This window comes from Mirounga leonina, unplaced genomic scaffold, assembly GCF_011800145.1.
Source record: "Mirounga leonina isolate KUSES-001 unplaced genomic scaffold, KU_Mleo_1.0 Mir_129, whole genome shotgun sequence".
In the NCBI taxonomy this organism is placed as follows: Eukaryota; Metazoa; Chordata; class Mammalia; order Carnivora; family Phocidae; genus Mirounga; species Mirounga leonina.
In genome coordinates, this window is record NW_023270323.1 from 48,359,327 (window position 1) to 48,488,213 (window position 128,887).

The 128,887-nt window shown below is 37.2% G+C and overlaps 2 protein-coding genes and 1 pseudogene across 12 annotated transcripts in view; all 3 read right to left on the reverse strand.

Annotated features, from left to right (window-relative positions):
• The window catches only part of RHOH (ras homolog family member H), a 49,791-nt gene extending 44,093 nt beyond the window's left edge, over positions 1–5,698 (reverse strand). For 2 of the 3 annotated variants that reach the window (XM_035005094.1, XM_035005091.1), the window contains exon 1: positions 4,704–5,698. The gene's annotated coding sequence lies outside the window, so the exon portion shown is untranslated. The remainder of the gene's footprint in view (positions 1–4,703) is intronic. The other variant, XM_035005093.1, reaches the window with a different exon arrangement.
• Positions 5,699–30,286: 24,588 nt separating this feature from the next.
• On the reverse strand, positions 30,287–120,081 carry N4BP2 (NEDD4 binding protein 2). Of its 9 annotated transcripts, none has more exons than XM_035005099.1 (19): positions 119,132–119,252; positions 105,135–105,231; positions 87,732–88,074; positions 82,851–84,000; positions 82,192–82,316; positions 77,278–77,366; positions 72,607–72,683; positions 68,018–68,173; positions 63,813–66,205; positions 63,112–63,197; positions 62,342–62,387; positions 60,900–61,096; positions 57,895–58,013; positions 54,423–54,561; positions 48,061–48,249; positions 46,916–47,084; positions 39,600–39,723; positions 38,269–38,344; positions 30,287–33,382 (listed from the first exon to the last, which is right to left on the reverse strand). In XM_035005099.1, exons 3-18 carry the CDS (start codon positions 87,958–87,960, stop codon positions 38,299–38,301), a joined length of 5,334 nt encoding a protein of 1,777 aa, XP_034860990.1. In that variant the 5' UTR covers positions 87,961–88,074; positions 105,135–105,231; positions 119,132–119,252; the 3' UTR covers positions 30,287–33,382; positions 38,269–38,298. The 9 variants fall into 9 exon arrangements, 7 of the variants coding, with proteins under 7 accessions (XP_034860990.1, XP_034860989.1, XP_034860988.1 ...); XR_004679252.1 differs by lacking the exon at positions 30,287–33,382 and adding an exon at positions 38,983–39,052 and having other exon boundaries at positions 35,539–38,344; XM_035005098.1 differs by lacking the exons at positions 30,287–33,382; positions 119,132–119,252 and adding an exon at positions 119,910–120,081 and having other exon boundaries at positions 35,539–38,344.
• Positions 42,383–42,464, reverse strand: LOC118010978 (annotated as a pseudogene).
• Positions 120,082–128,887: the final 8,806 nt, after the last annotated feature.

Sequence of the window (128,887 nt, forward strand, 5' to 3'; positions counted from 1 at the left end):
GGAATCTCTCACTCAGAATGGTTAAAATCAAGTGAAGGAGAAGGACATGCACATAAAGGAGATGCTCCGAATCAGGACTTATTTACAGATTTCCCTTGAAAAATCCTGGGACACGGGAGTCAGGTGAAAGGGAAGTGTGTGCAACCATTTTACCAGTTAAAATAGCCCCTGAGCCTTGACATGGATTCTCTCATAATGTTCCAGGGAGACTCACTGGCTTCCAGAAGGCCCCACAGACCAGTAGCATCATCTGACGGCCATCCTCATCATTGTAGACTCAGAATCCTGTTATGCGCCTGACACTGTGTACTGAAGAAAAGCACAAAGACCAAGACAGATAGATTTCCTGTCCTCACAGCACCTATGTCCTAGTTGGGTGGGGGGGTGGGGAGGGCAAACAAAACCATTCAAATAAATGCACTAATTACAAATTGTAGTTATTATTACAAAGGAACCACAGAAGAAGCTGAGCTAGGCAGCAAGACAATATCTATGTCCTAGAGGTGGTCCAGGAGGGCCTCTTTAAGAAGCTAACATTTAAGCTGAGACTGCAGCCATGATTCTCAGCCCTGGCTGAAAATTAGAAGCATCTGGGAAGCTTAAAAAAAAAAAAAAAAAATGCCAGTAGCTAGGCTCCACCCCTAGAGATTCTAGTTTAATTTGTCTGCGTGGGAACCTGGGTATTAATATACCCTCCCACCCCATCCCGATCATTCTAATGTTCTGCTACGGCTATTGCTCTAATAGAGAGAGACCTGGAGAGGGCAGGAGGAAGGACCTTCCAAGCAGAGGCACCTGTATGTGCAAAGTCCCTGAGATAGGAAAGAGTTTGCCATGTTCAAGGGAGTGGAGGAGGATGGCTATTGTCTAGAGTGCAGCAGTGGTGGGCATAAACACTGCCAGATGAATGTTCTCGGGGATGGACACACACTCTCAAAGCCCGTAACAGACTCTTACAGGAACCCAAGTGTCAATTTGTTAATGTGCAGGAAGAACTCAATCTGCCAGGTGAGATCCTTGAGCTCTCTGATGAGTACGTTATCTCCTTCTAGAAAATTCTCTGTCAGTTCACCATCATGATATTTATTATTAGGTAAGCCGAACACAGGGCTTGTGGATCCTTTAGTTATTTACCTCTGGTTTTGTTCATCGAAAGATTTAGGGCGGCTTGTAAAGATACACACATCTTAGGAAGATCAAACCAATTAAAAATACGAAATGAAATGATGACACTGAGAGAAACGAAGACAGAAATTCTAAAACCAGAGGTGAGGTTGATACAGAAAAGATGTGCCATGTGGTTCTAAGCTTTTAAGCCACCATATGAAACGACAGATTCCGCCGCATCAAAAATTGAATGCCCTCCTCAGTAAAATAACTGTATTATTGCTCAGGATGCTGAGCCTAGAGAGGAACTTGGCCCCTGGATTCTCACAGAGAGGACACCACGGCTGAAATGAAACACTGTCTTACACCAAACCCAGCCAGTGACAAGTTTTGTGCGGTGGTTCCTTGCCCTGTTTCTCAGGGTAGGCTGATTTCATCTCCCCAAAGAGCTGACTGAAAGCAATCCCGGGGTGCGAGGAGGGGAGGGTGTGCCGGAAGGTGGTAGTTCATAAGGGGTGCACTATCCCTCATGCTGCTGTGAGGTGCCAATTTAATGCAGAGATGAAGATCAATTGCAGATTTTCTTCAGAAAATGGGGGCTAGAAGGGTTTTCTCATCCAACTTTCTAAAAAATTGGGGGCGGCAAAGGGTTCAAAATCGGTCATACTTCCAGCAAGAGACCCAGGGGTTTTCTGTGTCCCAGCGTCCCTTGAGACAGTGGGGGGAGCCGGGCAGGGACAGCAGCCTGCGTGGACAGCGTCCTCCACCTGCCGTAGAAGGTGAGGCAAGACTCTGCCCTTTGAGACACAAAGTAAGAGGTGCCACAAGCAGGAGGCCTCAGGCCTTGTGCCTTCTCTCCACAAAAGGACACACGTACTCCCCGGGTCAAGCCAGGTGGGGTGTGTCCGGAGGTCCAAGCACTCCCAGCGCATCCTGGATGGTGCTGGGAAGGGCATTGCCGTGTCTGGCTGCGAGACTCCCTTTTGCCTCGTGGCGCCCTGGTTGATCCCCCCTCTTCTGGGGGACTGGCTCGCTCTGTGAGCGTGATTGTCGTTTCTGGTGTTCTCGTGTAGACTCTGGGCTGCCTCCTGCTCCTGTCGCCTCTTCCACACCTCTAACCTCCACGTACAGTTTAATCCAGGGGGGTGGGTTTCTTGCTGGGGGTGGGAGCGGGTTGGGGACAGCGACCTAACTTTCTTCCTTTTCTGGAAATCTCTTTTTTTTTTTTTTTTTTTTTTTAAAGATTTTATTTATTTATTTTGAGAGAGAGAATGAGAGACAGAGAGCATGAGAGGGAGGAGGGTCAGAGGGAGAAGCAGACTCCCTGCCAAGCAGGGAGCCCGATGCGGGACTCGATCCCGGGACTCCAGGATCATGACCTGAGCCGAAGGCAGTCGCTTAACCAACTGAGCCACCCAGGCGCCCTGGAAATCTCTTTTTGATTCTCTCCCAATCTCTCTCTCTCTCTCTCTGTCTCGCTTTTGCCCCCAACTCTGTTAATAGACAGGGGTCGTGTTGAGGGGCGGAAGCAAATGACTTAAAATACACATACACACCACACGCTCACAGACACACACACACACACACACACACCCAAACTTCTCAGGGACGGGGGTGGTGGGGGCTATCTTTCTGAGGCCACAGAGTCCGGCCTTGGGACCGAGGTGGGGTAAATCCTGGGGAATTCAAAGTGGCTGGCGGGAAGGAAGCTATGGTTATGGGGTTCCTAATAGGGAACTGACCCTTGTTATAAGCCACATTCTGGGAACCGGCCTCCCATGAACTCCCACACCAGCATGTTGACACTGTGAGAACCCCCACCAAACAGCCTCGTGAAGCCCGGTTCCAAGGCCCTCGAGGCCCAGGGCCTGGCCTTGCTCACTGGTGTCTCTCAGGCATTGACTAGTCTGTCACGCAAGAACCATTTGCTGAACGATAGATTGGTTCTCTCATCTAAGCCTTGCAATAGCTCAATGTGGTAAACATTTTAAAATATGGTTTACAAGCCAAGGAGACCTCAGCTGGTTGAATGAAACTCTATGGCCTATGAAAAGCAGAACAAAGATTTACCCCATCCGGCTGTCCTGGTTCTTCAGGCCATGTCTCCCAGCAGGGCGAGAGCTGGGTCACTGTGGATGGGGAGGGGCAGCCAGAGCCATTTTCTCTCTTCCTGGTGCCCCTCCTCTGAGATTCCCAGGCAAACGCAATCCAAACGCAAGGCCAAGGTTTGCTTTCTCAAAACACCTTTGTTTGAAATGCCCTCTGCTAGGGCAGACGCACGGTTTATTTTCTCTTTCACAGTCTGAACAAGGACCTCTTTTACTGAGGATTTTTATGTAAATAACAAGACAACCATCTGTGCACCCTGGATTCATGCATAAGTGGTATTCTTGCCCATTGCAAAGGCGCTTTGCCATTTCTTCCAAAGAGAACTCTTAATTAAGACAATGGTATTCATAATGAACAGTAAAATCTTGGGAACCTTGCGATATCAGTCATTTACTAAATTATTTCTCCCCTGGGTCTGTAAGATGCCTTCCCCCTTCTTCTTACCAGTAACTTAGTAACTGAAATGATTTAGATTTAGTGGGTAGCTTTTAATGTTTACACAGACCCTCATCTGTGATATGCCACTAATAAGATAAAATACTGCAGTGGGTTCTGAAGATGGAAAATATGTACTAAAACCTTGTCTAAATGCTTCGAAACCCAGGACATTAGTCATACTGTAATTATTCTTACCCAGCTCCCCACCATGTGATAACTGTATTAAGCCAAAACACACATTCCTTCTGATTGAGAGATTTCATGACAATGAAATTTCATGTAAAATGTTAGCCCTTTGTAAGAGAAAGAGCTGAATTCTGATGTACAATACATCGGTGCAAAATACATTCATGTAAAACGCCCTTTAAAATTCTAAATATGAAGACATCTTAGAAATGCCCCAGGCTTAGACATCAACTGCACAATTTCTTCCTGACGCTTTTTAACTCCTTGTAACAACAGCCACCCTCCGCAGATAAGAATATCATTTCAAACATCTCCTCGCTTCCCTCTTACTGCCAGAACCGTCATTTCCCCCTCTACTCTTCTCATCGTCTATCTTCCCTCCGACTGTTTTAAGGTAGCAGGCTGCCTTTGGTTTTAGTGAGCAGGAGGTTCTCTGAATTCTCAACTGCTCTTTTTACCTGCGTTTGTTTGCTTGGCCTAACTGCGTGACTCTAGCAAACACTGACATCCAGGTTCTTTTTACTATAGAGCCATCATTCATAACAATGCAGGCTCCCCTTGCAGAGGGTGACAGCACCCAAAGGTGTCATTCAAGCTCTGGCTCCAAAGTTAATGGTGCTTTTCTTTCTTCAGCTGTCGGAACAGAGCTCATGTGGTCAGATGACCATCACCCTCCAAAGCGGTCGCTCAGTAGCTGGGGCACTCTTCCTATGCTGCAGGCATTCGTCAAAGCACTTTGAGAGCCTTCTTACAATAAATATCCTTCTGACCCGGTTTAATAAACCACAGAAGAAAACCAGAATCACTACACTCTGTTCACAACATGTTCTGAACCCCAAATATAACCTGGCTTGTTGACCCACCTTATTCACTGGATGAAGCTCCAAAGGGCTGTCTCCCCAAATCACATCCACCCGGAAAGGACAAAGATTTGCTATCATTTGAAGAAAGGTAAAAGAATGCGCCTCGGGCTCAGAGCAAATCCAGAAGAGGAGCTTGAGACGTGATGTCAGAGCCGGGTCTTTGGGTCAAGTGCATTAAACTCCCAGGGGACCCCTGCAAAGAGCACAACATTCACTCTGAGGCAGAAATGCTGGTTTGTTTAAAAAAGAGGAAGAAGAAGAAGGCCATCACTGCTTCTGCTCACATTCATATTTTACCCGTTGATAGGGATCTTCAGTTTGGGCACAAACATCACAGGATAACTGCAACTCAGCACACCTGCTCAGAGCGGGGGTTGCAAACGTTTCAGTTATGAGGCAGAGACCAGTGAGTGTTAACTTGCCATCTCTTCAAAATAACAGATCTCCGGCACAGTTCTGGAGGGAACAGGTTGAAGCCTGTACCCAAAGGCAATCTGAAATTTTGGAGAAAGTGTAAATTTGAATTAAGACAAAAAAAGATTCAAAGCCCATCCCCATTTAATTGCAAGGACGTGGCCCTGATCTTCCCGTCTGGAAGATAGGTGTAATAATATCTATCTTGGAAGGATTTTATAAAAAAGCTGTAAAGTCCTTGAAATATAGTAGATGCTCATTATGTGGTGGCTATTACTAGCCACTCCTGTTTTGGACTTTTGCCTTCTGGAGTTTTTTCCTCCACCCCTATCCTCTCTTCGACTAACAAGTGTTAAATTTCATAATTTGAGAAGATTTGCCAGTGCCCAGTTCTGGCTGAAGGAAGTCATGCAAGCTTACATATCACGCATAGGATTCTAATGTCATGTGTTTATTGTCTCAACAGTTGAAAAGGATCTAGAATTTTAATCTCTACTCCCACCATGGGCTTGAACCCACAACCCCAAGGTCAAGAGCCACATGCTCTACCAACTGAGCCAGCCAGGCATCCCAAAGATCTAGAAATTTTAAAATCAAGTTCCTCTTTTTTTTTTTTTTTTAAAGATTTTATTTATTTGTCAGAGAGAGAGCATGAGCAGGGGGAGCAGAAGGCAGAGTGAGAAGCAGGCCCCCCACTGAGCAAGGGGACTGATGCAGGACTTGATCCCAGGACCCTGGGAACATGACCTGAGCTGAAGGCAGACACTTAACAAAATGACTGAGCCACCCAGGTGTCCCTAAAATCAAGTTCTTTTTTTTATTAACATATAATATATTATTTGTTTCAGGGGTACAGGTCTGTGATTCATCAGTCTTACACAATTCACAGCGCTCACCATAGCACCTACCCTCCCCAATGTCCATCACCCAGCCACCCCATCCCTCCCACTCCCCTCCACTCCAGCAACCCTCAGTTTGTTTCCTGAGATTAAGAGTCTCTTATGGCTTGTCTCCCTCTCTGGTTTCGTCTTGTTTCATTAAACTCAAGTTCTTAATGGCACTTTATTTCTTATGCATAACCAGACAATCACAGAATCTTCAGCCGTGAGGTCATCTGTTCATACGCTACAAACACCTTAAGATAAGTGAAATTTGTCCTTTCTCTTCTCATCCAACAAATACTTATTGAACACTTGCTATATTTGTTAAGCACCGTGCTAGGCCCTGGAGAGACAGCAGTGAATAATAACAACCACAAAAATAAAACAGCCTGCTCTCTCTCGTGAGTTTGCGTCTCCTGGAGAGATATGCAATGAACATGATAATCTAGTAATAGAGTATGTTATGGTGTGCTAATTGCTAAGAAGAAAAATAAAGCAGAAAAGAGGGATAGAAAGCTTGGGCAAGGTGCATATCCACATACGAAACTCAGGAAAGTCCTCACTGAGAAGAAGAGGGAGTTAAAGTCTGTTTTTAAAACACCCAATAGTGATTTTAATGTTCAGTGGTCCTTCACATCAGCATCCCCAGGTTTACTGAGTGTTTTGCCTTCTGCTCTGTGCTGAAAGCCCTGCTTCCTCGTGTGCCCTCCGTGGGACAGGGGAGCTGACTGCCATCTCTGGGAGGCGGCCCTCCCCGACTAGAAGGGGGGGTCTTGTGGGTGCTCCTCTCTCGGCCCCAGTCCTCCACTATGCTTCCTTCTCCACCTCTCTGCCCTTTCTGAGTCTCTTCTCTGAATCCTTGTAAGTCATTCCGTGATGGACTGCTGACCTCTAGAGAGAACTATGACCAAAGCTAAATACCTAGCGGAAAATTCCAGGGTGGTAGGAGCTTGTCAAGACAGTGCCACAAATTTGCCTTGTCCTTCAGCTTGCTATTCTCTGCTTCCATGCTCTTTTTAACCAGCTCATGATAATAACTTAATAATATCAGTCACACTGGCCTACCATTCATTGGGCATTTAACATGTTCCAGTTAAACATATGCATTTTTAACTTAATCATCCTAACAAGTATGAGGTAAGTACCATTGTTATCTCCATTTGCAGAGGAAGAGACTGAGGCACAGAAAACTTAAACATCTGGTTCAATATCGCCCAGGCAATAAATGGCATGACCTGATTCCATAAACCATTTTTTGTGATGGTAGCCTGTGGAATTTTGCCAGTATTTTCAGTACCCTTCACTACAGGATACAGCCATATCACTTAAATGTTAGTTATTAGGAGGGTCTCTCACATCGGGTGGAGAGGCCAGGCTGGTACCCAGCCCGTTTGCCTGAATTTCACATGGTTTATTAAAGAAGATTGATTTTCGAGAGCTGTCATTATTCTCATCCAAAAAACCAGAAATATTTCCTTTGCCCTCTCCCTATTCCTTGTGCTTTTAAAGAATGGTTATTTGCTTCTTTTGTCTTTTTCTAAGACTCCTCTCATTTCCTGCTTCTGTGGATAGGCATGAATTTTAGACACATTATTTTTAGATACTAATTTTATTAGCTATTGCCACTACACAAATAGGCCAGAGGCCTTTCAGCCACTACTGAATAGTGGTGCTGACAATGTGAAGGACAAGTGTAAAAATGGCTTCACATGCACTCCTGAATAAAGTTCTGGAAGCTGTTCCAGACACACACTGATTTATAGAAGAGGCATGGGACTTTCTTCTGAAAATCACACAAACTAGAATTGATATGGCTTGTCAGTTCATAATTTGAGCAAGTCGTTCTCTTAAATGAATAAAATGCATCTTACAGGAACAAATAACGAACACAAGGAATTCAGGATATGTTATGGGTTAAAAATAAAATGGCCAGTGGGGTTTTAATTACATATAGCAGCTTAAAATTTTTTTTGCACAAATGCCCAGTTTGTATGTAGATTTTTCACTTTGGATGAATGTAGTTTCGTGTTTTTCTTTTTAAGATTCCATTCTCTCATTAAGAATGGTTGAGGGGTCCCTGGGTGGCTCAGTCAGTTAAGTGTCTGCCTTCGGCTCAGGTCATGATCCCAGGGTCCTGGGATCAAGGCCCACGTGGGGGGGGGGGTCCCTGCTCAGCGGGGAATCTGCTTCTCCCTCTCCCTCTGAACCTCCCCCTGCTTGTACGCGCTTTCTCTCTCAAATGAATAAAGAATCTTAAAAAAAAAAATGGCTGAAAAAAATCACTGGGGACCTCTTTAACCTCATCAGAAAGTAGCATATTCCTTATGCTGGCGTTTACTTCAGTCAAAAATTTTATATTTGATCTGTTAGCAAATCTGGAGTAATGTGGCCAGAGCTTTGGGAAGCCAGATTCAGATTAACATAGTCCTCCTTCCTTACCAAGTGACTTCTTGTCTTAGAAGTAGCCACTGCTCAAATAATAAATGTTGAGTCAACTAAGCAAAAATGTGAATTCCATTCACTTTATTACTGATGCAACATTCATGGAGAGAACCAGCTTGAAACATGTGTGAAAGTTTGTACTTATTTATAAAGTGCAATTATGTCCATAGATTAAAAAAAAAAAAAAACACGTCATCGAGCTGAGACTTGACGCCATTTGGCATTGCTTGTCAGGAAAAATAGTCATGGGCACAAAAGAGAGACAGGTGTGGGTAGTAGAGGCAATAACTTTCTTCTGGAAGGTACCGATTGCATTTCTTTGCTAGTCTGAAGAAGCAGGCAATTTCAGGTTATTATAAATCAAAAAATATTTAATGACAGGGGAAGGTGCTCACAATATGCGGTTCAATGAAAAAAAGCACAATATAAAACTTGAATTTGATTTCAACGTATGATATGCACATATGCAAGTGTTAATTAGAGGTAACCTCTGGGTGACAAGACACAAGTGATTTTTTATGTTTTCCTTTTTCCTTTTCTGTATATCCCAAATTTTCTATAATAAGCATTTATCATTAATGTAAACCAGATAGAAAAATCGTCGTTGTTTTCATCTGCATTGAGCAAGTCTACCTAAGTTTTCTCATAAACCCTTGTCACTGCCTCAGCCTCAATGTGTTTTGCATAATAGCCAGTGATTTTATAGTAGTTGATTCTCAGGACAACTACCAAACCACAGCTGAACCTTGCAAAGTCATCTTCCTCATCACTCAGACTCTACCAGGGTCTTATTTAGATGATTCCAACCAGATGCAAATTCCACTCCCTTGCAGCCTCCAAAGACAAGGGATTCCAGAGGTTTCTGCGCTAAACCTCTTAGAAGTCCTGTCTTAAACTTCCTTTAAAATGCAAATCATGGCTGGGAAAGCTCTCCTAAGCTATCTAGGAGCTTTATCTTCTCATGGGAAAGATAAAGGACTACTCAGAAATAAAAGAGTGGGGTTTCCGGGAAACTTGTGCAGTGTCTGAGCTCAAAAAGAAAGAGGTAGTGGGAAATGCTTGATGCTTTATTAGAGGAAAACATGTTTGTGACGAGTGCAGTCAACGATTGCAATATTTGGTTTCAAACTAAACCTGCTGCTTTCTTCTTCTTAGTAGTAGTTTTTCCTAAATTATTATAGCTGTGCAGTTTTTTAATCACTTAGGAGAAAAGGGAGTATTTTTGTAAATTCTCCTTAATGAGCACTTTCTGTTAAATGATATTGAAAATTATACATAAAATTTCAAGATTAGTCATAAATATCTATTCTTTTTACTTTTTTAACCACATAAACATTTTAAAAAGCAAAACTTCTATTAAAACATTTTCAAAGTAAAAATGTTGAGTTTTCATATGTTTATCAAAAACAAAATGGTTTTTTAAAAAGATGTATTTATTTTAGAGAGAGCGTGCGGGGGAGGGGGGGGTTGTAGGGAGGGGGGTGGGCAGAGTGAGAGGGAGAGAAGCAGACTCCCCGCCAAACCGGGCGCCCAACTCCGGGCTCAGTCTCAAGACCCTGAGATCATGACCTGAGCCCAAATCAAGAGTCGGTCGCCCAACCGACTGAGCCACCCAGGTGCCCCCAAAACAAAATGGTTTACACTAAAATGTTAACATAATTTCTTCTGGATGATTGGATTATAAGGGATTTTCTTTTCTCCTTTTTTACTTACCTATCTACATTTTTTTTAAAGTTTTACCATAAGAATATTTATTGATTTTATTATAAGAAGAATCAAATAAATATTATTATAAAAGTAAAAAAACAGGGCACCTGGGTGGCTCAATCAGTTGAGCGTCTGACTTCAGCTAAAGTCGTGATCTCAGGGTCCTGGGATGGAGTCCCGCATGCGGCTCTGCACTCAGTGGGGAGTCTGCTTCTCCCTCTCCCTCTGCCCTTCCCACTGCTCACGCACGCACTCTCTCTCTCTCTCATATAAATAAAATCTTTCAAAAAAAAGACTAAAAATTGTTTTTATAATTGTGAGCAAACCTATCTCTATGGTATATTTTTTTCTATCGTGTTTATTATTTGAAGTATAAAATAAGATTGTTTTGTTCTCTGTAATTCCTTTCTTTTAAATTAATCTTCTAAATATAAAATAATGAGGTTTTTTAACGCTTTGGAAGGAAAACATTAAGTTACTAAGTTCTCTTTTAATTTTGAATTTTTGTCCTTCAGATTAATTTACAATTTACAAAATACTTTTATGTATATTATATTTGATCCTCACAATATCACTGGAAAATAGCAAAAACCAATATTATTATTATTCTCAGCAACCTCATTATATAAATAAGAAAACTGAAGTTCAGAAAGATTAAGTAATTTACATAAGGCCATGCAGCCGGTGAGTGAGAGAACTCTCTAGATCAATTAAATTCTACAGCAGTTCCCTACAAGAAAACAAATTACATTTCCCAACTGATTCATAAACACAGTATAAGGTACACATTGGAGAGAGACATGCAAAAAAATCAAGAAAATCTGCTATTTTTTAAAAGGATCATAGATTTATTAATATAGAAAAATACAAAACTAAAGTATCTGTACAATAAAATCCTATATATGAAAAAATATATTTATATGTCTAAAAGGATCAAAAATAACTAGATCAAATAATAACAGTGATTGTCTCTGAATGGTGAAATTAAAGATAAGTTTTTCACTTATTTTTCTTTAACCTTTTGCACTCTGTAAATTTTTGTTTGTTTTTGTTTTTGTTTTTTTTTAAGATTTTATTTATTTATTTGAGAGAGAGAATGAGAGACAGAGAGCACGAGAGGGAAGAGGGTCAGAGGGAGAAGCAGGCTCCCCGCTGAGCAGGGAGCCCGATGCGGGACTCGATCCAGGGACTCCAGGATCATGACCTGAGCTGAAGGCAGTCGCTTAACCAACTGAGCCACCCAGGCGCCCCACTCTGTAAATTTTTAACTCTGTAAATTTTTAACAGAATTCTATAATCAGAAAAATAAACATTACAAGCTGCTGTTGATAAAGTACTATAAAGGGCCACCTGGGTGGCTGCAGGGAGTCTGCTTCTCCCTCTCCCTCTGCCACTCCCCCTGCTTGTGTTCTCTCTCTGTCAAATAAATAATAAAAATAAAAAATCTTTACAAAAAAGTACTATAAATATACAGTTTATTCTCTTTAATGATACTATAATGTAATTGGTTTCACTTCAGTTTCTTGGTTTGCTGCAAATTTTTTATTTAAAAAAAAAGGCAGGGTGCCTGGGTGGCTCAGTTGGTTAAGCGACTGCCTTCGGCTCAGGTCATGATCCTGGAGTCCCTGGATCGAGTCCCGCATTGGGCTCCCTGCTCGGCAGGGAGTCTGCTTCTCCCTCTGACCCTTCCCCCTCTCATGTGCTCTCTCTCATTCTCTCTGTCTCAAATAAATAAATAAAATCTTAAAAAAAAAAAAAAGGCAGATGTGGTTTCAATGTAAAAAAAAAAAAAGAAAAAAGTAATGAGAAATCACAGCACTGTATTTTGAGGACTTGGCTCTCTATTGTAGCCTGTTTAGCAATACAGGACTAGTTTTTTAGAATATGATCAAAAAAACGTTTCTGTGGTTTTCTTTGTCTCTACAATGAGTGCCAATGTTAACTGTTAATTTGGATGACTGCCTGCCCCATAGCCATTTCCTCTTCCTTGCTAACAGAACCTGTATTTCAAGATGGGCAGAAAGTCCCAAATCAGGGGATGAACCATGATGTCTAGTCCAGGACAGTGAAAGAGAATCTTCTGGTTCCTGGCTTCCCAGCTTCCACGCGGCTCCGGGTAGCCATGTGACCCAGTTCTGCTCAATAAAATATTTGGAAAAGTCTTCTTGAGGGTTCCTGGGAAAGATGTTCCTCACCAGTTAGATCAGGGAGACATGGTCAGAAAGCACCTTCCTTTTTTATGCTTTGGGTGTTGCCACAGGAGAATGCTTTGCTCCGGGAGCTACAGCAGCTATTTTTTTTTTTTTTATAAAGATTTTATTTATTTATTTGAGAGAGAGAGAGAATGAGAGAGAGCATGAGAGGGGGGAGGGTCAGAAGGAGAAGCAGACTCCCCGTGGAGCAGGGAGCCCGGTGCAGGGCTCGATCCCAGGATTCCAGGATCATGACCTGAGCCGAAGGCAGTCGCTTAACCAACTGAGCCACCCAGGCCCTACAGCAGCCATCTTAGGACAAGTGAGAAAGCCAAGAAAACTACAGAGACACAGAACCAGAACATTATTGACTCACTCACCACCTCTTAATTTTTATTATGCGAGAAAATTATCTGCCTGCATTATCTAAGCCACAGTTTGTTATTCTAACACTTGAAACTGAATGTCCTGTAACGATATAGTAACACATAACAAGAATTTGAAGTTGAAGCTATCAATATCATTCAAAATGTAAAAAAAAAAAATTTAGCCAATACCCAATTTAAATGGCCACCAGTGTGGAGTGTCATGTAGAAATGGTTAGGTATATACAATATTGTATGTCAAATATATCTCAATAAAGCTGGAAAATAAAAAGAAATGGTTAGATTACTTTACTGGGATATTATACAGTCATTTTAAAATAATATTTAGGAGGACAGTGTGGCCACATGAGGAGATGCTCATAGGGTAATATTATGTGAAAATAAAAGGAAAAAGAAAAACAACTTGGGATTATAAATGCACTATGATTACAACAATGTTCTCAAAGACTGTGAGGAAACAAACCCAAACCATTAACAGGAATTGTCTTAGGGGGATAGGATTGACAATAAATTGTTTTTATCCATTCCTCTATTTTCTAAATATTGGACTTCACAGGTTATAATTTTTACATTAGAAAATATTAAATAGAGTAACTCATGTAGACGGGCAATAAAAATCCCTGGAAGAATTAATATCAGATATAAGACTATAGTTGGCTCCCTATTGGCTGACTCAAACTTTCCAATTTGACTGTCAAAGCCCTTCCTCACATGGCTCCTGCCTACCCTTCTAGCCCTGCCTCCCACCACATGTCCCGTTCCAGCCACAGCGAACATTCCTGTGTCCTCTGTGTGTGTTTCTTGCGTCTGTCTGACCTTTCCTTGTGTGCAAGATAAGGGCTGCTAGTTGTGCCAGGACTGATGGTTATTCTCCAAAATCCCTTTCCTCAGTAATAGAAAATAATTTTCAACTGAGCACACTGCAGCCCCGGAGAACAGCAATAGAGCGCAGCCTTCCTTTCGGCTGGATGTAGTCATATGGCTTTGTTCTGGCTACTGAGGTGTGGGCAACCTTCAGGCGACTTCCAGGAAATGTCCCTAGTAGGAACAGGTACTCTCTTCTTTGTCCTTTCCTTCTTAGAGGCTCAACTTTTTTTTTTTTTTTAAGATTTTTATTTATTTATTTGAGACAGAGAGAATGAGAGACAGAGAGTACGAGAGGGAAGAGGGTCAGAGGGAGAAGCAGACTCCCCGCTGAGCAGGGAGCCCGATGCGGGACTCGATCCCGGGACTCCGGGATCATGACCTGAGCCGAAGGCAGTCGCTTAACCAACTGAGCCACCCAGGTGCCCCCTTAGAGGCTCAACTTTGAACAGCCAACTTGGACCGTGAGATGAAAGCCGTGAGTTGAGCTTGGAGGAACAAGCTAGAAGGAGGCTGGGTCCCTGATGCTCGCGTTGCTGCCACACCGGCCCTGGAGCATCTATCTCTGGGTTTGGTCTGTGCAGAACAGAGACATGGATAACTATCTTGCCCATCCCAATATTGTTTCAGGGTTTTCTGTCATAAACAATTTTTTTTTAAAGATTTCATTTATTTATTTGAGAGAGAGAGTGAGAGAAAGCATGAGAGGGGAGAAGGTCAGAGGGAAAAGCAGACTCCCCAAGGAGCCAGGAGCCCGATGTGGGACTCGATCCTGGGACTCCAGGATCATGACCTGAGCCAAAGGCAGTCGCCCAACCAACTGAGCCACCCAGGCGCCCCGTCATACACAATTAAACCAAATGCTAACTGATGTATTAATTTATGAGCTAAGCTAGTAACAAAAATGGCTTATAGAAGACGAATGACCACAGTATCACTGAATTGCTATCCAGAAGAAATGAACAGAAAGTTGGCAGTGTGGGGCTGGCATGCAAAGGAAAACAGAAAGGCTGAAGAAGAGGAAGAGCTAGCAATGTGGTGAGAAGCCAGAGCCACCAATGGCTATTTAGGGAGGAGATGGGGGCTTAAGATTTGACCAAAGAAGTTTTAAGAATGAAGAGGACTAGTATGAAATACTAAGTCACCTATTGCACTCGGCTACAATGTAATTCCCTGATGTTAGCAAATTCTCGGTAAAAATCTAATATAAACAATAGCCTGGCATGAGCAGGTTTTTGGGAAAATCAAGAAGAAAGGGTCAAGGCAGAGTAAAACCACAGCATAAGTGAAACACCAAAAGGCTGTACATTCAGGGGAAGCTGAAAACAGAGCCTATAATAAGCAAATGCTTCCCCAAGCCCCCAGAAAAGTGGGTGGAAATGCTGTATTTCCAAAATGCAACGGTTTTTAGAACCAATATTGTACATATATTAGCATGTTTTAATGCTATTTATATATATGTTTTGCATATCATTTTTCTTTATACCAGAAATAGAGTCATGTTAGACATACTTTTTTGCAACTTACTTTTGTTTTGTTTTAACCAATCAATATGCCCAGGACATCTTTCCAAATAAATTAACCTCATTCGATAAGAACAGCATAGTATTCCATCATATGGAAACAGCATAATTAATTTAACTAGTCCATATTGATGTAAATTTTCTTTTTTGCTATTACAAACAGTACTAGTGCAAAATACTGTTAACACCTAAGTGCAATTGTGCACTAACAATTAAATATTCCTGGAATAAATGACAGGAAGAGACTTTCCAAGGTTTCAGAGTAGATATATTTTTTATTGTAGTAGCTATTACCAAACTCCATTCCAGAGAAGTCTACCACTGCAGCACGAGAGGGCCTGTTGGCCTGTACTCTCACCACACTAGATGTTATAAATCTTTTTACCTTTTGTCAGCTTTAAAGTGGTCTCAAGCTAAATAATTAGTGCGATTTAACATCTTTTCACATATTTATGGGTCATTTACATTTTTTCTCTGAAATGCATATTTATATCTTGTGCCTGATTTTTTCTATTTTTTTCTATTAAATTGTTTCTTTTGGGGGGACACCTGGGTGGCTCAGTCTGTTAGGTGTCTGCCTTCAGCTAGGGTCATTATCCCCGGGTCCTGGGATAAAGTCCTGCCTCGGGCTCCTTGCTCAGCAGGGAGCCTGCTTCTCCGTCTGCCTACCTCTCCCTCTGCTTACCTCTCTCACTCTCTCTCTGACAAATAAATAAATGAATAAATGAATGAATAAATAAATAAACGGCTTCTTTTTTCATACTGATTTAGGAAAAAATGTTTATATGTTAAAGATATCAATAATTGGTCTCTATATATTTAACAAAAATATCTCTTGATCTGTCATTTGTCTTTTAATTTTGTCTATGGTGTCTTTTGCCAAGCCCAAGATCTTAATTTTGGAAATGATTTAGAAAGATTTTGCCACTCCAAATGTAAACAAGATTTTCCTTTATTTTATGATTTATGATTCTACCAAAATGACATGACAATAACGTAATAATGAAGAGTACAGACTCCAGCCCCAAACTGCCCGAGTTCAAATCTTAATGATGCTGTATAACCTCAGGAAAATAATTTAACTTCTAAGTGCCTTGGTTCCCTCATAAGGCACTTGTGAGGATTAAATGAGTCAGTACCTACTAGGGGCTCAGAACACTCTTTGCAACACGGAAAGTTTCAGTAAACATTAGCTACAATTATTTTGCCATGCCTTGATGACAGAAGTTTCCCAAACTGTTTTAATATCTGAAATAGCCCACAAATAAACACTCCAGAAATGCCGCCAATCCTTATAATGGTCTTAACCTTTCTGCCACCTGCCTCTATCAGAAAAATGAAACTCAGCAACTGCAGACAGACAGAAAACTGAAGACAGCAAATAAGAAGGGCAAGGCGCCACACATCAAATCAAACAGAAGCACCAGCGAGAAAACTCAACCAGCTCTAAGGAAATAGAAGGACATAAGGTAGGAATTATGTTTCGACTCTGAGTCTTGCCCTGACGGGTCTCTCCAACACCAGTTACACAAACCTGTCTCATCTGCGGCAAATGCGCCCTTCACATTCAAGGGAAGCTCATTTCCTACACATTTAATCTATACATTTAGCAAGTCTCAGGGACTACTTTGTGTTCAAACCTTTCCCGAGCTTTGTTTAGCCCCAGGCAACTTTATGTTGTTATTTAGAGAGCCTGATCATTATCCTTGTTAGCATTGTGGCTGGAAGACCAAGATGGTTCATTGTTTTTTGGGGGGTTTTTTTTTTTGTTTTTTTATAGATTTTTATTTATTTATTTGACAGAGAGAGAGATAGTGAGAGCAGGAACACAAGCAGGGGGAGTGGGAGAGGGAGAAGCAGGCTTCCTGCCGCGCAGGGAGCCCGATGTGGGACTCGATCCCAGGATCCTGGGATCATGACCTGAGCCGAAGGCAGACGCCCAACGACTGAGCCACCCAGGCGCCCGATGGTTCATTGTTTTTACCATGACAAAGTATGCCCATGTTTTGTTAATAATCACTGGAATCTCCAGAAAGGCACATGTTGCCCACATACCGCTAGTTCATCTTTTAATTCTTGAATCTCTTCCATCTCTGTGGGTACCTTTTTTATGCCCAAAGCTGAACCGTTTTTTTCTTTTATTTTTCTTAATGAGTCAGCAAGAATCTTCTCTATAACATTTATATATCATGAGGAACAGCTTCTGGTTTTACTTACCAACTCTTGTTATATTTTTATTTTCTAATTTATTTATTTCTGTTATCTCTTTCATTTGTATTGACACAGACAGGCATCAGAAAGGTAAAGACTGGTTTTTCTTTTGTAGAGGGAGAGAGGGGGAGAGAGCACGTGCATGCACAGGTCAAGGGCAGTGGGGAGGGGCAGAGGGAGAGTGAGAGAATCACAAGCAGGCTCCACGCCCAGCACAGAGCCCCGCATGGGGCTCCATCACAACCCTTAGGTCATGACCTGAACCCAAATCAAGAGTCGGTCACTTAACTGACTGAGCCACCCAGGCGCCCCAAGACTGCTTTTGAATTGTACTCATTTCTGAGCAAGCAATTCGCCTCTTTGATTCATTCTGTTGCTTCTTTTCTGGTTTCTCAAGTGAAATGTTGGTCTTCCTCTTTTCAGTCTTTCTCATTTCCTAATAAAAGCATTTGGTTGTGGCAATTTTATTTGAATTTCGAAGGACAGAGTGATCCCAGCAGACATCTAGGCTACAAATGATTTATAAAGGTAGAGTTGTTCTCTCAAAAAAGGCCTGTGCGCCAGTTGAGTGCAGAGAAAATGGTAGAATGTTAGAACTGGGAGCAGCCTCCAGAAGAGCCAAAGTCCTATGCCCTACAAATAGGGTTTCTGATCACAGGCAATGAGAGAATTTGTCTGATATTGAAAAGGTGGATATCGGGGTGCCTGGGTGGCTCAGTCATTAAGCGTCTGCCTTTGGCTCAGGTCATGATCCCAGGGTCCTGGGATGGAGCCCCATCATCGGGCTCCCTGCTCCGCGGGAAGCCTGCTTCTCCCTCTCCCACTCCCCCTGCTTGTGTTCCCTCTCTGGCTGTGTCTGTCAAATAAATAATATATTTTTTGAAGTTGGATATCCTCATGCTAAGTCTGTGCTCTCCTTGAGCAAGAAGTCTTAAAAATCAAAGCAAAGCAACCTCGTTCCCTCCCTTCCTTCCTTCTGCATGACAGCAGATCACCTTTTATCCCACAAAGAACCTAGTTAACTCTTCCCTTTCATAATCAACCCATGTCCAAAATACTGTGGAAATGCTGTTTTCAAAGTTGAGCTTCAGCCAGGCACTGCCTCAGGCCTTCTCCTCCCCTCCAGATTGGAAAATGGAGGAGAATTCTGGAAGGCAGAAGAATAAGGCTGGCTGTTGGTGACACCTGCTTTGACTGTGAGTTTTAGATGCAAGCACTAGGAGCTTAAATAATTAAAAGTTAACTCAGTGAAAAAAGATACATCACAATTGTTTGGGCCTTTATTATGGTTCCTGTCCTTCTCATATTTTCTTCCAGTCACCAGAGTGACTTCATTGCCTTAATCCTGCAGTTCTTAACCAAAGTTGGGAGGGACAGGGGTATGTCTATCGGAATCATCTTGGGAGTTTTTTTTGTTCAAATTATACACTCTCTGCTCCTAGAATCATAAACAATGATCTAATCAAAGAAGAAGAGGGGAGATAACAAAAGATGAAAAGGAATCTAGGAATCCAGTTTGGAAATAATTAGAAATGAGGACAGATGCTGAAAACTGATCAGCATGAATGTCCAACAACAGGGAAATAAATTACATTACAGTAATTCACATTATGGAGTATATTTATAACGATTACAACTAACACTTTTAATAACATGAGAAAAGGTGCATGGTTTAACTTTCATTGCAAAATGCAGGATACAAAAAATATATAAAATACGATCTCAACTATTTAAATGTTTCATATATACACGCAGCAAAAAGGTTAAGACGGGAAAGTCACCAAAATGCTAGCAGGTTTTTGTTTTGAATGGGATTAATAGAGAGTTCTAGGCCCCTCTCTTCTTGGCTTGCAGATGGCCATCTTCATCCCATGTCTCTTCATATTGTCTTCCCTCTATGCATATCCCTGTGTCCAAATTTCCCTTTTTTGATAAGGACAGCAGTGTACTGGGTCAAAGCCCACCCCTATGGCCCTATTTTAACCTAATTACCCCCGTAAAGACTGTATCTCCAAATAAGATCACATTCTGAGGTATTGGGGATTAGGTCTGCAACACATGAATTTTGAGGGGATACAACTCAACCCATAATACCCACCCACATCTAACAGATAATCCAAAGCTAAACCTAAATGTCATTAGACAGCCTTCAACTACTTCTTTGGCCACTGTGGCATGGGGACTATCCCCCAGCGTTATCCCTGGGGGCAAAGGTAGCAGAGACATCAATCACAGCAGCAATAAGTAAGGTACAAGATGGCACTGTCATCCTCCCAAGGGGGGTTAGCAGCCTTCTCCTGGAGCTTGGCTCCTATTTTCCTGTCTCATTCCTGGCAGTAGGGGTAAGCCCAGAGCAAACAATGTTCATGATAGCATGTCCTGGCGCTTTGCTTTGGAGGGCTTCGCCAAGGGCAGAAGATGGGCTGAGAGAAGTTGAAGCCCAGTCCTTTAAATATGCAACCCAGAAAGATAGGCTAAACATATCTAAATGCCTCTCCCCAACTCCAGCCTAACTGATAAAGTCATTACTGGACACCACTAAATAAAATATGTCAATCTGCTTTATTGAAATATTAAAACTGAATTCTCAAATTCCAAAAAATATTTAAATTTCTCAATTGTAAACATGTAAAAAACAAATTTTATATCACTTATTTCCTAGTTTCTTTCTTTTTTTTTTTTTTACTTATTTCCTAGTTTCAATCACTTTCCAATACACCAAAGAGGAACTAAAGTAGAAAAGACATCATTAAACAAAATGAGGATACTTTAAATATAGTTGTACAGTCTTCAATGGCTCATGACACATTAACTCAATCATATAAGTTAATGAATCACTTGATAGAGCTATTGAACAGGAAATTATCTCATTTGGTAGCATCTGGGCCAAAAAGATACAGCTGAAAAAAATACACAGAATCAACAATTTCCAATAGAACACAAAAACGGATAAGGTCTGCTGAGCTCATGCATGTATCCTTACTAGAAGTCTACCGAGTTCATTTTCTGTTTCATTTGTAACCTCTAAATATATTACCACAATGAACACTTATGTTGGTGTGGTGTGTGCGTTCAGTGAGTAAGTAGGCAAAAAATTAAAAAATTTAAAAAATTAAAAAATTAAGGTTAGGGTGGATTAAAGACTTCCAAGTAATCCAGTTATTAAAATTTGGTATAAAAAAAGATGCAGGAGTTCCCTTTAAACCTCAAAGGTATCTGGTTAGTATCCTGAACCTCATCAGAAGTATGAACCAAATGAAAAATACATAAAGCATTAACTACCAGCACTCCCTTGATGAAGTTGTAAAGGATTCACGGGCTAATTTCTGACCTCTAGTGGTAAAGTTGTAATAAGGTCCTCAAATTTATTCTCCATCCTGAATTACTGCTACCATTCAAGAGGGCATCCATCTATAAAGGATTACGAGGAAGACAGTCAACCACACTTTCAGAGGGCAATGATCTCTCTGACCCTAGGTGGTTCTAGGGTATTAGTGAACTCTTGGCCAACTTCCGTTTAAATGCTGGTTTCAAGCAAGCCTATCCAAGAACACCAGACAAGGAATAGTTCTTCAGCTTGTGTTCTCTTTTCTCTTCCTCTCCCCAACCTCTTCAGAGTGCTAGTGTTTAGGGAAAACCCCAAAAAAAGCAAGCACGGAGAGAAAAGAAAGGTGTGGATAATTGGCACCCATAGGAGTGCTAATAAGTGCAGACACAGGACTTAATCATATATAATAAAGTGTTTTCAGAAACAAAAAGTAATACTGATATACCAAGAGGAATATAAATTTAGACGTTAGAAAGCAATCCTTCCACTATCATTTATAACTGGTAAGACTTAAAACTTTGAAACCATGAAGTGATTGTAACCATTCAGACATTGACCAGACATTACACCACTAAAGAGAAAGATTGCCAGTATGATATTTTTTTTGAAATATTAGCAGAAAAATATCAAACTTGGATGGAAAACATATTTTTCAAGAAAAACGAAACTACTTTTCCTGATGATAATAGGGTCATCATTTGACTGAAGTCTATTTCTGCTGATATAGGTGTTGAAATTGGAAATTACAAAAAGCTCTATAAAGAGATGCTGCAGGTTTCTACATGGGCTCCACATCACAGCCCTTCCCGTTGTTCTGAATTTTGTCCTTGAGAATCTACATACACATGCAACCTTGCCCCACACACACTCCCCATTTTTTTATCTCTACTACTAGCACTTTCTTGTATTTGTATGTAGGTAGGTAGGTAGGTAGGCAGGTATATGTGTACTTTCATCTTGTTTACCTCCGCCCTCCATCTAGGCCCTCGACCAAAGTTAACCACCTGCTCTTTATCTCTACGTGGTCTCCTCTCCATTCATATAATCATAATATACACATATATCGGAGTTGCCATTCACTGTTACAAAAACAGAATTTTATATACATGTTGATTTTATTGTCTGTTTAACAATAATACACCATGGAATGCCCTCAAAGCTAACTGGTATACATCTGTGGCAAACTGTATTTTCCAAAAACAGCCACAACATATCCTGTCCCACATGCTCTTCCAGAAACTGGCCACTCTCCTAGAAAAAATGTGGAGGCAAAAAAATAAAAAATAAAAATGTGGAGTCTATTTCCCTCCTCTTGAACCTTGTGGGCCTGTGACTGTCTTGACAAATAGAAGGTGGTAGAGTGATGCTGTGTGACTTCTAAGACCAAGTTAGAAAAGATGAGATAGCTTCAACCTGTTTCTATCTCTTTCTTCTTCTCCTCCCTCTCCTCTCCCCTTTCTTCTTCCTCTTTCTCTTTTCTTCCTCCTCCTCCTTGCCCCCTCCTTCCTTGTCTGCCTCCCTCCCTCTCTCAGCTACCATGTTGTGTAGAAGTGCAGATTCCTCTGGGAGCCCATGTGTAGAACTTCTAGGAGACAGCTCTAGTTAAGGTTTCAGCCAACAGGCCAGACAGCTAGATATGGAAGTGAATGAGCCTCTGAATAATTCCAGATCCCTTCCATGAAGTCTCCCTCTGCTTTCCACGTAAGGCCTCAGACACCATGGAGAATAGACAAACCATCTCCATTGTGCTTGGAGTCTCTACTATGCCTCTTCCAAATCCCCGACCCACAGAATCCATAAGCATAATAAAATTGTTGTTTTAAGTCAGTAAGTTTTGGGGAACTTTGTTACAATAGATTGCTGGACGAGAACGGACTTGTCCATTCTAGTGGCTGTATGGTGTTTAACAGCTTGCTATAATATGGCTGGTTTGATAATTACATTTGTAAGGGTATTCACTTTGTTTCCAGTTTTTGCCACTACAAACATTTCTGCAATAAATATCCTTGAATATATATCTTGGGATTTATGTTTTTATTTCCATGAGAATTGTAGAGTAGAATTGCTGTGTATTTTGATTTTTACTAGTTTTCTTACCCTCTGGTTCATAAGGAGTTTATGGGGGGGGCGCTTTTATCTTTCTTTTCTAATATCTTTTATGGTTCTTTTTAAGATTTACTTCTTCATTAATTTTCTTCTAATTTCATCAGACAATGTGACCTGTAAAAGTCTCTACTTTTAAATTTCTGATTGTTTTTTTGTGGGAAAGTTTATGACCAGTTTTGTAAGTAGTCAATGGTCATTTGGAAAATATATATGTAATCTTTATTTAAAGAATGTAAGATTCTGAAAAAAATAAAGAATGTAAGATTCCATATGTATTTATTAAAGTATGCATGTTGATTATATGCTTTGGTATGATGTTATTTATTTATTTTTTTTTTGGTCTACTAGGTCCATCTATTTCTAAAAACAGTATAGTACAAATCCACTCTAATTTCATGTTTATGAAATTATCTTTATGTTACTAATAATATTTTGGTATATTTAGCTATTATGTTGTTTGATGCATATATTCATTATGTTATGCCCTTCATAGGAAATCTTCTTCTTCGTGTTCATTGAGAGTTCCACCTCTTTCTAGTTTTGTTTGCTTGCATTTGTTTGGTACTGCTTTTCCAATCTCTATATTTTAGAATATTTCTTTATTATGTTAAGTGTTTCCTATGGACAACGTATAGCTAGGCTTGTTTTTAATCTAATGTGACATCTCTGTCTTTGGATAGGAAAACGGAGTTCATTTATCTTTAATATAATCTCTGATATTCTTGATTTTATTCCTTCCCTCTTATTTTTGCTTACCATTGAACATACTTTATTTCCCTATTTCCTTTAATTTATATTTACTATTATGATCAAGTTATAATTTATTCCTTTTTCCTTTATTAATTTCAAAATTATATACTTTCCCATTCCATTAGTGGTTATCTTCCTTTTTATTTTCTGAAAAGATGTGATTTCCCTACCATATTAGTCTATTTCCTGATACTTTTCCTCCACCTCAGTAAGATGACACTTCTAGAATGCTTTTACTTTCCACTCCTCTTCTCCCAACCCCACCTTTTGGGTTTTGTTGAACAATTTTGCAATTTTTACTTCCAGGCTCTCATTAGTAGAGTCACATTTATCTTAAGAGTCTTTATTTAACATATATAGTACATATTCCCAGTCATTCAATTATTAGCCACATAAATTACAAAGCTCACTATTCACTCACCACTTTTTCCCTTCTACTTCACCTTCTCCTTTCTTGAGATCTCTATTCTCATTAATTTGTTGTTTAGTTACAGCCCTCTTTTCATAGTTTTCTTGGATGGGGTATGAGCGATATATTCTTGGAATCCTTACATTTCTGCATTCCTTTCCCCCTGGCAGGTGAATGGTGCTAGGCTGGAAAGAGACCTACCTCTTGGGTTACATTCCTTTTCTCTTAATAGAGATAGACATTATTTCACTGTCTGACGCCAGTCTGATTCTTTTCCCTTTGTAAATTATTTCTTCTTTCTTTCTAGAAACTTACAAGGTTTTTCTCTTCAACCTTGGGATTCAGAAATGCTGTCAGAATATGTTTAAAGTGTGTGCCTTTTCTCATCAACTCTGCCTAAGACTTAGGGCACTTTCAACTGCAAATACAAGTTTTCATTCAGGTCAGGAAAATTTGCATCTATTACATTTGGTTTTACCCTTGTAATTCACTCTGGAACTCCTATTACCCACACATTAGCTCTCTGGATTTGTCTTCTTTCTTCCAGCAGTTAAAGTATCCATTTAAGAATTTGAAAAGGTATATTAATGCTTTTCCTGATAATACTAGATCATCACCAACATCAGCTAAATTATCTGACTATAACATTTGGTACTACACTGTTGCCTAAAGTGAAATATAATAATATGCATCTCATTTGCATACTAGATAACTCACTCTATCAAGGTTGGCTTTTTTCACTATATTTTAAAATATGCATCTATTAATTTAATTATGTCTATTTTTTAAAAATATTTTTAAAGCAATATACACACAGTCTTTTTAAAACTCTGTTCAGATAATGAAAGTAAAATCTCCCTCTCCTACCTCTGACTCCCCAGGCCCACCCCTAAGGTAACTTGCTTTTCACAGTTTCTTACAAAACCTTTCAGAAATTCTTCACATATAACAGGGACAAAAATTATTACTATAGAAGGATCCATAGCTTCTTTCCATCCTCCTACCTACTAACAGAACATTTTGACATTTGCACCCTCATCCCTTCCCACCTCCTACATCCCTACTTCCCACTGCCTTATCATGCAGATGGGACAAACAGGAGTGGGGGACTTATAAATATAGAAGCGAAGAAGTTGAGGTAGGAGATTTATATCCAAAAAGCCCAGGCCTACTCACTACGGGGAGAAAAAAAAAAATGGAAATGGAAAGACAGGTAGAGGGGTGATAGATGAGGACTAGTACTGGCAGAGATAACAGGGAGAATTTTGGCAAAAGTGGGGAGACAGAGGCTTTGGGGTATGTATTGGATATGAGAGAGTGAGAGACATAAAGACTATGTGGATATGCAGACTTAAAGAGGTGTTCATGCAAGTTATGTTTTATATAACTTGTATTGTGAAAAATACAAGTGTTTCAGATAAGTTTTTCTGAGGAATGCAAACAAAGATTAGAATTACTTTCACTATCTTGTAAGCCCAAGACCATCTGAGGTTGTCATTTGAGGCCCAAGATCTATTCTGCTCATTTTATGTGTGGGTTTGCATTCATGTATGTATGTGTATATGTATGTCTGTGTGTGTTTAGAAAAAGATGTATAATATATAAGTAGATTTATCTACGTGTATCTTTTTAAAATTTTTATTATGATTTCTTAAATAAGCTCTACACCCAACGTGGGCCTTGAACTCACAACTTCGAGATCAAGAGTCACATGCTCCACTGACTGAGCCAGCCAGGCGCCCCTACATATATCCTTTCTTAAAAAACACAAAAGTGTAAATACACTTTTGCACCTTGCCTCTTTTCCCCTTAAATATATAGACTGATTGATTTCTATCCTGCCTATTTCCTAAAAAGATTTGAGTTAGTTTACAATAACATCATAGGCAAATTTTTAACATGACTCCAAGGACAAGAACCAAAAAGTAAAAGGGCCAAGGGAGAAACTACATTCAGAAATTCTAGCTAATAGTGTCATTTCATGAATGTAATAACAAATTACTAAGGTACTTTAAAAATAGATTCCTAAGTAACCAAATGCCAAACATTATTTTTGAAGGGAAGAAATTAATTTTACCTAAGGAAAAACTGAACAATGAAAAGAAAAACTTAGCCCAGAGCTTAACAAGACAGTGAGAGCTTCTTACTATGCAGCTCCATCCACATCAGAATCTTAGCAAAGAGAATCAGGAGAATGCCATCAATTCTCAGTTGTTTATACAAGCAGAGAAACCAAGATAAACCAAACTAGTGGGTAATTTTTTAAGTATATTTTATTGGTTTTTATACATCCAGATGGATAAATGATCAGCAAAGAAGTGTGCAAACAAAACAACGAAATCCTATTGTAAACAACTGTTTCAGAAAGACCTGGGAAATTGTTCATTTCCCACAATCCTCTCAGCTCCTCCCGATGACCCCATCCATCTCACCCCTCCAGTATGTGCAAAACAGTAGATTAAAGCAGAATAATCCTTATAAATCTTTCCTCAAAGTGGAGCTATGTTGAGTCAGATCCTATCAGTGTGAAGGATGGGGACCATACAAATAAAGAAAACATGTTTTCATCCATCCATACTTTGGGCAGATGGCTTTCAATCTTCCCCTCCACTTCATTGCCTGTCACCTTCCTGTACAATATGTACCTAAAATGGATGATCCAGAAGTTTGATATCACTTCTGTGACCTTCTCCACTCTGATACCATCATCTCTATGCTCAGCCACAAATCAAACTATGTTGGGAACAAATACCACAGTCCTAATATCTTGAACTCTGATATTCTCTCCCTTCCTACAACCTCCTTCTACCTTCCCTCTCCTCGACACTTCTTGAACCTGTTCTTTACCTCCATAACACCTTCACTGCTCAACTCCATTTCCCCACTCTACCAGCCCCCTCTAGATTCTGCTTGACAACCACTAACCTTTTTTAACCCAACCGATGTCTGTTTCTCCTCCTTTCTACAAATTGGGAGAAAAATCACTTAATTGATACAATAAGCAAGTACCAGGTGTTGATATACAGCTCTCAATCCAAAACCTGGTTCTATTTATTAGCTGGTAAAGTTGGGCAAGCAACATAATCTCCCTGAACATCTGTTTCCTTACCCCAAAAATGGGGTATTATCCATTAGGATACTTGCAGCCGTAACAGAAAATCCAGGCAAAAGGAGCTTATTGTCTCCCGTAATAAAGTGGCTAAAAATCAGTTCCAGGGTTAATTCAGTGGCTCTGTGATGTCATCAAGAACAAAGATTCTTTCCTCTTTATGCTCCACCATCCTCAGCACATTGACTTGGGCCTTAGGCATATCTCTTCACGTTACTACATTGGTGACTGCAATACCAGGCATCACATACAGACACGAAGTCTTGCAGAAGAAGAGTGCACTTCCTCCCATGTGTCTCTATTAGTGAAGGAAACCTTTCCTAGAATCTTCCTAGAATTCTCCTTAGGTCCCTTTGGCTTGGTCAAATATTTACCCTTTATTTATTTTATTTATTTTATTTTATTTTATTTTATTTTATTTATTTTATTTATTTTATTTTATTATTTTATTTTATTTTATTTTATTTATTTTATTATTTATTTTATTTTATTTTATTTTATTTTATTTTATTTTATTTTATTTGTTTGACAGAGAGAGACACAGCAAGAGAGGGAACACAAGCAGGGGGAGTGGGAGAGGGAGAAGCAGGCTTCCTGCTGAGCAGGGAGCCTGATGCGGGGCTCGATCCCAGGACACTGGGATCATGACCTGAGCCAAAGGCAGACGCTTAATGACGTCTGGGTCACCCAGGCGCTCCAAATACCCACTCTTTAGCCAGTCACTGGCAAAAGGAAATGGGATTACCATGATTGCCTTTTCAACCAATCTTAATTCACTTTCTGGGGCCAGAGAGTGGTCAAGCTTTCCTAAGCACATTACCACCAGATACCTAAACAAAAAAGGCTGTGATAATAAGAATATCTGTTGTGTAGGCCAATAATCTCTGCCATTTGGGCAATAATAGCTGCTCCACAAGATGGCTATAAGATTATACTGGAAACATTTGCAAAGTACCTAGGGATGCCTGCCTGGCACATGGTAGACAGGATGGTTTTTAAAGATGTCCACAAATTCTTTAACATTCTTTCCTTCAAAAAGTAAAGCTAATTCCCCTACCCTTGAATGTGGACTGTACCTAGTGACTGGGTTCTAACAAATAGAATTTGGGAAAAATAATGGTGTGCAATTTCCAACACTAGGTCCTAAAAGGCATTGCAGCTTCTGTTTTGCTCTCCTGGGTTGTCCACTCTGGAGAAAGCTGCCATGTTGTAAGGACACTCAAGCAGCCTATGGAGAAGCCCACATAGGGAGAAATTAAAGATTACCACCAACAACCAGCATCAATTTATAAGCCCTGTGAATGAGCCATCACCATGGAAGTGAATTTCTCAGCCTCAGTCAAGCCTTCAATGGACAGATGCACCAAGCCACATCTTGGTTGCAACCTCATGGAAGACTCCAACCCAAAATGATCCCAGCTAGGCCACTGCAAGAGTTCTGGGAAACTGAGAAATATTTTTATTGTTTTAAACCACTAAGTTTTAAAATGACTTTTTTACACAGCAATAGATAACAAATACAGATTTTGGTACCAAGTGGGGGTTCTGCTATAACAAAAACTTTAAAATGCAAGAGTAGCTTTGTAACTTGTCAGTGGACAGAAACTGGAAGAACTTTGATGAGAGAACTAGTGAAGACTTAAAGGGTCTTGAAGAGACTGCCAGTGAGGGCGGCGGGAAGGTTCATGGGTTTACTATGACAGACCAGGTGAAAATGTATCTTGCTTTTCTCCTCCATAAATTTTAAGTCTCACCATTGCTGAGAGGTAATATGCATCATGGAAAGGTACAAAGGCTTTGGAGCCTGATTGCCTTGATTTGAATCGGTTCCATCATCTCTTATCTATGTAATATTAGGCAAGTTGCTTAACCTCTTTATGCCTCAATTTCCCTCAATGGATTTTTATGAGGATTAAATAAGTTGCTCCATGTAAACTAAACTAAATAAATAAATAAATAAATAATGCAGGGTTTCTTTCTGTGTCCCATGGCAGAATTGATTATGGTTGAGGACCTGCAAACCAGAATTGGGATAGAAGCCAAGGAACATTACCTTGAGTAGCCAAAAAAAGAATAAAGTCCTTGTGATGGGCTATCCCACTAGGGTAGCATTTCTTAAGGTGTGGCCCCACCTGCATTAGAATCACTGGGGTATTTATTTAAAATTTGGGGCCCTACCTTCTGAGATTGATTCAGGAAGTCTAAAGGAGGGCAGAAATCTGGATTTTAACTGAACTTTTTGTGGATGATTCTTGTGTCCACTAAAGTTTGAAAACCATTGTCCTGGGGAAAGGGAGTCGAGGTAAATAGCCCAAAGATTAATCTCTTTGAACCTTACTGTTTTACCTTAAAAATGAAGGCAAAATTGTCCATTCTTCCCCACAATTTGTCCATTTTTGTTTTAATATACAAATAAAGTACATTAAATAATAATGTGCATTATTTGCCACTGAGTGAAATTAATGCTCCTCAAAGATCTGCTACGTTTATCCTGGACTCGTGGCAGCCCCTGGCATGTATCTACATACCCCAGTTGACATTACAAGCTTTTGTGATAACTGTATCAACCCATTTCTAGTGTCTGATTTGACAAGGACCATCATTTGATAATTCATCCTCTGCTCCGCTTTCTTCTAATGAGCCTTTTTGTACGATAGAGACTGAGAAGTTTAAAACTACATTTCCTAGACCCCTCTGGCAGGTAAAAATCTGGATATGCAATAGTGTCCACCAATTAAGATATACTCTTATGAAATGTGGGAGGCAGAAGTAAGTTGAAGGCCCTCCATCTACTGCTGTGTCTCATTCTGATAAAACGTCAAGTTATGGAGAGGTCAGGGTTTTCAGCAACAGATTTCTGGTGTCTGGTCACCAGCTCTGGGTACACTGAGAGCAGGCATGGCAATGGTGCCATGGTGGCCTTTTAATTAAGGCAGAGGTGGCAGGAGGTTAATTCTGCAGTGTTCTGGCCATCTTATATGAACATGGTTTGTTCATATAAGGACAGGCAATCATTCCCTGAGCCCAGTCTAGAATTTACTTCTTGAGCTCTTCACTGACTTTTAAAAAACTTTTTATTAGTTTTGAATATATTCAGAAGTAGACCATAGACTAATAAAACCCCAGCTTCAACATTTACCAACTTAGGCCATTCTTATTTTATAAGCACCCCCCACCCACCCACTTCATCATAGTTTCAAGTAAATCCCAGACATCGTATCATTTTATGTATTTCAGCATATATCTCTTTTTCAAAAAGTAAAGACTCTATAAAAAAATATAGTCACTCTGAGATAATAGAACGTATTGGTCTCTTGCCTCCAGTTCCTGGCACAGAGCTCCTGAAACCCTTGTAGTAATTTCCTAAGTGATAAAAACACTAGGAGCATCTCTCACTCTGATATGTCTTTGACCCCATCCCTGCCTGACACAGGGCTCCTAAAACCCATTTCTAAGTGATAAAAGCGCTAAGGAGCATCTATTGAGGTGACTCTGGTGTGGGCTCCTGGTTAGAGGCTTGTCACCAGAAAGACAAAGCCATGATCAGAAACTTGGAATTTTCAGTCCCAGCCCTCATCCTGAGACAGGAAAAGGGCTGGAAATGGGAGTTAATAATCGATCATGCCTATGTGAGGAAACCTCCATAAAATTCCAATACTATGGGGTTTGGAGAGCTTCCAGATGGATGAACACATCCAAATAGGAAGGGTGACACACCCCAACTCCATGGGGACAGAAGCCCCTGCATTCGGGACCCTCCCAGACCTCATCCGGTCTGGGTGTTCATCTGTGAACATCTCTTCATCTGGCTGTTCATCTGTGCCCTTTATCCTATCCTTTAATAATCTGGTATACATAAGGAAGTGTTGCCCTGAGTTCTGTGAGCCACTCTAGCAGATTTATCAAACCATGAGGAGTGGGTTGTGGGAACCCCCAGTTTATAGCCAAGTTGGACAGAAGTTGTGAGTAACCTGGGGACCTACTACTTGCAACTGGACAGTCTTGTGGGACTGAACCCTTAACTGTGGATGTTATCTCCAGGTAGGCAGTGTAAGAACGGAGTTGAATTGTAGACACCCAACTTAATTCAAGAGAATTGCTTGGTGTCGGAAAAAAACTCCACACATTTGGTGACCAGAGGAAGGTGTTTTGTGTGAGCAGTAAAGAGACACAGAAAAACACACAGGGGGAAGGACTGGGTTTTTTCCTACACAAGACAGAAGGAGATAGGAGGGGGAAAAACTGTTATTTTTCCTAATAGGACTGCAATATCATCATCCCTAAAATAAATAAATAAATAGATCTTTAATATAATTAAGTGTCCAGTCAATGTTCCCATTGCCAATCGTCTTGTTATTGTCATTTTTAAAAACTTAATAGTTTTTTGCTGAACAAATAAAGTCCACAAATTGCAATTGGCTGATATGTCTTTTCCATCCTAATGTATAGGCTCCCTATCCATCTGTGTTCCCCCCCTCCCTTTGTAAGTTACTTGAAGAAACTGTGCTGTTAGAGCATCCCACAGTCTGTATTTGGTGGTTACATCCCATGGTGTTGACGTATTCCTCTGTCCTCTGTTAATTCATATAATTGGTTGTTAGATCTACAGGCTTGATCAGACTTAGGTTCAATTTGGTTTTGTTTCCCCTGATTTTTGAGTCCCCAATTCTATATATCAGACATCTTTCTGAGATAGTAGAAGCTACCAAAAAAAACCAAAAAACAAAAAACAAAAAGCATAATATTGTGCACTCAGTCAGATGGACAACTACAAGGCATACCTCCTTTCCCTGCTTTTGCTGTATTGCATGCGCTTCACAGATACTGCAGTTTTACAATGAAGATCTGTGGCAACCCTGCATCAAGCAAGTCTGTTGGTGACACAATTAAGCCAGCTAATAACCCTACAATTGCCTCTAAGTGTTCAAGTGAAAGAGTCACACGTCACTCACTTTAAATCAAAAACTAAAAATGATTAAACTTAGTGAGGAAAACTTGTCGAAAGCCAAGATAGGCCAAAAGCAAGACTTCTTGCATCAGTTAGCCAAGTTGTAAATGCAAAGGGAAAGTTCTTGAAAAGAAATTAAAAGTGCTCCTTCAGTGAACACATGAATAAGAGAGTGAAACAGCCTTATTGCAGATATGGAGGAAGTTTGGGTGGTCTGGATAGAAGATCAAACCAGCCACATAATTCCCTTAAGCCAAAGCCCAATCCAGAGCAAGATCCTAACTCTCTTCAGTTCTATGAAGGCTGAGAGAGGTGAGGAAGCTGCAGAAGGAAAGTCTGAAGCTAGAAGAGGGCAGTTCATGAGGTTTAGGGAAAGCAGCTGCCTCTATAACATCAAAGGGCAAGTAAAGCAGCAGGTGCTGACGTAGAAGCTGCAGCAAGTTACCCAGAGGACCTAGTTAAGAACATGAACAAACGTGGCTACACTAAACAGAGTTTTGATGTAGACGAAACTGCCTTCTAACAGCTAATGCAGCTGGTGTCTTTAAGTTGAGCCTTTCATTTACCATTCTAAAAACCTAGGGCCCTTAACAATTACGCTAAGTCTACTCTCCCTATGCTCTATAAATAGAACAACAAAGCCTGGATGACAACACATCTGTTATAACATGGTTTACTGAGTATTTTAAGCCCACAGTTGAGACCTACTGCTCAGAAAAAAAGATTCCTTTCAAAATAGGACTACTCATCAACAATGCACCTGGTCACCCAAGAGCTCTGATGGAGATGTATGAGATTATTGTTTTCATGCCTGCTAACACAACACCCATTCTGCAGCCCATGGATCAAGGAGTCATTTTGACTTTCAAGTCTTATTACTTTAAGAAATGTATTTCATAAGGCTATAGCTGCCATAGATAGTAATTCCTCTGATGGACCTGAAAGCCTTCTGGGAAGGATTCACCATTCTCAATGCCATTAAGAACATTTCTGATTCATGGGAAGAGGTCAAAATACAAACATTAACAGGAGTTTGGGAGACACTGATTCCAACCCACATGGATGACATGGAGGGATTCAAGACCTCAGTGGAAAAACTAACTGTAGGTGTAGTGCAAACAGCAAGAGAGCTAGAATGAGAAGTGGAGCCTGCAGATGTGACTGAACTGCTGTAATCTCGTTACACTTTAACAGATGAGAAGTTGCTTCTTATGGATGAGCGAAGAAAGTGGTTTCTTGAGATGGAATCTACTCCTGGTGAAGAAGCTGTGAAGATTGTTGAAATGACAACAAAGGATTTAGACTATCAAAAAAAACTTTGTTGATAAAGTAGTGGCAGGGTTCGAGAGGACTGACTCCAATTCTGGAAGGTCAGCTGTGGGTAAAACGCTATCCAACACCATCACATGCTACAAATAAATCATCAGAAAAGGAAGAGTCAATCAATGCAGCAAACTTTAAGAAATTGTTACAATTACCTCAAACCTTCAGGAACCACCACCCTAATCAGCCATGTTGGTTAGTGATATCATTTGAATATTTAAGTTAAAATAAATAGAACTGTGATTTCCTTTTTATTATTCCTAGCACAGGGTAATCGTCAACAAAGATATGTTGAAGGAATGCATCAAGAACTGTTTTTCACATTATTTGCATCCAATGATCAAAAATGATGTGGCAGAAACTGCTATGAATTCCCCTACACATTCTCTTTCCTCTAAGAGAATGCCCAAATTTTAGCTGAACATATAGTAGACTGAAATAAAGACAATTTCCCAGCCTCTCTTGCAGCTAGATGTGACCACATGATTAAGTTCCTGCCAGTAAGATATAAGTGGAAGTGTTGAATGGCAACTTCCAAAAATCTACAAAAGATTGCTGGCACTTGCCCATTGCTCCCTTCTTTGTCCTTCTGCCAACAGAATGCAGATGTGATTATTAGAGCTCTAGCTACCCACCCTGGTTTAGGAATTGAGGACCATACCTTGGGTATGATAAAAGTGGTGAACTAAAATAAAAGGACGCTAGATCTCCAAAAACTTCATGGAAAAAAAGCACATCCATTGGTCCTGCAGTGTCTATCTCTGGAATTTTATATGAAGAGAGAAATAAACTTTTATCTTTGTTACTGGAAAAACCCCACGATACCAGCTTCCTTTGTATAAAGGAGGAAGACAGATTTATTAAGTGGCAGTTTTTCAAAGATATATACTGTGGAGCCACATCTCTCTTAGTTGGGGATAATAGGGTATTATTTCTTTTCAAGTAATTATTTTTATTCTTATGAAAAATATAATTGCTCTATAGTAGGAGTTAGAGAACCCAGGTTCAAGTCTTACCTCTGCCCTTAATGAGCAAATGAGTCAACTTCTCTAAGGCTTTATAAGACACTATGTAATAAGATTCTCTTGAGCCTTAAAATATAACATATATGGAAGTGTTTCATACTATAAATAACTATACACAGATAGTTGATGAGAATTATAAGATACCTGTGGATAAAAACTCTGTCTCAGATTGTTTCTCCAGTAACAAGTCTCAATAAGTATTTGTTGAATAGATATTTTGAAATCCTTGCTAAATGAGTGAATTGTTCTGCTTTAGAATGAATAAAGTTCAAAGGTCTTTAATATTAAAGTATTACTTGAGTTTCTTAGAGCCACAATTCTTAACTTTGCCATCAGTCAAAAGATACAAAGGTGTGAAAAAATAAACCTAGCTAATCCGTTTATCTAGTTCAAAACTGGACCCAATTTGCTATAGCAAAATAAGAATACAAGTTGTGGTACAGAAATAAAATCTTTATGACCCTTTTCTTTCCCTTGAAATTACAAAGTGACATATAAAGACATATTTTAATATTTAAACCACTAATCCTACCACATCAAATGAAGGATTTCCTCACACTGAACTGTGGCTAAAGTATTTTATTAAATTAAGTATGTTATTTGCAAATGGTTTCATAAGAAATTTTAAAAGCAAAGTTATAAAACATTTTCAATAAAAAAGTACAGAGTTAACAGCAAAATTACATTTTCTTTATAGTACAAATAAAAACATTTCATTTCTGATATACTGTCTGAAAATCTTATATTCTCCAACTGATAGCTGCAATATTATATTTTAATGAGAAGTTTCATGGTTAATTCAATCTTTTGTTAATAACAGGTTCATCATTTGGACCATAAAAGTCAACTGCTCAACTTTAAGGAAAATAATAAAATTTGTCATTATATAATGTTAAGTTACAAAAGGCTCTTCGGGATATACATGTATTCCAGCCTTGTTTCTCTACTAAATTCTGTAGAGGCATTAAGTAATATGTAAACTTCAATTACATTTTAAAAATAAGCACCATTAACATACATTCTACATAAATTTACCTTTTAAATGACACTTTTTTTGTCCACACATTTAAATCTGTTTTCTTTACCATGTAAATAAAAATAAGCAATATTTAATAACCACTACACAGAAAATTACCAAACTTCACCTCATTGCACAATGGAAAAGCACTTAGAAAAAGCACTTGGAAAAAACAGCACGTTATTTTTGTGTCTTTTTTATACATTTTGTCATTTTCTTAAATTGAGAGCAGTTAAAACATTGTCAGAGCAATTTCCTGAGTCTCAAAGTTTCCAATTTCCAGCTCAGAAATAACCAATCTTGCTATTATATATGTCCTTTTTTCTAAGCACACAAAACACTTGAATTTAAAAAGAGAAAGACCAAAATAAGGACTGGAAACCATCCAAGAGAACTGTTTACTTTTCTTCTCAAAATGTGTTATAATATACAAAACACTTTAAATTATAAGTCAGAATTTCTACTGTATAATATGTCCTATATTTAAAGGCCATAGAATTGCAAATAGTATGGAAACACAAATAAGTTGATGAAACTTGAAAATAATATAGAGATATATGAACAGCCAATAAATCTAAGACAACATGCTTCCAACTCTCAGTGTTGAAGTAAGGAAGTGGATGAATTGAAAATACTGTTAGTGAGCCTCCTCAGGCCAACCCACTTCCCCTGTGGTTTCCACATTAGTTCTCTTTTTTTCTCCTGGTAGATACAGGTGAGAGACTACTGAAAAGATCTAATTGTTACTAAAACCTTCGAAACTACAGAAGTGTTGTACTTTTAGAGGATCAATGCACTTGCAAAGAGCCATCCTAATGAGTCATGTATTAGCACAAATATACCAGTACCTGAAAACTTCAATAATCCCCACACTGTCTTTACTTTTGACGCACAGGATTTGGAAAGGAGCAAGAAAAGAATTTGATAATCCCCGAACCTTTGGCATACAGGATTTAGAAATGGGCAAAACAAGAAAGAAGCAACTGTAAGATTTTCTTTCATAATTCTGTGTTGTTTAAACTATGTTAGACAGTGGGGTGGGAGGCAGTTTAAAATTAAACAACTTCATAAAAACACAAGATGCTCAAAATTTGCCTATACTTATAAATGATGATTAAGAAAAACATCCTAGATTTACCAAAATAAAGCCTAAAATTAAGGTTGGTACAGCAGAAAACATAGCTTCTTTCATTTGGTTTCTGCCCACAAAATACCTCACCCCTTTTTCTTTTTGATTGCTCCCATGTTAATCATAATTATAGTAACACTGAAATAAATCTAGCTGAAGTGCACAAAAGCGACTCTTTTTTAAACAGGGTGAGGAAACATAAGAACATGGAAAGCGAGTATGCAGCTGCACACACTCTAACTCCAGGTTTTAGCATTGTTATTCACATTTCTTAAATCATATTAATTTACACATAGAAATATTTTATTTCATTAACAACTATAGTTTTATAATAAGTTCTCCAAATGAATTGCTTTATTTTTAACGTATACAACTCTTCTAGACATTACAAAAAACATGCTAAACTGTTGGCATTTTTTTAAACAAATTATTATCAAACATAAGAATAATATTTCAATACCACTCACTAACCATTTCTAAATAATAAACATTTTTATTTTTGTGGAAATAAATTTAATGATACAGCTCTTTTAAAAGCATGCTTTCATGATATATAAAAACGTGTTTTTGAGTTTTGGTTTCATTAAAATGTCTGTTCTTTTGGGAAATCATTCTGTGATTCAGGATTCTTTCAGTAACAGCTCAACCCTGTAATTCTTGATCCAAATGATTTTTAAGCTTATCAAAAAGCAACACAACCATTTTGTTAAATTACGTATGTTGGAAATATTCTCCATATCCAAAGTCAAATTTATTTAAGCCATTGTTTCATGTTGGAAAATTATACTTTACCATATTAAACTTGTGTAAATGAAATTATAATTGACATACAGGACTTTTTAGCTCACACACAAAAAAAGAAGTCAATGAAAGTTTCTCTTCAGAAAGTTGGCTCATTTTAAAAACAAAGGTAAAAAACTTTTAAATTGTAAAGATTCCTTTTAAGATTATATCAAAAATGTTTTCTATTTGCTTTAAATTAATAGAGGACTTCGACCTACTGCAGTTTAGAAATCATATGCTTCAAATATAAAATATAGCTCTTTAGTACCGTCTTAAATACCATTTACACAGATAGCTCTAGAAGCAGTTCTATAAGACACCAATACTTGGTAGATTATCTAACCATTTCTTCTCTAAAAACTTTTCTGCTTACGGAAGGTATAAAACTGTAATATAATCTCAGGCTCCAACTTTCCTCCTAGAAAATGCACACACACAGAACAAAAGGTAAGAGATCAGTATCATATACAAAACAGAAGAAAGTGCAAATGGCATGTCTTCCTTCCTGTAGGATATGGCAAAATGAAACATTTTTTTTGTATTTAGTTTTGAAATCAAAAAGTATTCAAGTGTTTTTGTTAGATTTCCTTTCTTTCATTACTACTACTACTACTACTACTTCTTCTTCTTCTTCTTCTCCTTTTAATACAAGGCTTTCATGGGCATGAACCAGGTCTCAAAGCACTTTAAAATATCTCTCAATGATGCCTTTAGGATTTTACTAAATGTTAAACAACAATTAATACAAAGGTAACATTTTCTGAGAAAGAATCAGAGCATTTCAAACTTTAAAACTGCAGCTGACACTTTTCTTAGACATTTTATAATCAATAAAAATTCTCTTTAATATTTTTAACAGACAACATATTTGGCATTTGCTTCAGTAAAAAATTAAACTTCTCTTGAATTCTGAAAAACATTATCATGTTTTTATTATAAGTGGACATTTCTAATAAACACGTTGACAGTAAAATTGACTAAATTTACCGCAAATAAAAGTAATTTTAACCTACAAACCTTCACACTTCTAAGTCAAGGATGTTTATTTTACTTTAGCATGACTTTCAAGCACCCTGGTTTAATTTCAGAGAACCTACAGAAATGAGAAAAGAGTTATTTTAGGTAAAAATTTCAAACTGGTTAAGGAATATATCATGCATGTAATCAATTCCAAGTGTCTATGCTAAATATAATATTTACTATCAAAGTATTCTCCTTTATTAAGTCAATCATCCAGGACCAATATCTATGCTTATGCACCTTTTAATCCATTGTAAAAATAAATAACCCTAAGGCTAGGGGTTACTCCTAACTTAGTAGTTATTTAAGATTTTTCGAACTCTCAAGCTGGAATTTGACCTTCATGAAGAAGACCATGCTGTATGAAGGATAAGATGATGTCTGCATTACATTATTTCTATGCATTAAGTGAGTACTAAAAAGAAATCTCTAACATAATCGTAAGTCTGATTCATCAGGCCATGAAATGCTTCCAAGTCCCTTGGTGTAAAATTTAAAAAACACTAGTCTCTACAATAGACCATTAATCCCAACACGATAATGTTCTAGTCCAATTACTCCTTTTTTAACAGAAACTCTAAAATGTCATCTATTTTCATGCTCAGAATTAATGCTACCATTTTCTATAATGTGGCCAAACAACATTTTATTACATGGCATAAACAAAATATGCTACACTAACTAAAACTAGAAGTAGGGGGAGGTTGGTACCTAATGATAAACATCCTCAGGGAATCTATCCATCAACAGATCTTTATTCTTGGACTTTTCTTGTCATTTCCTGTTATTGAATAATAATCACTTAATGAAAAAAGACATTTCATGTTTGTCAATTACGATCATTAACAGCACTTGACTTATGAAGATGTATAAATTTATATTGACTGGATGCTTCTGTTGCAGTTTCAAAAATCCAAATTATAATCATATTTTAGCAGAAACACCCAATTCCTTCCAAAATCCACATATGAATAATTATATTTAATTATTAACTTTAAACTATGAAATATACAATCTAATAATCTTGGATAATTCATTGTCAAAGAAACACAATTATACTTACTTTCTGTTAGATTTTAAATTTACGATAGAAATAGTTTTGTCAGGTGATTCCTTCAACAAGAAACATATCTGTCTTTCATTTCTGGTTTTCTGAACATCCTAAATCCAGCAGGGAATGTTATATCATAATTTAAGCATGAATTTGTGGCTAATATCAGATGGTTAAATTTAGCTAACTTCTTTAATAACTCATCTGAGCATGTTACTGGTGTTAACTATCTGTATATGGGCAATCGCCATTATCAGTAACAGAACTCTATACTCACCTGAAGCTGTGGCTTGTGAGGTATTTCATGACGGCTGGTTTGATGCGAGCAACTCCTCCCTGGCTGTGGTTTCCTCTCCCCGTAATCACGGAGAGAGAGGACTTACCACCATTCTGCTTAAATTCTGTTACGACAGGAATTGCAACAGTCAAAATTTATTTATCTTACATTCTCAATAGAAAACAAACCTCAACTACTCAAACACATATGAAATTACTTTCATGGGGACTTAGAGATTTATAAATTCAAAAAGCCCCCACACTGAGGTTTTGAAAACTATGTTTCATCTATACTGTTTAAGTATGGAAGTCTCCAAGCAGCTCATCCACCTAAACACAAGTGCAACTTCTTCCCCTGTGGGGAAGAAGACTTCTGTGTGCTACCAGAATTTCTCTCTAAAATAATAATAATGACAACAGTGATACTGATGATCTCCAACAATGATTGCATACCTGGAGTCAGGCATTGCTTTAAGCAGCTTAATTTAGTAACCAAGAGTCTTCACAATGAGCCTTTTAATTAAATATTTTGAAGCCAGCCAGCTTTGGTCTGATTAGCAGCTCTGCCACCAAATGGCTGTATGGGAAGACCATGGACAAGTTACTTAGCCTATCTGTGCCTGTTTCCTTATGAGTAAAATGGGATACAGTCTTACTGTTAAAGATAATTGTTAAGAAACTCTCCCACGGCACCTGGCTGGCTGAGTCAGAAGAGCATGAGACTCTTGATCTCAGGGTTGTGAGTTCGAGCCCTGTGTTGGGTACAGAGATCACTAAAAAAACAAATAAAACTTAAAAAAAAAAAAAAGAATAAGAAACTCTCCCAAAGAGATGATTTTTAAATATTAAATGAGTCTAGGCCTCTTGTAAAAATACAGCTCCTGCTCTGGATATGACCATGTGAAAATTAAGTGTATAAACCAAAAAGTCAATAATAGCTGCAATAAAATAACAAAAACAGTGTTAAGTAAGAGTTGGTATAATGAATTTAGTAAATATTTGTTCCTCAGTCATAAACAGCACAAATTTGACCGTTAGCATAAAATACTTATACACATAATATAAATATTCCATATTCTGCTCATTAAGTTGCCCTGAGACTCCAGCAGATCCACAGTTTTTCAAGCCTCCTATCTCCAAGGCAATATTTAGCCTAGAATTTTAAGAGGGTATGTTGCTCCTGCATTTCTAATTCCTTCTTTGCTTAAAATCTCCATTTCTTTTTTTTTTTTTAAGACTTTATTTATTTATCTGAGAGAGAGAGTAGGAGCAGGGCAGGGAGGGAGGGACAGAGGGAGATGGAAAGGCAGAGCAGATTCCCCACTGAGCAGGGAGCCCAACACAAGGCTCCATCCCAGGACCCTGGGATCATGACCTGAGCCAAAAGCAGACGCTTAACCGACTGAGCCACCCAGGCACCCCAAGATCGCCATTTCTACTCTAGTCCATACCCATTACTTCAAGCAATAGTTTGTTCAAAATTCAACTCTTCCTGGGTGCTGGCTAGACAGGGTATTCACTTTGTAAAAAGTTTTTATGCTATACAATTATTACTTGTACACTGTTCTTTATGGATGTGATATTATAAAGTTTACTTTTAAAAAACCTCAAATCTCTTAACTATCCATAATTCACTCTCATCACTCCTTCACTGCTGCTCCCCTTATCAGTGAGGGCAGTCATTTATACCACCTCATTTTAAATTCACTGCTCTGAAAATGTTCCACAGTTGAATTGCATGCCTCAGATAAAAGCAGGCGTTCAAAGGACGTTTGCTGAATGAATTAATGTGTATGTTTAAATGTTCCCAAATTTCAGACTATTCCTAACATTTATCACCTTAAAAAAAAACTATTCATTTTTAAGCCTAGCTCAGATTTCTTACCATTTCATTTGTAAATATTTCAGTGTCTATTTCAAAAAGGACTCCTAAAAAACAACCACAATATCACCATCATATCTCAAAAATAGTTTCTTAATATCATGTTTCTAAAAATGGCTAAAAGTTTCCCCTCAAAAAATGTTTTTACAGTGGTTTGCTTAAATCACGGTTGAAACAGGTTCACACATTGCATTTGGTTGATATATTTCTGAAGTAACTTTTAATCTACATGTTCTCCCTCCTCCTGGGATTTTCTTTACGATTTATTGAAAAACTTGGATCATTTATCTGAGATTTTCAGTCTGAATATTGTTGACTGTATCCCCATGGTACCATTTAACCTGTTCCTCTGTTCCCTGTAAATCCCTACAAAGTAGTAAAAACTTCATAGGTGCTGGTGATGCATATTTCAATCAGAAGGCACATAAGGGTCAGATATCTTTTTCGTTGTTCACTCCCAAGTTTGACAATCATCTTTTATAACTAAAAGCAGTGGAGGGCAGAGCCACAGATTGTCCCCTAGATATATTTCTAGTCAACAATACTACCATCTGGTGGTGACTGACAGCAACTACAGGCTACCACAGGTGGCAACTTGCACAAGGATGGGCCTGGCTTCAGAAAGGGTTTGTATCTTGGGTCTGACCAAGTATCACCTTACACAAGTTATTTAACTCTTTTTTTCTTGTAATCTTTTTTTATTGAGATACAATTAATATAACATAAAGTTCATGATTTTAAAATGTACAATTCTGTCACTTTTAGTATAGTACAATATTCTGCAACCATAAACACTAATTCCAGAACATTCCATCATCTCAGAAAGAAATTCTGTACCTGTTAGCAGTCACTCCCCAATCCATACTTTCTAGCCCCAGCAACCACTAATGTACTTTGTTTCTATTGGTTTGTCTATTCTGAACATTTCATATGAATGGTAATCATATACTACACTTGATCTTAGCCAAAAGGCCAAGAAGCGATGAATGGTAATCATATAAAAAGGGGCCCTGGTGTACCTGGCTTCTTTCACAAAGCAGGTTTATAAGGCTCATCCATATTGCAGCATGCATCACTACTTGATTTCTTTTTGTGGCTGAATAATACTCCAGTGTACGGATACACCAAATTTTGTCCTTTCATCAGCTGATGGACATTTGGTGGTTTCCACTTTTTGGCTATTATGAACATTCATGCACAAGTTTGTGTGTGGATGAATTGTGTTTTCAATTCTCTTGTGTACATTAACTAGGAGCAGAACTGCTGGGTCATACGGTAACTCTATATTTAACTTTTTGAGGAATGCCAACCTCTTCCACCATGGCTGCACCATTTAACATTCCCACTGGCAACATAAAGTGTTCAGGGATGCCTAGGTGGTTCAGTTGGTTAAGCGTCTGCCTTCGGCTCAGGTCATGATTCCAGGGGCCTGGGATCGAGTCCCACATCGGGCTCCTTGCTCAGCAGGGAGCCTGTTTGTCCCTCTGCCTGTTGTTCCCCCTTGCCTGTGCTCTCTCTCGACAAATAAATAAATAAAATCTTAAAAAAGTAATAAATAAAGGGTTCAATTCTCCACATCCTTACCAACACTTACTATTTTCCATTTTACTTAACTTTTTAAATCACCAGTTTCCTCATCCAAAAATGAAAGGAGTATCTACTCTTTATTCAGTCATTTAAGTTTTTTGGGGATGTTGAATGAAATTCAACAATGATGATTTAATAATCATTACTGACTCAATTCCTGGCCATGAAGACAGACTTTAATAATCAACTATACAATAAGCTTTTTATAAATACTGTGATACACAGGAATACTGCAAGAGGCTTTTAACAGGGAGTCTGGATGGCAAAGGACAGTACAGGTAAAAAGTCAGAAAAGGAGGAGGAACAAAACACAACATGAGAATGGGGAGGGAGGCAAGGAACAGATTACACAGGAATCTGGGAGTTTATGCTAAATATAACATGGCAACCTGTATTTTTGTATCACAATGCCAATTATTATGTAACTATTTGCTGTCATCTACCCTACTAGACAGCAAATTCCATAAAAATAGGGACCGTATGTCTAACTGCTCTATCCTTGATGCCTAGAATATATAAGATAATCAAATTTTTTATTGAGTAAATTATTTATTCATCCTCTACAGACAGAATGTTCTCTTATACCACTTCTATAACAGGTTTCTTTTCTCCAGATTAAATAATGTATTTAAACTGCTCTTAAATTTTTTCTTTTCTAATCTTTATTATTACTGTTTTCTAAATTTTCTCAAAGATTTCCAAAATTATGTTTAAAAAACAACTGGGCAAGGGGGATCCTTTACTTTATCAAAAAATGTCTACTAATAGGGGCTCCTGGGTAGCTCAGTCAGTTAAGCATCTGCCTTTGGCTCAGGTCATCATCTCCGGGTCCTGGGATCAAGCCTCGGGCTCTCTGCTCAGCAGGAAGTCTGCTTCTCCCTCTCTCTCTCTCCCTCTGCCCCTCCCTCCCTGCTTGTTCTCTCTCTCTCTCTCAAATTTTTATTTTTTTATTAAGAATTTTTTATTTATTCATTTGAGACAGAGAGATACAGACAGAGAGAGTAGGAGCAGTGGGGAGAGGCAGAGGAAGAGGGAGAAGCAGACTGTCTGCTGAGCAGGGAGCCCAACATAGGGATCGATCCCAGGACCTGGAGATCATGACCTGAGCTGAAGGCAGATGCTTAACCATCTGAGCCACCCAGGCACCCCTCAAATAAATTTTTAAAAGTCTTAAAAAAAATGTCTGCTAATAAACACAGAATGAACACAAATTATAAAACACCATTATGCAACTACCAATGTAATAACTGATTCAGTCAAGGATCATCAATGGATACTAAAATTACTATGTGAAATACTATAAGAGAACGAGTTATTCACACAGTTGCGAAGTTATCAATTGCCCAAAACTACTAATTAATTACAAAGAAAAGGTACATTTACATAGAGAAATCTAACAGAGTCCCACCTTAGCTAAGAAATCAAACTTAACATCACCAATAATGGGGCAAAATGACCATATTATGCCTTTTGATGTGTTCACCAAGGATGATTTAACATCACCTATGCAGTATTTTTGCCAAAAAAGTTAACTGAATCTAATCATGAGGAAAGAATCAGACAAAACTGTAGGTCAATCTACCAAAGCCGGGAGCCTTCAAAAATGTCAACACAGAAGACAAAAACTAGGCAGAGGAACTATTCCTATTTTTTCTTAAGTAATCTCTACACCCAACGTGGAGCTCAAACTCATGACCCCGAGATCAAGAGTCACATGCTCTACTGACTGAGCCAGCCAGGTGCCACAATAATCTATTTCTATATTACTGGAGGCTACAAATATGGGGCAATCAACTGGAACATATGATGTCTGACTGGATCCTGGCTTGAGGGGGAAAAAAATGGCACAGCTATATAAGACATTTCCATACAGCTGGAGAAAGGTGAATGTGGCCTGTATATTTGACAGTATTATTATAACAATGCTAAGTATCTTAAAAGTAATGATGGTACTATTACTATGTAGGAAAATGGATTTGTTATCAAGAGATAAACATGCTAAGGTATTTAGAGGTAAGGTACCAAGATGTTTAACAACTTATTTTCAAATGGTTCAGCAAAAAACAATTTTAAACAGATTAAGCAAATGTGGCCAGAGGTTAACAACTGATCAATCTAGGTAAAAGATACATGGATGTTTATTATATAATTATTTCAACTTCTCTAAGGGTTCTTAATTTTTCAATATAAAAAGCCAGGAAAAAAGACAGCAATAAGAGTACACATGTTGATATGCAAAATAAAGATCACTGTGACATTATAATTAAATGTCTGTGAGTAGAGAAATGGATACATTATGATGTACTCACAGAATACTATACAGCAGTTACAATTAAAAAATGATACCATCAACATGAGTATATCTTGAAAACTATATTGGGTGAAAATAAAGTTTGGTTGAAGGTATAGTGTGAAACCATGTACATTAATTTTTTTTAAATTCACATACTACAGACTGATTATTGATGAATGTACATATAGTAAAGGTATTTTAAAAACTAGACAGGAACCAACTGAAAGATGTTGGAAGAGAAGGAAGAAAGAGAAAATGATTGGGAAGAATAGGGGACCTGGCTGGCTCAGTCAGTCGAGTATGCTGACTCTTAACCTAGGCTATGGGTTCAAGCCCCACACTGGGGTAAAGATTACTTAAAAAAAAAAAAACTTAAAAATATAAAGCATACATGGTAAAATGCTATCACTTGTTAATTGGATTCATGGGTACCCAGATGTTTTATTATATTACTGTAAGCTTTTCAACATGGTAAACAGATGGTAAACAGATGAATTTCCAACCTCTATATTAATCATATTTAATCAAGTATTTAATTAATTACAAATGATATATGTTGAATTGATAAACCTGTATAAAGTTTAATACAAAGCCTTCCTACACACATTATATATATAATATTATATATGTATAAATTAACCAGAATAATATAGCTATCAGAGACAGGGCAGGGTTATGGAACTATGAGGGGATAGCTGAGGCATGGGATTCCATGTCTCCACAATAAAATGGAAGATAAAGAAAAAGCCAAATTGAGAATTCAAAAATACTCTAGTGGTGGTAAAAGAAGATGACTTCTAGTATTGGAGTCTGGAATAACTAAAACAGATTGAATTTTTCTAAATGCTACCACCTGATAATGAAAACGAAACAAGATACTTTAATATATATGAATACATGATATTGGATGGAAAAATATCCTCATCCAAAGCCCTTGGAAGACGTAGAACTTAGAAGAGGCAGGTAGTTGCCTTTCCTTGACCTGCAAAGACAAAAATACAAGCAGAAAGGGAGAAAGGGAGAAAGGGAGCACCTCCATAATGCAAACACTCAGAAAGCCTGCCTTCTGTGATAATTCTGTAAAAATCCTATCACCATATTTACTTCTGCGTTTTATTGAACACCTACTGCACAACTGACATCTAATAAACATCTGTTCGCTTTAATAAATGTCTACTGAACAAAGATGTATGATATTCCTGAAAGGTCCCATTTATAAGTCACAGAGGATTCTCAGATTATACCCTTTAATAAATATAGCAAAGGAATACAAAGATAACTGAAACAGGGAGTTACCTAACTAGAATTTAAATAAAAACTTGAAACAAACAAAAAAATATGAAATAGGGAAATAAGAAGAAAATGTTAATGACTATGCCAATGAGGATTCTTTTCCAAGAAGGTCCACTTGAAGAATGAACCTAATAGAAATATCTATAAATGTGACACAGATAGCCTCAAGCCTGCGAATTCAGATTCTCCTAAATTAGCAAGTTTACCAACATAAGCAAAAACATATTTTCTATTGAAAATTTGTCATTACCACAAGTCCTACCTTCAGTTTTCTGCTGTAAAACTGTCATCAAATGTTCTATAGCTTCATCCACATGTAGCCCATGGAGGTCTAAAACATTCTGTGGCAGCAGGGAGGCATTGACTTTCTCAAAAATCTCCACGGCAGCAAGGTGATTGGCTTCTTTCATCTTCTGCTCATGGAGACTACCCTTTTATTTTAAACAGATCACCAGTAAACACTTTTGCTATTTGCTACTTAGAAGGCAAATGAGGAAACAAACAGTGCCCCCAAATAAAAGGCAGAACAAAAAAGGGAACAACAAATCTAAAATTTTAAATAATGCAATGGTCTAATATGCAAGAAGGCATCAAAATTTAGGTGAATTTTGGTGAATTAATAACATAGTTCTTAAAATACTAAATCATCATTTCTAACATATTTCCTGATCCAAAAATCATAGAAGAGGAAGACTTAAATAAATATCACCTATCTCAAGAAAGAATCCCTTAGTTTATCCTTTGATAATTCTGATCTCATTCCTTTCAACACCTTGTGGTTACCCCTGAAGTCATCCCTCAAGGTATGTTATTGGGGCTCACAGGGTTATACCAGTTTGGTACCTTTCTCCACTCAATCACAAAAAGCAAGCCATGTGGAACCACAAAGCTAAAAAGGAAATCAGACAGGTTTCTTGTAACACCATGTCCAATAAGCCCTGAGTCAAAATTTTACTTCACTGAAAGATATTAATGGAACTTTCTTTTTCTGACCATAAAAGTGATACATCACTAAAAATTCAAACATGATAGAAAGCACAAGTCCCCTGTAATTCCACCCTGAGATGGTCAGTATTAACATTCTGTTGTCTTTCCTTCAGAAAACCTCTGTTTAGAAGTAGCACTAAATGACAGAATTTATCCTAAAAGAAAATATGGACTGTCAGAATAAACTGTAATTCATGTAAGCCATAAATGCAAAAGCAACCATAGAAATTGAGCATTTCAAAGGAGAGGTAATTCTCAGAACCATACATTTCCTATATATTAGGGTATCTTATGTCACTTATATAATCTACATTCCCCAGAATAACTTAATCTAGTCACAATAAGAGTATTACCTGCTATAAGATTATTTAGACATTGTAAGCGACAAAGAAAGAAGTAATAATCAGTTTTCCTCTTTACCTGTTGGGCATAAAACGTGGCAACGTGTTTTTTCCCCATCCGGTAAGCTTCTTTTGCTTTGCTGTAGCATTCCATCCTCTTCTGCTGGTGCAGGAAAGCCTCTGCCCTGTAGTCATTATACTCTGGGTACTCAAAATCCTGGAAAGATGGTTCGCTTGGTATATCTTCAGTCTCTTTCGATTTCTTGGCCTATAAGATGTTATACAATAAATAAAATACAGAGAGAGTAGAAAAAATATGGGCTTTTCCTTCAGAAGATGTATTTGAAAACTGGGCTCTACTATTTTTTGCCTTTTTTTTTTTAAGATTTTATTTATTTATTTATTTGTTTGTTTGTTTGACAGAGAGTGTAAGCAAGAGAGCACAAGCAGGGGGAGTGGCAGAGGGAGAAGGAGAAGCAGACTCCCCACTGAACAGGGAGCCTAATGTGGGGGCTCAATCCCAGGACCCTGGGATCATGACCTGAGCCGAAGGCAGATGCTTAACCCACTGAGCCACCCAGGCGTCCCTATTTTTTTACCTTTCTTCTCAGGAAAGAAGACTCTCCCCAGAGTCTACCTAGTAAGTCATGCATTTAGCGACTACATTAACTTTTTCATGGTACAAGGTACCTCTTCTTTAACCACTCTTATCTTAAAAGATGTTGAAAAGTTCTCTAAAATTATCAAAATATAATTAGGTCACAAAATCAAACCAAAAAAGAAAACATAAGATATTCAAAGAATAAAATTCATTTAGCTAATGCAAAATTTTCTAAATTTTGGTTTGTAAACCCAAAGAGTCCAGTCATTGAAGGTAATAATGGCATATTTCAATTTATATGTTTTAAAAATAAAATAATTAAATAATACTCTTTTTAAAACAGAAGGGCTGGGACGCCTGGGTGGCTCAATGGGTTAAGCGTCTGCCTTTGGCTCAGGTCATGATCCCAGGGTCCTGGGATCCAACCCCACATTGGGCTCCTTGCTCAACCAGGAGCCTGCTTCTCCTCCCTCTGCCTGCCACTCCCCCTGCTTGTGCACACGCGTGCCCTCTCTGACAAATAAATAAAACCTTCAAAAATAAAAAATAGGGGCTCCTGGCTGGCTCAGTCATTGAGCTTCTGCCTTCGGCTCGGGTCATGATCCCAGGGTCCGGGATCGAGCCCCGCGTCAGGATCCCTGCTCGTGTTCCCTCTCTCGCTGTGTCTCTCTGTCAAAGAAATAAAATCTTTAAAAAAATAAAATAAAATAAAAAATAAAAATAAAACAGAAGGGCATTTGTAATGTCCATAGCTGATACCAAAAATCATAAGTAGGCTTATGCGGCAGTTTTCAATCAGCTGACTACTACCTACTAGCCACTATGGTAGTGTCGACTTTTGAGTTTATTAAAAAATCATCAATCAAGTAACTGCTATTCAAAATGGATCCTTAAACAAGCAAAACTAACTCTAAAACACAAAGTAAATGAAAATAATAATTATGCCTCAATACTTCCCACCAAATAGAAAATTGCATGTTTCTGAAGATGTCTCTAAAATATCAAAAGCTGGTGTTTAAAAAACAGTAAAATATAGTTACTTCTATGTCCAATTTGGTTTTTCATTTATCCCACTCCTAAAGTGCTATTTGCAGAAAACTGCTTGCAAACAGCAATCTGATATATTTCTTAGGCTGTCACTGGGTGGGGGGAGGGTGGGGGGGTTTGTGGGGATTAATTATTATGATTTAAGTGGATTTTCTTAAAAGCTTAAAAGAATTCCAAGTATCAGGTGCCATACCAAGTAATTTAATGAACATTTTATGAAAACTCAATCCCAAAATTCCTCCAAAAATATAATCTTCAATTTCTTAAACAAATCATGCTTTTCTGATACAATTAACTGAAAGCAAATTAAATAGTGTAGCCTGTTAAATTCCTAAAAGCTGAAAACTGTCATTAAATTAGAAATAGTACCAAAGATTATAATTGTAATGTACTCTACAATACAGTCTTTAATAAAATGCCACTTTAATTTTTTAAGGTAATATCATTTGATATATATTAAATATTACGTTAAAATTATATGTATGTGTTAATATAATACATATATCACTAATTGACCATTTTTTCAAATTTTGTACCTATGAGTTGAGTTCCAAAGTCACAAAAGGTTGGGAAAAAAACTGGTCTAATATATAATGGTTGATTGTATAATCTTTTTACTGATTACATTTTATTTATTTAACCCCTAGAATTCAAGAGGTTTAAAATGAGTTAAAGCATAAAATAAAGGTATCTCCATACTCCTAACTCATTATCAAAGTCAAAAATTTGTAAATAGGGGCGCCTGGATGGCTCAGTCAGTTAAGTGGCTGATTTCAGCTCAGGTCATGATTTCAGGGTCCTGGAATCGAGCCCCATGTCAGGCTCTGCACTCAGTAGGGAGTCTGCTTCTCCCTGCCCCTCCACCCACTCATGCTCTCTCTCAAATAAATAAATCTTAAAAAAAATCTGTAAATATATACAGTTGATTTACTTTTACAACAAATACCCAACCTATTTTATGAAAGAATACAAGGCTCTCTCTCACATGAGAATATTCATGGACCTACACCCTTCTGTCACTCTCACCAGTACTTAAGCACACGCTTGTTTCATATTAATGTTTAAATATTCTGAGTATATGGTTTGCATCTCTGATAAAAATCAAAGATTTTGCAAGGAGGGGATAATAAAAATGCTTTCTATGACTTTTGAAAAGCCACAGTGCTTAACAGAATGAACATAAATATTTCATAGCATTACAGTCTCTGTTGGTGTTCATACTAAAAAATGCAAAGCACATTTGGTTCTCTGGGAAGAGACCTTTCATTTCTTATTCTTAAAAAAGAAAAAAAAAAACAGTATATAATGAGAAATGCTTTCTCAAATAGCTACTCTTTCAAAATGAAACCACGATTTATTTTTATATCCATTTCATAGTGATGTGGTTTATTACTATAACCCCATTAACAAAGGCCAAGTGAAATACAGGCTTCCTAAGAATTCACCTAATCAGTGCCACTTACTCTCTTGAAAGTATGATGTACTATAATACCAAAACCATTTCCCATGGTAACAAACTTGTAAATTTTATTGAAGGCTAAAGGGAAAAATAGTAGTATTAACAAAACACAGTTTTAAATGCTTCTTGAAAATAGATAAATCAAAATATTACTGGTACCATGATACCCTCCCCTTTAATATCTGTGGTCCCTTAGGGTCCTAGGATATCAAAAACAGAGTATTCTGTTTACAAATCTTAAAAAGAGTATTCTGTTCACAAATCTTAAAATAATTTTTATCCGTGTTAGGATACCTGCCTATATTTTGTGGAAAAGGCTAAGAATAATTTCCAGAATAACTTAAAAGTCTACATTTGGCCAATGTTTACATAACTCACAAACTCTTTTTTCTTATTTGAGCATGTTCCAATCATCTCCCATTTTGAGCAAGCACACTTTCTCCCCATTACTTCCTCTATCACCATAATGACCTACAGTGCCTTGCTCTATTATCAGGAGAGAGAAGAAATAATCATTACCAAGTTGGCCTTGATGGTCTCATCATCATCTTGTATCCCCTCTACATCTTATGAAATACTACACCTATCTATCCACGATGAACACAGGCATGTACGGCACTAACAGATCACATGAATACAAAATTTAACTGAGTCCTATATGTGAACAAAGTGATGGTGAAATATCCAAAGAAAAAAGGGAGCATACAAGTTATCCCTGGTGGTCTTAATTAATAAGTAAGAAGAGCAGGATAATGAAGGTCTGTAAAAAAAAAAGCCTAAAGTTAATACAAAATTGATATATAAAATCAATTGTATATCTATGCATTTGCAATGTTCAATCCAAAAATAAAACAATTTCATTTATAATAGCATTAAAAAGAATAAAGTAACTCAGAAATAAACTTAACAAAAGACATGCATAACTTACACTCAGAACTACAACATACGTTGAAGAAATTAAGATCTAACTAAATTGAAATTCATGAACTGGAAGGCAATATTGTTAAGATGGCAATACACCTCAAGTTGATCTACAGACTCAACACACTCCACATAAAAATTCCAGCTGGATTTGAGGCACCTGGCTGGCTCAGTCAGAAGAACATGCGACTCTTCATCCTAGGGTTGTGGTTGTGAATTCAAGTCCCATGTTAGGTGTACAGATTACTAAAATAAATAAATAAACTTAAAAAAAAAAAAAATCCAGCTGGCTTCTCTACAGAAATTGGCAAGCTGATCCCAAATTCACATGCAACTGCAAAGGGACCAGAAGAAGCAAAACAATCTTGAGAAAAGAATACAGATGGAAACTCACACTTCCCAATTTCAAAACTTACTACGAAGCTACAATAATCAAGGCAATGTGTAACTGGTATGATGACAGGCATACAGATCAATGGAACAGAACTGACAGTCTAGCAATAAACTTAAGAGTCAATTCATTTTTGATAAGGGTGCTAAGAAAATTCAGTGGGGCAAGAACAGTCTTTGCAATAAGTGGATCTGTGACAACTGGGTATCAACATGCAAAAAGAATGAACCTGGACCCCTATCTCACACCATATACACGAATTAACTAAAAATGGATCAAAGATCTAAATGTAAGCACTAAAATCATAAAATTTTAGAAGAAAACATAAAAAACCAAAAAAATAAGAAAATATAGAACATAAAAAACAAAAAAACTTCATGACCTTGGATTAGGCAATGGTTTCTTAAACAGGACACCAAAAGTACAAGCAACAAAAGAGAAAAGATAAATTGTACATCATCAAAATTAAAACTTTGTGCTTCAAATGAAAGACACCATCAAAAAAGTAAAAAGACAACCCTCAGAATGGGAGAAAATTTTGCATATCACATGTCTGATAAGGGACTTGTCTAGAATATAAAAAGGACTCCTATTACTCAAAAATAAACATTTTTAAGGGGCACCTGGGTGGCTCAGTCAGTTGAGCATCAAACTCTTGATTTAGGCTCCGGTCATGATCTCAGGGGCATGAGATGGAGCCCCATGTAGGGCTCCACACTCAGCAGGGAGTCTGCTTGAGATTCTTTCCCTCTGCCCCTCCCCTTGCTCCCGCTCACATACATGCACACTCTCTTTCAAATAAATAAATCTTCAAAAAAAAAAAAACCCACAAAAATAAAAAAACACTTTTTAATGGGCAAAGAATACAAATAGACATTTCTTCAAAGAAGATATACAAATGACCAATAAGCACATGAAAAAGTGCTCAACATCACCAGTCATCAGGGATGCAAATCAAAATGACAGTGAGATAATCACTTCTTTATTAATCATTTATTTCCTGTTTCCTGATGCTTTGACATCTGGGTCCTTGCTAACCCCTAGAGAGAAAGTATCCCCAACCCTGGGGTTGTCTAATTCCTAGAGAGAGCAAACAACTCATCTGCTAGGATATCTTATATATGTAACCAATCTCGAGGCCATATTCTCAACCACTTCCTTTATGGGGTTCTCACCCTCAGGGCCACCGTCCACATTGCCTATCACCTACACCAGATATGAGAAAACCAGGGACAGTTCCTATACTCCAGAGCCTGCCGAAACTGTTCAAACTAGCCAATCCTTAACCTGGTTGCACTGCCTCACCCATTCCTCTCCACAGAAACCACAAAAAACGCTCTTGCCCACATTTCCCCTCTGCTCTGTCTCCTGACTGACTCTAGTGCTTCTCCATGTGGCCCTGGGTGGCAAGCCATGCCTCCCGTTTCTAGAGATCTGTGAGTATAATAAATTTCTTCCTTCGTAACATTTCCATGTCTCAGTATCTTACCATACCTGATTAAAACAAATCCCAGGTACCCTTAAGACAACTTCATACCCACTAGGATGGCTATAATCAAAATGACAGACACTAACAAGTGTCAGAGACGATGTGGATAAATTATAATCTTCATACATTACTGGTGGGAACATAAAATGGTACAGCCATTTTGGAAAAAAGTTTCGCAGTTTCTCAAATGGTTAAAAATTTCCGCCCACATATTTAACATATTTACACCTAAAATCCACCATATTACCACTGCACTGCTATTCAATTACCTCATGCTCTACTGTATAGAGCCTATACAGAAAAAGTTACAAAAATTTAAGTGCTTGCCATACACAATGACATTGAAGAAAAAAACATAATCAGCTATAAATTCATTATTTTGAGCAAACAGATATCCTAAAATCAAATATACTACTGTTGGTTAAATTTCCAGTCTAGTTAAAATGGTGAGAAATAATCATAAAATTATACCAACAAGCCAATTACATTTTCATATACAAGTATTTACCATTATAGTAAAAATAACTCCATACCTTTTTCTCCCTAGACTTCTGTGTAGCATGAGAAGTGACATTCTCATTTTGGTGAACAAACTCTTGTGCTACAACTGTTTTTACAGGATCTCCTTCAAGAACACAGTTTAGAAACTGAACTGTGTGTTCTAATGAATAGCTGTAGAGAGTTACAGATATAATGTTACTTAAAAAAATAAAAGTTATACGAAAACACTAACATAAGCAATCCTTCAAACACTGGCTTACTTCTAAGTTTTAAACATTGACATTATATGCTCATTATGCATCTCAAAGACTCAAGAATGACCAGAAGGAAACTATTAAATAATAGCTCTCAAAAACTAATTTTTGTGAATGAAGACCAAAGGGTAACATAGATAATGAATTCATTTTCTGATCTTTTATTCCAGGTAGATTATCCACAACAAATCTTACTTTCATCTCAACACCTATATTTCTTAGGTCCCTTGTTGGTTCACACATGGTTTCAGTTTCCTTCAAACATCAAACACAGACAATATATCTTTAAACTGACATTTTTATTGTGTCAAATTTCACTTTTTACTTAAACCATAAGGTTCTAGTCAAAGAAATTCTAAGCTGGGATACAGAAAGGAAAAAGTAAAACACTATCTTACCCCTCACCCCTAATTATTCAGGCATATTTTCATGGTGATTCTATATATATGTAATATCAAATTCTACAAATTGACAAAGACTTAAAAAAACACTCATGTTCCAATTTCTAAAGAAACTCATTCCAAAGCAAATTATAAATGATATTATACTGCTATTATTTCAGGCTGTTTATGCTTCTGATCTCTTCCAATGACTACATAATGAAGAGCTGACCACAAAGGAGTATTTGTGAAATGTGATAAACAGTGATCCGAAGTATTGTGATATTTTGCTATTCTTCAATTTAGTAGTATTCTTTCAATTTCTCCTTGATGGAGAACCATTTTGGGGACTACCACTTTAGCCCTCTGATATTGCTACCTCAGATATGATCAACAAAGAGAGGTTCCTAGGGATTGGAAGCTAACAGCAATTACCATCCTAAATAGCCCTAAAAATCACAGGCTTGCTTACTCTTGGGGCTGGAAGGCAGTATCCACCATTGGTAGTGTTAAAGGGAGGATGGCCCTGGAAGATTATACCACAGGCATATATAAAATCAGTAACTGAACCCACCTACCCTTCTGAAGGGTGAAGGTGAAGCTACTGCTAACAAAAAATTATCCAGCTGCCGACAAACAAATGGAGGCAACTGACCACCTACCCTGAAGGGCCTGACTGACCCCCGTCACTCTGGGCATCCCCAGGAAGGACTCACTCAGTCCCCCTTACCTTGCCCAGGGAACCACAACTCTGGGTTGTTTCACATCAGGCCATCTTGTGCCAGGTTCCCATAAAAGAGAGTTGCCGCCATATGTCAGTGACACTCTCCTAATCCCCATCCCCTTGGGAGATTTTAACACGTAACTCTAAGAAAACAGCCGGTTAGATAGCAAAAATAAGTAGGGAAATTGTTTATTGGAATAACACCATTAAAAACTTGATTTAAGTGACATGTTTAGAACTCTACATACTTAGCAGAGAATATTCTTTTTCAAAAGCACGTTAGTGTAATATCTGTTAAAACTGATCAGGTATAAACCATAAAGAAAATCTTAAATTCTAAAAAGAACTCTTCGGGCCACATTCTTATACCTCAATACAACAAAATAAAATAAACAATAGTCCTCAATCCACCTACCACCAAAACCATCAAACCATTTAGAAAATTAAACACTCTTCAAAAAAAAAAAAAAGCATATTAAAAATTTTGGGGTAAATGAAAAACTTTTGGGTAAATAAAATCAATCTGCATTAGAGATTATTTTAAAAATAATGAAAATGAGGCACGTCTAGGTGGTTCAGTCGGTTAAGCATCTGCCTCCAGCTCAGGTCATGACCCCAGGGTCTCAGGATCAAGACCCAAGTCAGGCTCCCTGCTCATCAGCCGGTCTGCTTCTCCCTCTTCCTCTGTCCCCTCCCCCCGACTCGTTCTCTTTCTCTCTCTCGCTTTCGCTTTCTCTGTCTCAAATAAATAATCAAAAAATAAAATAAAAAAATAAAAATACTGAAGAAAATAATTTTATAATATTGGGGTAGGACAGACTTCCTAAAATGACATTAAACTTGGAAACCATAAAGGAAATGATTTTCTGATAAAACATGAATTAAAACATGTATATGCCCAAAGAGACTATACTAGGTTAAGCGATAAGTATCAGGGTAGAAAAATAGTAATAATCTATAGAAACAAAGATAACTACACATAATATATAGTGAGTTCTCACAAATGTCGAAAGAAATACAAAGAACCAAACAGAAAACAGGCAAAAAGTATTTAGTAGAAAAATAATGAAAAAGGCTCAACCTTCCTAGTAATCAAGAAAATTAAAATTTAGGGCACCTGGGTGGCTCAGTCGATTAAGCATCTGCTTCAGCTCAGGTCATGATCCCAGGGTCCTAGATTGAGCCCCGAATCGGGCTCCCTGCTCAGTGGGGAGTCTGCTTCTCCCTCTGCCACTCCCCCTGCTTGTGCTCGCTCTCTTGCTCTCTCTCAATAATTAATTAATTAATTAATTTTAAAAAAAGAAAATTTAAATTTAAACAATAATGAACTATTTTACCCACTGGGATGGCAAAAATCTTACAGATTCTTAATATCCAGGGTGGGTTACACTATCAGTACATTTAACTAATACAGAAAGCCTCTCTCTATATAGCTAATATGTATATATATATTAGCTGTAAAAATTTTCAATGTGCACTCTGAACCAGCAATTTCACTTTAGGAACTAGTGTACAATAGCCTTCATCCATGTGTGCAAAAATGTATGCTTAGTGGGCAACATGGTCTCCAATTTTTCTTGCAGTCAAAAAGCCCATAAAGAGGAGCATGTTCAAATTATAGTACTTTTGGGGGGAAAACATCCATCTATGGGAATGACAACAGGGAAGGTTTTTTTTACGTGCCTTTTTTGCTTTTGTAAAAAAGAAAAGTTGGAAAGATTGGAAGAATACATTTTATATCTGGATTTTTATAATAAAAATGGCCATAGGATGGAAAATAAATATACAAATCTTTAAAAAAACACTTTATGATTACTATGAAATACTCTATGGACTTAAAAAAAGCAAATTACTAAGAATGTACTAGAAAAATAAATATCAACAAAACTATAAAACAGTATATGTAACAACCTATTTTTGGTGAAATATGTATTTATATGTAGACACAAAAGCAAACAGGTATATATGTAAGCACATACACATTAGTGGACCATGAACCAATTACCAAAACCTGCTCACTTGCTATATTATGTACATTGCATTTAAATGGTTTATAATATGCCTATATGATTTGTTATCAGAAAAATTAAAATGATCTACTTTCAATGACATCATAATAGAACCTACAGATAATCCTATCACTTACTTGTGGTCCTTGAAAATGTCCATCAGAAAATTCTGGTTAATGGCTGGAAATATCTTAAAGAGCTGCTTCTCCTTTAGTTTAGTGGCACAATCTTTTTCAAACATAAGTGCCTCCCTTTTCTAAAACAAACAAAAGAGACAAAAATCATCCTTCAGACAGAATTTATAAAACTAATTATGCTGATCCATAAGCATGGTTATTTTGTTGCAAAAAGATTAGTCATTTAAAGCAATCACAGACTTTCTTCACTGATTAAAGACTGAAATTAGTAATATAAGTATTCTTGCACTATTTATTTATATCCCATTTTTTGCAAAGTATTTGAAGCTGTTCATTTATATACATACACAATCACACGTATATACATGTGTGCAAGTGTATATAAATATATACATACTCTCACATATACACACCCAGCACGTTCAGTCGTATTATATAAAAAAAGAAGATGAAAATATAGATATATAAACAGGATATAAATAAATGAAGAAGTCAGAGTAGAGAAAATAAAAGGAAGACTATAGGATAAAGCTAGCAGGTAACATTAGTGTATAAATGCATGCCATAAAATCCTGTACAATTGCTAAAGGTGGGCCACAAATTCAGTTCTGAGCTTCTTAGTGGCCAAAGCAAAGGGGGAAACAAAGATTCTCAGTGTCCATAAAATAAAAACAAACCAGTTGCTCAGGAGAAGTACAGCTTTTTCTGGCACTGAGCCCTGAGAGAAATTTCTCCCATGGGTCCTCAGAAAAGGGACACTGGGTGATGCTGTGAACAACGTCCTCATAAACATATTCTCCTCAATGGGCAGAAACTACAACGTACAAATGAGTTGCAAATTCAGGTTGATGAGAAAATCTTAAAATTCACAATTTTAAAAATTTTCACAAACATATTTACTCCAAAATAACTGTATGAGAACTGCCACTGACTGTTATTTTTTCGTAAGTCATAATGGGATCGGTTGAAATTGCCAAACTAAAGAACTTTCCTAAAATGTGCTTTTTAAATTCTAACCTAGGATTATGGTAAACATTCTTAAAGTTGATTTCTAACTCTAAGACAATTTGTTGACACTGTAAGTACATAATATTTTTGTTTGCTATGAAGCTGCTGATGTTTGAAAAATAACTTCCTATACAATTTCAAAGGTGACTCAAAAATATAAAAATTACAATAATCTAGGACAACCCTAGAATAGTTATTGCTTTTGAAGCCTAGGTCACCTAGTATCTAGGTCATTTACAACACCAAACAATAAGAGAGAGTCCACAATAGGTGATAATCTGACCAGTAAAAGAGACTGGTAAAGCTAAACACATCACACATCACAAGAGTAATGGAAACAAGCCACCTCAAGAATTAAAAATATTTCATGTTTTATTTAAGATACACATTATAATCTGAACTTATTAAAAAATTCAGGTCATAGAGTTTCTAAACTACAAATTCTAAGGTCTCATGACTGAAAACTCATGACCTTAATCATCTTAGAGTTATTCTACTCATATATTATGCCTAATGTTTATCTTATAACTTTGCTTAAAAAAATGCAGTGTATTTCTCCTTTGGAGACAAAGAGTGAAAAGAAAGCATCAAGAAATTCTCTTACTGAGGTTCTACCTAAGAAGTATCCTTGGGACAAAATAAGTACAGCTTCTATTACCCAACCCACAGAAAGATAAGCAAAAATCACTGATAGAAAAAAAAAATGCATTAAGTTGGGAAATCAAAGATACTCCTCTGTTCACTATTATACTGAGAGATTAAAAGGCAGATTAGAACCACAAAGTTAAGTTTCAGTAGTAAAAAAAAAAAATGGCAGTTCAACAAAAGGTGTCACACCATTTGGGCATAAGTTCTAAGATTTCCTTATTTTTTTAAGAAAATGCATTTCTCCAATTTATTACACATATAAATGAAGAGGATATTTGAAACAACACTACATTATAAGACCCTACCAAAGAGACTGGTTCCTTAGGTTATGTAAACATGCAAAAATGGTAGCATGTTTCCAATTAATTAACAAGTTAACTGGGGAAAATAAATATGAAGGTGGAGGAATTCCATCATTCTTCCTATGCCCCAATTCTATGTATTTCAGCCAAATGTAAAGGTGCTCCTTTGCATAGTCAAATGAGTAAGAAAGTAAAATGTTTTAAGATCACCATCTAAGAATTATTTCTTTTCTTTGAGAATTGGACTAAATAACCTCTAAGTTCTTCCCCTTTTTGATTTCTGAAATTCTCTAATACTAATTTTCAGAATTCAAAAAAAGGCTAAGAAGAAAGCAAAAGAAACCAAATTCACTTATGGCTTCATAAAATTTGATATGGTGAATAAGAAACAAAAATAAAGTTCAAAATAAAGTTTCTACTTGAACATGTTTGATTAAAAAGTTAGAAAAAGAAGAGTACTTAATTTTTTTAAGTTTCTAAATTTTTCTCTAAAAAACTCTGTTTTGGGGCGCCTGGGTGGCTCAGTTGGTTAATGTCCCACTCTTGGTTCTCAGCTCAGGTCTTGATCTCAGGGCCATGAGTTCAAGCCCCACGCTGGGTTCCACGCTGTACATGGAGCCTACTTTAAAAAAAAACTGTTTTGAGGTTGGATACTTCTTTAATAGCAAGACAGACATTTCTTTTTACTAATTTATGAACAAAATTATCTTTAAATGAAAAATCTTTCATGTTTTTCAAGAATTAAAAAATTATAGAAATAAATGCTAAAAGTAAAAAAAAAAAAAATGCAGCTCAATCACCTGCAAAATTAAATCTAAAATAATGGTTTAACACAGACTGGCTTATTGTTATAGAATATCAACTAATCTCCCAGAAGCAAAAAATTCCAGCTTCAAACTTCGAAACAGTTTCAATTTTAACATTAATTTCAATCAGTTAAATACAGATTCCAGGCTAGGAAATTCAGAATCAAATGAAAATCACAGAGTAAACATACAATCAACCTAGAGTCAGAGGCAAAAGCTTAATAGTTATACCATCTCATACCAAAGCGTGTTTTTCCTGTAAGGCAATTTCTTCTGACATTATTTCTCTGAGTGATACTTTTTTAGTTTGAGTGTTCCAATGATCCAATAAGGGTAGCATTTCAGGTGCTGCTAAAGTCTTCAGTAATTTTTTGCCTGTTCTCTGAGATGATTTTTGTTCAGGATTTTCGAGACCAATGTGCCCAACCAGGGAAGGATCTACAAAAGCAGTATAAATAGTATCAGGCCCTCAACAATAAACAAATTAAGCATTACTCATTCTGTTACAACTACCTCAGAAGGACCAAAGAAACATGATTTTTTATTTCTAGCTTATAAATATAACTCTGAAGGTTCAAAATATATCTTCACATAATTGCAAGCAAGAATATGTATAAATGTAGGAATATCTCAAATGAGCAAGGATCTGGGTATCATTGCAAATCAACTCAATGGTTCCCACTCTTTTTTACATCGCACGGACACAGAAAAATCAGCACACATACACTGGTAAACAAAGGGAGTTTTGGCCAGGTGGAAGCAACCAGCTAGAGCAGCTCTGCTCAGCCACTCCAAGGACTGAAAGGATCAATATCTTAGCAAACCCATAAACCCAATAGAGGCACACAACAAATATTAAACAAATGATATTCAACATAAGGAAGAAACTGAACATTCTAAGAAGTTCACAGTAATGAGATTTAATGTATAGTATTTCAGCATCTCGGTATCAGCACATTTTGATATACTCCTTAGCTCTCCCGGAGAGTGAAGACAGTAGATACTGCCATCCCCATAACTCTGATACCCTTTCAGTACCTCTAGCTCTCAAATAGCTTTAGTTCTTGAAGCTGCAACTAAAGCATACCCAAAGAACCTTCAACCTGGAGTCCTGGTGTGGAGTGGACAAAAGAGGCATCTGAAGGAAATGTGCACAATAGGAGGCTCCTGTTAACAGCTTTGCCACCCTGCACTAATCACTGAGGCCAATGCTACCCAAAAAGTCTTCTAGAATCAAATATTTCAATTTGGCAGATGTTCCAAAAGCAGGCCGACTTTTGTGCTCTAATAAAATTAACATCAATAAAAATTTCAAATAACCAAGTAACAGTTGAATGATGCTCTCAGACACATGAACATTTTATTGCTCTCAAACCAGAAGTTTTCTTTCATTCAGAGCAAAATCTTAAACAGGAAACACCTTGTTATATGTATTAGAGCACATCTAAGGTGTTCCACTGTACTCATGAAAGTAATTAATCATAGATGCTTTTTAGTTCTTCTAGTTTTATTTTATGTCAATATTAAATGTTAAATATTTTAAAAGAATTTTTATTTGCAAATCAAAATTCTTGGGTAACATATTTTGTGGAAGTACATTTAATAATGAGTTAAAATTCATACACATACACCAAGTTTTGACATCATGACAGGAACATCAGAAGTAAAAAGTATGTGCTTTACCTCGCATAAACTTGCCACAGGATACCTCTTCTTGTCTTTGTCGCTCCTAAACACAAATGCAGGACAGGGGATTGGCAAAGGAGGGTGCATTAGAAAATAAGATTATATTATTTTTCTCTAGAAATCACTTCTTGTAAAACTATCAATCATTCTTGCTAAATCTAAGTAAAACAAAATTAGATACGATTATGAAGTATGACTATATCAATATATTTTTCCACTTACAGAGCTCTTAGGCTTTTTTTTTTTAGACTGTTTTTGAAATTTAATCAGTCAGCACTGCAAGTCTTTTTTTTTTTTTTTTTTTAAGATTTTATTTATTTATTTGACAGAGAGAGACACAGCGAGAGAGGGAACACAAGCAAGGGGAGTGGGAGAGAGAGAAGCAGGCTTCCCGCAGAGCAGGGAGCCCGATGCGGGGCTTGATCCCAGGACCCTGGGATCATGACCTGAGCCGAAGGCAGACGCTTAATGACTGAGCCACCCAGGAGCCCAGCCCTGCAAGTCTTTAGAGAATAAAAAACTATTTATGATTTTTCTCTTAAAAAAATTCAACAATCATATTGAGCTCCATCATCAGTTATATAATTTGGCCAGTCTGGTAATAATCTAAAACACTGGAAAGAGAAAAAATATCACTTATCTGTTTATTGGAAAAAGTTCATTCTCTCTCAAAGTCAAAATTCAACAGAATTCTTTCATACAACAGATTTTATTAAGAGCAAAGGTGAACACAAAAGGAGCTCATCATAAAAAAAAAGCCTACCAACCATTACAGATTCTTTCCATTTCTCATGAATCACTTTAGCCAGATTCAGATCTATATGAACAACACAATCCTCAACTGTTAGAGACCCTTTTGAGGGGGGAAAAAAGAAAAGAAAATATAATCATTACTCATACATTTTCAGAAAACATACTCAACCACCTTATGTATCATAAAACTAATTTATATTATTAATTACTAATCTATATTTTTAGTTCTAAATCTCTTGCAATATTTTTGTTTATGTACTATGTCACTGTTTTCACACTTCTTGGCAGGTGCAATTATACAATGCTTCACATATTTAAGTTATTCATGTCCATTAGTTTAAATGTATATATTCATTTCCACTAGTCAAGACTTTTCAAGAAGTGTGTTCTATTAAATTAATCTTGCCTTAGGTACATCTGGAGTAGCACTACAGATTCAAAAAGGTTCATCTCTGCAAATAAGTATGAGGTAAATACCACAGAAAACTTTCAATATACGCATGGAATGAACGCAAACTCCATATAAATACTATTTCTTTAAATTACATTTTTTTTAAATCCTCTACAAACGAATGTGTCAAAAATAAGGTAGGCAACACAAATTACTTTTACATTTCAGTTAACATATGACATAATTTTAAAATTAAGATAGAACCCTGAATCTGTATTCTATTCACACAAAGACACACATACACGTAATCTATTTTTTCTTTACCTGAATCAATACCAACAGGGCCAAATAATTCATTGAGCTGAAAAGCCAATTCAGGAGGTAATGCCAATTCCAGACAGTCTATGGTCAAAGATTTGGCCATCACTGGCATGGGATTCAATATCTCAGTTTTATCTTCTTCATTAACTCCAGCTGACAAAGTACCCTCAGCCATTAGAATTTTTTCCATTTCCTGTTCATCTTCATTCATAAATTCTTCAGTGTTTGGAAATTTCACATAATCCTTTGGAAGATTTTCATTTTTCTTTATTTCAAGAGAGTCGGTTAAATCAACTTCTTCATTTAATTCAAGATTTGAAGTGCTCGATACAGAGTTTAAAATATCAGACAAATTCGAAGAAGAACGTATACTGTCTCCAATCTCTGTGACTTCTAGATTCTTCTCCATTTCATTCACATCTTTAGCTACAGTAGCTTTTAGAGTACCTGGGAAAGACTGCTTAATGTTATACAGACCTGGAACTTCTGCCTGGCTACTGGGAAGTACTTCATTAGTATTCTTTAGATCTAGAGTGGCATTAGGAAATAAACCCGTTATTAATCCAGGTTTTTCAGTAGTGATAGCTCTTATTTCTGCCTGCTCTGGGTTTCTCTCTTCTGAATCACAGGTGGACTGTACATTAGTGTTACTGACAGCAGTGCCATGGCTAAATTCTGGCACAGAAGAATTAGAATCCTCCAAGGTTCCTCTTTGGCTAATAATTTCCTTCAAATTTAATCCCAGAGAAAATGGCCCAATTTGTGCTTCATCATATGATTTTTGGATATTCTCAAATTCAGTATCCTCGCATAATTTAGTTTCAGAATCCAACAAAAGGCTTGTGGCCCAAATAATATCTTTGTTACACCTCTCATATAAGTCTTTTAGGGCTTCTAATGAAAAGGATCCAAAGAGTTTACAAAGAATGTTAAGATTTTCAGATTCATCAGCACTAGTAAGCTCACTTTCTTCAACATACGTGCTTTTGTCATACATTACCCTATATGGAATTGTTTCTTGAACATCTAATTCTGTGTTAATATTGAAAGCTTTTGGTTTAAATCCATCTAACCGTCCTGTTAGTACTCTCACAGAATCTGAAACACTAATTTTATTCTTTTCTATTTTCCATAAGAGAGCAAAATCCTGTGGTTCAGTCTGGGTACACATGCCTTCTTCTATTCTAGGGACTTTTTTAGATTTTCCTTCTGGAAATTCAGCTAAAGTTTGTGGTCCTACTACTCCAGGAATAGTTGGCCTACTATTGGTAAAAGTAAGAGACAATGTGTGCTGGCTATGAATCTTTTTACTTGGACAAGTCTTATTCTCACAGGTCATTTCATTGGGTAGCGTTTCAGAATTTCCTAGAGTGGAACTACCCAGGGTTTTCAGTTCTTCAGGGCTTGTGCCCCAACAACAGGTCTCATGTGCTGTGTAGAAGGATATTTCATTCATACTGTCTTTAGTTCCAAATTCTAGATTGGGTTCCTTTAAACCATCCTTCGGCATTCTTGATCTGTGCTCTCTCTGAGCTAAGGAATCAGACAAAGGCCAGTCACCCACAATGCTGAATGACTGTTTTTCAGTATTTTTATATGTATCATATTGACAGCTATTGAAAGATTCTGAAGCATCATCATACTGTGACTTCTTGTCATCCTCTGTACTTTCATGCGGAGATTCTCGTTGCTGGATATGATCTATATTCGCAGATAGAGTATTATCTAATCCTTTGCGTGACTGAAGGCGATTATATTTTTTGTCACTTTGACCAGATGAAGCTTTTTCAGTTTTTCGGTTCCTTTTTGTCCTCTGACCAATAGTCTTATCAACTGGCCAGTCACCAACAAAATTTGGTAGCTCGTTTCTCGTCGGGAACTTTTCCAAAGTTGACTTGCTTTTTTGTTTTCCAAAGGTTTTTTTCCTTACTGTGGCTCTTTCTTCCAATGTTTCACCCGGTGAAGATTTTTCATTATGAAATGGTATAGTATTTGAAAGATCATAGTCTTCTTGATTATATTCACCATAGCAAATACTCGGCGACACTCTCTCAACAACACTATCTGCATCAGTTTTACTATACTCTTTTTCAGAAGCCAGTTCTACCTGCTCTTCTTTTTTACCTTTTTCTTTTGCCTGTACTTTGCTTTCAGAATCAGAAAAATACATGTCTGAAACTTCCTGAATGAAAGCACTCTGAATGTTAGGATTCATAGCACTTATTTCTTTTCTTCCTTCATTTAAATCTGCATTAGAGAGATATGTAACATTCTCAGGTAATATAGTTTCTTTGGTCACTTCAAGTTTCTTCTCTTCAGTTAACTCTAGATGCTTCAAAGATGAGGATAAAACATTTTCTTCTTTTTCAGAGGTAATATCTTCATTGTCTCTTGGGCTGTAAGATTTTTTTTAAAGTATTATAAGGAAGTCTCTTAATGTTGCCATTAACATTATGATTTAAATTAAAGCAGCATTCAACTGAAAGACAAGGCACTTAACATTTATTCTAAAACTTCTATAAATAAACTACATTAAAATTATAAAAGCTCATCCTGATCTTTCTCTAGTACATTGTGAATACATCCCTTTATTGTAACCCCAATACCTAACACAATGCTTGGCATATAGGAAGCACTCAAATTTTTTTCGAATTAAATAGTGAACATGAGATTTTCAGTTAAGGTGTTCATATGCATTAAATATTAAAGATACGATTCTAAATTTGTTCCCAGAAGAGGACACCACCTCCCTGGCTTCTTTCAGAACTATTTTAGCTTAATATATTTGAAAAGCGGTCTGCTTCTATAACACCTGTCATTTGCTACCGAGGATTAGGCTTAAGCTTCATTTACAAAGTCACAAAGAATCAACATGATTTGCACAACTAAAAGAAATGAAAGGGAGAACTGTCATTTGAAATGTCACCTATTAAATTTCTTAAAATCATCCTCAATGTTAATTTCAGACTTAGAGCACTTTTGCCTAATCATTACACTTTCAACTTCAGTGTTTTTCTCCTTAGTCAATTTATCTACTCATCTTCCTTCCTTTCTTTCTTCTTAGAGGGGGAGGGAGGGGCAGAGGGAGAGGGACAGAGGGAATCCTCAAGCAGACTCCCAGCTGAGCGCAGAGCCTGAGGCTCCATCTCACAACCTGGGATCAGGACCTGAGTGGAAATGAAGAATCGGATGATTAACCAACTGAGCCACCCAGGTGCCCCTTCCTTTCTTCCTTTATTCCAGGAGCTCTCAAAGTCCCAACTCTCCCATAAAGCCTTCCTAAATGAAATCACATCTAACACTGAGTTTTCTTTTTTTTTAATATAAAAATATGCTCAACTTTTAATAGGAGGAACCATTTTTTATAAATCAAAATAGCAAAGATTAAAAAGTTTGATAACTATTACGTTGCTGAGATCTTTTGAGCAAAGTGTTATTACTGCCATTTTAGAAATGAAGAGATGAAGTATAGAGAGATTCTATAATTTGTCAAAGATTACAAAGCCTTGGGATTTCAAGCTAGGAAACACAGCTCAGGGGCCCATGCTCTAAACCACTTTGCAACATGACTCCTCAATAAAAGAGCATTTATGAATTTTCTCTTCCCAACCCCTTTTTAATAGAGCCTCACCATTCCTTATCATCAGAAAGTGTGGGCAATTTAGACCTCTATCTATATTTAAGGTTATTCTTTAACTCACCCATCTATTCAACTGTTTCTATGTCCTAAATGTTTAATAGAATCAGTACTATGCTGGACTACAAACTCTCAAAAGGCTATGACTTGTATTACTCAGTCAAGGTATACCATTAATAATTAATTTTTATAATACTAACTTGAAAGAGTATTTTTACAAATACCTAAAGAAATTAAGAAGTGATGCAAAATAATGACAGGCAATAACAGATAAATAAATACTGGAATAGCAGGCAGTTACATAAAAAAGGCAGGAGTATTCACAGTATAAACATGGAGCCACAAAACCCTGAGGACAATGAGAAAACTCCCATGCCATTGCATATATAACTTCACTTCTCTTGCTAACCATATACATCTTGCTTCAGGTAAGACTATATCTAAACCCTACAAATAATAAACATCTACTTTTATTTTTAAAGTTATTTGGTAGTGATTTCACAAGCTCCAAAATTATTCTTTTTAAATTATATTTCAAATTGAATTTGTGTATTCAGGGACTTTAACCTACCTAGTACTGGTGTCCTCACAAGAATAGACACACAATTCAATACGTTCACTTTTCTCTGGAACTGAAGAACTCATGATTATTGGCACTGAAACAAAACGCTGATAATGTTCCAACATTCTTGTTATTTTTTCTTTGCTTACCCCATGTATATTACGCCTAAAGATTCCAGGGGAGAAAAGGGTAGAAGGAATATTGGTAATTAAGTTTTTTTTTTAATTGAAACATAAAATGTCAAGGAAATAATATTATTTCTAATAAGTAAAAATATCTAAGCTGGTTTATTATGACACAATATATACTGTTAGATTCTAATTTCATCTTATTCAGGATGTCTTAAATTACCATTTTTATAATCATTCCATACAATCTTTTCCAAATATCATTTATCAACTCAGAAAAAACCAGCAGATCCTAATAACTTTAAAAGAAGCTATTCTCAAGCTCTGCAAAAAAACATTTCATAAGAAAATGACCATTACTTCAAGACTATTAACTAGTAAGTAAAAAAATTCCACTACAATCTTCTACTTATGCCACTATGGCAGATTAGATGTCCAAAGGGCTCTCCTGTTACAATAAAACTAGATCCCAAGTCAATTAAAGCAAACATATATTTTAATACATTTTAAATTCAAGCAAAGAAAAAAAATTCCTGGTATGTCCAGTCTCTGGATGTCCAAATATGAAATTTGTCATATTTGTGCTTTCACTCATGGTAGCAAACATATATTTTAATACATTTTAAATTCAAGCAAAGAAAAAAAATTCCTGGTATGTCCAGTCTCTGGATGTCCAAATATGAAATTTGTCATATTTGTGCTTTCACTCATGGTAGCTTATTTGTGTGTTTTTATGAACTCATAGTTAGTTGAACCTAATATATGAGAATCCTTAGGCCTTAACCTGGGGTGCTTTCCTTCATACAACATCTGGATTTGCATCTGCCAGGAGGCCAGATGATATGCTTTCGTCCCTCAAGGATCTTGTCATAATGAAAACCTCTAGTTTGCAACATTCCTATCTTGGGCAAGGATCCAAGGCTTAGTGTCTGGATCCCAGGGCTAATATCAGTATTTGCCACCTGGGCAAATCTGGCTTTCATATTTACCTACCTCAATCTTGTCTGGTTTCAGATCACAGAGAAGCAAAGAGATAGAAAATATGAAAGAGAAGTTAAGAGACACAGACATAGAGGACAGAGCAAAAAGGTAGTATACATGTAATCCAAGTCCCAGAAAGAGAGTACATGGGACAGAAGCAATTTAAAGAAAAATGGCTAAGGATTTTCCAGAACTGATCAAAGACATCATTGATGTCCCCTAATCCAAGAAGCCCAACAAATCCCAAACAAGATACATATTAAGAAATCCACTAGAAACATGGTACTGAAATTGTCATTCACCAAAGATAAAGAGATGATATTAAAAGCAGCCAGAAACTAAAGGAAAAAAAACTAATTATCTATAAAGAAACCAAGTATTAGAATTACAGCTGCCTTAACAATGGAAGTCAAAAAATAATTAAATGTTATCTTCAATAACAGAAACTGTCAATCTAGAATATATATACCCAGTGAAAGTATCTTACAAGAATGAAGGCAATAAAAGAATTTTCAGATTAAAAAAAAAAAAAAAAAAAGAGTTTGACATGAAGCAGAACTACACTGTAAAGAAAATCCTAAAAGATGAATGTCAGACAGAAGGAAATTCCCAGATGAAATATCTACGATGAAAGAAAAATTAAGCACAACAATAACTGTATGAGTGAAAACACACAGTGTCTGTACATTCTGGACAATCATAGCATGTAAGTCAGAAGGGAGATAAATATCAGAGTTAAAATGTTTTAAAGTCCTTATATTTGCGAGAAGGAAGGCTAACAAAATGGTTTGACTTTAAATTTAAAGTTTGCATGATCAAAGTTTTAATGTAACCACTAAAAGGATAAAAATAGTGTATATCATTTCCAAATTAAAAGAGAAGGAAAAAGTAAATAAGAAAATCTGCATTCAGTGAAAAAAATCCAAAATAAGGCATGATGAAAAGGGGGGAAAAATCAAATATATAATTTTCTGTGATAAGAGAAAAGCAATCGCAGGAAAGGTGAAATAAAGGGACAGTGCACAGAGGGAAGACAGTAAGAAACAAGGCTAATTACATGAATAACCAAAATAACCATAAAAGAATTAAGCTTAAGAATGAAAAGCCAAAGATGGACAGAGAGGATTTTTCAAAACCCAGTCATACTGGTTATAAGAGATACATCTAAATGTAAAGACAAAGGAAAGTCAAAAGTAAAAATATGGAAAAAGAAATAACACTCAAATCCTAAAAGGAAGTTGGTGTAGTTCTATTAATATTAGACAAATGAGACTTTATAACAAAAATTAAAATTAAGGATAAAAGAAAATCACTTGACAAGGATAAAAGGTTAAATCAGACAGATAAAAAAACTTTAAGCTATAAAAGCACATCAAAATATATCCTCAGAATTCATAAAGTGAAAATAGGCAGATTTATAAGAAGAAACTTGGACATATTCAACATAATAAAGGGAGATTTCAACACATCCTTCTCATATAGATTTCCTCATTCCTCTCTTAAAACATTAATCCATCAAGCATTTTTTTAAAAAGTAAAGCTACAGAAGATGTAACAGAATAAGCATGACTTAATAATATATTAACATACTATAACCAGTATACATTTTTATCAAGCAAACATGAAACATTTATAAAAAACAATGAACTAGGCCATAAAAACGCATCTTTTAAAATATCAGAGAATTAGTATCACACAAATGGCACAATCTTATCTACTACAGTTAAGTTGAAAATGAATTTCTTAAAAAAGAAATTTAAAAACCATCTGTTCACAAACTTAAAAACATAGTTTTAAATAACCCAAGGGTTAAAAAGTAAAATTAATCATAATACAAATTAGAGGATAAATGATAAAAAGAAAGCATTATATATTAATATTATATATTAAAATTCTAGGAGCATCTAATTTCCTAAGGAAATTTATAGCATCAAATGCTCATATAAGAAAATAACCTGAACCTTCAGGTGAAACCTTATAAAAATAACAGAATAAACAAAGCAAAATAGATTTTTTAAAAAGCAGAGAAAGTAGAATAAAAGAGAAGCAGAAATGAACGTAAAACAAACTTAAAATAGAAAGATCAGGTGAGCAAAGAGATGTTTATTTGAAAAGGCTAATAAAAAATCTGATCTCTGGTGAGAATAAGAAAAAAAGAAGGAAGATACATATAAACATATCCAGATTGAAAAGGGGAACTTAAGTATGGATGCAACACAGATGTAAATGATAAGAGAATACTATAATTGTCTTAATAAAGTCTTAATAAATTTGGAAACTTTGGTGTAATGGACAAATTCTAACTGAAACTTCTCACAAAGAAAACACCAGGTCCACAAGTTTCATAAGTAAATTCTATCAAACACTCAAACTTACATAAACTCAGAAAAGAGAAAAAGAAGAAATATTTTCCAATTAATTTTATCAACCTAAAATCACGATACCAAAGCCAGGCAAGAAAGGGCAAGGAAGAAAAAATTATTGATCAACCTCTCTCATTTATACAGATGCAAAAATCCTAAGCAAAATATTAGAAAACCAAATCTATAATGTACCAAAAACATATAAAAAGGAACGAAGTACTGATACATGCTACAACATGGATGAACCTTGAAACATGATGCTAAGTGAAAGGTGCCAGACACAAAGGGCCACAAATTGTATGATTCCATTTATATGCAATGACTAGAATAGGCAAATTCATAGAGACAGAAAAGCAAATTAGCAGTTGCCAAAGGAAAGGGAGAATTGGGAGTGGCCAATAGCAGGTACGGGGTTTCTTTTGAGGAGATGGAAGTGTGCACTAATTAGATAGTGGTGATGGTTGCACAACATTATGAATATACTAAAATTAGGTTGTCCCTCAGTTAGTATAGAAATTAGTTAAAATGACCAAGAAGAAAATACCCTGACCAAAATCAAGTTAGGGTTATCTCTAAGGGAATACAGAACACAAAGCAAAATACATTATGTGTCCATGTCCTAAGTAACATTTTAATTGAAGTCAAACAATCAAGTAAAAAAGTAAAACCTTTGGGAGAAGGGCAGGGAGAGGGGAGGGTAGTGCAAAAACTGCATAGCTAGACATTTGCTACCTTTTCTACCCATACTTCCTTCACTTCCTTTCAGTATTCTTAGTCATTAGGCAGCTACAATGATTGGTTCCTCCCAGTAGCACATGGTTCAGGTACACCAAACCCCAGGATCTGTTCTAATTTCAGATATTGACATTATACTGCTAATAAGTAATAAAGTACTGACTATATAAGACAACTGGAATATTTCTGTTAATTAACTCAGTATTAGGAATAAAAAGATACAAACTCTTCATAAACTGAAAAAAGGTCTACAGGAAATACAAAATTTGTTATCAAAGCTGCAACCTAATCCATTTTGTTTCATTCATTATTTGTAGGGAGAAAAAAATCTAGATGGACTTTCTATCACTGCCATAAATTAAAAACATGTTAAATAGTCTCTCAATTTTACCTTGCAAGTTCCTTTGGTTTGAACTTCCACCATGTGTCCGGTTCCCGGAAAAGGACTTTATATTTATGATTTTGAGACTACATACAAAAAAGACAAATGTATTTTAAAATACTACTTCCATGAAATTAAATGCATTGTTTCCAAATTCATAGCATGTTAAAATTTTAAACCTAAAAGATTATCTAATTGTGATGAGTTTGTTAAACTGGCAAAAGGTACAATCTCTTTGACCCAGCAATTCATTTCCAGAAAGTTATGCTACTAATAAATAATTACATAAGACTGCAAACACACACATACACACACAAGTTATCCAGTTCACCATTATTTGTAATAACAAAAGAAGACAACACAGTGACTATTAATATGCAACTGGCTAAATAAATGAAGGTACAGCCATACAATGCAAATACAGCAATTTTAAAAATGCTGCATGTGTTCATGAGAAAAGGTCCCAATACAAACTGTAAGGAAAGTAAGATACATAATTTTCACTTGTGTAAAAAAGATGCTAGCGATCTCCCCATTTTCTTCATTTTTTGAAGAAAAAGTGAATTTGGCAACCTATGATAAGCAGTAGTCCTTTATACTTCTTTTCACTGTAAGACCTGTAATACAGGTCTTACAGTGAAAAATGCTATAGCTAATTTTCAGTCCTCTCTTCCTTGACTCTCAGCAGCATTTGTCATAGTTCATCACTCCCTCTCCTAACACTTTCTTTCTACCCTCTTGGTTTTCCTCCTGCCCCACTGGAAGAGTGTTCTCACTCCTTTTTGCTAGTCCTTTTTTGCCCAGACCTCTTCCCACTTAGACCTGCACTTAGTCCTTGGTCCTCTACTCTTTTTTTTTTTTTTTTAATGTTATATGTTAATCACCATACATTACATCATAAGTTTTTGGTGTAGTGTTCCATGATTCATTGTTTGTGTATAACACCCAGTGCTCCATGCAGAACGTGCCCTCTTTAATACCCATCACCAGGCTAACCCATCCTCCCACCCCCCTCCCCTCTAGAACCCTCAGTTTGTTTTTCAGAGTCCATAGTCTCTCATGGTTCGTCTCCCCCACCGATTCCCCCCCTTCATTCTTCACCTCCTGCTATCTTCTTTTTTTTTTTAACATAAAATGTATTATTTGTTTCAGAGGTACAGGTCTGTGATTTAACAGTCTTACACAATTCACAGCGCTTGGTCCTCTACTCTTGATCATACTCACTTCTTCGGTGATATCATTCCATTCCTTGGCTTTGAGTATCACCATTACCATACGGTAATGACTCTCAGATACATATCTTTAGCTCAGAATTCATTCCTGAACTCCAAACTCATAGATCCAACTACCTATTCAACAAACTTAACATATTCAAACCTAAACTTTTGAAATCCATTACCCGACACCCACCACAAAACTATTTTATCTGAACCCTTCTCCATCATTCTCAGCTCCTGACAACCTCTAATTACACAGGCCAAAAACCAACCTTGATGTCACACTGAACTCCTCTTTCTTTCACATCCATTATCAATCCAATAAGAAATTCAGTTGGCTCTACTTTCAAAATATATCCAGAATCTAATCAGTACTCACTGTGACCTTCACTGCCACCATGTTGGTCTAAGGCATATGATCTCTTCCTTTAATTACCACTATAGTCCTCTAATCTCCCTGCTTCCACACTTGCCACCCCAGCCCCTGCCCTTACCCCAAGTCTATTCTCAACATTGTGCTACAGCAATCCCGTCAACAGTCGGATCATGTCACTACTCTGCTCAAAACCCTGTTACGGACTGAAGGTCTATGTCCCTTCAAACCCCATTATGTTGAAATCCCACTCCCACCATATGACTGTGTTTAGAGATAAGGCCTTTATGGAGGTAATTAAGGTTAAATGAGAACATAAGGGTAAGGCTCCAATCTGACAGAATTAGTATGCAAATAAGAAGAGACACCAGAGAACTCCTTATATACCATAAGAGAACATGGCAAGAAGGCAGCCACCTGCAAGCCAGGAAAACAACTCTCATCCAGAAACCAACCCTGCCAGACCTTGACCTGGGACTCCAAGCCTCCAGAACTGTGAGAAAATAAACTTGTTTAAGACACCCAGTCTGTGGTATCTTATGGCAGCCTGAGCAGATTAATACATCTTCCATGTCACTCAAGGTAAAATCTGAAATTCTTACAGTGATCTATGAGCCCTTATATAATCTGCCCTACCATCTCCCCAACCACCATTACATCTCTGACCTCATCTCTCACTACTGATCCCCTCAGTTTTTTTTTTTTTTTAAACAGTTCTTTTTTTTTAAGATTTTATTTATTTTTTAGAGAGTGAGCGAGAGAGAAACAGCATGAGAGGGGAGAGGGTCAGAGGGAGAAGCAGGCTCCCCGCTGAGCGGGGAGCCCGATGTGGGACTCAATCCCAGGACCCTGGGATCATGACCTGAGCCGAAGGCAGACGCTTAACCATCTGAGCCACCCAGGTGCCCTGATCCCCTCAGTTTTATGACAAGATGCAAACAAAGTACTCACTGATATTTTCTGTCATTCTGACAGAAAAGTCCCAAAATCAACCTAGGTAAGAAGTGACAGAACACCCTGTAATGAGTCTACTCACTTCCATCTCCTCACCTCAGTACCAAATTTTATATACTTTATTCAGGGGCTGGCAACAGCTGTGGTCTCTAATTACCTAAAGGGACTGTCCTATAGCTCTTAGGATCAAATTAACTTTAAATGAATATACACACAGAGGGAAAAAAAGAGACTATGAATTTAAAGACTTTTTCAACTCCCATATCAATAGGCAAATCTTAATAATGTTATATTACTTGGGAGGATTCTTATTTATGTTAAGCTATATGATAACTCACAAGGGAAACTATATATATATTTAAAGTAATAAGTTTTGCCAGATGCCACTAAGCATACCTGACTGCTTGCTGCTACTTATCCCCAACTCACTACTTAACTACTTCTGTAAATGACAGTCACAATAGTAATAGATTGTTATCTCCAACCTATTCTACTCCCCCACAGCTCTCATTATCTTGCTACCAAAAGGAGCAAAAAGTGATCCTCTTCTCTACAGTAATTGCTGTATCTACTCGTTTTTGAAGAAAAAGTGAATCTGGCAACCTATGATAAGCAGCAGTCCTTTATACTTCTAAGTAGAGTTGGGAAGAGCCAAGGAATCAATACTGGGAAAACAGCTTTATAATTTCAATTATTATGTAAGAAAAAAAAGGAAAGAAAAATACTATGGAAGCCTGAAGTCTAAATGAAAATCAGTAACACAGTAATGCAGAGGCTTTTTTATTTTCTCCATAGGAAAATGAGTGTTAAAGAATTTCTTAATATGACAATAGGAAGCTAAAGAAAACATACAGAGAAGTCAAGTAAGTTAAGTGGGAAAGCATTCCCCATGACAAATACATTAGGCTAGAAATACAATACCCAATAATCACAAAAGCTTCATTCATTCACCATTTTAACCTAACAAATATATCTTTACTATATGCCACCCTGAAGATTCAATGATGAATAAAACAACAACCTATCCTCAAGAATATATAGATCGCTTATAGCCAAATTTAGACCATCAGCCAGTATTTGTACAGCCTAGGAACTAAGGATAGTTTTTATATCTTTTAAAGGGTCATTTAAAAAGAAAAGAACAAAAAAAAGATAAAACAACAGAGACTGTATGTGGCCCCCCAAAACCTAAAATATTTACTACCTGGCACTTTATAGAAAAAAGCTAGCCAACCCATGGCCTACTGATAAAAGCAGCGTGCTTAATGGTATCACAGAAGTAAGCCAGGGTACCATGAAAACATAAAGAGTACTCCACTCAGCTTTTTTTTTTTTAAAGTTCTTTTTTTTTTTAAGGTTTTTTTTTTTTTTTCATTTGACAGAGAGAGAGACACACACACAACGAGAGACGGAACACAAGCAGGGGCAGAGGGAGAGGGAGAAGCAGGCTTCCCACAGAGCTTGGAGCCCGATGTGGGGCTCAATCCCAGGACCCTGGGATCATGACCTGAGCCAAAGGCAGACGCTTAATGACTGAGCCACCCAGGCGCCCCTCCACTCAGCTTTTTAGTAAGTTAATGCTAACTTCCTGAAAAAGGTGACATCAAAGCTAGGCAAAAAAAAAAGAAAAGAATCTGGCAAATTTGGAGAACTGAAAAGAGTTGAATTTATAAAAGTCTGAATTTATCAGAAGAGCAAAATCAAAAGAAATTTGGTCAGTAACAAAGGACCACCAATTTTGATTCCACCAAGTAAAAGCAGTAAGGAAAAATATTTTGTATGTATACACATTAATACACACACACGCACACACATATATATATACCCATGTAAACATAAAATTATAATTTATTATCTATATACACACAAACATAAAATTATAACAATACCACTACTTTTTATAAAAGACATCAAAAATGAAATAATCACAGGATTTAAAAACTAAGAATTTGAAAACTGATTAAATTTAGCTTTATGCAAAAACTATTCCTATTTTTCTCATTTCGCTTACAACCAGAGAAAAGCTCAGTTACAGACAGTCTCTGGACTGTTTGCTTGAGATTCAGTTGTGTAATTAACATCCACCAACAATTTCAAACTTACTACTATAGACTTATGACAATTTATAGTACAAACCAAAGAAATATATGGCTTCATTTCCCATGCCTGTAGGTTTGTATTGTCTATTATTATAGGAGACACCTTCTTCTCAAATGCTTCTTTTGCTGAAAAACACAAATAGAAAGTGACAAATCACTTTTTATAACAGTATTAAGTATTCTCTTGAAATCTGAAAAATCTGATCTTGTTTCCATAATGAAAATCATAGATATGGGGTAATTTTACTCACAACTCTACTTCTTTTTTTTTAGGGGGGGAGGGGCAGCAGGAGAGGGAGAGAGAGAATCCCAAGTAGGCTCCACACCCAGCTCGGAGCCCAACGGAGGGCTTGATCCCAGAACCCTGAGATCACAACCCGAGCCAAAATCAAGAATTGGATGCTTAACCGACTGAGGCACCCAGGTTCTCCACAACTCTACTTCTAAATATCACTTATGAGTGTATGAAAAATTAAAGTACAGGTAAGTGTCGGATAATAAATAAATACTAAAGTTATAATCAGAGAAAATTATAAAATAAAAACTGTCTAAGTTTTATGTGAGTTACATGTATAAATGGGGAAAAAACTATCATTAAAAACAATATAATGCTAAAAGCAACAAGGTATCCTGGATAAGATTCTAGAAGGGAAAAGAACTTTAGGAGAAAACTAGTATCAGGGGTGCCTGGCTGGCTCAGTCAGTAGAGCATGCAACTCTTGATCCCAGGGTTGTGAGTTCAAGCCCCACATTGGGCATGGAGCCTAATTAAAAACAAAAATTGTAAAAAATAAATAAATTAAAAAGAAAAAGAAAAGAAAAACTAATATCTAAATAAAGTCTGGAGTTAACAGTAATATACCAGCATTAACCTCTTAGTCTTGACAAATGTACCATGGTTATATAAGATGTTAACATTAGAGGGGAAATGAGGGGTATACAGAAACTCTATATTGCCTTTGCAACCTTTTCATAAATCAAAAATTATTCCAAAATAGTTTTAAAACAAACAAGCACAAATTATAAACAAACACACACAAAAAGATGTAATGATTTAAAATAAAGAAAACATTATTATATACTGTTTCCAAGAGATTTTCTTAAAAAACTACCTTTTTTCCCAAGGAATTAAACCATTCAGGAAATTAACGATGAAGCACAATAAATAAGCCTTACAAGGATATTATGTGGAAGTTTTAAAAGTTCCATGTACTCTCTTACTACTCAGTAATAAAAAGGCAAATAACCCAATTTAAAAATAACAAACGATTAAGGAGCTAGAAAAAGAAGACAAAACTCAAACCCAGCAAAAGGAAGGAAATAATAAAGATTAGAACAGAAATAAATGATATAGAAACTAAAAAAAATAATAGAACAGATCAATGAAACCAGAAGCTGGTTCTTCGAAAAGACCAACAAAATTGATAAACCTCTAGCCAGACTCATCAACAAATAAACAAAATCACTAAAGAAAGAGGAGAAATAACACCACAGAAATACAATTTTTACAGAATATTATGAAAACCTATATGCCAACAAACTGCACAACTTAGTGGAAATGAATAAATTCCTAGAAACGTATAACCTACCAAAACTAAAGCAGGAAGAAATAGAAATTTTGAACACAATTACCACATGAAATTGAATCACTAATCAAAAAACTCCCATAAACAAAAGTCCAGGACCAGATGGCTTCACAAGCGAATTCTACCAAACATTTAAAGAAGAGTTAATACCTATTCTTCTCAAACTATTCCAAAAAAATAGAAGGGGAAGGAAAACTTCCAAATTCATTCTATGAGACCAGCATTATCCTGATACCAAAACAAGATAAAAACCACCAAAAAAGAGAATTACAGGCCAATATTTCTCATGAATATAGATGCAAAAACCCTCAACAAAATATTAGCAAAGCAAATCCAACAATACATTAAGAAAATCATACACCACAATCAAGTGGGATCTATTCCTGGGTTGCCAGGGTAGTTCAATTATTTGCAAAACAATCAAAATGATACATCACATCAGTAAGAGAAAGGACAAAAACCACAGGATCATTTCAATAGATGCAGAAATAGCATTCTACAAAGTACAACATCCATTCATGAGAAAAACCATCTGCAAAGTAGGTCTAGAGGGAACATACCTCAACATAAATTTGCAAATGACATACCAATAAAGGGTTAGTATCCAAAATATATAAAGAATTTATACAATTCAATAACAAAAAACAAATAATCCAATTAAAAAATGGGCAGAAGACACAAAGAGACATTTCTCCAAAGAAGACAGAGAGCCAACAGACACATGAAAAGATGTTCAACATCACTCATCATCAGGGAAATGCAAATCAAAACTACAGTGAGATACCACCTGACCCCTGTCAGAATGGCTGAAATCAAAAACACAAGAAACAAGTGTTGGTGAGGATATGCGGAAAAAGGAACCCTCCTGCACTGTTAGTGGGAATGTAGCTACTATGGAAAACAGTATGGAGGTTCCTCAAAAAAAAAACTAAAAATGGAACCACTCTATGATCCAAGAATCACACTACTGGGTATTTACCCAAAAAGTACAAAAACACTAATTCAAAGGGATACACACACCCCTATGTTTATTGTAGTATTATTTACAATAGCAAATCTATGGAAACAGTCCAAGTGTCCACTGACAGCTGAATGGATAAAGAAGAGGTGTATACACACACACACACACACAATACATACACATACACAATGGACTATTATTCAGCCATAAAATGGTGAAAACTTGCCATTTTCAACAACATGGATAGAGCTAGGGAGTATATTGCTAAACTAAATAAGTCAGAGAAAGACAAATAACTTATGATCTCACTTATATGTGGAATTTAAGAAACAAAACAAAAAGGAGAGAGAGAGACAAACCAAGAAACAGACTCTTCACTATACAAAACTAATAGTTATGAGAGGGGAGGTGGGTGGGGGGATGGGTAAAATAGGTGATGGGTATTAAAGAATACACTCATCATGACAAAAAAAATAATTTTTAAAAAAGGAACACAAGATACTTAGGAAAAAAGTACAATTTTTCAAGGAAATACTATTTTCCAATTTAAATACTTTTTAAATAGGAAGGGAAAGACTGTACCTTTATATAACTAATGTATTAAAAACTTTTAAATCACATCTTGAAAAAAAAAAAAAAAAACTTAAATTGACAACTCTCCAAAGAAGATAAACTAATGGCCAAAAGGACACACCAACGAATGCTCAACATCATTACCCACCAGGAAAATGCAATCAAAACCACAATGAAATACCACTTCACATCCACCAGGATAGGTATAACCAAATATACAGATAATAACAAGTATTGGTGACAATGTGGAGAAGACAGAACCCTCATAAACTCCTAGTAGGAATGTAAAATGGTGCAGTCACTTTGGAAAAACAGGTTGGTAGGTCCAATAAAGTTTAGACATAGACATGTATGTTCATACCAACATTATTCATAATAGGCAAAAAGTGGAAACAACCCAAATGTCTATCAACTGATGAAAGAATAAATCAAATGTGGCATATCCGTACAACAGAATATTTTTCAGCCATAAGAAAGAATGGACTACTGATACATGCTATAACATGAACCTCGAAAATGTTAAACTAAGTGAAAGAAAGCCATTCACAAAAGACCACATATGATATGATTCTATTTATATGAAATGCCCAGAATAGGCAAATCTATAGAGACAGAAAGCAACTTAGTGGTTGCCTAGGGCTGGGAGAGGTTAGGGAGAAATGAGGAGTGACTGTTAATGGGTAAAGGATCTTTTGGGGGTGATAAAAATGTCCTAGAATTATAGTGATGGTTGTAGAACTCTGAATATGCTTAAAACCATGTGATTCTTATCTCAATAAAACTGTTTAAAAGAGTTCTGCCTATTAATTTAATATTATTACTGCTATGGCTATTGCAGTAGTGAGGGCATGTTGAACCACTGCTAAACACTTCTTTCTCAACCTTAACAACACCATAGGGGTTAAGTATTATTAAGCCCTTTTACAGATGAAGACAATGGGCTTTGGAGAGTATAAATAACTTGTACAAGATTGCATAGCTAGTAACTACCAAATCCAAGACTATTCTTCACCACAGGATACTGTTTTCATTTTTTGTTGTAATAGTATTTTCATAGTCCTGCATTCTCACTTTAATATTCAGTTCAAGAAAAAATACAGAAAAATTCAATAATGTCTGAAGATGGCAAATTCAAGAATCACTTTCACAGTGCCTTTATCATAAAATGAAGGCAAAATATTGTCTATGTGTATTAAGAATTCCTCATGGGACACCTGGGTGGCTCAGTCACTTAAGCTGCTGACTCTTGATCTCAGAGTCCTGAGTTCAAGCCCCAAGTTGAGCTCCACGCTGGCCATGGAGCCTACTAAAAAAAAAAAAAAGAAAAAAAAATTCCTCATATGAAATTCAAACTATAACTAAACATTTCATGATAAAACCATCTTCAGTGAAGAGATCATTGCACTAATAAAAACAGTAAGGTTTTATCTCTTCTCTACAGATTCAGTTTGAGGAGAGCCATTTTTACTCTCACACTGTCCCCCCATACCAACAAAATCAATCTAGGAAAGAGTAGCGTTTAACAATACAAATTCCATTTTAGGGGGCCCCTGGGTGGCTCGGTGGGTTAAGCGACTGCCTTCGGCTGGGGTCATGATCCTGGAGTCCTGGGATTGAGTCCCACATCAGGCTCCCTGCTCAGCAGGGAGTCTGCTTCTCCCTCTGCCCCTCACCCCACTCGTGCTCTTTCTCTCTCCCTCTCTCTCAAGGAAATCTTAAAAAGGAAAAATAATTACAGGGAATTATAACTTTCTAAAAATTGTCTACCTCTCAAAATACAAATATTTTATACTGCTCTTAATATTACCCAAAATCTAATGTCTATTCTTACCACGATTCTGGTTCCATTCATGTGCTTCTCCTAAGTACTTTACATCAAACTGGTACTGTCCATTTATGTAAAAATAATCATCAGTACTAAGAATAACTCCACTTGGATTATCCTCTTGCAAAGTCCTGTGAATGATAAATGGAATTATTTCCATTAATTTTTCTCCTAAATTCTCTCTCCTAATTTTTACAAGGTCACAATCCAAATAAAGAATTGTTACTTAAAAGTGAGAATACAGTAATATCCAGACAAGTCATACTGGAAATCCTCTTAGCAGAAGTTTTGACTCCCAAGAAAGCTGAAGTAAAACAAGTCTATTTTATTCCTTGAATTCAAAATCAATTATGGTTTTGTAACACTACAATCTAAGTTGAACTTATTTTTTTCCCATTCAAATTAGTTCTCTTTCACATAAAGCTATTTCTACTGATTTCAGAAGCTTACAGTCTTGGAATTATCTTTAAATTTTTCTTCTATTCTATCTCCCAAAATGATAGTCTAAGATAGAAGAATTCAATAAAAACTTTGGAGAAAAGAGTGCTGCTATTTGCTACAAAGAAAAAATTAGTAAAAAGAAAAGACTTTAGGGGTTACTAAACATCTCTATAAGCAATAGCATTTCACATATACTTTTTTTTAAACTTAATTAAACCTCATACCTTGCCAAAAAAGATTTTCCTGATCCTGGAAGCCCTCTGAGAAGAACAAGAACTAGTCCAACATAAGATGATGTCTTCTTTCTTACAACCTGAGAAACTGGGGTTTCTTGTACTTGATAAGCACTTGTTCCCTCTTTATTTCTCCATACCTTTGTTGGGGAAGTGTGAGAAATAACTGGAGGGGGAAATGTGTAGTTGACCGGTCTCCAGTGTGTAGTGGTGGTTACAACAGGAGCTACAAAGCCATGATTTCCTTGAAAGAGGTCAAAAGCAGGAATCATTGGATTCCACATTGGTGGAGGAGGAGGAGGCAGCAGTAGAGGGAGAGGGGTAAGTACAGAGCAGTAATTCACATCCTTCCCTTTTGACGGCAGTTCAGTATGTTTGTGTGGCTTGAAACTGAATTCTTCAGAAGGTACAAACGCATCAGGGACAGAAGTAGATTTCTGATCCCCACTTGTACCTAGTAAATCAAGGCCCAGATTTCGCACAGTAAGGCTTAACGGAGCCTGAGGTTCGTTGGCATCCAAATCTACAGGGGCTGGAGAGAACAGAGTCTCAACACACTCAGATTCTAAAAGCTCTTTCTGTCTTTGACTGAGATTGCTACCACCCACCATAGTGTCATTTGCTACATTTAAAGAACTACTGAGAAGAGAATCTTCCAATGCCAATGTGTCATCCTTTATAAAACTTTTGGACTCATTAGAAGCAGAAGGTGACATTAAGGTGTTTGAATTTAATGCAGAGGCAGAATTCTCTAAATTTTCACTGTTCAATTCCATATTTTGTGTAGAAAGAATGGGAGTCATAATACTTGAATCGGAATCGGAATTTATAAATGCACTCGGGTCACTAGAACTATTAACACCTTCCAAAGGCAAAAATGAGTATACTTGGTCATCAGGAGAAGAGTTCAATTTCTCAAAAGCATTCTGTATTAAAGAATCCAAGTCTTCAGTTAGCTGCATGTCCAAAAATGAATCCATTTTTGAATCTTCATTCTCTTCTTCAGGAGGATACTTTTCCATTATTTCACGTCCCACAGCACTTACTTGGTTCTCAGAAGCAACAAAGCTTTTTGAAGACGATTCTTCTACCTTGGTATCAGTGGCAGATAATTCTAATAGACAATCCATTGCATTTTCAACTGTACAACAAGAAGAGCAGCATACATGTGTATTGAAATAAGTAAACTATAATTTGATTAAAATCCATGTACTGAATAGAATACAGAAATTTATAATTTATAAATATTCAAGTCATTTTTCAGTTAATATTTTATGAATATACCAGTCTGTATTAGTGAAAGGTTTGAATGATGGAGTCATGCAATGCTGTTACTATCAGACAAACTGTAATAAACTAGGATAACAAACTGCCATCAAGTAGATAATCTCTGATAAATGTGAATAAACATAAAACATAAAACATCTATAAATTTTATCTAAAAATATCTATAAATTATATCTAAAAATTGCATATATTATGTTTATTTATAAAGACCCAAAAAACAATTTATTCAACAAATACTTAGCTACTGCCTATCCTTTTAAATATTAAGCATTTTTAAGCACTCTCCTATAAATCTAATTTGTTTATATGGTTTATGCTATGAATTTCACTTAATACAAAAAATAGGTATCAGCATGTACTACATATGACATACTCTGTTCAAAGTAAATAAGACATAGTTTTTACTACACTTAAGGGATTTTTGCAGTCTAATGGAGGTAATTAAAGATAATTAAATTAGAAGACAATTACATTATAATATAATATAGATTAAATAATACACACTTTTAGTAATACACAAATGCCATAGCAGCCTTATAGGAGAATAAGGAAAGATTTCACATAAGGTAATATGTGAACTGGGACTTGAAGATTAAAAAGAAACTTGTCAGACACAAAAGGGAAAGGCAAAGCCAGTCTTGAAAACACAAAGCATGTTTAAGGTATTAAGAGAAGTTGATTGGAGTGTGGGTACACAGTAGTATGGTAGATGAAAGGAGACAAATCTGGAAAAGATCAAGTGAAATTGGAAAAAGTGCTATATGTCATGGTAGGACAAATCAATTTTACTTTCTAGGGAAACTACCTGTCACCATATTTGAGCTAGGAGCTTTATATGTATCACCTCAATGAACCATCAAATAATACTATGAGGTATAATATTTCTAGCAAATAGATGAAGAAGTGAAGTTCAAAAAGTATATTAACTTGGCCCAAGTGACACAGATATTAAGTGACAGAGCCAGGACTGGTATGTCTGACTCCAATGCTGAGCTCTTTCTGTTATAATACAAATACAGAATTAGAACTGTTAAGCATTTGAAATTTTGGAGTTTTGCTTATTTTTGTGTTGTTTTGTTTTGTTTTACGGAAAATAAATATGAAAAGGAAGCACAGCACAGGAGGTAACAGCTCTGGTCTGGAGTCAGAAAACCAACACTTAAATCTCTGCTTACTGGATATGACCCTTAAAACACATTACTTAACTTTCCTAAGCTTTGATTTTCTCATTTGCAGTACAGGGATAATAAAGGTACCTACCTCATAGGGTTCTTGTGAGGATTAAATGAGATAATCCATGAAAATGTGCTGTGCACAAGGACTGGCACCTAGTAAGCACCCAATTAATGTTCCCTTAAGAAGAAAAACAAAGAGGGATTGGAGGGGCAAGCCTGGCAGAGAGACCAGTTAGGATATTATAGCAATAGTACAAAGGTTAGAAGCCCTAAACATGGGGGGAAAAAAAAAAAAGAAAGCACGCAAGCAAACATAAGAGGTATTTCTACGAAGAAACTCTACATAATAGAAAAACCACAAGGTCAACCAAAATAATTAAGGTGTATATAATAAAAAACAGTATTAAGTAAAAATAAGTAAAAGATATTTTTTTTTACAATCTCCTTGCCCCTTTTGCTATTTATATGTAGCAGAGCAATCAGACAAAGCCAAAAAGCAGTCACACAAAAGAAAAGTCCTTACACAGAGTGTTGGAAAAAATTAAAACAATGGTATAAAACAACAAAAAAAATATGAATAAACAATTCACACAAGAATACAAAAATTAATATATAATCATGTACAAAAATGCTCAATAATCCTGTTTATTTAAAGAAAAAACAAATTAAGAAAAAGCAAAATTTTATTCCCATTAAAATCTTAAACTAATACTACACGATGCTGAAAAGGCTGTGGTGAAACCACTATATTTAAACAGTGCTAGCAGGATAACAAATCAGCACACCTGTTTGGTAGGCAATTTAGCAGTATGTTTCCAAGAACTGAAAACTGTTCTTACCTTGTGACATATGAAAATAAAACGTTGGACTAAGAAAAAAAGCCAAAAGAAGGGAAAAGTGGTTTGTACCAAGATGTCCTCTGCTGTATTAATTATTCATGAAAAATTTAGATATAATTAAAAAATTAGAGCACAACAATTCAGTGAAATATTAGAAAGCTATTAAAAATAAATACAAAGATCACGGCAACACTGAAAAAATGCTTATGTTAAGTTTAAAAAGCAGAATACATAATTTCATCAATACTATTATTCAAAATACTCAAAATATCAGTATTTATGAACAAGGTGTAGAGAAGATCCTGGAAAAGAGAAATGTTTTTTGTTAGGATATAAGGGTAATATATTTTTCTTGTAATTCCTCATTACTATGTTAGTGTATCTGAAACAGATTTTTAACACCTCAACAACAGGAAATAAGTATTGAAGTCACACATAAAATTCTACAAACTATCATTTCTCAGCATCATATGGACTGCCGAAAACTGTTTTTTTGCATACATAAGAGGATAGTTAAGATATGCTCACATCACAGTCCATGCAATGAATAAAAATGGAAGTTTCTCATGCATTAGCAAAACTTCCCCAATCTAGAATAATTTTATCTTATACTAATCATGGCCAATAGCAACACTAAGCAACAACATTTATTCATTCAGTCAACTTTGATAGTTTGTCTATTTGCCAAAATACTTGTAAACAATTTATTACAAGTTATTAATAATACTATACTGAAGACTTCACAAAAAAAAAAACAAAAAACACACAACTCAATTCTCACCAGAAAAGTCCTATGAGGTACATACTACTATTTTTCTTATTAACAGATAAGGAAACACCCAGAGAGCTTCAGTGGCAGAACTGGAAATCTAACCCAGGTTTCTTGACTCCAAAGCCAATATTGTGAAACACTACTCTATTAGCATCAAAACCTAATCAGCTCTCATTCCCACAATTACAATTATCTTTTCACTCAATAAATATTTACTGAGGTCCTATCTGAATCATTTGCTATTTTAGGGGCTGGGGATACAGCAGTAAAAACAGTTTATAAAATCTGTCTTTATGGAGCTTACATCCTAAGACAGTGGTTCTCAACTGGGGATGATTCTGGTCCCCAAGGGACATATGACAACAGATGGAGGCATTTTTAATCGTCACAACAGGCTGCTGAAGGTTGCTACTGGAATCTACAGAGTATAGGCCAGGGATGCTGCTAAACATCCTATGATTCACAGGAAAGCCACTCACAAAAAAGAATTATCCAGTCCAAAATGTTAATAGTGCCAACCTGTTCTAGAGGGAAGATAAAAAGAAATGAAACATAAAATATGATATCTATACATACATCTTATATCTAGAACTGTGTATTTCTCAAAAGCAGAAAAAAAACAATGCTTTCTTCTTCATATCATTCACAGTATCAACTTAGTACCTTGCCCATAGCAGATGCTCAATAAATTAACAAAACAGAAATAAGGCAGTCATTTTTCTATATTACTACTGGTCATGGCACAGTACATGAAGTCTACTTATACGATGCAAAGTGTTCAAACTAAACTTTTTCTCACCTTTGAAATCACATTCAGAAAGCATCAAATACACTACATCGGGATCCAGATCAGAAAACATCTCTGAGATACTGGTGAAGAGTTCCTCCTGATCAACTTTTGTCTCACACATGGAAGGAAGAGTAGTAGTTGGCTCCTCATGACTAGCAACACTGGATACGACAACTTCCTTAGAGCTTGCAGTCTTCCAAAAAGGATTTCCCCCAAGATTTTTCTTTCTCCTTGGCATTCTGACTTCCAAAACTAAAATGTTTCCCTTTTCTTATTTAAGATGTTTGATATTTAAGTCATACCTCAAAGAAAACACGGTTAAATATCTTGCACAATCCAGCAGTAATAGGACCTAAAATAGAAAGCAAGTAAAAACACTCAGACTATATAGTTATATTTCCATTTCTAAAATCGGAATGACATCTTTATTTAACTCTAAGAAAGTACCATCAACTCTGGTAGCAAAGCCAAAAAGCAGTCAGACAACTTCTCTCTCTCCAAAATATTCAAATTTTGCCAGGATTGAACACGTTAAAAATCAAGATATTAACAAATATAATGAATTTTCGCAACAGTGTGTACACTGTTTTACTGTCATTATTTCATTTTTGAAAACCATAAAACAGTATTCATAACGACAACGCCTACTGAACACCTACATTTGGATGTCTAATAGGCATTACAAACTTAACATGTCCAAAACTGAGCTCCTGATCGCCTCCTTCATATCTGCTCTTCTCAGTCTTTCCCGTCTCAGTTAATACAACTCTATTCCTCCAACTGCTCAGGTCAAAAATCTTGGAGTAAATCCTAACTCCTCTCAACCCAAATCCAACCAGTAAGCCAATCCTGTCAATACGACCCTCAAATGTATCCAGACTATGACCTTGCCTCACTATCTCACTGCCACCACAGCCTGTTGTCAAGATTACTGTAAAAGTCTCCAAACCAATCTCCTTGCCCCTTTTGCTATTTATATGTAGCAGAGCAATCAGTGTGACTCAGTTAAACTACAGGTCAGATCATACATATCTTCTGCTTAACTATCTACTGGCTTCCCATTTCACCCAGAGTAAAACCCAGAACCCTTAAAATGGCCCATAACTCAGACATGTGTTACTTCAGTACTGTCATCCCTAAACCTCTTTCCCTTTGCTCAGTGTTACTCCAGCCACACTTGGCCTCCTTGTTCTTCTTCAAACACACCAGCCATGCTCCCCTCAGGGAATCTTTACATTTGGCTCCCTCTACCTAAACTACTACTCTCTCAGGTATCTATAAAAGTTTATTTCCTCAACACCTTCCTATCATTACTTAAACGTTACCCACGTAAGAAGTCGGTCCCCCAACACCACTTACCCTACTTTCCTTACTTGAATTTTCTCATAAGACTTATCAACTTCTAACACAGTGTATGTTTTACTCATTTTTTAAATTGTATTTACTACCCATATTCAAGTAAAGTGTAAGTAAGCTCCACAAGGGCAGGGACTCATTGATCTAGAGAACCCCAGATAGTCTACTTGCTTTCTCCACTTGGATGTATCTAATAAACATTTCAAATTTAACTTATCTAAAACTAAATGTCTGATATTTTCTCCAAAACCTGCTCTAACCATTTGGTCTGGCTACTGTCATTATTCACTCATATTCCAGGGTCCTAAATGTTCTCTCTGCTTCCAACCCTTGTCTCCTACAGTCTATTTTCAACACACCAGCCAGAATGATCTTTGTACAACATACAACATACATACATACATACATACAACAACACACAACAAGTCAAAATGAATCAAGTCTGCTCTAAATCCTCAAGTGGTTCTCCACATCACTCAGTAAAAGCTAAAGTTCTTAGAGTAGCCCACCTCCCTGCAGGCCTTTGATGTACTCTTCCCCTGAATATCTGCACTGCTAACTCTCACTCCTTTAAATCTTTATTCAAGTGTCACAGTGAATGATTTCTTCCTTGATTACCCAATTTAAAATCATGTCCCCTGCTCCCTCTGCCCCAATCTCCCTTTCCTCTAACCACCCATTGGCCCTTTACACCCATACTATAAAATGTACCTTTTAATTAAATTTATTGTGTCATAGCTCTCTCCATCTTCCAGAACTGCACTGTCAGTACGGCAGCCACCGGCCACATGTGCCTATTTAAATTCAGTTAAATTACACCTTTCTTTATTAATAGCACTTTATTAATAGCACATTAATAGAATGCGGAGGGGGAAAAACTGCCAGAGACAGAGAAGGACATTATATAATCATAAAGGATCAGTGCACCAAGATAACATACCAACCCTAAATGTGTATGCACCAAACAAAAGAGCCACTAAATAAGTGAAGCAGAAGCTGACAGAACTGAAATGAGAAATGGACAGATCCACAATTATAGAAACTTCAAATCCTTCTCTCAACAACTGATAGAATAACTAGACAGAAGATGAGCAAGGATACAGAACACAATAACACCATCAATTAAGGATAGTCAATCTTTATAGAACACTCCACCCAACAATAGCAGAATACATTATTTTCAAGTGCCCACCAAATATGTACCAAGAAAGACCATGTCCTAGGCCTTAAACTCCAGCAAATTTAAAAGGACTGAAATCATATAAAGTGTATTCTCTGACCACAATGGAATCAAACTAGAAATCAATTAACAGAGAGATAACCGATAAATCTCCAAACACTTGGAACTTAAGCAATATACCAAATAATCCATGAGTCAAAGAGAAAAAGTCTCAAGAAAAATTTAAAAATACATTGAAATGAATGAAAATGAAAATATACCACATCAAAATTTGTAGGACACAGCCAAAGCAGCAATGCCAGAAATTTATAGCAAATTCATAACCAAATGCATACAAATCACAAAAGAGGAAAAGTCTCAAATCAATAATCTAAGCCCCCACCACTATTACCTAGAAAAAGAAGGGCAAAACATAAAACACTGATGAAAGAAATCAAAGATTTAAATAAATGGAAAGACACAGCATGTTCACAGACTAGAAAACTGAACATAGTAAAGATGTCAATTCTCCCCAAATTGATATGCAGAATTCCTATCAAAACCCCAGACAAAGTTTTTGTGGATATGGACAAGATTATTCTCAGATTTTTTTGTGGATATGGACAAGATTATTCTCAAATTAAATGGAAAGACAAAGGAACTAGAATTGCTAAAACAATTCTGAAAGAGAGGAATCAGTCAACTCAATTTCAAGATTTGTTATATCACTACACTAACCAAGACTGTATGGTATCAGTAGAGGGACAGACCTATAGATCTGAAAACAGATTATAGATTTGGAAACAGAAGAGAGAACCCAGAAATACAGCAACATAAATATGCCTAACTGGCTTTAGACAAAGGTGCAAAAGCAATTTAATGGAGAAAAGACAGTCTTTTCAACAAATGAAACTGCAGCAAGTGGACATCCACAGATTAAAAAAATAAACCTTGACCTCAGTTTCACACTTATAGAAAAATTAACTAAAAATGGATCAAGAACTTAAATCCATAAAACTATAAACATCTTAGGAAAAGAAAAAAAAGAAAAACAGGAGGAAATCTCCAGGACCTAGAGCTAAACAAAACACCAAAAGTATGATCCATAAAAGGAAAAACAGATAAACTGTACTTCATCAAAATTAAAAACTTTTGCTCTGTGAAAGACCTTGTTAAGAAGATGAAAAGACAAGTTACAGATTGGAGGAAATATATGCATACCATATATCCAACAAATGACTAGTATCTGAAATATATAAAGAACTTATCAAAACTTCACAGTAAAAACCAAACAATTCAATTAGAAAATGGGCAAAAAGCATAACACCAAAAGGATATACGAATGGCAAATAGGCACATAAGAGATGTTCAACATCATTAGGCATTGAGTAAATGCAAATTAAAACTACATACAATGAGCTATTACTTACACATCTATCAAACTGGCTAACATAACTAATGACAATACAAAATGCTGGCAAGGATACAGAGAAACTGGATGGCTCATACACTCTGCTAGGAATGAAAAACAGTACAGCCACTATGGAAAAGAGTTTGGAGGTTTCTTTAAAAACTAAACACGTAACATCATATAACAACTCAGCAATTGCATTTCTGGACATTTATCTAAGAGAAATCAAATATTAAGTTCACCCAAAATCCTATAAAGTTTATAGCTGATTTATTCATTATAACTGAAAAACAGAAAACAATTCAGATGTCCTTCAATGGGTGAACGGATAAACAAATTATACTTCCATTCCATGAAATACTAGTTAGCAATAAAAAGGAACAAACTGATGATATACAAAAACAACCTGGATGAAATTCCAAAGTTATGCTGAGTGGAAAAAAGCCAATCCCAAAAGGCTATTATATATTGAATGATCCCATTAATATAACATTTTTGAAATGACAAAATTACAGAAATAGAGAACAAATTAATGATTGCCAAGAGTTAAGGAAGGGACGGGAGAGGAGGACAAGTGGGTGTGGCTATACAAGGGTAAGTTGGGGGATTCTTGTAGTGATGGAAATGTTCTATAATAATGACAATATCCTGGTTGTGATGCCATAGTATAGTTGTGCAAAGATGTTTCATCAGGGAAACTGGGTAAAAGCACAGGAGATTTCTCTGCATAATTTATTAGAACATGTGAATTTGTAATCTCAAAACAAAAAGTTTAATTATGAAAAAAGCATGTTAAATTAAAAATTCATTTCATCAGTCATACTACACACATTTCAAATGCTCAATTACTACATGCAGTTAATGATTACCATATTGGAGAGCAGAAATAGTAAACTTTTCCATCAGTGCAGAAAGTTCTATTAGACAGCACTGTTCAGGAATATAAGTTCCATGGAGCAAGTGAATATCCCATCTTGGGAAGCAAAAAAGTACAAAGAGAAAGTCATAAAGAAAAAAAGTACTAACACATCTAGCCACATTTAAATGTAAAAGACCTATGTATCAGAAACAAAATCAGGGAAAAATATGTACAACATACAGCAACTGTTTTCAATTTTTCTCCTTCCATTCTTTCATAAAGAGGGTTTTGCATCCACCATTTCTACAACTACCCTAAAATTGCTCTTATCTACCAACAGTGCACAAGAGTTCCTTTTTCTCCAAATCCTCGTCAACACTTATTTTTTTGATTTCAGCAATTCTGACAGGTGTAAAATGATATCTCATTGTGGTTTTAATTTGCATTTCCCCAATGATTAATGATGTTGAGCATCTTTTCATTTGTCTGTTGCCTATCTGTATGTCTTCTTTAGACAAATATCTATTCAGGTCCTCTGCCCATTTTTAATCAGATTATTTGTTTTTTGGGTATTGAGCTTTTTGGAGGTTCCTCAAAAAATTAAAAATAGAATTACCATATGATCCAATAATTCCACTGCTGGGTATTTACCCAAAGAAAATGAAAACAACTGATTCAAAAATATACATGAACCCCTATGTTTATTAAAGCATTATTTACAATAGCCAAAACATAAGGGCGCTTGGATGGCTTAGTTCGTTAAGCGTCTGACTCTTGATCTCAGCTCAAGTCTTGATGACAAGGTCATGAATTCAAGTCTCCATGCCCAAGTATCCATCAATAGATGATTAAAGATGTGGGATATGCACATACACACACACACATACACAGTGGAATGTTACTCAGCCATAAAAAAGAATGAAATTTTGCCACTTGCAACAACACGGATGGACCTAGAAGGTATAATGCTAAGTGAAATAGCCAGAGAAAGACAAATATCATATGATTTCACTCATATGTGGAATTTAAGAAACAAAACAAATAAACCAAGGGGGTAAAAAAAGCCAGACTCTTAAATACAGAAAACAAAATGGTGGTTGCCAAAGGAGAGGTAAGTCAGGGGATGGGTAAAATAAAGGGGATTAAGAGTATGCTTATATTGATGAGCACTGAGAAATGCACAGAATTATTGAATCATTATGTTGTACACCTGAAACTAATATAACACTGTATGTTAATTATACTTGAACAAAAAAATAAAATTTTTTTTAAAAGGGAAAAAAAAGTTTTAGGTATCTTAAGCAACCAAAAGGTTCTGGTACCTTCTCCCATATTCATTTCAAAGTACAAGCCATTCTATGGCTAAAATTAACAAGTCAGGAAACGACAGATGTTGACGGGGATGTGGAGAAAGGGGAACCCTCCTACACTGTTGGTGGGAATGCAAGCTGGTGCAACCACTCTGGAAAACAGTATGGAAGTTCCTCAAAAAGTTGAAAATAGAGCTACCATACGATCCAGCAATTGCACTACTAGGTATTTACCCCAAGTACAAATGTAGGGATCCGAAGAGGTACGTACACCCCGATGTTTATAGCAGCAATGTCCACAATAGCCAAACTGTGGAAAGAGCCAAGATGTCCATCGACAGATGAATAAAGAAGATGTGGTATATATACACAATGGAATATTATGCAGCCATCAAAAGGAATGAGATCTTGCCATTTGCAACGACGTGGATGGAACTGGAAGGTGTTATGCTGAACGAAATAAGTCAATCAGAGAAAGACATGTATCATATGACCTCACTGATATGAGGAATTCTTAACCTCAGGAAACAAACTGAGGGTTGCTGGAGTAGGGGGTGGGGTGGGAGGGATGGGGTGGCTGGGTGATAGACATTGGGGAGGGTATGTGCTATGGTGAGCGCTGTGAATTGTGCAAGACTGTTGAATCACAGATCTGTACCTCTGAAATAAATAATGCAATATATGTTAAGAAGAAAAAAAAGAAGAAGATAGTAGGAGGGGAAGAATGAAGGGGGGGAAATCGGAGGGGGAGACGAACCATGAGAGATGATGGACTCTGAAAAACAAACTGAGGGTTCTAGAGGGGAGGGGGTGGGAGGATGGGTTAGTCTAGTGATGGGTATTAAAGAGGGCACGTTCTGCATGGAGCACTGGGTGTTATGCACAAACAATGAATCATGGAACACTACATCTAAAACTAATTATGTAATGTATGGTGATTAACATAACAATAAAAAAGTAAAAAAAAAAGTACAAGCCATTCTAAACTAAAATAAATGAAAAAGAAGCCTAGAAAGGCTCTGATTTTCCCTGACTGTGATTTATGTTGTTCTTTTTTTGTCAAATATTAAATTGTTTTCCTAAAGAAAATAAAAATTGCTCTTATCTAAATCACCATTGATGTACTCATCAATGATAAAAGTCAATGATAAAATTCACCAGGAAGATACAACAATTCTACAATTCTAAGCTTGTATTCAACTTGTAAAATCACTCCCTCTGTAACTATTAGAAAAAGGAGCACCCCCAACAAAATAGAAAAAAAAAAACAAAGGCTGAACAATAAGGACAGAGGAGATCAATAAATAACTTGGCTTAATATCTATACAACACTGGACCAAATAACCACAGAATACACTTTATTTTCAAGTATACATGGAATTATATTAGAAATTAGTAACTAATGGGGCGCCTGGGTGGTTCAGTCGTTAAGCGTCTGCCTTCAGCTCAGGTCATGATCCCAGGGTCCTGGGATAGAGCCCTGCATCTGGCTCCCTGCTCAGCGGGAAGCCTGCTTCTCCCTCTCTCACTCCCCCTGCTTGTGTTCCCTCTCTCGCTGTGTCCCTCTCTGTCAAATAAATAAATAAACAAATCTTTAAAAAAAAAAAATTAGTAACTAAAATATAACTAGAAAACACAATTGTTTGAAAATTAAGAAACAGACTCCTATACTTGAGTCAAAGAAGAATTCCACTATATTAGTGAAATGCTAACATCAATTTAAGATTATAGTTAAAGGGCGCCTGGGTGACTGAGTGGGTTAAGCATCCAACTCTTGATTTCAGCTCAGGTCATGATTTCAGGGATGTGAGATCAAGCCCCAAGTCCGGCTCTGTGCTTAGCTCAGCTCTGCATTTAGCTAGGGGTCTGCTTGTCCCTCCCGCTCCATCTCTGTCCCTCTCCCTTCTCCCCTCCCTCCACCTCACAAGCACTCTCTAAATAAGTAAAATCTTTTTAAAAAATAAATGTAAATTTAAAAAACAAAAATAATTAAATTAATATTATTAGAAAATATTTTAACCAAATAAATATATCCAAACTTGTGAGCTACAACTAAGGTCATGCACAGAAAAAGATGCATACAAATGCAGGTGCCTGGGTGGCTCAGTTGGTTACGCATCTGCCTTCAGCTTAGGTCATGATCCCAGGACCCTGGGATCAAGTCCCAGCATCAGGCTCCCTGCTCAGCGGGGACTCTGCTTCTCCCTCTCCCTTTCCCCCTTCCCCCTGCTCATACTTTCTCTCTCTCTCTCAAATAAATAAATAAAATCTTTATTTAAAAAAAGCTGCATACAAATGCATATATTAGAAAAAAAGAAAGGGTGAAAAATCAACTGTCTAAACATTCAATAAGCAGTTGAGGGGGAGAAAAAATAGCAAATCAAACCCAAAGAAACTAGAAAGGAAATAACAAACAGCAAATACAAAATAGAAAACAAATACACAGTAAATGGGATCAACAACATCAAAAGATGGTTCTTTGAAATCTAAACTAGCTTAAAAACAAAAAAAAACAAAATAACACCCCATTAAGAAGAACAAATCCCCGGCAAGAGTGATCAAAAAAAGAGAACGGATGCATGGGTGGCTCAGTTGGTTAAGCGGCTGCCTTCAGCTCAGGTCATGATCCCAGTGTCCTGGGATCAAGCCCCACATCGGGCTCCTTGCTCAGTGGGGAGCCTGCTTCTCCCTCTGTCTGCCCCTCCCCCTGCTTGTGCATGAGCGCTCTCTCTCTCTCTGACAAATAAATAAAATCTTTAAAGAGAGAGAGAAGGTACAAATTACCAATATCAGAAATGAAAAAGGGGACATCATTATCAAGTCCACAGACATATTTTAAAAAGAGAGAGATCATAAACAATTTTATGCCAATAAATTTTAAGCTTTAAATGGAATGCACATTTTAAAAAAACACATATCATACCATATCTGAAATAACAAGATCTAATAGTCCTGTATCTATTAAAGAAATGGATCTAGAACTTAAAAGCTTCCCACAAAGAAAACCCTAGGGTCGAGGTGGCTTCATAAGAAAATTCCACTAAATAATCTGTAATACCAATCTTACACAAACTCTTCTAGAGACTAAAGAGAAAACACTTCCCGACTCATTTTATGAGGTCAATCTAACCTTGATACCAAAACCTTACTAGGATATTAAAAGAAAAAAATTACAGGCCTATTTCACTCATGAAAATAGATACAAAATTCCCAAGCAAAATATTACAGTAGTAATACATAAATTATGAGTGATGTTATACAAAATATAAAAATTATATTAGTTATAAATATAATGTACCACAACCTGAATTTATTTTCAGATTATAAAGTTGTTTTAATATTTGAAAATTATTCAATTCAATACCCAGCATTACCAAAATAAGAAGAAAAATTGTAATAATCAACTCAATATATGCAGAAAAACTATTTGAAAAAAGTCAACATCCACTCATGATAAAAACTCTACATGAAATAGAAGGGAATAAAGGCATGTCCAAAACACACACACCCACACTCCCCACACACACACCCCCTTCATACATAATTAGGAAATGCTAAAAGTTTACCCTCTGTAATCAGAAATAAGATGCCTGCCATCACCATTTCTATTCTACAGTACTACATGGTACCAGAGATCATAGCCAGTGCATTAAGACTTGAAAAGGAAATAAATGTTGTAAGGATTGGAAAAAAAGAAATATAACTGTCATTATTCACAGGCAATACAACTGAGTACACATAAAATCCAAAAGAATCTACAGATTATCTTTTGGATTACCCAGATAATTTAGCAAAATTACTAAACTGTATTTCTCTACACCAGCAATTAGAAAATAAAAATTAAATTTAATGTTCTAGACCTATCAGCAGCATTTACATAGCTGATAAATCCCTCCCTCAAAGAACATCCTAAGGATATTATATTCTTTTAAGAACAGGGTTACTATCAGAATTTTCTCATCATTCAACTTGGATAAAATGACCTGTTGCAGGGCTTAGCCCTAGGTTCTCTTCTTTTCCCTGATTTACCCACTTCTTTGGTGACCTCTCCTAGTCTCATGGTTTTAAACACTAACATAATGCTAATAATTTACATCTTCAAACTGCACCTCTTCCCTAACCCCAGACACACAAACTACCCACTAAATACCTCCACTTTGTATATCTAATAGACATCTCAAACCAGGCATGTCTAAAAGTGATCTCAATCTTCCATTGCAGACCTATCCTATCTATAATCCTCCAATCTCAGCTAATGGCAATTTCTAGTTGCTGAGGCCAAAAAACTAGGAGTCATTTTTGCCTCCTCCTTCCTGCACACTTCATCTGATCATTCAGCAAAACTTGCCAGTTCTAAATTCAAAATATATTCAAGTCATATGATAACTCTTACGTTTAACCTTCTAAGGAAGTGCCAGACTGTTATCCAAAGTGGCTGCACCATTTTCAAATTCCACCAGCAATATATGGGGGTTCCCATTTCTCTATATCCTCACCAACACCTGTTATTATCCACCTTTTTGATTATGGCCATCCTAACAGTATCTCATTGTATTTTTTTGGTTGGTGTTTTTTTTTTTTCCCTCATTGTAGTTTTGACTTGCATTTCCCTAATGACTAATGTTGTTGACCATCATTACATTGCTCAATTAGCATTTGTATATCTTATCTAAAGAAATATCTATTCAGATCCTTTGCCCATTTTTAAAAGTAAGGGTTACTGTCAATATTATTTAGCTGTAAGAGTTCTTTATGCATTCTGGATAGGAGTCCTTTATCAAATCTCTTCTCCCATTCTGTGGGAAAGGACCCAGGCGCCCCATCCTTTCACTTTGTTGATGGTATCCTCTGAAGCACAAACATTTTTTATCTTGACGAATTTATCTGTATTTTTCATTTGTCACTTACACTTTTGGTGTCCTATCTAAGAAACCACTGCTGAAACAAAAGTCACAAAGATTTATGCCTATGTTTTCCTCGAAAAGTTTTACAAGTTTTAGCTTTTACGTTTAGGTCTTTAATCCATTTTTAATTAATTTTTGTATGTGGTATGAGATAGGGGTCTAAGTCAATTCTTTTTCATGTGGATATCCAGTTGTCCCAGTACCATCTGTTGAAAAGACTATTCTTGGGGCACCTGGGTGGCTCAGTCCATTAAGCATCTGCCTTAGACTCAGGTCATGATCCCAGGGTCCTGAGACTGAGCCCCACATCGGGCTCCCTGCTCAGCGGGGAGTCTATTTCTCCCTCTCCTGCTCCCTACCCCCCTCGGTTCGCGTGTTCTCTCCCTCAAATAAATAAATAAAAATCTTTAAAAAAAAAAAAAAAAGACTATTTCTCCAACGAATGGTCTTGGCACCCATGTCAAAAATCAATTGACCATAACTATAAGGGTTTATTACTGTATTCTCAATTCTATTTTACTGATCTATACATCTACTCTTTTTATTTTAAGATTTTATTTGTTTATTTGAGAAAGAGTACAAGGAGAGGAGGGGCAGAGGCAGAGGGAGAAGTAGACTCCCCACTGAGCAGGGAGTCCAATGGGGGATTTGATCCCAGGACCCTGAGATCATGACCTGAGCTGAAGGCAGACGCTTAACCAACTGAGCCACCAAGGCACCCCTATAAATCTACTCTTATGCCAGTATCACACCATCTTGATTTGTAGTTAAGTTTTAAAATCAGGAAAAGTAGGAATGCCTGGATAGCTCAGTCAGTTAAGCATTTGCCTTCTGCTCAGGTCATGATCCCAGGTCGTGGGATTGAGTCCCACATCGGGCTCCTTGCTCAGTGGGAATCCTGCTTCTCCCTCTGCCTGCTGCTCCTCCTGCTTATACTCTGTCTCTCTCTGACAAATAAAATCTTTAAAAAAAAAAAAAATCAGGAAAAGTGAGCCTTTGAACTTCGCTCTTCTTTTCCAAGACTTTTGACTATTCTGGGCCCCTTGGATTTACATGCAAAATTTAGAATTAGTTTACCAATTTCTGCAAAGAAGCCAGATGGAATATTGACAGGGACTCTGTCGAATCAGTAGATCCTAAGTCAAAGGTTTGTTTTAAAGCTTCCAACACCTCTGCATTTCATATAAAGTAAAAGCCCATGTTCTTAAAATGGCCTAGTTAAGATATGAAACAGTCTGGTTCCCTAGTAACTCTTTCAAATCATTTCTTGCTACTCTCCCTCCTGCTCTTTCTTAAATTCACCCAGAATTCTCCTGTTTCACTGCCCTTACACTTAAATCAAATCCTGAAATGCACTTCCCCCAGATATCTACCTGACTCACTCCTTACAAGACTTCACTTATAGCATCTTTGCAGCAAGGTTTCCCCTAACCATCCTATGCAAAACTGTACACACGCATGTTCTCTCCATCTCCCTTTCATTATTTTTTTCCTCCAAAGAAATTAACACCCTCTAATTTCAATGTTTATTTTGTTTAATGGCTGTATATACCCTGACACTAGAAAGTAAACTCTGAAGACAAAGGTTTTTGGCAATTCTGTCCACTCCTCCACTGCCATCACTAAACTAAATAAGTACCAAAACTGTATACCAATATCAAAACAATGTCTAGCACATAGTAAGCGCTCAATAAATTTCTGCTAGATAAATAAAGGATTAAGGCAAGGAAAAAGAAATAAGAAGAACAGGAAAGCCTTAGGTATAAAATTCTGAAAAGAAACAGTAATACTCAATAAAAATTTAGAAGTTTAACCCCATTAATAAAATGAAGTTAAAAGAATATTACTGGGGTGCATGGGTGGCTCAGTCAGTTAAACGTCTGACTCTTGATCTCAGCTCAGGTCTTAATCTCAGGGTCCTGAGTTCAAGCCCCACATTAGGCTCCATGCCCATCCTCCCTCCCTCCCTCTCTCTCTTTTTTCTTTTTTTTTTTTTTTTTAAAGATTTTATTTATTTGACATAGAGAAACATAGCGAGAGAGGGAACACAAGCAGGGGGAGCGGGAAGAGGGAGAAGCAGGCTTCTCGCCGAGCAGGGAGCCTAATGCGGGGCTCGATCCCCGGACCCTGGGACCATGACCTGAGCCAAAGGCAGACGCTGAATGACTGAGCCACCCAGGTGCCCCTCTTTTTTTCTTTTTTAAAGAGAACATTACTGTTATGTCAAATACTCTTATGTTGCCTAATAGACAAAAAATAATTTTCAAAATAATAATAGCCACTGTTGGCAAGTCTACAGTGAAATAGGAATTCTCATACACTGTAATGAGAATAAACTAGTATAACCTTTCTAGAAAGCAAACTGGCACTGTGTATCAAGGAATCTTAAATTAGGGGTGCCTGGGTGGCTCAGTTGATTAAGCGACTGCCTTCGGCTCCGATCATGATCCCAGAGTACTGGGATCGAGCCCCACATCTGGCTTCTTGCTCAGCGGGGAGCCTGCTTCTCCCTCTCCCTCTCCCTGCTACTCCACCTGCTATGCTCTCTCTCTGTCAAATAAATAAATAAAAATTCTTTAAAAGAAAAAAAGAAATCTTAAATTACAGTTAACCTTTGAACAATGTTGGGGGAGGTGTCAAGAACACCAACCACCCAGTCAAAAATCTACTGATAGCTTTTGACTTAACTACTAATAGCCTATTCTTGACTGGAAGCCTTACTGAGAATATAAACATAAAGTCAATTAACACAAATTTTGTAAATGTATTATATACTGTTTTGTTACAATAAAGTAAGCTAGAGAAAACAAAATGTTATTAAGAAAAATATAAGGAGAAAATATATTTACAGTACTGTACTATAAGAAATTTCCATGTGAGTGGATCCCGGCAGGTTAAGCCTGTGTTGTTCAAGGGTCAACTGTACTTTTATTCTTTGATCCAACAATTCCACTTTTAGGAATTCATCATAAAAAATAATCAGATTTACATATATAAATAGATATTTATACAGAAATGTTCAAAATACAGGAATTTTTTACAAAGAAAAACTAAAAACAACTAAGTAGTGAGAAAGGAATGATAAAATAATTTCTGGTGATAGTAAGTATAATTTACTAAATACTTCACAAATGCCAGCTAGAATGTTAAGATCATGATTTTACTTAACTCTTAAAATGGTAAGTAATATTATGCCTATTTTGCAAATAAGAAAACTAAGGACTAGAAAAGATAAGTATCAAGCTTAAGGCTCTTAAGTAGCAAAAGTGGGATTGAACCCAGATTTGTTAGACTCCACTAAGCACAATATCCATTTAGATTCCTAAATTGGAATTTTGTACAGTCATTAAAGACTATATTTTGGATAATATTTGAGAGTTTTTTTTTAAGACAATGTTCGAAAAGAAAGCAAGACACAACTCTAAATGTAATTTATACAGACACCCAAATGGGACTAGATTAGACTATAATATTAGACTGGAAAAGAAATCCCTGCGTAATGGGATTACAAGTAACTTTTTTTTTTTTTTAAGAGTTTATTTATTTATTTGAGAGAAAGTGAGACAGAGCATGAGAGGGGAGAGGGTCAGAGGGAGAAGCGACTCCCCACTGAGCAGGGAGCCCGATGCAGGACTGGATCCCGGGATTCCAGGATCATGACCTAAGCTGAAGGCAGTCGCTTAACCAACTGAGCCACTCAGGTGCCCCACAAGTAACTTTATTTTTAGCATACTACTCTTTTTATATACTACTTTTGCATTTTCCAAATAATCTATAATATATACATACTTCAATAATCAGGGGGAAAAAAAATCACTATTATCAAAGATGAATCTTAGACTTCCCCTATACTTCCTCCAGCTGGCAAACCATATATCCCTTCCACCTTTTTCCATTGTGTCTATTTATATGGAAAAAGATCTAAACATGTAGGTAGCTTAAGTGTCCAACCAATATTTAGTATAATGGGGAATTGCTATAAAAACATACACTACCACCCAAGTACCAGTTTTATTTTATATATCTAGATTATTTCAATTCCATTTATTCACTTGAGTAATGTTCAACTTTTATCAACTGATCTTATGCATCTTCCTTTTTCCATAAAGAGAGCCTTATTGATACACTAGTTTAAACAAGGTTATGTAGCTTCTTCACATACATACCTGACCTAGAGAGTGTATTCTAAAAGGATATGGAAAATAAGGATGGGTAAGTAAGGTTTGATATACTATGGAGAAATGTGAAAGAACTGGCTCAAATGAAGAACTTAAAAATAAATAATATAAATTTTTGTTAATAATGAGACCATGAATATTTAAATTTCATATACACATTTTCCAAGCTCTTCTACCTCTATTATTTAATTTTAACCTGATAGAGAACCTAACCAATATATACTTGCTCACTAATTATCATCAAAATATTCCCGCATGGTACGCAGAGGCCTTATCAACTTGAGTTTTTTGTTTTGTTTTGTTTTGTTTCAACAGATAAAGATATATGTTCTTTTAAACATTAAAAAAAAAATTCTGGGTTAACATGAAATTTATAAAAGTAGTAGAGTGAACATGAACTCTAACAGTGGTATGGCAATAGTCAGTACTGCCATTAAAGTGAATATACCAATAAACACCACTTCAAAAAATACCTTCCTATTGAAAGCTACATCATCAACACAACACTCACTAAAAAAATTTACCATGTCATTTTATGAATAAATCTGCTATATTTATATAAAGACTACTAATTTTAGATAACCTTTACAGAAAAATATCAGAATAACAAATTTCTATAACAATCAAGAAAGATATTCTATTTAATATATGCAATATCAACCATCTAGAAAGAACAGGCCTAAGAAAATTGATACTAACAATCAAATTTATTAATAATACTTTAGCTCCTTAAAATCATCAAAAAAAGAAAAACAAAAAGCATCTCTCTATAAGGAATATATATATGGGAGCCACGGGACTCAAAACATTGTATCATCCCAAACAAGATCAAGAAACATCTCTTTCAGAAACAAATGCTACCAAAACCAATCAATCCATCTTTACTGGGGATTAAGTCACCTACAAAATGATTTTAAGTGCACCACTGTGATAAAAGTAAGATAAATATTAAATCTGATCAAGGTACCAAAGGGTGTGTCACTAAAAAAAAAATAGCATTTATAGAAAATGTAATCAAATTAAGGTAACCAATAATCTTAAAGTGTATCTATCTGACATAAGAACTATTATAATCGATCACTGAAGACATCCTAAATATCCCTGGATAAGAGTATGGCTAAATAAATTATGATTAAAATCACCCTTTAGAATACTAGGCAACTATTAAACAGTTTAAGATAGAATGAAGAAACCAGATGTGTGTAGAAACCAGAAAGACCTCTGAGACATACTCTTAAAGGAAAAAGCCAGTTGCTAAATAATATACATATCTTGGCCAAAGAATCCAGGAAGTGTCTTAGAGTTCTTCAACACTTTCTATAATTCCTCATTACTTACTGCCAGTACTAGTCTTGCTTGGTTATTTTAGAGCCTCACATTGTTGGTTTTACCAACATATTTTCTTTCTTTTTTTTTTAAAGATTTAATTTATTTATTTGACAGAGAGAGACACAGCAAGAGCGGAAACACAAGCAGGGGGAGTGGGAGAGGGAGAAGCAGGCTTCCCGCCGAGCAAGGAGCCCAATGTGGGGCTCGATCCCAGGACCCCGGGATCATGACCTGAGCCGAAGACAGACGCTTAACGACTGAGCCACCCAGGTGCCCCCCAACATATTTTCATCTGTATGTGTTTATTTCCCCATTAGCCATGTTCCTTGATAACATAGATGATGATATATACTCCAATCTGACAGATAGCCATAGTCCCATACATAAAATAGGTGCACAAATAATATTTGCAAATGGAGAATATATAAAATATGAAGATGCATTTTAGAAACAGAAACTACAACATTAAAGAGGAAATATTAAAGGGGAAAAGCAGGGATGCCTGGGTGGCTCAGTCAGTTAAGCATCTGCCTTTGGCTCACGATCCCAGGGTCCTAGGATCAAGTCCCACATCGGGCTCCTTGCTTGGTGGGGAGCCTACTTCTCCCTCTGCCTGCCACTCCCTCTGCTTGTGCACTCTCTCTCTCTCGCTCTCTCTCACTCTGACAAATAAATAAATAAATCTTAAAAAAAAAAAATCTGAAAGGAAGCTGAATTAAAAAAAAGGGGGTGGGGAACAGGACTACAATATAGTTGTTTTACACAACCACAAGCTCTTTGAGAAATTCTAGTAACAAAATCCGTGATTACATTTTCCTTCTGAGAGATTTTTTTAATCACTCAAATAAAAATGTTTGAGAACCTATGTGTAAAATATTCATCCTCTATGACTTTAATAATACTTACCATCTGTCCAACATTGATGCTAAGAACGTGCTTATTAAGGCCACAGTTGATATCTACAAACTCTACAGCTCTTCCTGTTATTCAACATGTCTTCTTACTACAAAAAAAAAATACATTTTATACATATAATAAAAGGCAAATCTATATCAAACTATAATCCTAAATGAAATCAAAGTTCAAAACATGTAATACTTATAACCTAAGTACATATGATATTCCACAGAGAAAGGCACAAAAGTAAAAAAAAGACAAAAAAGGCCAACCTCATTTGCCACCACTAGAGGTAACTATAACCCTCTGGAAATGGTTATATTAAAGGAACAAACTAAGCATTTATTCTCCAGGTAGAACATTATTTCAAGATAACAAAATAGCCCAAATTGATGAGGGAAACTTCTTCATAGAAGATGACTATGCAAAAGGAATGTAAAAGGAACAACAGAATCTTAATATTTCTAACAAGTAGCTGAACAAGAATCAGCAATCATCAATGAAGGCTAAAATCATTAGGTGAAACAGGTTGATAGAGATTTACCCGGAGCCAAAGTGCCATCCACAGATGACTTACAGATGCAAAAAGAAAAAGATAACTTTTCAATAAAATGATCTGGTTGTCACCTGGTGATGAAACACAGCATCAGAATGATGGGACAACTAAACATTATGTGCTCTTAATATGAAACAATATGAATACAGAGCATCACTTTTATTTAGTACTCTTCCAAAAATCTTTAACCTGAATCTGAAACACCTTTAGATATAACTCCAAGTTTAAATATGGGGGGGGGGGGGGCCGGCGGCGGGGAGACAGAAGGAGAGAGAGAATTCTAAGCAGGCTCCAGGCTCGGCACAGAGCCCAACATGGGGCTTGATCTCACAACCCTGAGATCATGACCTGAGCCCAAGTCAAGAGTCCGAAGCTTAACTAACTGAGTCACCTAGGCAGCCCCTAACTCCCTGTTTATAGAAAATATAGGGGATAGAGGAAAAAGTTCTACTACACCATGAGTAAACGATCAGCAATACAAAAAATGTCAGACATTCTCAACAGAGCTAACAAATCTGTATCACGGAGTAAGAGAGGGAGGGTGGTGAAGAGATAGCTAAGAGAGGCAGTTCTATAAAAAAAAAAAACTCAAGAGATAACTAAATGCAATAGGTAGCTCTTGATTTGAATTTGGTATTAAAAAAAAAACAATAAAAGGGGCGCCTCAGTGGCTCAGTCAGTTAATCATCCAACTCCTGATTTTAGTTCAGGTCATGTTCTCCAGGTTGTGAGATCAAGCCCCACGTCACACTCCACCCTGGGCATGGAGCCTGCTTAAGATGCTTTCTCTTCCTCTCCCTTTGCCTCTCTCTGCCTAAAAAAATTAAATTAAAAAAAAAAACAAAAAAACAATAAAAGAGGTTTTGGGAACAATTGGAGAAATAAGACTATGGTATGAGTATTATATATTAGGGAATTATGATAATTTTGCTAGGAATAATCATGGTTTTACAGCTGTATCAGAGAATATCCTTTTTCTGGGATATATGCTAAAGATAATATGTCTTCTTATAATTTTTTTAAAAGAGCAAATTTCAAACTAAACCCTTAAACAAAATTGAGCAAAGTCCAAAATATATACACCTATAACATAAATGTATAATACTCAAAAAGGAAAAACCATGGGTGGCTTTTCCTGGGTGGTTCAGTCGGTTAAACATCTGCCTTCAGCTCAGGTCATGATCCCAGGGTCCTGGGATTGAGCCCCACGTTGGGCTCCCTGCTCAGCGGGGAGTCTGTTTCTCCCTCTCCCTCTGGCTTGTGCTCTCTCTCACCCACTCTTTCTCTCTCAAATAAACAAAATCTTAAAAAAAAAAAAAAAAAGAAAAGGAAAAACCAAAAAACAAATTCCACTTGCCACCATTAATTTACTTTTAAATGGTGCAGGATATTTATACATACATACACAGATATGTAAAGTAAATGTGGCAAAATTACTAACAATTATTTGAATCTAGAAGGTGGGTTCAATATACTATTCTACTTTTCTATATGCTTAAGTATTTTCCATTTGTAAAAGTTCTTAGAATGTACCATGCTTCAAGTAAACTTGTTTGTCTAGTCTACAAAGTAAAATCCTTTTTTAATCCAAATACCAACACTTAATTTGAAACTTCTAATTCAAATATGCCAAGTTTTCATAAAGCAGAGTAAAGGTTGTATCTGGTTATCTATCCATATGCATTCTGAGAAGAAAAATTCAATCATGCTATAAGTAAAGGGAAGGAAGAAAATCAAAGAAGAAATCTTTTTTTCTTAAGATTTTATTTATTTAGGGCGCCTGGGTGGCTCAGTTGGTTAAGCGACTGCCTTCGGCTCAGGTCATGATCCTGGAGTCCCAGGATCGAGTCCCGGGATCGAGTCCCACATCGGGCTCCCTGCTCGGCAAGGAGTCTGCTTCTCCCTCTGACCCTCCTCCCTCTCATTCTGTCTCAAATAAATAAATAAAATCTTTAAAAAAAAAAAAAAGATTTTATTTATTTATTTGAGAGAGAGAGAGAAAGAGCACAAGAGTGGGGTGAGGGGCAGAGGGAGAAGCAGACTCCCCACTCCCCGCCTCCCCCCCCGCAGGGGACTCTGGGATCATGACGTGAGCCAAAGGCAGACACTTACCTAACTGAGCCACCCAGGTGCCCCTGAAAGAAGAAATCTTAAAGGATAAAACTGAAGGAGGGGCTCCTGGCTGGCTCAATCAGTGGACCATATGACTCTTGATCTCAGGGTTGTGAGTTTAAGCCCCACATTCGGCGTGGAGCCTACTTTAAAAAAATTAATTTTTTTAAATGAAGAAAAGGACCTTGAATTGGGGCAACAGCTATCTGCTCAGCGGCAAGTCTGCTTCTCCCTCTCCCTCTATGATCCCTCTCCCTCTGTGATCACTTTCACTCTCTCTCAAATAAACACTCTTAAAAAAAAAAAAAGAAGAAGAAAAGGACCCTGAATAGCCAAACAACCTTGAGAAATTAAAACAAAGCTAAAGTCTTTGTTTCCTGACTGGCTTCCTGATTTCAAAACATATTAACAAAACTACAGTAATCAAAACTGTACGGTACTGGCATAAAGAAGCAGAAGAACAGCTGCAATAGAATATAGAGCCCAGAAATAAACCCTCACATACACAGTCAAGTAATCTTTATTTACTTGAGAGAGACAGAGACAGAGAGAGGGAGTGAGCACAAGCGGGGGAAGGGGCAAAAGGGAAGGGAGAGGAAGACAGAAAGAATCCCAAGCAGACTCCACACTGAGCATGGAGCCTGACGTGGGTCTCGATCTCATGACCCTGAGATCATGACCTAAGCCAAAACCAAGAGTCAGTCACTCAACTAACTGCACCACCCAGGTACCCCTACAGTCAAGTGATTTTTGACAAGGATACGAAGGCTACACAATGGGGAGAGGATAGTCTTTTCAACAAATGGTGCTTGAAGAACTGGATATCCACATGCAAAAGAATGAACCTGGACCCTTACCTGATACCATATACAAAAATTAACTCAAAATGGGTTAAAGACCTCAACGTAAGACCTGAAACCATAAAACTCTTAGAAGAAAACATGGCAGAAAGCTTCATAACATTGGACTGGCAATGACTTCTTGGTTATGGCACCAAAGCACAGGAAACAAAAGCAAAAATAAACAAACAGGACTATATCAAACTTAAAAAAAAAACTTTTGCACAGCAAAGGAAAACAATCAACAGAGCAAAAAGGCAATCTACAGAATAGGAGAAATATTTGCAAACCATATATCTGATAAGGTGTTAATATCCAAAATATATAAATAACTCTTACAAGTCAACAAAACAAACAAACAAAAAAAACCCCTCAATTTTCAAAATGGGCAAAGGACTTGAACAGACATTTCTCCATAGGCGATTGATACACAAATGACCTACAAGCATATGAAAAGATGTTCAACATCACTAATCATCAGGAAATGTTAATTAAAACCATAATGAGATATCACCTCACACCTGTTAGGATGGCCACCACCAAAAAAAAGGGGGCAGGAACAAGTGTTGGTAAGGATGGGAAGAAACTGAAACCCTTGTGTACTGCTGGTGAGAATGTAAAATGTGCACCAGCTGAGTAATATATAGAATTGCTGAGTCCTATATTATATACCTGAAACTAATTTCACACTGGATGTTAATTATACTGGATTTAAAATTTTAAAAATAAAAATAAAATGTGCAGCTGCTATGGAAAACAATATGGAGGTTCCTCCAAAATTAAAAATAGATTATGATCCATCAATCCCACTTTTTGGGTATATATCAAAAAGAAATGAAAACAAGATCCCAAAGAAATATTTGCACAATCATGTTCATTAAAGCATTATTCACAATAGCCAAGAAGTGGAAGCAACCAAAAATGTCCATGCAACATAAATGTTCATTAACAGAAAAAAGGATAAAGAATACATGGTGTACACACAAACACACATGATGCAATAATACGCAGCCTCAAAAAAGGAAGGCAATCCTGTTATATGCTGCAACATGGATAAGCCTTGAGGACATTATGCTAAGTGAAATAATCCAGTCATAAAAATGCAAATACTGTACGATTCCACTTATATGAAGTATCTAAAGTAGTCGAGCTCTTAGAAACAGCAAGTAGCACGATGGTTGCAAGGGGCTGGAGAAGAGGAAGAAAAGGAGAATTGTTTGATGGGACTAGAGCTTCAGTTCTACAAGATGAAAACATTCTAGAGATCTATTGTATTAACAGTGCACATATAGTTAACATTACTGTACTGTTCATCTAAAAATGGTTAGGATAGTAAATTTTATGTTATATGTTTACCAATTTTTTTTTTTAGATTTTATTTATTTATTTGAGAGAGAGAGTGAGAGAGAGAAAGAGCACAAGAGGGGGGAGCGGGAGAGGGAGAAGCAGACTCCCCGCTGAGCAGGGAGCCCGATGCGGGACTCGATCCCGGGACTCCAGGATCATGACCTGAGCTGAAGGCAGTCGCTTAACCAACTGAGCCACCCAGGCGCCCCTGTTCACCAATTTTTTTAATAAAACTATAGGGGTTTAGGGAGGTGCCTGGGTGGCTTAGTCGTTAAGCGTCTGCCTTTGGCTCAGGTCATGATCCCAGGGTCCTGGGATCAAGCCCCGAATTGGGCTCCCTGCTCGGTGGGAAGCCTGCTTCTCCCTCTCTCACTGCCCCTGCTTGTGTTCCCTCTCTCTCTGTGTCTCTGTCAAATAAATAAATAAAATCTTTTAAAAAAAAAAAAAAAACCAAAAAAACCTGTAAGGGGTTAAAACTACAAAGGGAAAAAAATAAGAGAAGATGATTTAGCAGGGAAAGAAAATGTTCACTGAAGAGAGTTGGAGTCAGGGATGCCTGGGTGGCTCAGTGGGTTAAGTGCCTGCCTTCAGCTCAGGTCATGATCCCAGAGGTCCTGGGATCAAGTCCCACATCGGGCTCCTTGCTCAACAGGGAGCCTGCATCTCCCTCTGCCTACCTCTCTCTCTCAGTCTCTCCCTGACAAATAAATAAAATCTTTTAATGAAGAGAGTTAGAGTCAGAAATAGAACAGAAAAGAAAATCACAAATAGAAACCCTGAGAAGTGAATTATGTTAGTTACAACTACATAATCAATTATCAACTTTGGGTCCTGTGATAGAATAGATCTCCTGGATCTCTTTAGCTCCAGAAACTATATGCAAAATACTATCTACTAGGATTGTACATATACTATATCCATCCCCTACTCAACCACTTCTTTCCTATGAACCATCACCTACCAAAAAGCCTCCATCCTCTCCTTTCTGCCTTTAAAAAGTCTAAAAGTTCAAATTCCTGCACTGGAAAAACGGTTTAGAAATTTGATTTTCTTGGGGCACCTGGCTAGCTCAATCAGTAGAGCATGTGACTCTTGATCTCAGGGTTGTGAGTTCGAGCCCCACTTTGGGTGTAGACATTACAAAAAATAAAATCTTAGGGAGGGAGGGAGGGAGGAAGGAAGGAATTTAATTTTCTCAATACACCCAGAGTTGATAAGCATCAGATTTCTTAACTGAGACTAACCAAATTCCTAGTATTCCCTACACTGTTTTGTAAAATAATAATTTACATTTGTTGTTTCAAATTCCCACTTCCTGTTTGTCTTAATCCAAAGCAATCTTCCCCCTACTGGTTTTTCTCTGGCTGCCCCTTCTCAGTCTCCATTGATTTCTTCTCTTTTGCTCTGTCTTTTCAATGTCATGGTTCCCCTGGATTCTGTCTCCCAACTTTCTGCTCCACCAGCTTTTTCTAGGCCCATCTAAACCCATGGTTTCAATACCTGTAACTACAACTCCAGCCCAGAATTCTCTCCAAAACTCCAATATACTTAACTGCCTAACAGTCATAGCCACTTGGATATTACATAGGCCCTTCAAGCCTGAGAGGTCCAGCTTAAAATCCTTCAATGACTCTACAGTTTTCAAGATCAAGTTCCAACTCCTAGGGAAAGTACTCAAGGACTTCTATGATCTGGTCTCTTATGTACCCCTAGCTTCCTCTTCCTCTAGTCCTCCTCAGGTGCTCTCTATTATTTCTGTATCTAATTATTTGTTTCCCCACACAAAGTAGGACATTTCACATCTCTGTGCTTCACAAATGTTCTGCCCAAAAGTCCCTCTACACCTTTCCACCCAACCCATATTTCTTGGCTTAGTTAACTTTCCTTCAGAAGGTTTTTCTGCTATCCTAAAGTCTGACTTAGACACAGCTCCCACTGCACCCTAGATATACCTCTATCTTAGCACCTCTGTATTTACTTGCTTAGACCACTAGTTGATAAGCATCTCCCAGGTAATGTGTTATTTAGCAAGCAAGAGCTCAATAAATATTTGTTACATGCCAGCACAAACCAAAAAGCCAAATTAGTTCTTTAAAATATTAGACTTCCCAGGGTGCCTGGGTGGCTCAGTCGGTTAAGCATCTGCCTTTGGCTCAGGTCATGATCCCAAGGTTCTGGGATCAAGCCCCACATCTGGCTCCCTGCTCCACGGGGAGCCTGCTTCTCCCTCTGCCTCTGCTTCTATTTCTCATGAATAAATAAATAATTTTTTAAAAAAACAAAATATTAGACTTTCCACTTTAGTACCTGGAATACTCACATACGTAATACTGAGTATCTCTTTTTCACAAATAAAGTACCTAAGAAAATAAATTTATAATCAGAAGAATGGTTAAGAATTATAATGAATATTCTTTGTGTCCGCCCAGAACTCCTTCTCCTCCCCTGGTCTGTTAGAAAACAGACTCCTGACACATAAACGAGCACATCACATGATCTAAACTAAACTAAGCATAGCACCTCATCTCCTCAGCTGCAGGAATCAGTCAAGGGATGGACATGTGACCAAATCTACCTAAAACCTTGTACATAAGGCTCTAAATAGATAAGCCTGTGCTGGCAGGAACCAGGTCCCACCATGTGAAGCATATCCACAATGGGAGAAACGGCACCAGTATGCACAGATTTTAAGTATAGGAAGGACCTACCTATGGGCAAGTTCCTACCTTAGTCTTTATGGCCATCTCTATCCATACAATTTCTGTTATATGGTTATTAAGCCAGTAACTTTTCCCTTGAAACAGGCTATTTCAAACTGTATCTCTGTTACTTGCAATCCAAAAAGTCCTAACAAACAGAGAAACTGAATATATGGAAATTTTATGTAAAGATGTATTTCACTGACGCTATAAAAGGGCCTACCTAGTATGCCTTTCCTAACTTAGAAAACTTTCATCTGGGGCGCCTGGGTGATTCAGTCAGTTAAGCATCTTTCTTCAACTCAGGTCATGATCCAAGGGTCCTGGGATGGAGTCCAGCATCAGGCTCTCTGCTCTGCGGGGAGTCTACTTCTCCCTCTGTGCATGCGCTCTCCTCTCCGCCCCCACACCCCCATCTCCCTCTCTCTTGCAAAAATAAAATCTTAAAAAAAAAAAAGAAAGAAAATTTTCATCTAACATATAGTGTCTCCTTCCCTTCCCTACTAGGTAAACCCCAAAATAACTACTTAATTCCCTCCATGCAAATCACATCATTTTTTAAGATAGTCAATTCACCTCTTTCTTTCACTACACCCTAACCACTACATGGTGAGATGACAGATAAGCAAACTATAACAATGTGATAATACAGAGTTGGCTAGGGAAACAAACAGAAGACATGGAACAAACATTAAACCAGGCCTTGAGATATCAAAAAAAGCTTCCCCATAGAGCTATCATCTTGACTGAGACCTGAAAGACAAGTATGAGATAACAAAACCAAAGGGGAGGGAAGCAGGGAACCAGAGAAGGCATTCCAGACAGAGGGAAGCTCCTGTACTCAGGCTTAGATTTAACAAACCTGGCATTTTAAGAAAGAAATGCCAGTAACTGAACATGACTAGCACATTGAAAGCAAAGGGAAAAAGTGAGAAGGGATGAAGATGAAGAGGTGAATAGAAACCAGATCATGAGGATCCTGAAAGCCAAATTAAGAAGTTGACTTTATCCTAAAGATGATGAAAAGTCACAAAAAGGTTTTTTAGCAGGGAAGTTATATGTTCAGCTGTGTCAGATAGATTACTCTGGCTAAAATGGGGGGGGGGGGGGGGAAGGATTGGAAGGCAAGACTGGAAGCAGGGATAACCACTTAGGAGGGGATTGATGAGAGAGATGATGCTAACCTTGAGCAGGATGGTAGCCTTGGGGATAGGGAAAAGGCACAGAGGTAAGAAATATTAAGAAGAAAGAATCCAGCAGGGCCCAGTGATCAATCAGAATGTGAAAGCAAAAAGAGAGGACAAGGAATAGCCCATGTTTCTGCCAAGTTATTATTCACAATGTCTACTATTTACTAAATTCTTACCACACATACATTATCTCATTTAATCTTCCCCTAGAAAGAAGACCGAAAAGAAACAGTCTATTCTGTATTTTTGGTTTGAGGATGGGAGACGGAAAGTTGTTAATGACTATAGTTTGGGATATGCTTAGTACTGATGGTAGCATACAAATGGACATGTCATGAAGATAGATGATACATGAGTCCACTTATCAGGAAAAGAGCTTTGGGTTGGAGACAGAGAATTACCAGAATACAGATGGTAAATAGAGAAATATTTTTAAAAGTAAAATATCTCTTCTATTTATGCCAATATTTATTTAATACCTACATACCTAAAGTAATTAGGTTGGGACCAGTGTTAGCAGGGGAAAAAAAGGAAGATTCAGTGAAGCTCAGTTAGTAGAGGGAGGGAAGAAGGAGCTCAGCATAGCAGTTAAGTGTATACTGGAAATATATCAAAGGTTCAAAGGTTAGGGGGAGGAGGACAGAGAAAACAGTAAAACACTCCAGGCAGAAGAAATAAAATTCAAACACAGAATTTAAAAAAAAAAAAAAAAAAAATGCCCTGCTTTGGGGCGTGTGGGTGGCTCAATTGGTTAGGCAACTGACTTGATATCAGCATAGGTCCAATCTCAGGGTTGTGGGTTCAAGCCCTACGATGGGCTCCACTTTTAAATAATTAATTAATTAATTAAAAAGATACCCTGCTTCAGAACAAAAAAAAAGTAAATATCATTCATGTCAGTTTCCCAAAGTAACTCTTAAATTTAATGAATAGAAGATATATAAAAATGTTTTTCTTAAAAAAAGTAACATGGGGAAATTCCCTCTACTAAATACTACTGCATTTTTTTTTTTTTTAAGATTTTATTTATTTATTTGAGAGAGTGAACGAGCACATGAGAGGGGGGAGGGTCAGAGGGAGAAGCAGACTCCCCACTGAGCAGGGAGCCCGATGCAGGACTCCATCCTGGGACTCCAGGATCATGACCTGAGCCGAAGGCAGTCGCTTAACCAACTGAGCCACCCAGATGCCCCTAAATACTACTGCATATTATTGAGGGGTGCCTGGGTAGCTCAGTCTGTTAAGCGACCAACTCTTGATCTCAGCTCAGGTCCTGATCTCTGCTCAGGTCTTGATCTCAGGGTTTTGAGTTCAGGCCCCACATTGAGCTCCATGCTGAGCATGGAGCCCACTGAAAAACAAACTAATGCATATTATGCATTATGAAATGGTACAGTCACAAAAATTCAATAAAAGATTGAGGAACTATTGTAAGAAATCAAGAGTCCAGAAAAAGTCCTAACTATATCTCAAAATTTACATGTAATAAGATAGGCTTTCCAAAACAAGAAGATTAAAGTTTTTGTTTTGTTTTTTTTTTTAAAGATTTTATTTATTTATTTGAGAGAGAATGAGAGAGAGCACGAGAGGGAAGAGGGCAGAGGGAGAAGCAGACCCCCCGCCGAGCAGGGAGCCCGATGTGGGACTCGATCCCGGGACTCCGAGATCATGACCCGAGCCGAAGGCAGTCGCTTAACCAACTGAGCCACCCAGGCGCCCGAGATTAAAGTTTTTAATAGTGATAAAATGATTTAATAGTAATTTGTAAAACAATTAAGGTGGTATCACCTTAGAATTATAAATTTATGCTTAGAATTTATCCTAAATTGATTACAAAGTTAATCTTAGAAATATTAGAAAAAACTGATTATCACATCTGTAGAACAATGAAATTTTTTAATTTGGAAATATGAAGCAATAACAAAGGAAAAGAACGATGGATTCATGTATGAACATTTTAAACTTCTGACAAATAAAATAACCAAAAAGTAAAACAACAAGCTAGAGAAAAATATTTTCAAGAAAAAAGACACTAATAACCATATATTTGGACCATTCTCAAAATTTTAAGAGAAACAGATGTAACAGATGATCAAAGGATATGAACAATCCATGTTTAGAAAAATAGTGTCCACCATCAGTCTAGTGAGGTTTAGCGGAATTGATAGACCCAGAGCCAGTGCTCAGCCAAGTGCAACATGTAGGTTCTTCCTGCTACTAATTGCACTAATAGTCATAAAAACCTAGCTGGCATAGCTAGTTTCTTCCTCCATGGAAATTAATGAAATGATTTTTTTCAATTTTCAAAGTTATGTGAGTTTGGATAGCACAAATTAATTAACCTGAATCTAGACGTACTACTAAAATAGTTTCTGGAGAACAAGGCTGAGATTCTTCCAACAGTCTGCCCACCTAGACATATTTTAAAACTTTAGTACAGTGGGTAGGAAGGTACTTACTTAAAAGTAAATTCAATAAACCAAAATTCAGAGTAATGTTAAAATCTGTATATGATTTAAAAAAAAAAATCTGTATATGATCTTACATAAGTAAATTGAACTGTAATGTAGAAGGAAAAAATGTTTATGTGACAAACTAATATACCTTATTTCATCAATTTTAAGACATTTTTACATTTCTGCAGTAAGGACCATCCTAAAATCAATGGCATATCACAGTTACTTGGAGTTTTTTTTGGTTTTGTAGAGGTACATAAAATAATCCATCTTACAACTGATGGGAGGAATGGTAGATATTTGGAAATGTCATGATTTACTTGATATCAAAGGTTTTGTTTCAGAGGGCCACAAAAAGAATATGCTAAGAGTAAGGTTCTGGGTCACAAAGATCCAGAATTGACTGAATCCTGGCTCTGCTAAATACCAGCTGGCTTATATTGGGACAACTTTCTTCACATTTCTCATATTGTCTGCCTCCTCATCTGTGAAACAGTACCAATAATAGTGCAAATCTCATAGAACTGTGAAAATTAAATACAGCAGCATATATACAGTGCTTAAAACAGTGCCTGGCATACATACATACATACACACACACATGCATATATACATATATATATGTATGCACATACATAAACAGATATGTGGTGGCCACTTTTATTACTATAAGGATGAAGGTGATTAGGCCGATAATGACTTCTGACTTATTCACTGCCTGGCATGGTAAATATTTTTTAAAATGTCAATCTCAAAAATAAATAAATAAATAAAATGTCAATCTCTTCTTTAATTCCTAAAACTACTTCTGAAGGCATTTAATAGGGATCTATTAAGATTCAATATCTGGCCTGACATATTCTTCACAAGACTGACAGCATGAGTTTGCATATAAAAAACTGAAGGGAAGAAAGGCAAAAATGATAGCTGTTTCCCAAAATTCACATTGACTAATAAATGGTTACTGTTTTGCATATCAAAAGACAAGCACAACCATGGATAATCATGAAGACAGAAAAGGAGATTCTAAAAGAAGGAAAATCCTCAGATATTGTTAAAAAAAATATGCACCTACACTGATATTTACTTAGCCTCTACTGTGTACAAGGTACTAAACCCACTTCAATAAAGGAAAAATATTCTTCTGATAACCTAAGCCCACTTTTTCTATTTAGTCCAACACTTGGTCCTCTTTACTCTTCCCCTAAAAGCTATTAAAGTCAACAGGTACACAAACTGACATTCGTCAGTACTGTATGCTGGGTTTCTGCACTGGGATTTTGCACTTTTTTTTTTTTCCATTAATATACTAGTCTTTTTTCATGAACTAAATTGTAGGCTCCTCATACAAAAGCAGCCATTTCTTCCCTATTCTTCCCACCATCTCTACCACTGCAGCCCCCTTATTCTGGCAGAACCACTTAAATGATAAAGGCTCTATCTAGCATAGAAACTAAAAATTATTGATTTAAATTCTGACCTTTAAAAACGAACAGTGTTAGAAAACTGAACAAGCCAAGCATCAAAACACATGACGTTTACATTTCTTAAAGTGTGTAAGGATTCTTTCATTGAAAATTGAAAGATGGTTCAAACGAGTTACAAAAGAGAGCTGGGTGTTTGAAAGAAAAAATAATAAAAACGGAACGAAAAAGCTGATGCTGGGATGAAAAGATAACATTAAAAAAAAAAGTGAGAGAAGAGAGGCATCTGCACATCAGTCATTGTTTTCCCAGAGACCAGGTTGATCACCAGGATTTTCTTCTCTGCGCTCAACCAATCCCCACCTTTTCTGAGTTAACCAGTCTCCAGGCAAGCAGCGCTTCTTGATTGGCTTAAAGATGTTGAGTAGAAAAACCAGCCAATCCTGCCCTCAAGTCGGAACTGCGCTATGGAGACATTACAACCACTGCATGGCGAGAATGTGTACAAACCTGTCCCTGCTACAAATACCAGATTCCTAGTTCTAAAGGCTGTTGCGAAAAGGAAGATTCTTTATAAGCCACACCAAGCGTGATCTGGCATCTACACTTTATTACTCTAGCTCTCTGAAGCGGGGGGTGGGTAGTGTTGACTGTTTTAATCAAAAGAGCCTAAGGAATAAACTGTGCCCCCGGTCAGATGACTCACTCTATCGAGGACGGATTTCCAAACGAACATCTCGGAGAAGGTCCGGATGACAGAAGGGTTCAAGCAAGGTCCCGGAGAGGATCAAAGTTGCGGTGGGGGAGGGGGTGCGGACGAGGGTCAAAGAGGCACAAATACCAGGGACCCGGGATGTCTCCCCACAGTATCCAAAATCGGAACGTGTGGCGTGAGAGGCTGTGTTTGGATATGAAGAAGTGAGTAAATAAACGGCTTTGCTAGGACTACGTGCTCGGGAGGGTGGCCCGAAGTTCCGAGAAGGCTCCGCCTGGGAAACGCCGAAGGTGCTCGGAGGGGCACAAGGTCAAGTCCCGGCGGGAACCGACAGGGAAGCAGCTCCGGGGGGTCGAGAGGGGTGTGTCTGGGGCCTGGAGGCCCGCCCGGGACTGGGAGGCCGGGAAAGCGGCCGCGGCCCCCGCCTTCGCCCGGCCTCGGGCGGCACGCCAGGACCCGCCTCTCACCGACGCCTCACTTCCCTTCCGTCCAGGCGGCCAGGCCCGCGGGCCGGACTGGAAGCGGCCCGCGCCGGCCCCCACGTTCGGGGACTTGGGCTTCGGTCGTAGCGCCGCCCGCCGCTGCCTCAGGCCCTTCGCTTCGGCTCGGGGCCCCGGGATCCCTTCCCTCCCGGACCCGCCGCCCCGCCTACCACCCGCTGCCTTTACCTGCTCCGAGAGCGGGTGGAGGGCGTCGAGGCCGGGGCCGCGTCGTCGAGTGCGCGACGCGGCGCCGCGAGTCCGCAGCCCTTTCCCGCCGCCGCCACTGCGCTCTCCGGCGCGGCGCTGGGCTGGCGAGCAGCGGCGGCCGCGGGGGGGGGGTATGGGGGGGAGACACGCGCGGCGAGTGCCGGGCGGGGAGACACTGCCGCTCTCTGTCCGGCCCGGGAAGAGCAGCCTCGCCGCCGCCAGCCGCGAGAGGGCGGGTGGGCGGCCGAATGGGGAGGGGTCTCGGGAAGTAGGGAATGGCTGCCACGTCGTTCAGGTGGCTCACCGCCCTCCGCCTCCCCCACACCAGCCGGCTCCCCGCCGCGACCTCTGGTTCGTCCCCGAGCTCCGCCATGGCGCGTCGGCCCGCCCCGCGGGGCCGGCTCCGGAGACCGGGCCCGCGGGCGCTCCCGCCTCTCCCGCTCCCTCAGGAGAGCGAGTCCGGGCCTGGCCGATTCTGCCGCATCGGACCCGTCCCTCCACCACCACCACCACCACCACCAAAAAGCTCCCCCGAAATCCTGTTTCCCCCTTTCCTGGTGGAGCGGCCACAGGGAGGAGCAAGCCCTTTTCAGTGTGTCGAGTTTTCGGGGAAGGCGGGAGCTGTTTGGAGCCCGTGAACGTTATCAATAAGGGGCCCCAAATTTTTGCCGAAGTAAAGGGCGCGGGAAACCACGGCTGTTTCTAGCCCTCTGCACCCTCCCAACCCAAAAAGCAAAACAGAAACACAGGGTCGTACTCAGTACTGGTCGAGGCGTGGGAGGAAATAAGAGCCGGGGCGGGCCCGCCAGCGCGCGGGTCCCGGCGGCAAGTTGGGAGGAACGGCGGGGCGAGCTAGACCGCCTCAGCATTGCCTCACTGGGCTGTAGACTCGGGGCGTGCAGGGCCGCGGCGACGGGCGCGCGAACCCGGCAGTTGCGCGCGCGGCGTTGCCCGCGGAGGTTTCCGGGCGCGCCGGCCGCCTCGCCGGCGGGAGACAAAGGAGTTGACGGCGGCCGCGGCCGGGACGGAGACTGTCGGCTCCCAACCAGCGCTGCCCACGTCGGTCCGACCACGCTTGCGGAAGCACCAAACCGTGGGTTTGTTTGCAATGCGGCGCTGCAGGCACTGACCTCTGCCCTCCAGTTAGAGCTTCGGTTTTCAGATGCCGAGAAAAAGCAACGAGGTTTTCTTCCCTTTTGCGATCACTTAACTGTTAGCCCTTCTCCTACGCCTGCTCCGTTTCTTCCCCTAAAGTCTGCTTTCTTTAGTTGGTTTTTTCCGTGTTCTGACGTGAAATCAATGTTTTCAGGTGCCTGAATTTTTCACCCTTGCTTTCTGGTGGTGATGGTGGTCTTGCTGATCCTTTTTTTTTTTTTTTCTCCTCTGTTCTACTCCCTTTGCAATTACTTTTTATTCCACCTTCATTGTTTTTCATAGAGAAACAAAATAGCGTCCTGACAAAGTATTTCTTTGCGTCCAAAAGACAGACTGTCCGTGTTGTAGTAATTGCTTTAAACTGAGTGGAAATTTGGGATAAGTTCAAGTGGATTTTTATCTTCATCTGGGTCTAACTGGAATACCTACTCACACTCAATGAAAACATTCTAGTGGGGTTTTTTTAGAATCAGAAATTTTTAAGCAGACACCTCAGGATGGTAAATTTTCTAATGAAACCAACTATACACAAAAATACAAAGGTTTTTTTTTCTTTTGTATTTTTTTTGTATTATTAGAGATCCTTGAGTCCCAATATTAAGAAATTACAATACAAAAACCTTTACTAACGTTTTTATTAAATTTCAAAACAAAAATTTTAATAAAGTACACAGAATATCAAGATATAAATAGCTATTGCTGAGAACCTAACATTAACTCTGCCTCTGAACAGCAATTAAAAGAGACTAATAACAGTGATATATGCCACTTTAGAAATGAAAGAACCCTAGTAATTATGAACTTCAAACAAATCTAGCAAATTAGTATCAATTTTGTTCGTATGAAATATGTTCACCATGGTAATAAAAATACATTTAAATTCTTGATTTTCCTTTGAACATTTTAAAGATTCATCACTTCTTGTCTGAACAATAAGAAATAAAGTGTTCTTAACATTGGGAAAATATATTTGAAGCCAAGACATCATCCAGCCTGAATTTTTAAAAAACGAGTGCTTAGTACACCAATAAAAGAAAAATATTGATATTACATTATTACAAAATTCTGAAAGTCAGACTTAAATGAAGAACAAAGCAATCTTTACTCGACATTCACAATGCCAGCTTTCCTTTGTGAATATTTATAAAAATGTTCTCCTTCCTTATTGGTTTAAATTCTAAGCCAATAGGAAAAGTACAACACATCTTTCAAAAGGTGAGACATCAGCATTGGGTTAAAACATTGGATAAATAGATTGTTTATCATGCTCATTCTCATTCAATATCATATATTAATTTCAAAGAAGAAATTTAAGGGGCACCTGGGTGGCTCAGTCGTTAAGCGTCTGCCTTCGGCTCAGGTCATGATCCTAGGGTCCTGGGATCAAGCCCCATATCAGGCTCCCTGCTCTTCTCCCTCTCCCACTCTCCCTCTCCCATTCCCTCTCCCACTCCCCCTTGCTTGTGTTCCCTCTCTTGCTGCATCTCTCTGTGTCAAATAAATAAATAAAATCTTTAAAAAAAAAGAAATTTAAGAATCTTTGAATGATTATCTTGATGTACCTTAAATGCCAAATTGCTACTCTTGATCACACTCTGCTCTCTGTAATCTTCCAATTGGTTACATTACAATTAATTAGTTAAAATATTTAATTCTCTAAAATGCCAGATGAATCTGAAGAATGATAAAATGCCTATAACCTAATACTATAAATAAGATGAGCCCTGCCATTTCTTTATATGAAAGATGGCCTTTAAGGAAATAATAGTTTCTGTTTTAGAAAATGTCTTGGATTTTTATAAAATGGCCAATGCATCATAAATAAACCTTTTATATTTGTCTAAAGCCATCTTTGGCCTATTTAATGGCTAAATACTAAACCTGCTTGTTGATGTTTATGTTTAGAACATAAGTATGATTTCCTCCCAATCAAAACTAATCTCTGCTTTCACATTCCTATACTTTGATTTTGACTCAGAGCATTCTGCTTAATTATAATTATTTACATATTTATAATTTCCTTTAGTAGTTCATCAGTTCCTTGAAGATAGTTTCCACTTCCCATTCAATCTTTTATTCCTCACTGCCAAACTCAGAGCCTTGTACAAAACACTCCATGGATATTTGCTGAATAAAAGAATGAGTGAGCATTACTCTATAACACAGCATATGGCAAATCAAAGAAAATCTGTCTCAGGATTTTTTCCTCCTCTACATCGTAGCTGATAAATACTTGTTTTCATTCCCAACTAAACTTAGAATAGCATTGTTTTGTTGTTGTTGTTGTTGTTAAGTAGGCTCCACATCCAGCGTGGAGCCCAACACGGGACCCGAACTCACAACCCCAAGATCAAGACCCCAAGATCAAGACCTGAGCTAAGATCAAAAGTCAGACAGAACCACAGATCCACCCAGGTGCCCCTAGAATAGCACTGTTGAAAGAACTTCATTAAAAGAAAGTAGGACCAATGTATGCTGGAACCCCTGTGTTTTTCAACTTTAAATCTGGTGGAAACTGGATAGTGGGTAATATTGCTGTTATCTAAAGTAAATAAGTATCAGTGGACTTCATAGGGGATTGCTTTACCACGCTCAACAAGAGCTGCAAGCTCTGTGACTTTGGGAAAATTACTTTAAGCCCTCTAAAACTCATTCTCTCATCTCTCAAATGCATTCATTATATTCACTTTCTGATTAATTAAAATAATGAAACCATGTAAAAGTAAAGACTCAATAGAAGGTAGTTATTACTTGCAGTTATTAGTGGACTCAATCACGAAGAAAAATTATTTTTTGTGCAATTATTTATAAAAGGCAGGCAATAAAGTGGTGTTTAAAAAATTTTTTAATGAGGAAACAAATATCCTGAGGAAGGAATAGAATACTAACAAACAACATCTACCAAGAGAAGATAACTTTTGAGAATTGAAATTTGCTAAGAGAATAGATCTTAAGTATTCTATGCACACATGCACCCACGAGGTAACCATGTAAGGTGATGGATGTGTTAATCATTTCACTGTATATGTTAAATCACGTTGTACACACATAAGTATATACAATTTTATCAATTGTACCTCAGTAAAGCTGGGTGGGGGGCAGAATGAGGAGAAAAAAGTCAACCTACTATTGAGAAACCAAAGAACAATACCAAAAAATAAGCAAGCAAACAAATAACAAAAATAAGCAAATTGAAACAAAAAAATGAGAACGAGGCCATTGCAGGCTGAGTGAAAACTTCATGAAAAACTGAACCTGCCTGTGTCTCAGAAACTTCACAGCTCCCCACTACTTTAGTTTTTCTCATAATTGTAAGAAACATTATATGAGAAAATATGCAAATGAAGGGCAAATTATACATTTTCTTTTAAACTGGAAGGCTTCTCATTGCATTCTGTCCTTTGAATAAATTCTCAGAGATTTTAATATGACATTGTACATTATAAAAGGAATAGTGTTACATATTTCCAAATTTACTTGACAAAAATCATTATCCATGGAGAGCATCTCAGGGCATAAAATTTTATAACATGTTTTGGGAAGAAACACTCATTTATATGGTTGAAGATAAAATCCCAGCCCCTCAGCCCATGCGTCCAAATCCTGCCACTAATCCTACAGAAATGGACTTCAAATAGACCCTCAAGCCTAGAAACACCGAGGAATGCCCTTGAGAAATCTATCCTTGTTTTACCCAATTTCTCCATAAGTGAGTAGGCAGGCATGAGGCAGTCTCTGAAGTTGACAGGGAAAGTAGAAATGGGATTGGCAAAGAGAGGGTTAAAAACAAACAAAAAACCCTAGGAGAACCAGAACTGCAGAATGGCAAGGATAGCTTTCTCATGCCTGGGAGAATCCTGTGGGTATGATAGCAACCACAGTTCTGTCTTTGTGGGGGATTTTTACAGGAAGCCACTCTTCAGAAGCATATTGTGGTAGCTCCAGCTTTATGTAAGTGTTAAGCTTTCATATCATTTACCAATAAGGAAATATTACATCCCGTAACCATTCCTGGGGACATCTTTCTGTCAGTCACATTACTCTTCCATTTGTGACCATCATACACCTCCCAATATAACCTACTTTCAATGATGTTAAGCCCTTGGCCAGCAATCATTCATTTTCACTTATTTCTGTCTTTACAAACCCAGCTCAAATTCCTTTTCTCCTGTAAAGTTCTCCCAGATACCCCAAACATAATGAGCTGCTTCTTCCTCTATGCCCACAGCAATTTATAATATCCTCTCTTACCCGATTGCTATGGTGACTATTTGTCGTTGTGTATCTTTGCTAAGCTGTGAGCCCTCTTTCCCTAGGCAAGAAGACGTATCCCCAGTTCTTTACACATTGAAATGTAGTGGACCCCTTTTAGGGTACTTCCTCACTCACAATTTCCCCTTAGTTTTACTTACCCCCATTCCATAAAGTGCACTCCAGGATTTTTTTAAAAAATGACTCTACCTCCCCAGCCACAGTGAATTAACCAAGAGTAGGTGTCTTTATCCAGTTAGCCCTTCCTGGGAAATTTTAGAATTAGGACAAAGACAAAAAGCATCATTAGTAAAATCAAATGATAAACAAGAAAAAAATGCAATTCAAATCAGAGACAAATGACTTATTTCTCTAATATATAAATACCTAGAAATCAATAAGAAAAATACCAATAAAATAGAAAAAAATAGACAAAGCATGAAAAAGATTGTTCACAGAAAAAGAAAAATTACTCTTAAATGTGTGTGTGTTCCAGTTTTCATTGCTACATTATTTGTAATAGCAAAAAAATGGGGGAAACCTAGATGTTTATCAATAGAGAACTGGTGAAATATGTTACATTACAACACTGAATCCTATGGCATTCTCTAAATGCTGATAACTGTACATTTTTCAGAATAAACTGTTCAGTGAAAATGTGTATGTGTTGGGGCGCCTGGGTGGCTCAGTTGGTTAAGCGACTGCCTTCGGCTCAGGTCATGATCCTGGAGTCTCGGGATCGAGTCCCGCATCGGGCTCCCTGCTTGGCAGGGAGTCTGCTTCTCCCTCTGATCCTCCTCCCTCTCATGCTCTCTGTCTCTCATTCTCTCTCAAATAAATAAATAAAATCTTTAAAAAAAAAAAAATGTGTATGTGTTATACTGCCATTAGTGGGAAAAAATGGGGAGAGAAGAATACCTAGATAGATAGACAGAAAGATAGATAAATGTGTTTTATCATACATACATTAAATAGGTCTGGAAGGAGCTGGAAGAAACTGGTTCCATTGGCTGCCTTGGAGAAACAGAAATCGGTAACTAGAGGAAAAGGGCTGAAAAGACTTTTCACTGTACCTTTTTGAAACAAAAGAATCTATTTAATATTTTTTAAAAATATTTAAGTAAGAATAAAATATTCTAGAGAGATACAGTTTTTTGTGCAGCTAAGCCTGTACGGGGTTAACTTAGGAGTTGGGGGCAAATCTATTCTGCAAGAAGCCTGGGGAGGAAAGGAATCTGTCCCAGAAAGAATGAAGCAGACAAAGCAGATTGAGAGATGGAAAGAAAATACTATCTGGGCTCTCAACGATTTGGTTGTAGTCTTTCCCAGGGCTAGCTGCATGCCTCTCCTTGGTTTCTTTAAAACATTCCCTTTATTAAAATAAACCGCCCTTTTTGGGCCTAGGTTAACTTGAGGTGTTTTCTAATAGTGGTGTCCAACAGAGTTTAACTATTTAGTAGGTTTTTTGTAAATGCTTGTTAAAATGAAATGTGACATTATTATAATGAAATCCATTTGGGTTCTCAAAATTCGATTGTACTATTTAAAAATTAAAAAAACAAAAAGAAACACACGCAAAAAAAACCTCACCTCTTTCAAGTTGAGAGAGGGCAACCTCAACAGGCATTCTAAAAGAAATTCACCCTAAGTAAAAGTAGTGTTTGCTGATGGAAAATATAAACTGGGCCTGGGGCCAAGTAGTACATTCCACTTAATAGACCTTCCTCTCTAATCCTGCCTAAGAGCTGAGACTTCTCAGTGAATGTTTGGTGATAGCATTTCTGAAAGACGATTTCTTCAATTTTGCTAATTATTAGGATGGAGTTTGAGGATTGTAGGACAAGTTTGTTGGTTTGGTTTAAGCTGATTTGTATTTTGAAAGGAAAAGCATTAGAGCAAGAAGAGCACCATTTCCAGAGCAATTATTTGAGCATATTCAAATATAAATTTCCAAGACCCAGGACTACTTAACACTTTGAGGCTAAACCTTTCTGGAGGTGGTATCCATTTCTTTCAACATGTTTTCAAATCTATGGATAGTACTATCTATTTTATAGCATCCTTCCCAGAATTGAAAAGATGGGAAGAACTTGGGAAAGTCCTAGAAGGTCCAGAATAATATTTGTAAAACAACTCCTAGAGTTAAAATAGCCTACAGATGAAGTTAAATATATTTTGTATGAGCCTGGTATTGTAATGCACATTCCAAGAATTATAGCAAAGACGCTTCATTTGTGTTTATACACCTTTTTTTGTGTGTGTGAGAGAGAGAGAGTGACCGAGAGAGTGCCCGTGAGCAGGAGAAGGAGAGGGAGAAGCAGACTCTCCACTGAGCAGGGAACCTGGCTGGGGGCTCCATCCCAGGACTCTGGGATCATGACCTGAGCCGAAGGCAGACACTTAACTGACTAAGCCACCCAGGCACCCCTATACACCTCTTATATAAGGTGAATTTAAACAGGATGATGAAATTATATCGGCTGTAAAGTAAGTCAGAATAATTGCATATATACACTAAGGGGTAGAAGAACACAATTTATTTGTATCATTGAAATCCCACTGAAAAATTAAATAACATTAAATATCAGGTGGGGCGCCTAGGTGGCTCAGTCGTTAAGCATCTGCCTTTGGCTCAGGTCATGATCCCAAGGTCCTGGGATGGAGCCCCTGCGTCAGGTTGCCTGCTCAGTGGAGAGTCTGCTTCTCCCTCTCCCACTCCCCCTGCTTGTATTCCCTCTCTCGCTGTCTCTCTCTCTGTCAAATAAATAAATAAAAATCTTTAAATATATACATATAAATAAATAAATATGTAAATATATATCAGGAGCTATTCTTTTTTCAACTAATATTTCTTGAGAATTTAGGGATATTGTAAAAGTAAAAGACACAACCCCCATCTTTAAGGAGACTATGGCAATTTTTCTGAGTTAAGACATATACATATAAAGGATCATCATTGTCATTTTTACTGAGGGGAGTAGGATGGTGAAATGGAAAATAATATTGGCTTTTAAATGGTTGTAGGGTTCTCATTTTTAGTTCTGCCATGTCATTAATATATGAGCTCTGTAAAGATAATTAGTTATTCCTAGCCTCAGTTTCCTCAATTGTAAAGCAGGGATAAGAATGCTAACTTTAGAGAACCATTGTAAGAATCACATGAGACAATATAGATGAAAATATCTAAGGAAATGCCTGATACGTATCGGGTGAGGAGCTTGATAAATATTAGTTTACTCTCTAACTGAACTGAAAGGATTATATATGTTCTCTAACTTATTTTTATTCATTTGTAAGTAATAATGCCTTAGTTCTATCATCAGTGAATTTTAAATTGAAGTTAACTAAAAACTTCAATCATTTTGAGAATTAAAATTTTAATTGCCTTAAAGCTAAAACTCAAAGAAATATATAGGGTTTTTTGTTGTTGTTGTTGTTTAAAGATTTTATTTATTTATTTATTTATTTATTTGCGAGAGAGAGCATGCACAAACAGGGGGAGAAGCAGAGAGAAAGGGAGAGAGAATCTGAAGCTGACTCCCCACTGAACACAGAGCCCAGCACAGGACTCTATCCCCTGAACACGAGATCATGACCTGAGCCAAAACCAAGAGTCAGACACTTAACTGAGTCACTCAGGCACCCCATACAGAATTTTAATCAAGTAAACTAGGTAAGGAAAAAAAACTAAGAATATAATTATTTTCCTAGAAAAATGTTATTTGTAATTCCAACTTGCTCTTTGAATATAATAGTATCACCTAACATAAGTGCTTTTTTTTTTTTAAGATTTTATTTATTTGAGAGCGAGAGAGAGCGAAAGAGATCATGAGCTGGGGGAAATGCAGATGGAGAGGGAGAGGCAGATTCCCTGCTGAGCAGGGAGCCCGAGGCGGGGGCTCCATCCCAGGACTCTGGGATTATGACCTGTGCCAAAGGCAGACACTTCACTGACTGAGCCGCCCAGGTGCCCCATAAGTGTTTTTCTTTTTTAAAGATTATTTACTTGAGAGAGAGCATGAGAGAGAGAGCGCACACAAGCAGGGGGAGGGGACAGAGGAGGAGGTAAAAGCAGGCTCCCCACTGAGCAGGGAGCTGGATGTGGGGCTTGATCCCCAGACCCTGGGATCATAACCTGAGCCAAAGGCAGACGCTTAACCAATTGAGCCACCCAGGCACTCCATAAGTGCTTTTTAAGCATGTAAAACAGTTCCAGATTTTGCTTTGAGTCCCCTACAGATATAGGTGTTTCAAAATATGTCCTACATTGAACATTTGTTCATGATAGAGCATAGACATTTCTCATTGTTTTGATGGGTTGCTGCAAGA

Coding starts and splice junctions, on each gene's coding strand:
- N4BP2 (XM_035005099.1), bottom strand. CDS start 87,960: ATGCCAAGGAGAAAGAAAAATCTTGGGGGAAATCCTTTTTGGAAGACT. Junction 77,367..82,191: donor TGAATGGAACCAGAATCGTG/GTAAGAATAGAC, acceptor TGTGTTTTTCAG/CAAAAGAAGCATTTGAGAAG. Junction 48,250..54,422: donor AGAAGTCTAGGGAGAAAAAG/GTATGGAGTTAT, acceptor AACATCTTATAG/GCCAAGAAATCGAAAGAGAC.